The sequence below is a fragment of the Salvia hispanica genome, chromosome 5, assembly GCF_023119035.1.
Source record: "Salvia hispanica cultivar TCC Black 2014 chromosome 5, UniMelb_Shisp_WGS_1.0, whole genome shotgun sequence".
NCBI classification, from domain to species: domain Eukaryota; kingdom Viridiplantae; phylum Streptophyta; class Magnoliopsida; order Lamiales; family Lamiaceae; genus Salvia; species Salvia hispanica.
Genome location: NC_062969.1, coordinates 25,174,484 through 25,316,360, shown reverse-complemented (window position 1 = coordinate 25,316,360; position 141,877 = coordinate 25,174,484). Strand labels below are relative to the sequence as shown.

The window sequence follows — 141,877 nt, the reverse complement described above, 5'->3', positions numbered from 1 at the left end:
GGCTTGAGATCGCGGTGGTAGATCCCGCGGGAGTGGCAGTGGCTGACGACGCCAACAAGTTGCTGGAAGTATTTCCTGCAGAGAGCCTCGGTGAGGCGGCCTTTAGCGACCTTGGCGAAGAGCTCGCCGCCCTTGACGTACTCGAGGACGATGTAGATGATGTTGCGGGTGGCGAGGACCTCGTAGAGGCGGACGGTGTGGGGGTGGCGGAGCTTGCTCATGATGGAGATCTCGCGCTTGATGTTGGCGATGAGATTGGCGTCGTTTCTGAGCCTGCTCTTGTGGATCACCTTGATGGCCACTTCTTGCCCGGTCGCCACGTCTCTCGCCAGGTACACTTTGGCGAAGGCGCCGCAGCCGAGGAGGCGGCCCAGCTCATATTTTTGGAACAGTGCGGTTTCCGACGACACAGCAGCCATGGGAAAGCTGGGAGGCCTCTTGGATTAGTATCTGATCCTAGAGACCTCGAAATCGATTCAAATAATATTTGAAATGTTCGTTTGAGAAATTTTATGGGAAAGAATAGAATATAAACTAGATATAGGTTGAAAAGGAGGATGGTTGAAGCTATGTTCATGTTATATAGAGATGGAATGGGATGAGATTGGAGGTTTTGACTTGTTCGCGGGCTTTCTTGTGGTTGGGAGGCCTTCTTGTACAATCGTTTTTTTTTTTTTTTTTTTTTTTTTTTTTTTTTTTTTTTTCTGGATTTAATAAAATTAACAATTTTATCACACGCAGCTGGACCTTGGAATTTTTCCTTAATACAAGGAGAGCAATTTAATTATGTGTGGTAAATACCATTTATGTGATCAATTAGCATATAACAGCCTTATTATTAGTTATGGAGGGCGTTTCTTACGTACTACTATGAAGTACTACTACTAATATTATTAGTACTCCTATGTATTATACCGTTGTATTGTACACACAAAATTTTAAATTTAAGCAAAATCATAATATCCCATACTATAACATTATACGGAGTATCAAATAAATCATGTCATCATGATATCCCATACACGCACTTTATAATCTTAGTTACAACACTTGACGCTTAGTTTGCGTATAACACAACTTTAAATCCTAAGTTGCATATTTTATTTATATACCATTTGTAAGTACTATCATTTTCATTCAATCCTCATTTAACATTATTTAGTACTCCTATTTTGTTTTGTACTGTATGAAACTTTTGGTCCACATTTTGAAAACTCATTCCCAAAAAAAAGATATTCCAACATTGGCCTTAATAGGCTAATACTATCATATGTCACAGTTGCTCTGACTCGTTATATATGGAGTAGTTTACAAATCATACAGCATATAGGTAGCAACGTAAAAAAATTAATTACATAATGTGTGGCGACGACAAATTTGAACTGTGATTTGAATAATTAATAGTAATACTATATCCTCCTCTTGCTTCTAAGCAAATAAAATTAATATTAGTAGGAACTAATCAAAGTAGATCGGCGTTCAATTAATGGCAAATTAACCGAAGGGCAGTAGCTAGTCAGGGCATGTACAATTTATTGCCACATTTACACCTCCAAGCCTCCGGGTAGTACTCCGTCGTCACCCGGGCCCCCGGTGGCACCGGCACATGCACCGGCTTACACGGCATGCATCCACCGCATTTCCATGCGCAACGCGGCGGTGATGACCCCGGACCTCCCAGTAGTAGCCTTCTCGGCCCTATGCTGCTTCCTCTCACTCGGCCTCCGCCTATCTCCAAAATATTGTTTTTCTCTATATTCTGCACCAAATTATTACTATTTCATCATCAATTTTTTAAAATTCTTTTTCCAAATAAGTTTACTGTTCATGTAATCAGTTTATTTATATAAAATGAATTGTATGCATACTTAATTTGGTAGATAAAGATTTTAAATCGTTTGGTGCGCAGGTGCAAGACCATTAATTTTGATTAATGTTTCACCCAACAGAGCGAACCAAATAGTAGTAGTTCAATTAAAATAGGAAAAATTGAATAAAAGTTCAAAACAAGAAAAAAAAAACCTAAAAACTGTACGAGAGTAGGTCCGAAAAAGAAGGGGGAAATTGAAAAGCTGAAGCTGTAACAAACAGATATTTTAGAAATTGGCAGGAGCTAACGTGCGCAGCGGGGCCGGGGTTTCACGGGGATGGAGCAAAATCATGCGCTGCGGTATCTAAAAATTTACAATGACGACAAACGTGCACCCCCCCTGCTCCCGGTAGCAAAAGAAAGTCATGTTGGGCTAGGTGGCGCATGGGCATGGGTCCCAAATCAGAAGATTGTTGCGTTGGCGCAAAAATCAAAGTAATCACAAAAACTCTCACTTCCGTCTCTTTTTAATTTATTATAAATCGCTTAAATTAAGGTTGAAATCTTTGGATGTTACTTTTCTTGGAAAAAGTTTAATTTCAAACGTATTCTTCCAGGTGAAATGGTTATGTGTATGAGAAATTGACAAGACGATACATGTATCTATCAAATCAAAATATGTAATTCGGCCGTTTAAAACTGGACCTCCACCATATGCTTTCCTCATTTTAATGCTTGATTAAACTTGGAGGCGAAAGTTCTAATAATTGAGGAGCCTTCTAGGACTCTCTAGATTTCTTATTACACATAACACAATGTATATTTGAGCAAATAATTAGCAAGTGGAAAATTATAATAAAGGACAATTCAAGATAGGGATTGAAATTAAAATGGTTTAATTAAGCATCAAAATCATACTACTACTACTGAAGTGGAGAAGATGAGTGAAGAAGGGATTAGCTTACCTTGAAGAAGTGATTGCCATCAGCTTTAAGATTGAACACAAACTTCATGTCTACCAAAAGGCAGGGGAAAGGATTAGGTTACCGGCGACGGCGATCTCACTTTGAAACACACACATATATATAGCAGTTGAATCTGACCTGAAAGCGAAGAAGTGTGGTGATTTGAAGAGTAGAGTCCATGGAAGCATAAGCAGCAGCAGAAGAAGGAGAATAGAGCGTAGAGAGGGAGATTTCTGGTCATAGTGATGAGAGTCATTTGTGGCGCCCCATGCGACAAAGCTGGTGCTTGAGAGAGAAATATAAGGGATGGGGGCAGATGGGAATGGGAAAAGTATGGTCAATTCCTAAGCTTTGCCATGTTTGGGGTGAGATTTGATGTGGCAGGCTTTTATGTTTCTACATTTCCCAAACTCAGCCATCACCCCACCACCAACTCCCTCTCTCTCCCTCTACAACTCCAACTTATATACACCTGCTTCCTACCTCCTTTTTCTTTTTTATTTCTTCAATCACCATTTTTAGTTTTTGAAATGACAATCCTTCCTTCACCACATCCCTTCTCAACAATAATTCAATTCTATATATACTCATATGTCTGCTATTAATTGTCACACTTGAAACCAACACCACTTTTAAGAAATGATATAGAAAATGAACTAAAAAAATTAGTGGAACATACAGCTTATTTTATTAATTTTATAATGATAAAATATGAAAAAAAATGAGTTAATAGATAGTAGGGTTCACTATAAAAAAATAATAAACTGTAAATGTGATAAGTATTGATGAATGGAAAAAAAGAAAAGAAAAAGAAACTAGTACTAGTAGTGATGAAATCCGTGTCTGATTGGGGATTTATTCTATAGTGGTTGTACATTATTGATAAAAATATCGGAAGCACCTGGATTCTCTGCAAGTGAATAGTACTAAGCCGTAATTCATTTAATTTTGTTGAAGCTCAGTCCAGTTAAAATAACATCCTCAAAGTTTGTAACATCACAATATATAGCTGGTATTGTATATCATAAATAAAGCATGTTTTTTGAATAATATATAGGCCTAATAATCGAATAATACATCAAAACGCATACTTTTAGCATGTGTGCCAATTTTCCACAAAATTGAATATCTCCAAATCTAATTCAAAGCGTGGCATGCCAGAATAACCAAAATAATGTTATCTTAGTTTGAACTTTGAGGTAACATGTGGAAATGTCTAACTAAAACAAAACAACGTCCTCTCATCACAAAATAAATAAAAAATTCAAATTAAATAATCCTTTTTGTCCACTATTAAATACAGTATCTTATTTTTCTTTTTTATTCTGTCCGGCATTAAATGTCTAAGTTTTCTTTTTTATCCCGTCCGCCAATAAATGACTGAATTCATTTTTGCTATTTTTTGTGTAAATAAACCTCATAATTCTCCTAACTCGATCTACTCACATTTTTATTATAAAATCAATATTCCATAAAAGGACACATATTCCATTAATTTTTTCTATCACTTTTTTTTCACAAAGTCAAATAATTTCTTAAAGTCAAAGTTGATAAAAAATGAGATATTTTATTGATGGATAAACAGAATATAAAAAATCAACCTACTTAATCATCAAAACGACAATGTTTCAATTCCCACACTATGTTTTTCATGTCATCTTCGCGCCATTTAAAATTGTAACTGGACACTATATAAAATTAGTTTTGTTTGTATACTTTGTCCTGAGAAATTGGCTACAGGATTATAGTTCATGCATTGATTCACTACATCAGAATTGATACTATAGACTTGAATTGGCCTATTGTTAGTGTATTATTTTACAACTATCAGTCCATAATATAACAAAATTAGAAAAAATGTGATCAAGGGGACGGAGGAGTTGAAACATTGATATCATGAATGCTTCTTTGTTATTCAAGCAATGGTGAAGATTTATAGATAACCAGACCAATTTGAAGATTAGGGATAACGAAAATTGGAGATGAAGATTTCGCGATGAATCTTTTTTGCATGGGAGAAGGATTTATTTGGGACCTATGTCTACCCGTGAATCACATCATGTTGAAAGGAAGTAAGTACGTGGATGTTGCCTTTCGACACATCTGTGTTTTCTCTGTTTCTAATTTTGTTTTTCGGTAGAATTCTCAAATAGCCGTTGCTATGTACTCTTGGATTTGAGGGTCTACTTGAATTTTCCCTTCATGGTTGCTCATCGTAAGAATATTTGTTTGTTCATTTGTCAACGCTTCCATCAAATTCTTAAAGATAAACTTGCTCTTGGATTTGAGGGTCTACTTGAATTTTCCCTTCATGGTTGCTCATCGTGAGAATATTTGTTTGTTTCATTTGTCAACGCCTCCATCAAATTCTTAAAGATAAACTTTGGAGGAGTTGGATTTTTTATCGGGTTAGGCATGCCATCCATCAAATGGATCCATATCTAAACTACCGATATAATATTAATGAGTGAGTCATTTTTTTCTTTTTTGTTTCAATCCAATATATTATTGGGTCGATTTAAGTTTATGTCTGTAGTCGGCGACAATGTCTGATTGTGGAGTTTCATTGTAAAATTAATTGATGATAATTAACAGGAGTAACTTATTAGTCAATTTCAATATCATTTGTATAGTCCGATCATTTTCTATAACAACAAAAAATGTAAGGGCATACACTTATTTTCCGGCAAACAATATCTCATTTAGATTCCATATTTAACAAGTGCAAACGAAACAGAAAACAAACATTTATTGAAAGATAATGCAATTTGTGGGGTTCTAAGGTACTACTTTAATGTCTACGGTACTGTACTTGCAAGAAAAATCTATACACATAATAACATAAATATGCATGTTTTATTTCTTTTATTTTTTAGTCATATTTGCTTTATTACTAAATTAATAGAACGATGTATACCCAAGAAACTCTATTTAAACACATTACGTAATGTAAATTCCATAGACTTTGTCACACCTTAATTAATCCTCTCCGGAGTGGATCTCCTAATCCTCTCACATGTACATTTATTCTAATAAACTACTACTATAAGTAAAAGTGTAATAACCAAGTATCAACTAGGAAAACATTATTTATCATATATTCATATATACGGATATGAGAAACAGGGAGTGACCAATTGTTAACTATAACTAATTTAAAATCATAAGATTTGTAGAGATCTGATTTAAAATTGTCATGTGTGATTTCGTTTTATTATTAATTAAATTTAAAAAGATTAGAAAACTACCAAAATTAGGTTTTTGGATAAAAATGTCAATATAGTGTATTAAACATATCAATACTATTAATTGAAAATGTTAACACAATTCATCATTGACATTTTATATGTATTATATTGACATATTCTAATATGTATATTGACATAAAACTATTACTTGAAAAATACAAAAATTCAAAAAAAAAATTCAAATTTTGACATCGAAACATATGCAAGTGAGATATCGTTAGAATCCTTATAAAATTATCTTTAATTTGATATATTTTGTGTAAAAAAAATATATATTGAGAAAGTTATTATCATTTAAAGTTTAGAGATATTTTTAAAAAGTTAATTATAACTAACTTTTTGTTAATTGACCCTAATACCCCTAATTGACATTTTTTATACTCCCTCCGTCCCAGAAAAGATGTCACACTTGGGAAATGACACGGGATTTTAGGAGATGTTATTTTGTGTGTTAAGTGGTGAGAGAAAATATAATTTTATAATTGATGTGAGAAGGAACTTTTTCCAAAAGAGGAAATGTGACATCTTTTGTGGGACAAACTAAAAAGGAAAGTGTGACATCTTTTGTGGGACGGAGGGAGTACTTCTTATTAATATTGGTAGATGAATGATCTTGTGCATTGATTTAATGATCCAATACATATCATTTAGCTGTAGTTAGCAATTTAAGAATTAATTAACAATATAACACACTCCAATAAAAATACTATAATTAAAATCTATATGAACTAGATCATTAGATTAAAAAATATAATTAAAATCTATATGAACTAGATCATTAGATTAAAAAATATAATTAAAATCTATATAAACTAGATCATTAGATTAAAAAATATATAGTGTAGATCTATTGCTTCAAATACCAGTTGTTAATTGTTAATTACAAATACACTAGTTTGAGGGTAAATGGGAAAATATAGTATCATACCTCATTCTTTCTTCTAAGAAAATATCTTAAAATTTTGAATTTTATAGTACTATAATTCTTTCTATTTAAATTATTAGTCTACAAAAAATATCAAATTATTAGTTGACAAGAAATCTCAACTACATGTATTCTGTCGATATAGAATCAAATTATTAACCAACATTTTATTGTTAGGCCTGAGGTCATGAACAATAGCATTACGTAAAAAAACAAAAAAGAATTCAAAACACAAAAAGGAAATTGGAACAGGATTGCAAAAGCCAAGTGTGAGAAAATGATATATAAATGACAAAAGGGGGCCACTCTAGACACAGTGTTATTTACTTATCCAACATTGTTGACTGAGCTTAATTTTCACTTACATAATGTATGCCCACGAGTGCTAAATATTTCACTGCCCCATATCATTAATTCATATTAATATAATATACCTTCCTACTTATTTAATTGTACTTTAGAGAAAAATATTGAATGCCCTATTCAATGAATTAAAAGAATTAAACAAAGAATAGGAGTTTCGAATATTGATATAAGACTAAAAGAATTAAACAAAGAATAGGAGTTTGGAATATTGATATAAGACGGATGATCCATAATAATATACACTTTTAACTAAACAACGGTTTTAATACATAATTGATAAAGTAAAGAGAAAAAAAATAAAATATAATTAAAATATTATTAGTGGAGAATGAATCTCATTTTAAAAGAGAATTTTTTTTAGAAGGAGCATATCCTTATGAAATGGAAGAGTATAATTTAAAGGCCTATTTGATCTGAAAAATATCAGATATTCAAACATAAAACCGAATACTCAAACTTGAAATCACGTTCGGATACTGGGTATTCAATACCCAAAATCTTTACCCAGAAAACTCGATTGGCTTGTCCTTGGACGAAGAATAATGATGATGCAGTGCTATTTTTAGTTCCTATTTTTATTTGAATTCGTAGCATAAATAGATTTTGACTCCACTATGACTTCATTTCTTATTCTATTTCCTATTGTGACGTAGATTTTAGGATTCTCATTTTTTTAGTATGAATTCTAAAAAAAAATGTAAAGAAAAGTGGATAAAAAATAGATAATGAAATTATATAATACTCACTCCGTTCAAATTAAAATGTCACATTTTCCTTTTTAGTTTGTTCTGACTAAGATGACACATTTTTATTTTTGGCAACTTTCTCTCTACAATTAATACACTCAACCACTTTTTTTTTTCTCTAATTAAATATTTAACACTCTTTTTCTTTTCATTTAATATATACACATACTTTTTCTCCAATTAACCACATTAATCAACAACTGTAAAATCCCGCGACGATTAAGAAAATGTGTCATCTTAGCCGGGACGCATGGAGTATTAATTTTAAATTAAATGTGAGTGAAATGAGTTAGTAGATTGCATGTGAGACCTATCAACATTTATAGTAAAAATGAACCAGAACTCCTATTCGAGGACGGACCAAAATGAAAAATGGAACTTCTAATCGCAGACAGATGGAGTATCAGTTTTGTATGTCAATTATTAAAAGTCATAGTTTATTTTTACATAAATAGATCCACAGTTCATCAACTTATTCTACGAAGTACTAATATTTTATTACAAAATTAATAAAAATAATTATATTCATATTTTTATTTCACTTACTTTTTTTCACATATTTTTCTTTACATATCTTAAAATATATGTCGAAGTCAAAATAATACGCTTTAGCCCATCTCCAACCATTTACATCAAACTCAAACCCATTTTTGAGTTTGGGTCACACCAAAAAGTAGTTTTACTCCAATCATTTACTCCAAACTCAAACCCAAAAGAATATTCCATATTTATATTCTTTTTATACCTTTTCAATTATACCTACATATTTACTTAAATTACATATTAATCCCATAATATTTTATCAATAATTTATGTAACTTAAATAATTATACAATTTTTTTTATTAATATATTTATGTATTAAATATATTTTATATTAAAAAATTACACTACTTTTAAAAAAATTAAATAAACTGAAACATTTAAATATATCGCAATTACATAAAACATATCACGATAAACATAAAAAATAGCTAAAATTCAAGACTCAAAATTTGTGTATTGTTCCCACAAATGATCAACTAGCGCATTTTGAAGTTCCAGATGAGCACTTTTATTTCTTATTGTGTCATATCGGGTCATATACTCTTGAAATAATAACAAGATTTTTTCTGCAATATTCATTCCTATTTAGTTATTATTTGTAAAAAAAACATAATTTATTATAATATAGTCAGCCTGCTAATTTCTATTTAATTATTTTTATTAGAAAAATATATGTAAATTCCATGAACAAATTGTGTCTAAATTATGTGGCTGATAGTTTGAATCAATTATCAAGTACTACTGTACTAGTACACAAATTGACAATATACAAATTGGCCGCCGGCTGATTCAACTATCAAAATAATAATAAGGACTATTATGCAATATTTAAAACTTTTTTGCAGTAGATACTCAATTTTGGTGTTCACTTCAAATTTGGTGTTGTTTGATTAAAAAACCCAAAAATGGGTATGAGTATGGAGTATGGTTGGAGCACATTTTTACACCAAAAATGGGATTTGGTGTATGGTTGGAGATGGTCTTAATCCCTAGCGGAGATAGGTATATAATTGAGATTTATATTGAGGTAATTCAATCGAAATTTTTTTTGTTCTTGCAAAATATAGTGTTCATAACTAGTAGAAATAAATAAATACACATTTATATTTTATAATGGCATTTAGAAGCATGCAAAATCAAAATCAAAATTAAAATTAAATGATGGGGTAAAATGGGAGATTGAGAGAATATATGAAAAAACATAATGTTAGGCAGGTAGAACTGACGCATCAAGAATTGAATAGACATATGGGATCCATGTTGGGAACATATAGTTTGGACTTGGAAACAGTGTCGAATGAAGTATCTCATTCATCTATTTTTAATCATTATTATATTCATATACTGTTAAATATGGACACGCATGCTTTTTCATTTTTGATCTCATTTTACTAACCATATTTTAAGTAGTATTTTTTTCTATATTTTTTCTTACTTAATAGTAAATTTTATATTTATTTTGTATTTCATTTTCTATAAACAATATTTTAACTATAGTTTCTCTATTTTTTTCTTACTTTATAAATTTTATATTAAAACACATATCATCTACTGCCAATATTATTTTTCATAAATAAATATAATATTATCTATATATATTCGTTAATATATGTAGTAGTATATAGTAAAGTATCCCATTCATAAATATGTTTAAACATGTCTTCATTTTAATTATACAAAGGGTCTGTTAACTATGTCTGAGATGGGTTGTGTAGAAATGAAATCTGGTAAGAATTGTGGCTGAGTGGCCATATAATAAAACCTTCCATCGACCAAGAATTAGGCCCTTTTCGCGAGTGAGAATTTTTGTTTTCGTACACTCCCTACATCTAGGGGTGGCAAATCGTGCGTGTCGGGTCGCTATCGTGTCGACACGATAACGACACGAACACGATAACAACAAACACGAACACGACCGGTTAAGAAAACCTCAAACACGAACACGAACACGACCTGCTACCCTCCGACACGAACACGACACGAACCCATTAACGACACGAACCGTTTCGGGTCAACACGACACGTATACAACACGAACCCATTAATGACACGAAAATAAGTATTGAAAAATGAAAATAATAAGAATAATAATATTAAAATATTATGTGTTAATAAGAATAATAATATTAAAATATTATGTGTTAACGGATAACACGAAACACGACACGAACACGACACGAACACGCATTGTTAACGGATAACACGAACCCGACACGAACACGACACGAACACGACACGAAATTTTCGTGTCCTTAATGGGTCGACCCGATAAGGACACGAACACGATAAGGTCTGACCCAAACCCATTAATTTCGTGCCGGTTCGTGTCGTGTCAAAAATTTCGTCCCGGTTCGTGTAGGCTACATCCAATAAAGTTTGTCATATTTTTTAATTTTTGTCCGTCTCATAAAATTTTTCACACGCCACTTTTTACTATTTTCAGTGGTAAATCTCATATTCCACTAATTTACTTTCATTCACATTATTTTTATAAAACAATGTAAGACCACATTCCGCTAATTTTTCGACCCACTTTCCATTACATTTTTTAAAACTCGTGTCCGGTCAAAGTGTGATAAAATTTAAGGAACGAAGGAGTACTCCCTCTGTCCCATTAAAAAATGAAACGTTTTCCTTTTTTGGATTGTCCCATTAAAAATGAAACATTTCCTAAAAATAGAAATAACTTTATCTCTACTTTTCCATCTCTCTTATTTTACTTTCTTTCTTTAACTCACAAAACAACACTATATAAAATCTCGTGTCGAAAATAACCCCTTGAATTGGGCGTAAAACTTCCCAATCGCGCGGAAGTCTGAAAAAATAGATGGTAGGGTTGATCGTGAACGTGAAGTTGAAGAAATTGCAAGACATGGTATGTTTGACTATTGAAATGTCTCACAATCCACCTAAGGCGTTTAGATTCACAAGAACACGATGGAATCTTCGTGTAGCAATCTAGCATTAAGTAGAAGTCATGGCGCCCAAATGGATCACGTATTTAGGGAAACCGATACGGGTATCAACGATGAACTTAGTGGCAACGGCGCAGGAGTAGGGCTTCTGAGGAAATCATTTGCATTGAATTCAATTGGAGAACAAGACGTCAATTTGGAGGAAGTCGAAATTAGAGGGTTAAGAGCATCCATATCCATGCTCTTGCCAAGGGTACGGATGTGGGCCCGGACTCACCTCTATTCATTTTTAATTTCTTGCTCTTCCGCAAAAGCACTACACCCACATTCATACTCTTCTGCAAGAGCATGCTCAAGGGTCCCACCATTCTATTATTCAATTTAAATATTTCAGTTATTAAAAACATTTCCACAATATTAAAATGCATTAAAAATACTCGAAATACTATTATAAAATGCTAAAAATTAAAAATTATATAATTAAAATCCTAAAAATTAAAATCTTAAAAATTGTGGTTGAGAGAGTTGTTTGGTGTAGTGTGATTTATTGTGTTGAAATGGAGGTATTTATAAATGAAAGTGTGAATTTTAGGATAAAAATAATGAAAAAATAAATTAAAAGTGAAAAAATGGATATATTTTATTGGGAAGAGAGATTTTTTTTTTATTAAATCTGATTTTTTTTAAAAAATATGATAAAGCAACGACCAATTAGAGCATGTTACGTCGGCTGCTCGTGCTCTTGCCGTCGGCATGGCCGTGCTCGATAGCAAGAGCACCGCCGTGTCAACGGCAAGAGTGCAGCGGTGAGCACGGCTCTTGCTGTGCCGTCGGCAGACTCGGCACGGCAACTGCTCTTGCAGAAGAGCACCGCTGCAGATACTCTAAAGATGGTATTTTGCCCTCGATTCTTGTCCCGAGTTTCGATGTAGTTACAATTATCAGCCCCCTAGGAAGAATTCATCATTTCTTCATTCAAAAGAAATGTTTCATTGTTTCATTTGTGGATCTATTAATGAATAAGCAAGATTTAATAAGCTGAACTAAATAAAGTAACTAAGTAAGTGATATTTTGTCATGAACCAAATATGAACTCCTAAACAAATTTTTATTCGGCTAGACTAAAATACCACTACGATGGCCTAAAAATACTACTACCTCCGTTCATTATTAAATATTCTATTTTCTTTTATCATTTGTATTTTAATAAATATTGCATTTCATTTTTACTACATTTTGCAAGTAAACCTCACATTCTACTAACTCATTTCATTCATATTTGATTATAATATTAATACTACTAAGTACTACCACATCCCATGCTATTTCCACTTTTCTTTTTCGGCACGTTCCAAACTACTTGCACTACTTCTACTTTAGGTAAGAATTAGAGTATTTAATTAAAATATCAGAGTTAATTAAGTGTTCTCTTATTACACTTAAAATACTAATTTAATTACACTAATTACTCAATCTTTAATTAACTATCCAAAAAGAAAAGTGTGTGTAGCATGAGATGGAAGGAGTATGACTCACATTCTACTAACTTTTTCTATCATTTTATAAAGTCAAACAATTTTTTAAAACTCAGCCGGTAAAAAATGGGACATCTATAGGCGAACGGAGGGAGTATAAAATGACATTCGTCAGATCTGATCATGACTGTTGATTTATGATTCAATGGATCAGATTCGATATGTGTTATGCATTATAGCAGGAATTACCTACATCACAATTAGGGTCTGATAAGGCTAATTTCATGCATTGGTTATAAGGTAAATTCTGTAATTTCTCGGGTCTAACAAGGTTTTGTAAGCCAGGTGTGTAGAGAAAAATGCCAGATCCAGGAAGGAAGGAGTAGAATGCCTGGGGAAAGGAGTCTGGCAGAGAAAATGAGCAGAAAGAAGAAAATTTACCAGACGGAGGAGCATCCTAGACGAAGGGCAGAATGGGGAATTTAAGGAAGGATCAAGAAGCTCAACTCCTTATAAATAAGAGCACGCGAGAAGCATTTCATCATCATCTATCATCTTTTTAGCTCTTAGCTCATTTTCTCACACTCTACACAATCAAAATTTGGGGGTTCGGTTCATAGTTTGGGGATCAGCTTGTACTGTCACACCTCAACCCTTATGGCGTATGCACTTATTATAAATAAATTCAAAATCTAAAATAAATAATCCACACTCCAAGTAAATGAAGCGCACATTTTATAATTTCAAAAACCAACATTTATCAAGTACATATTCCAAAACATTCTAAACCATAGTGGGACCGTCTCACCACTCTATATACTACACATTTATCTACATGCAAAATGATGAGGAAGAGACGTTGCCAAAATGCGTCAGCCGCCGACCCTGATAACATGTGGAGTTCCTACGACCCATGTTAACGAATAATTTCACTGATATCTTATTCCTGAAAATTATGGTGGTTTATATGAGCCACAACTCAGTGTATATAAACCTTACCTTTAATTTCACGTACAAATATCAAACACATTCATTCTCCAACATATATCACCGAAAGTAATAAATATCATAAACAATTTAATATTCATATGCATATGCCTCTCCGTGCTTTTTATTATTCTGTGGCAAATCAAGCCTAGTATCTGCCCGGGATTTCCATTGTATTCGACCTGCAGGTCCCTTTTTATTATTTGACCTTTCCACGAACGCTCCTCTTTGATTTGACCTTTCCACGAAGGCCCCTCTTTGCATATTTTCTTTGACCCGTAGGTCCATTATCATTGAATATGACCTGTAGGTCTATTTTCATTACCATTGTATATCAGATCCAGAGCAAGACTGTCACATATCCTCTTTAATCCCATGATTCAAATGATTCTAAATGATACATCAAACATATCCATTGCACCAATTACATCTCCATATATTCCACCAATTAATTCCAATACTATAGATAAACATATCCATTGCACAAATCACACATCCATATCATATTTCACCATCAATATCAAATAACATATAACCATTTCAAGCTCACATCATATAATTCAAATATTCATTCCAATTTAACACATAGCAATCGATTATATAAAATATGTAAAATTAAAAGTGTGATTTATACACACAATGATAATAATTGATCGTGCTTCACGATCCACAACTCTAGATTCTTCTCTTCTATTTATAATTCACGCTCTCAATATTTCTTTCCAATAAATAATGAACTGAGTATATGTTATTCTCCTCTTTTTTCCACTAAATGTGGACCAGCTCTACCTATATGCCCTTTTTTTCGTTAATCTCGTCCCCCCTAATATCAACATGAAGACTAGCATATGAAGCATAAATAATTTAGATAAATAGTAATATGCATACAAGTAGTACTTTATTTTATTGACATCTGTCTTATGAAATTGGTGGCACTTTTAAATGGTGACCACGTCCATGCACCACAATTATCCTAAAGCTACACTTACTATTGTGTATATAATAATTGTTTATAATCACTTTCATTATATAAATATTGTCCATACACAAAATAATTATATGCATATACACGCATTATTTCGTATGCACCCGCTTGCTTATATGTACACCCAAAATATCACCTAATTATTTAAATTGTCATTGTAATACTAATTTATTATTTAAATAACATTATATAAAAAAATGCAATGATATATAAAAATATTTTAATATGCAAGATGATGCATGTTTTGGGTCACGGATGTCACATGTACAACACCGTCTCTACGCGAGGCGAAGATACAATTTACAGTTTCTGTTTTAACTTTCCGTTTCTGAATTTTCCGAGTCTTCGTTGTTCGAAGCTCGGCCTTATCTTGCTGAATTTCTGTTGAATCTGCATTTGCTTTTGCTATGGAAATCTCTGTTATGTTTTCGTTTCATGTTTATGTTGCTTACTGTTTTACCTTGGATGCTTTTCGCACTTGATCTGGGTTGTTTGAAGTGTATGGTGTTGAATTGTGGTTGATCGGTTGAACTTTGGTTGGATCGTTGAAGTAGGAGATGGGAATTGTCGTGGTTTGCTATGGATGGCTTGGATCCGAAGCGGATAAAGTGTCTGATACCTAGATCTGTTATAATTCTGCATGGTTTTTGATGTTTGGTTCCGTTTCTCAATTACCTCGTCTAGTGATAGTAGATCTGTTTAATTTTCGTAGTTAATCGTAGTTAAATGGTCTAATTCAGCTTGCTCTATTTGGTTTTATAGTTTACTCTGTTTTTCTCTGCATTTTGTGATCAAGGATCGTTAGAGAAGATGAAGCTAGTTGTTAGTTGAACCTTTAGTTAGTTATTTTGCAGCTTTTCATTCGTACCTTGCTATTTTGGGAAATGGTCCCCATGATCTGTCTTTCCTCTGTCTAAGCTAACTTTAGGCAAAATTGTTCACTAGGTCTGGTAAAATGTTATCCCTAGAGAGTTATCTTGCTTACGTCTTGTTATTCGTCATGCATGTTTCCGTTATATTTGCCTAGGTCTAGCTGTTAGAATAGATTATTTACATTTCCCAAGTCTAGTAGTCAAATCTCAACCCCAAAAATGCGTGGCAGCAGCCAAAAACAGTGTTCAAATTCTCTTGCATGTTTCCTTATGCTTACATCTATGTGGGATTCGATCCCTACTTCCTTATACTAGTTTTTAGTACTGTGGGTTGAGGGTTTTGAAGAGCAGGGTAAGATTGTGTGCCCAACGACTGAGGATTTCAAAGATTCTCTGAGTTCCTAGACCCCGTGATCTAGCGGATTCTCTGGATCTGAGAAGTCTGACTATTATTACACACACACGAACTGACTCATTGCTGAGCTTCAGGGTCCTTACAGTATCTGATAAGGACCCCAAGACGGTAAAGCGTGCAAACCAATGAACCGGGAACGAGACAGGCAGCGAATGACATGGGAGACGAAGGACTTAAGAGCAGAGAACGAACGCGTGAGATGACGAGAAGCTAGAAACCGAAGAGGGTGAGTTCCAGACCCGCGAAGTTTAGAGATTTCATTACTCCGTGAAGATTGGAGCATATCTTTATTTTTGTTATTTAGTTATGTTATTTCCATATTAAAACATCCTTTTTTTAGACTTATTTTAATTAATCTTTTCGGGTTTTCTTCTTGATTCTTTCCCGAATCGTAGAGTCGAATCAAGATATAGGATCTATTAGAGAGTCAAAAATTATCGAGAATAAGAAATAAAAAAGTCTTTTCTCGTGAAACCCTTTTCTTCTTCGCCGCCTCTGTTTTGTTCTCTGTTGATTATCTGCCAAAACAGGTGCTCAATCTATTGTGATAGGATCACTTATCTACATCTGGTGCTTCAATGAATTCTCTTCCTCCACCGAACTCGCTTGTTGCCATCATGCCAGAGATCCTTGCAAAACAAGAGGTATATCCTGCAATGATTCAACAAGAGGTATATTAATGTGCACTTTGCAAAACATGTTTAGAGAGTGCTTAAATTGCTCTTCAAGATTAAACTTCCTCTTTGGCTTAAAAGGGGAGTACAATCCCATTGTGACGCACGAGAGCATCCTTGGGCGCAGGTGCTTCTGCCGGCTCCGTAGCGGCCCGCTGCGAAGCTTGCAGCAGTCCGTTGGGCGTCGGACAGATTCTGGTTTGCGCCCCAGAGCTGCTTTCTGCCCATGTTTTCTGTTTCGCGATCCACTTTTTGTTGACGTCCACTACTCGCACTGCTGCCTTCTTGTCCTCCTCTAACTTTTGTTAGACTTGATCCATCTGAGTTTTGATTGAGGTGGCGGCAGTTGTGAGCGTGGTTATTCCAGCCTCGAGGTTGTTCAACCTTGCCTCCACGACTCCGATCTTGGTTTCGTTGGTCTTTCTGTCTTGCACTAGCACTTCAAGGATTTTCATGATCCTTGCCTCATACTTTTCCTCCTTCTTTGCGGGCTCAACGACTCCATCTTTACTCACATTAAATCCTGCAGGGGGCTGCAAGAAATTGTTGTTAGAGTACGAAAGGTTGGGGTGAGGACGGCTCCCATTATAATTATTGTAATTACCGCCCCCTGGTTAGGGCGATAATTATTGTTATTAAATGAACGGTTGGGACCGCCTCCTTGTGGCACGTAGTTGACATCCTCAACGGGAGCCGCTTCAGCGTCGAGTTTAGTGATTGCGATAATGGAAGTCGCTGGAACCGGATCTTCTCTCCTCGATGTGTCCATCTGATTCACCCTAACCCTGATCTCTACCAACTCTTTTGCAAGGGAGCTTTCCTCGTCTATCTCTACTGCTGCAATTCTCCTTGTCTGATGCCTCTCATTTGACCACCCGCGGCTGTTGGTGGCAAACTCCTCTATCACCACCATAACATCTGCCCTGCTTTTCCTTAGGAATCCTCCGTTGGCCCCTGAATCCAACATGGCACAAATTTGCTCGTTAAAGCCATTATATAATATGCCTACCTGATGGTCCACGGTAAAACCATGGTTGGGGCATTTGCGAAGGAGTCCCTTGAAACGAGCTACGGCCTCAAAGAGAGGCTCGTCTGGGCGCTGGATGAACTGGAAGATCTCACTCGTCAGCTTCAATATGGTGCCCGACGGGTAGTACTTGTCGAGAAAAGATGCCACCATGTCCTTCCACGTGGATACTTGCTCTGTAGGTAGACACTCAAACCATTCCTTAGCAAAATCTATAAGGGAAAAAGGAAAGAGGCATCCCTAATGGCATCGTCGTCGACACCATTTAACTTGAACGTGTTAGCAATCTCCACGAATCTCGAAAGGATGTTGCTCAACCCTTTGAATGAGGGGTATGCGCAGCTCAAAGTTGTTAGCGTCGACACGAGGACCCTCGGGAAACGTAAGAATGTTCCCGTGGTTGAACATATGCATAACAGGGAGTATCTCCTTGTTTTTCTTCTCCTGCTCCTCTCGAGCGAGCTTTTCTTCCATCAAAAGTTTCACTTGGACCCGCAACCTCTCGAACTCAGTCATGTTGTCTTCCTCCACCATTGCTAGTCGTCCTCTTCTTATTATTCTACGTGTCCTTTCAAGTTCGAGATCGAGCGGCTCTAAGCTGTCCTTCCCAGAGCGCGTTCGCATAAACTACCTGAAACTCTAGGATATTTTTTAGTTGCGTGCACAATATGGAATATCAAGCTTCCTGGGTCCAGAGAATCCACTAGATCACAAGGTCTAGGAACTCGCGTAACGCTGAAAGATCTCGGTCGTTGGACACACAGTATATCATTTCAAAATCCTCAACCCGCGTATACTTGAATTAGTATAGGGAAGTAGGGATCGATCCCACGAGGACAGATGCGAAGTCATGCATTTAAAGAGCTTTTGGGTGGTATGGCTGCTGCCACCCAAATTGGGGTTGAGATACTTATACTAGACAGAGGAAAAGAAATATAACTATCTCTAGATCTAAGAACAGGAAAACAACCACGTAACAAAGATTGGCATTATATCATCATGTAATACCCCGACTTTTTTTTACCTTGTTATTAGTTTCGAAAGGACGTTGTTTGTGAACCTGAACATTTTTCGCCTTGATTTCCCTTGTGGAGAGAATTATTTTATAAATTTGGGCTTAAATAATTACTCTTTTTCTACTCCAATTTATTTATTTATTTTTTTTTTCGGAGAAGCCATATTTAACGCTTAAGATATTCCTCCCCTCAAATTTGTTACCAAGAAATCTGGTCATGATCTGCCACGAGTCACAAAACCTGAAAAATAAGAATGAATCGGCAACCACCTACATACATATACGCGATCTACCTCCCCTATCAGTTTTCATCATCACACGTCTCCCACTTTTCAAAACTGAATCTTGCGAAGTGAAGTGGAGGAAAAACCGAGAAGGAGAAGATAGTTTTGGCAGTCCGACGAAGTGATTCACGGAGATGCAGCGATGCTAAGTTAAGGTTGTTTAGCGAGTCGTGGAGAGAGCGGATAGCAGCAACAACGGCGGTACCGACGCTAACCACAATGATGGCGGCAACGGCGAGTCCTTTGAGTTGTGTCACGGCTAGGATGTGATGGCGGAGAGCGACTCCAGCAGCGGTTGATTAGGCCGCTTGGGGTAGAGCGGCGCTGGCTGGACTCGGAGTAGCAGCAGCGGTGGCGGTGACTCGGCAATATCAGCAGCGACGTGCAGCCAGGACACGGCGGAACAGCGGTGAGACTGGAGACCGGCGACAGCGCTGAAGCCACTGTGATTTTGGCAGAGGCGGTAGAACAGTGAGGGATAGAAGGCGACGGCAGCCAGAGTTTCGCTGAGAGAGAGAAGAGGGAATCGATGTTTGGAGTTCCTTGTTTTGAGAAGAAACCGAGAGATGAGGGGAGAAAAAGAGTGAAGCAGCGACGGTGGAGATGTGAACTGAAGAAGGAAGAGACGATGACGACGACGATGGGTCTGTTTGTTGAGAGGGTAACGGAGAGCAGAGTGAGATGGAGTCGTTGATTCTTAAACTCCGGCTGACGGCGACGGAGGCTGAGTGAGTGCAGCAGCGGTGGCGCTGGGCGAACGGAGTGTGGCGATGAACTTACTTGCGACGGAACGAGAATAGGACAGCAGCGGTGCCACGGAGGAGGTGTACGAAGGTGACGGCGGCGTTGCAGATTGCGCGCCGGTGGAACTTCAGAAGCGGCTGTGAGCGTGAACTTGGATGAGAGAGAGAGAGAGAGATCACCGAGGGAGTTGAGAGATGAGTGTCGAGATTGAGTTTATCTGATTTGAGAATAGAAGTGAGTGAGAGCTTGAGAAAGAGATAAAGTCAATGACTTGATTTTCGAATTTGTGAAGAAGGGTTAGAGATAGAGTGATGCGAATTGGGATAGGAATGAATATGATCGAGAGTTTGGATGGAAAAGTGGGGCTGCACTTTGTTTCTTCTTTTGGGCCTCACTGGGTAGTCTAAATAGGGAGGTGTGGTGATGATATTGGTATTGGGTAGAAGATATATTTGGGCGTGAAAGATTAAAATGTGTTGGGTATAAGGAAATAAGAAGCTCGGGCAGCCTTGAAAATAAACGAAAGAGAAGAGAAGCATGGAGTCAAGGATGGGATTTCTCCGCGGATAAAACTGAAGTCGAAGTAAGGAATTCAAATTCACAAAATTAAACGAACGAGGTGGGCTTTCGAACTAAACTTTTACTATAGGCTTTCGAACTAAATACTTTCAAGAGCTTTAGTTTTAATATATCGATTTGAGCATCGTTTTATGTGACGAAAATCCTTTTAACTGTGACTGCAATTATTTAAATATCAAGCATGATGAGGTGATATATGATTAAAGTGAAAGTGATGTTATGTGATATATGTGTTGAATTATTGAGTGATATTGTGAATTGCTCGACTTGTTGATGTGATGTGAGATGATGCTCGAACTTGATAGAAAATGATTTATGATTCAAATGCGTTTTATGAGAAAAATGGAGTTTGCAAAGGGGTATGTCATGCCATGTTTTTGTTTTGAGAAATGTCTATCTGTTTGTTTAGCTAGGGAGTTGTCCCTACTAGACCTATTGAAATCGAATTCGGGTCTGACTAGGGAGTGAGTCCCTACTCAGGCTAGTGTACACCATTGGGGATCGTGAGCCGTCTTTTGGGTCGGCCGGTCCGGTGATCGAGTTGTGGCCATACTCTCGTTTCACATATTGCTGAGGTTGTTGATATTGAGGTTGTTGAGATTGATGAGTTGATGAGTTGATGATTGCTTAGTGGGGAGTGAGCCCCTACTATGAGGTTACTCGAATTCGGGTCCTAGAAAGGGTGCGTCCCTACTCGGACTAGTGTACACGATGAGGACTGTGAGTCATCGAATGGGTTGGCCGGTTTTCGTGCTCATGGAAAGTGGCCACCTTACACGGCACCCTAAAGAACAGATATGGCAGTTTCTTAAATAACTCAAGGAAAAATGGTTGTGTTTTGAAATGATGAGGAAAAGGATTTGAGGATGAGATGAAAGTTTGTGCTTGAAATGATTTTAGTGTCTCGGGCCTTTTTAAAGTTAAACCCCGAGGTCACTCAATGGCGGCATGACATAGTTGTTTTATAAAATTGTTTTGGCATTTGTGCACTGAGTACATCAAGTACTCAGCCCTGCATTTGTTTTCCCTATGTGCAGGTTGAGCGGTGACGAGTGCGGCGGGTGTTGAGTATAAAAGTGAAGAATGTTTATCAAATGTCCAGAATATGTTGTGTCTTCATACATAGCAGTATCCTACTCTCGAAATGCTTCCGCTGAGTTATTGTCTTTCTTTTGAGATTGTTGAGATAATATTCTTTTGAGTTGTTGATTGTTGAGATACTCTGATTTTATTCGAGCTATAACTATTATTTCGAGCTTTGGTCGAGTTGTGTCTTTTTCCCCTTTCTTCCCCGCTTCTTTAACCCTCCCCTAGTTGCGATTCACCGTGTTTTCTATCCTTAGAAAATGCGGGCGTGACACATCACTATCTTCAAACCAACTTCCTAGACCTAGTAATTTCACTACCTAATCTAGCTAGACAGACTCGATGCATGCAGTGGGGACCATTTTTCCAAAAATAGAAGTGTACGACCAAAAAGCTGCAAAATAACCAATCCTAAGCCTAACTACCTACAAACGCAAGGCACAATCGGAATTTAACTGAAACATGATGAAAACAGAACAATGATAGTAACTCAACGGCGACCAACAGATCGGACGTCAGAAAATGCCGAGAAACCCAACAAAAACTCAGATCTCTATCTCCTAGATGAAGTAAAACAGAAACGAAAGAAGAAGTTCAAAATCCATGCACAATTCAATTCCCCTGTTCAGATCCACACTTTGGATGCTAAATCCACTCCAGATCCAAGCATCCGAGACAAACTCCGGTCGAAATCATCTCCATAACTCCAGATTCACCAAATTCTCCACAGATCAACAACAACAACCACAGATTAACTCATATTCCCCAGATCAAGTACGCAAAACATCCAACACAGAGAATAACAATCAACCTCCGAAATAAAACTCCTCAAAACACAGAATCAACATAAATCAACACAGAATCAACACCTTCATAACATGAAATAAAATTCATAGATAAACAGCAAGTAGCAAAACGGACAAATCGACTTCGAAATGGTGAAGTTCGACAGAAATCAAAACATAAACGCTGAAAAGTAAATGATTGTATCTTCGCCCTCCTTGAGGACGGTGTTGCACAAATTTTCCTGAAGATTCGACCACTATTCTACCCCAAAATTCCCATTTCCCAAGTGTGTGTGTGTGAGCTGAGAGCTATCATCTATATCATGTGTGTTGCATGCTCCTCCTTATATAGGTGTGAAAATGGGTCCAGCAGAGGCTTCTTTTGTGTGAATTGTCTTCTTTGCCCTCAGCTTCGGACTCCCCTCGTTTAGACCCAGTAAATGGTGACTTTTCATCATATAACCGATGCATGAAATTAGCCTTATCACTACCTGAAAGAGACAAAATAAAAATTAAAATTAAAACTAAAAATCAAAATTTGAAAGCAAGAAAATCCAAAGTAGTAAAATCGTCCTTCGGAAGATATCAATCACAAAGAGATGTTATTCCCCGGCAACAGCGCCAAAAACTTGATGCACTTTTTATTAGCACTAAATTACCTGCAAGTATAACAGGGTAGATCTAGTATAGCTAAAGGCCAGTACCGGATTGTCGAACACGGGGAATAAGATCACCGACTGGCTACCTTCTACTAAGCTTCTTTTACTATTTGGAGAAACAATGGATTTTTGGAAAACTTTTGAAAACAATTAAACTGAAAACAGAAAGCGGATGATTGCAACACAAACTAGAGATCAAATAGATGAGATAAGAGAATTCCAGGGATGTGCGTTCACAATTATGGTTATACAAATTCCTCCTACAATACCCTAGCACAGTTTATACTTCGATAGAACGAGTCACACTAATTATGCCCATGCGGTACAAGCGTAGATTACTAACACTAGGGTTGTGAATCCTAGATTCGTAACTCCTAAAAGCTCCTAAGACCCTTGAAAAGTCCTCACTCTCAATTAAAAGTGTCGTTTTAAGGGAAGCTAATTGTAGGGTCTATTAAGTGGATCTAACTCGCCAACATCCTCTCACGATTATGTAGCAAGTTATATTAAATCAGCATCGAATGTATCACTCAAGCATGCAGTATTACCGAACAACTTAAGGAAGAAACGAAGTACAAACAAAATGGATATTAAATAGAAAACGGAATTTGTATAAACCAAAAAGAGTTACTAACACATCCCCAGAATCCTATGAATTTAGTCACACATGATAGAATAATCTAAAAACATAGTTTGAAGGAAAAACAATGTAAAAATAAGAACTAAAGCGATAAAACCCAAAGGTAGAATCTTGTAGCCTTGATCTTCACTTGACTTTGTCTTCAACCTCTTTGATAAGGCTAATTTCATGCATCGGTTATATGGTGAAAAGCGTTACATTTTGCTGGGTCTAACACGGTTTATAAGCCAGGTGTGTGACAGAAATGCTAGATCAAGGAGGTGCTGAAGGAAACAATCTAGCGAAGGAATGAAGTAAAAAAATGAGCAGAATCTAAAGGAAAAGAAGGCGTGAAGGAGGGAGTCAGTAGATGAGGGCAACAAAATCTATCTATACCTCGCTGGGCCCCACTCCAACGCCTATAAATAGAAGAGCATGCAACACACAAATCATCACTTTTTTCGCTCACTCTTAGCTCCCACACATAACACACACTTGGGAATGGGAGATCTGGGGTAGTTTCGGTTCCGAAGGGGTTTATTTCTTCAGAAAGTTTCAGTCGCAACACCGTCCGCTTGAGGGCGAAGATACAACCTCTTTAAATTTTAGTTGTTTTGCACTTTCACGGTCGAACTTCACTTTTGGGAGTCGATTCGGTTGTTGATGCTACTGATTATCTATTCACTTTTGTTTGTTTGCGTTTATCTGTGATTTTTCAAGTTGATTTACATAGATCCTGCTGTTGAGAGTTTATTTTGACAAGTTATATGTTGATCTCTGTTTTTGCTGCGGTGGTACTCGATCTGGGAATTTGGTGATAGATCTGTGGTTTGTTGATTGATTGGAGGTTGTTGTTTAAATCTGAAGCTATGAAATGTTTCTTTTGGTTGGAGTTTGAGTCGGACGCTTGGATCCGGAGTGGATTTAGCGTCTGAGGTTGGATCCGAAGTGAGGAGGTTGAGTTGTGCATGGATTTTGAGTTTTCCGCTTGCTTTCTGTTTTACTTCGTCTAGCTTCTTTAGATCTGTTTAGTTCTTCATTGTTACTCTTTAAAATGGTTTAGATTCGGTCTGCTCTGTTCCGATTTGGTTCATGTTGTTTTATTCTGAGTTTTTACGCAATTTGGTTGAAGAAGATGATGTCGCTGTTCGTCAGTACCAGAGTTAGTTGTTTTGCCAGCTTTACGTCCGTACTCTGCTTTTTCAGTCATGGTCCTCACGGTCAGTTTGTTTCCCAGGTCTATGTAATTAGAGTAGTTTCTTAGATCTAGTGTTTGCTCGGGTAATTTTCGTGCATGTTTTTGTTGTTTCGCCTAGGTCTAGCTGTTAGCGTAGCAGTTTTAAATTCCCAAGTTAAGTTTATTTTCCTCAACCCAAGAAAAAATGCGTGGCATCAGCCAACCCCAAAAACAAGTCCAAATCCTTAAACATGATTATTACGCATCCATCTCCGTGGGATCGATCCCTACTTCCCTATACTAGGTTTAGTAAAGTGGTTGAGGGTTTTTTAAAGAGTGCTTTGTGTGTCCGACGACCAGGATTTTCCGTCAACCAACGAGTTCCTAGACCGCGTGATCTAGTGGATTTGCTGGACCAAGGAAACCTGTTAAATTCCTTTTGTGCGCACAGTGTATTTACCGAAGAGCGTCACGCTCTCCGTCTTTTCACTCTTGCACAACGAAGAACTCTCAAATATTTTGCTTTAGAATTGTGAGGCAAAGGGTGTAAAAAGTGTCTCTTTGTATGAAGAGGTTTAGGGGGTATATATAGGTAGTAGGTCGAATCCTATGGATGGAAGGAAAAGGTTGGCTAATTTAGGTAAAATCTGGAGAGAATCTAAGTAAATTCGTGCACCGCCTTTTCGCAGTGGATTGTTGCACCTTGGCCAGCGGTCGTTGTGCATTGTCCGAAGCATGTCCTGCAGCGGTCGTTGTGGATTAGTCCAATGGCTACGGGATCTCTCGAGCGGTCGCTGCACACGTCCCAGCGGTCGTTGGGCGCCTTCAGAATTTTCCGTATATCTTTTCCGGAGCGGACCGCTTCAGGCGTAGCGGTCGCTGCGACACACGCAGCGGGCCGCTGGGCGTCTTGAACGCTCAAGGATTCCATCTTCGACTTTTTCCTATCTTTTGACTCAAATATGCACAATTCTCACAAAACATGTCAAAATACAAAAATAGATAAAAATATGTGAAATATGGACATGAATTGCGATTAAGACACTAAAAACAGACCAAATAAGGGCCCTAAAATAGTGCAAAATCTGAGTGTATCAACTCCCCCAAACTTGAATATTTGTTTGTCTTCAAACAAAACAATAAAGACACAAGTATAGACACACGGATTGCATAAGGACTAGACGTCATAATTGCCTCAAAAGATGAAAGAGCAGATTAAGCATGAATTAATGCAATCAAATCAAGCAAGGCTTATTAGTGCACTTTCATTACTAACTCGTGGAACACCTTGAAATCAAGCACTCACATGTGGCAAACTTCCAAAGATGGGAAGTGTTCTTTCTCTCACTCTCAAATTGTATAACGGCTAAGTGTATAGGCACTCAAATCATGCATCATGCAAAGTTTACCATAGGCTTGCTCAAAGTCTAATCCTTCCTCTACTAGATGTGATTAAGCATCAAAAGTCCGAAAGATCTTTCTTTTTGGTTGTAATGTAGACTCTTTGGTAGGTGAGGAATATTTGGCTAAAAAGTGACTAAACATGAAAATATCCCAAGTAGAGTAAAATTGACTCCACTTTTCTAAATCCCGAGACACTTTTAACACATTATTTTTCTCCTTCAACTCACTTTTCAATCCCTTGATTTTTCTTTTTTTCTTTTTCTTTTCTTTTCACGACCTTTCACAACTTTTTTTTTTCTTTTTCATACACATCTTTTATCAAGCACATATTTTGAAGTTTTCACTATTTTACAACTTGTACATTTCAACAATTAAGCACACTACTTTTCCCAACTTTTTCTCCTTATCTCTCCAATTCCTTTACAAAAGATATAGAACTCTATGCTAACCCAAGGAATTGTCCCCATTTATTTGGCTTCCAAAAAAAAGGTTTAAAGGCTCAAAATTGGCTCTAAAGGGATAAAATTTAAAATTTTGAGAAGGTAAAAAATTTTGGATATAAAAGTAGGCTAGAAAAGATGGTCTAACATCTTCCCTTATCAACTTAAACACTATGTAGACTTAGGCAAGACTAGGAGCAAGTTCTAGAAACATATACACAAATGCAGATAAATCACACAAGAAAGAAATTAAGCTCAAATCTCACAAGGTATAAAGCATGATTCAAGGCGAACAAGCAATTCACTAATAGTGCAAAATCCAAGTGTATCAGTAACAGTCGGAGTTTGAGGAGGTGATGCAGAAAATGGCGAACGTAGGCGAAGAGAACCTTATCTCCTTGTTTATCGCTGGGCTACTTGAACCTATAAAGTATAAGCTTTTGACTCGTCGCCCTGCCACACTCGCAGAGACATCCACCCTGGCTCAGAGATCAGCAGCTTGCCACAGGCTCGCCACGGCAGAAAAACTGGCCTCACGTCCACCATGGACGGGTCGTGACAACCGGCCTCGCCAACCAGCCCCCCTATTTCGTCAGCAGCAGCGGTCCTACCTGGACCAGGTTCGCAGCAGGGGAAACCTCCAATTGGGCAGCCTCGGGAGGGTGTGCCTCTTCCCCGTATATCGAAAGTTGAACATGATGAACGAACTCGCCGGAAATTATGTTGGCATTGCCCGAAAAAGTATACGAAGGAGCATGTGTGTACTACAATATATTACGCTCTATTTGCAGATGAGGAGGTGGATGACATACTCGACTAGGAGAACTGTTGTAATTTTTAGGGTGTGATTTAAGTTCACAAAACAAGTTCTAAGTCCCTAAAAACACTACTTCTGCAAGTATACAGACGTGCAATGTAGTACAAACGGTATCGAATCCACAGGGAGGAGATTAATTGCTAAAACTATTAAATCTAACTAAAAAGCGATGAATTTGTAGTTTTATAGGTTTGGACAAACGACTCAAGCAAATAGATCGAGAAAGTAAAGTTGAGATTAACACAACAAAGGGGAAGAACTACTCCTAATTTGGTTCGGGTTGTTTTTCCACATGACTTCTATTTCCTAATTATTTTTCCAATGCTTTTAGGGATCGTATTGATTTTACAGTCGCTCGCAGCTGATCACTGATCGAGGAATTGTACACATAGGATAGGCTAATCACGTCTCCTAGGCTCTACTCTCCAACCCCTCACTCCTACAGTCGCATAGTAAGCTCGGGATTAGCTTCTAACACGATTCAACACAAAGGATCCACCCCCGGTTTATCACCTAATCGGTTCTAACTCGAAGGTTCCTTATCTTTGTTTGCTCCTTATTATAAGTTAAAGAGACATTAGAATTAAGGCAATTTCCAAATTAAGTTTACATGCTCAACTCAACAAGGATAAGAATAATCACCAAAGATAAGAACTAAAAAGCAAAGGAAATCATAAAAATTCAATTAAAGAAGTTCATGTTCAACAACCCTACTACAAATTAGGAGTAATCTCAAGCTCTAGCCACCCATGGTGGTCACAATAACAAGGAAACAAGCTAAAGATACCATGGGGGACAAGGCTTGGGTGGATGAAGCTTCAATCTTGCTCTCCTTCGTCAAGTGTGGCTTCCAAGCTCCAAATCTCTCTCTAAAAGCGTTCCAGCCGCCAAAAATCCCTTAGGAAATCGTGTCGTAGCTATTTATATAGTTTGGGCTGAAAAAAACAGGCCTAGTCAATTTGCCCGGTCGGGCGTTTTCTTGCTCAAAAATCTCCCGCTCGGGAGTTTTTTCTGTCCCGCGACATACGCGCAAAATGTCCGGTCGAGAAATTTTAGCCCGCCCGTGCGTTTTTCACTGCATTGCGTAGTCTTCGTATAACATCCATATATCTTCTTCATCCGGACTCCGATTGAGGCGTGTGAGGTATCCACGCGAAGCTCTTTCGAAGGTGAATGCAATAGTGGACTTTTAGAAGCATTTGAAATTAATCTTTAAGGGCTGATTACTTTTCAGATTCGGACCATGTTTTCTTTCTCCGCTCTCTCTTATAGTTTGGTCTTTTGTCCTACAATATATCAAAATGAGTCCATTTTTCATCTTAAAAATTGCGTTAACATAATGCAATAAAGGACTACAATTTGATTCACATCAAGAACCTTAATGAATCGGGCGATGCCAAAACCTTGGTGATTTCGGGCGACGTCTCTAGCATACATGTTATTGGGCCACGCCTCAAACCTCGCTCACTCCGCTTGACCGGATTAATCGATGGATCAGAAGTGGCAGTACTGATTGATGGTGGCAGTACACATAACTTCATCAAGCCCACCATCGCTGAACAGCTAAGTCTTCCTGTTCACTCTGTTAGTCCTTTTCGTGTTTTTGTGGGCAATGGCGCTTCGTTACGTTGCGATTACGTTTGTCTGCAAACACCTATTTCTCTGCAAGCCACTGTTTTCTACATTGATCTTTTATATTACAGGTCGAAGGGCCAAATGTCATCCTTGATGTTCAATGGCTACAGGATCTTGGTGATGTCACTCAGAATTTCCATAATCGGACAATGAAGTTTGACTGGGCCGACCAGACTGTGTTCCTCAAAGGGGGGAACGTTAGCCGCGCCGGATTTCCTATAACAATTTATTCTCTCTCGTGGATCAGGAGCCTGATTGTGAGATTTTTGAGCTCATCGCTACTCGTGCTGAGTCCGCGACCCCCCACCCAGCCGTCGCTGATCAGCCGCAGCCTGACCCCGCTATTGCCGCAGTCATCGAAGCCTTTGATTCGGTCTTCTCTGTGCTGACAAAGCTGCCCCCTCCGTGCAAATGGGATCACCGCATTCATCTGTCGGACGGTACTCGTCCTATTAATGTTAAACCTTACAGATATCCGTATTTTCAGAAGGCATAGATAGAGCGCCAGGTCAAGGAGATGCTCGCTCAGGGTGTAATTCAAACTAGCACCAGTCCCTTTTCATCGCCGGTGTTGCTTGTCGGAAAGAAGGACGGGACTTTTCGATTTTGTGTTGATTACAGGGCGCTGAATGCCGCCACTACTCTGGATCACTTCCCGATCCCTACTGCAGATGACCTGTTTGACGAACTGAACAAAGCCCGGGTTTTCTCTAAGTTGAACTTGAGATCAGGCTATCACCAAATCCGAATGCAAATTGCAGACATCCACAAAACTGCGTTCCGAACACATGAAGGGCACTACGAATTTTTGGTGATGCCTTTTGGGTTGACGAATGCTCCATCGACGTTCCAAGAAGCAATAAACAGTAGTTTTCAACCTTTCCTTCGTCGATTCATGATTGTATTTTATTATGATATTCTGGTATACAGTGCTTCGTTGACTGATCACGTTTCACATCTCCAACAAGTCCTACATATTCTGCATACTAATTGTTTTTATGTAAAGCCTTCTAAGTGCTTGTTTGGGGTGGACACTATTGATTATTTGGGTCATATTATTTCAGCATGTGAACTCTGCGTGGACCCCTCTAAGATAGAGGCAATGACGGCATGGCCGACACCGGCTACAGTTAAACAGTGGCGTGGGTTTCTTGGCTTGACTAGGTATTATAGGAGGTTTGTGAAGAATTACTCTATAATCGCAGCACCACTCACCGATCTCTTGAAGGAGTCTTTCATTTGGTCGATAGCAGCTGACGCTGGTTTTGTGGAATTGAAACGGGCAATGACTGTGGCACCAGTACTGCGCCTACCGGATTTCGACATCCCTTTCACCATTGAGACAGACGCGTCGGACTTTGGGATTGGCTTTGTGTTGCTCCAGAATGGTCATCCTTTAGCTTTCTTTAGCAAGAAACCAGGCCCGAAATGGAAGATGGCATCCACATATCATAAGGAGCTTTACGCCATCGTCCAGACAGTGCAAAAGTGGCGCCAGTATTTGTTGGGAAGAGAGTTTATCATTCACAGTAATCAGCGCAGCTTGAAGGATCTACTGTCGCAAATAATTCAGACTCCGGACCAAAAATTTTACATTCGGAAGCTGATGGGATTCAAATTCAAGATTGAGTATAAATCGGGGGCCTCTAACCGAGTTGCTGATGCTTGCTGCTGGCCCTTTTCGCTCGTCCGGTGCCGGCTATGTTGGAGATAATCCGCACTGAAAATCATGAGCTGCCTGACTTGATCTTGCTGCATAGGGCATTCGCGGATGGTACTGCCCCAGCTCATGTCATCGTCGTCGACGGTCTGTTGTACTTTAAACACAGACTATATCTCAGCCGTCACTCCTCCACGATATCAGATATCCTAGCAGATGTTCATTGTTGCATGGTAGCAGGCCATCCCGGCAATAGGAGGACATTTGTCCGTGTGGCCGCCTCTTTTTTCTGGCTGGGAATGAAGGCAGATGTACGCCGATTCGTCGCGGCGTGTTCGGTGTGTCAAGCAACAAAATATGTAACAGATAGACCATCTGGGCTTCTTCAGCCACTGGCTATTCCGGATTCAGTATGGTCCGCGGTGTCCATGGATTTCATTGTGGGCCTTCCGCCGTCGCACGGGTACACGACGATTATGGTGGTCGTGGATCGTCTCTCCAAATATGCTCACTTTGGAGCACTGAAACCTAGCTTTGATGCAAAAAAGGTTGTTGCTATATTTGTTAACACTGTCGTTAAACTCCATGGCTTTCCGGATAAGCTACATTCTGATCGGACGCCATTTTTATGGGTGACTTTTGGAGTGAATTATTGGCCTTGAGTGGAACGAAGCTGCAATTTACGACGGCTTATCATCCGCAAACAGATGGACAATCTGAGGTGACAAATAAGGGACTCGAACAGTATTTGAGAGCTTTTACTTATGAGCAGCTGAATCGGTGGTTTGAGTTTCTTCCATGGGCTGAGTTGGCAATGAATTACAACGTCAATGTGAGTATCGGGATGTCGCCCTTTCATGCTCTCTACGGCAGAGACCCACCTAATATATTTCACACTCCAGCCGCCCCGGTGAACAATGTTGTTGTGGCTACTAATTGGAGGACCGAACTGCCTTGCTTCGGGTGTTGAAGACCAATCTCGAGGCTGCTCAGCGTCGTATGGCGGATGCAGCTAATAAACATCGACGTCATGTCCAGTTAGCTGTCGGAGATCGAGTATTGCTCCGTCTCCAGCCTTATCACCAGGTTTCAGTCGACAGACCAATTTCAACGAAGTTGGGCAAACGGCATTATGGTCCTTATGAAATTATTGAAAGGATCGGGAAGGTCGCTTATAGGTTGCAGCTACCGGTTGGGAGTCGCATTCACAATGTATTTCACGTCTCATTGTTGAAACCATTTGTTCAACCACTATCTGAGTCCATGTCCCAGCAGCTGTCGACGGATTTCGTGAAGAGTCGACCTCTCGACGTTCCAGTCAGTGCATTGGAGGAGCGTACAGTGATGGTGGAGAGTCTTCCTCAGTGCCAATGGCTCGTCAGTTGGGCATCTGATCCGACCAACCGGACTTGGGAGTTGAAGGAGAAGCTGCTGCGGCATTTTCCTACCTTGGACCTTGGGGGCAAGGTCGTTCTTAACGAGGAGGGAGTTGATAAGGACCCCAAGACGGTAAGCGTGCAGACCAATGAACCGGGAACGAGCCAGGCAGCGAATGACATGGGAGACGAAGGACGCAAGATCAGAGAATGAACGCGTGAGATGACGAGAAGAGAGAAACCTAAGAGGGTGAGGTCCAGACCCGTGAAGTTTAGAGATTTCATTACTCCGTGAAGATTGGAGCATATCTTTATTTTTGTTATTTAGTTATGTTATTTCCATATTAAAACATCCTATTGTTTAGACTTATTTTAATTAATCTTTTCGGGTTTTCTTCTTGATTCTTTCCCGAATCGTAGAGTTGAATCAAGCAGGGTTGCGATCCTATATATTATAGGATCCATTAGAGAGTCAAAAAATATTGATAATAAGAAATAAAAAATCTTTTCTCGTGAAACCCTTTTCTTCTTCGCCGCCTCTGTTTTGTTCTCTGTTCATTATCTACCAAAACAGGTGCTCAAGCTATTGTGATAGGATCAGAAGCCTATCAGTATCTTAGGGTAAAACACAACACAAATCACAGCCCTTGGATCCTTAGATTGGATGGGTTGTGATAAGCTACATTATTATACTAAAAATCTACATTATTAGCCGAGGTACATTATTACACTTGAAATATACATTATTACACTAAAAATTTACATATGAGACTAAAATACTACATTATTATCCGAGCTACATTATTAGGCTATAAATCTACATTATTAGAATATACGTGGCATTAATCTGACCGTTAGAACATAAGATTCAATGGACTGCAAGTGTTTTGAGTTTTACTTCTACTTAGCATTTTGATATGTGATATGAATGCATATGTATATATAAACAATTAAAAAAGATAAATCGGGGCAATTTTTCCTATGAAGACAAAATTTAGCATATTACGGCAAGCAAGAGTTGTGGTAAATGCACATGGGAAAGTTGATTGGATCATTTGAAAGAGAGAGATGAACAAGCTCTTTACCTAAACTAATACTGTTAGATCAACATCTATTTCTTATTATAGGTTTTTCCCAAACCGCACTCTTGATTTATGTTGCGCCTTTAAAAATAAAAATAGCATATATATGTAGTTGACACTTGATTGAGACACGCGGTCACTTGCAAAAATTGAAAGAGATAGATTAGCAATACTATGATTTGATATGGGTTGAGTTATATTAAATTGTCTTTGATCGTCTCTCCCCTATAAAGAATTAATGATCATGAATTGAGCCAATTGACGGCCTGTAAATCATCTGTACATCACAAATGTCTAAGTTAATTATCCAAATTACTTTATACTAGCGATATTGTAGTGATAATATTATTGGATTTTCGATATTTTATAAGAATTACTATGCAAAATAAAAAATGACTATTAAAATAATTTTGAAATTCAAACTAATTGAGAATTTAGAATTAATAGTCGCTATCAAAACAATTTCATGCACCTGCCCCTGAATTTAGTTAGGATCATGTATTGATCTATTATAAATCATACATGAAAAGTGCAAGTGCAATACAACTATAAGCATCACCAAAAATGATATACATACAATTTAAAATTAAAACCGAGAAAATGAAACGAATTCTAGGTTTGATCGGAAAACAGATCTGTACAAAGCTCCCTATAAAAGCGGCACACCAAATCAATGAAAACCGGCGACCTTAGCTCCTTCCAGCAGTAGAGCAGCTCCTCCACGTCACCCAAATCCCTCACTTTCCCCTCTTCCACGATCATCTCCACCAGATACTTCTCGAAGCTTCTGCACGCCTCTTCCACGCGATCGTCTTCCTCGCCGCTCAATTTTACGTACGCCGGAGTGAGCGGCGACGGAAACGGCGCTCTCTGGTGCGGCGCGGCGTCGGAGAAGCTCGTGAGCTCCGTCACCCGGTCCATCTCCCTCTCGTCGCGCGGCGATCGGAAAACCGTCATCATGCGGCGGCGGCGGAGGGATTTGATGGAGAGCGGCTTCCTAGGGCGGAGCTTCACCAGGAATTTCACTACTTTTTTGCATGGTTTGAGAAGCTTGCGTTTGATCAGTGAGGCTAGATTTAGATATTTTGATTTCATTTTTTGGCGATGAAAAGAGGAATTGTGCGGTGAAAATTAGAGTTGATTGAATGTTTATGCATTTTGATATGGTGTGTGTGTGTATATATTTAAAGGGAAAGGGATCAAATGTGGATTTCACGTCTTCATCTCTAAACAGAAGTGCTATGCCATAAACTCGGACCTTTTCAACTAGTAATGTTTATTGCTCTATTTCGGATTTCAGATCGAATTTTTGTCTAATGCCATTCGATAGGAAAATTCTGAATTTTATGTAAAATGAATACAATCCAATCCGAATTATCCAAAAATCCATAAAGGAAATTCGATCCGAAAACTCCAAAATCAATACCAAAATAAAAAAATCCAACACTAAAAATCTGAAAATCTAATATTACCAAATAGTACCATTAAAATTGTTCAACACACAAGTTTTATACTAGCATTTGTTAGATTTACTACTATATAGAAAATATTTTAGATTTCAGATTACTTTGGATTTTAAAACATCCTAGCAGTTAAGAACATTAAAACATTTCAAAAAATTCGACCCAAACCAGTTTTATCTTGTTTAATTCAGATCGAATTTTTGAATTTCGAATATTTGGCCAACCCTAGTATTTCATATCTCTCGCCCTAGACTTGTCAAGTGGACCGGGCTGGCCCAGGCCCATGTCTGAGGCGGGCTGGGCATGGCTTTTCCTAATTTTGCTTAGTCTGGCCAGGCCCAGGTCCACTTTTCATGTGGGCCCAGACAGGCTAGGCTGGGTTTTGTTTATTTTTTTGTTTATAAATTTTAAAGATATACTAAATTTATTATATGCAAAAAAAACATATAACTCGTTGTATTTATATCTAATTAACTAAATCTAAATTAAAATAATGTATTTAAGTTAATTTATTGACTTTGTATTACTATTGTTTTTCATGTTCTTTATTCTATTTAAAAGTAAGTGTATAACTAAAAGAATAACCAATATTGATAGTTTAGTTAGTAGATGATGATGATATATGAGTTGATGTTGTATTTTTAAAACTACAAATATATGAACTAGCTAACAAATTTAAAGAATTCTATAATTATTCATCAAATAGGTTTGAATACGTAATATTCTTAAAATTAAACTTTAGAACCATCTTTTTTTCATCTTAGATAGAACAATATAAGAAAAAAATTAGATATAGTTAAGATTGAATGTTGCATTCATGATTTGGTTGATAACTTATGTTGATATTAAACTATTATTGTTTATATCCATTCGGAGATATCCAAAAAATGATATACTAATATAGAAAAAATTACATGTTTCGTGCACAAGATGATATGCATAAATAGATAAATATACTATTATTAGTAATTAATCATCTAATTACTTAAAAAAATAGAATTTGGACCTTTGATGGGCCCGGTCCTGGTCCGGACCTGGGTTTACAAAATGGCCCACTTGGAGCCCATCTCAACTAATGAGCCAAGCCCAGACCCGCTTTGTTTCACCGGTGGGAAGGGCCTGGGTCGGCCCGGCCCATAACGGGCCTGGGCCGAGCTGGGTTGGGCCAGCCCGTGCCAGTTGACAACTCTATCTCACCCCACGCAATACAATTTTCGTCCTAATAAATAATGTTGTTATGTATCTATCATCTATGGACGTATTAATTTTATGCCGGCTTCAGTTCGCTACTTTAATTTAATGGTATTGTGGCATAAAAAAATGTGTTCCATTATTTTTTGATGCAACTTGTATAATATAAATAGATCATTGAAAATGAATTTAGATCCAGTTCACATCATGCCTCACGATCACAAGACCAGTCCCACGCAAAACTCTGCTTTAATATATTCAATTTTAATTTATCAGGGCAAATATTATTTACATGGACTAACAATAAGTCAATAACACATCTATTCGTCTAAGTACATTCAATTCAACAAAGGCTAATTTAAGGCTCTATTCGGTAGTATAGATTTGGGCATGTAAAATTGAAATTAGAGCATTCAATTCCAAATCCAATATTTAATACCACAAAATATTTAGAGTTGAAATTGAATTATAGTTCCAAATCCTCCCAATTCCACAAATTTGAATTTCAAAAATAGAAAATTAAAATTCCAAATAATTAAGAAATTGGGCATCTTCACAAACACTGCACAAACATTGCACACACAATGCACACTACACACACTTTGCACACACAATGCACACTACACACACATTGCACACACAATGCACACTACACACACATTGCACACACTTCATATCAATTTCTTCAAAGCTCAATTAAAAAGACTGATTTACACAAATAAATCCAAAAGTTGAAATAGATTGCAATGTTTATAACTTTTATACGGATGAATATTTAAGCACAACTATGTAAATGAGTTTAAAAAACTGTGAATTCATCAACAGCTAGGGAATTGTTACAGACAGCAGCTGAAGCCAATATGTAAGAATAACTCTAATTCTGGAGCTATATGCATCTATAATCACAAACAACCCAAAAGGGGTTATGTAGGTTGTGAAAACTACAGCTTACGCCTCAAGTCTGTTAGCATCAGTATCACCTCTACTGTGTACAAAACAACTTTGTGCTCTAGCACAAAGGGGGGAACTCAGCTTCACTTTTGAGCTCGAACGACTGCTCTTCAAGCCTGTAAAACCAAAATCATATCGAGCTTAAAAAATCAATATAACAAGAAGCAATGAGATTGAAAGAAGCATCTTTGCTACCTTTGCTCTGTTTCTTGGTCTGCAGAGCCAGAAATGACCCGATCAGCCAGATCTCCGACAGATCCAAATTCAAACCTCAATGACCCACTCGAATCACCTTCCGTTTGATCTGTCGGGCCATTTTGATCTTCAGACTCATCCTTTTCAGGCAGGGCTTCTCGGGTGATATTTTCATCATTTTGCACAGCAGCAGCACTATGCACGTCATCAATTTGCCCGCTCCGACTATTTTCAGTTTTGTTCACAGCGGAAGCATTAGACATGCCGACACTTTGTCCATGTCTGTGAAACTGATCAGGAAAGTCTGAAACTCTACTTCTGCTCTCCCCCTGTGGCTGTGGATATCTCATCCCATGAAAACCATTCTGCACGACATAAAGGGTAAGACTACGACCAAAACATTCAGCTGAAACTAAGAAATCAAGAGCATGAGACAAGGTCATAAATGAGGAATACCATAACGGGAAAGTAAGGGCCACTTCCATAAGCAGGAGGTGCAGAATAAGCAGCCCAGCAGTTACTCTGTTCAGTCGGGACAGGCTGTAACGTCATTTGGGAGACTTGACTCCACCACAACGGCATTGATTGATAAACAATCTCCCATGGCTTCCTGTTGTTAGCCCAAGAAGGTATTGCCGAATGATGATACGCTAGTGGGAACAAAGAAAACCCAAGGCATAACTGACCATATAAAAGACTCCTTATATGGCTGTCATAGTCTCCGGTAAGATCAGCCAATGCATTGACTGCTTCCGACTCTCCCACGCTAGTTATGTCCACATCCTTGTAATCAAGGGACGTATCATCCACATTGTAAGCGTTGGAGGCATGTGAGCTTAAATTGGCCCATGAGCTATCCATGGACCATTTATACCTATAATTCACCTCTCCATGTTCCCTTTGGTCTTCCAACCATGACTTGGTTCCATACTCCTGAGAAGTGGAATTTCCAGATTTGGAACGAGAGGATATAGGTTCGCGAAAATTGAATTCTGGTCGGTACCAGCCTTCAGATGCCATCTTCAAAGGAGATTCAGTCTCAACAGGATCATTATCATTTATAGATAATCTTAGAAGCATATTTTCCTCAGACATCAGATTAGCAGGTGATGATAGTGAGGCAGTTGAGGACTCTTCATGACCAAATTCTAAGGCCAAGTCTTGAATAAAATTTTTGCTGTCATTCCCGTGCCAAGCAATAGCATTTGAGAAGAATTTATGTATCCCATCAGCAACCTTATCAACTGGCAGCGAAAGAACTTGACTAAGCCTGCGAGCCCCATAATTGAAAGCACTACGTATACGGTAGAAATTTCCTAGAGGGCAATAAAAGAAAATCAAAATCGAAAGAAAAAAATAGTATGAGAATATTACAACAAGAGTAACGTGCGGGTAAATACAAGAATGCGGCTGTCTCACAGATTGCAGATAAGTGAGATAACCCATTTGGCCTACTTTTTTAATTATTATTATGACAACTATTACTATCCAGTATCCACTACTATTACTATAGAGTAATAATTATAAACAACATCTTTTAAGTATCCAACATTAAAGTAGAAGTTAAAGCAGGAAATAGAAATATATTGGGATCATAATACTTTTTTACGAATTTAAATTTAATTTGATTCGCTATGATAAAGTACCCAGTTTTAGTTAATGACAGGTAGCATTAGACAAAATTGAACAGTTAATAAATACATTTGACATAGTTGGTAACATATAAAGTATATAGACATAGGCAGTGTTGTTAGGAGCGCGGGACGCACCAGAGGTGATTAGGTAAAAATTGGGATGCGGGGCAGTGGGGTGCACGCGACAATTATTATTTTTGGAGGAATGCGAGAGTTATTATTTTGGAGATATTTTGGCGACTTAAGGGAATTATGATCAGAGTTAAAAGGAGATCTGATAAGATTTGAACATTAATTATTTTTGAGTTATGTTAGAAGAAAAAAAAGGATTTGATTAAGGTTTAGGATTTGAAAATTTATATCACTGCAGCCGCCCCCAAGGCTCACCCCATGAATATTAAGGCCCACCGCATGAATATTGCTCAGCCCAGCCATCCCGGGGTGATTTCAATGGATCCACAGGCGCCCAGGGCTCGTCACAGGCATGAACAAGCAATTAAATAAATCGTTACATGGTTATAACATGTTCATAAACAAATGCAGAACATTTTCGAAGTGTTTAACTTTTAGATATTTTTTATATCATAATAAGATTCTATATCGTGCACTCATTAATACTCCCTCCGTCTCAATCGAAGTTGATAAAATTCCATAGGGTTTCATCCTAAAACCAATTAGTGATAGGAGGAGTAGCCCATGATACTTATAAATTGGTTTCAATTATCTCTTTACACCAATGTGGGATATTGTAATTTTCGTTTCATTTTCCAACGCCCTCCCACAAACCCTTCAAGGTGAACCTTGGAGGGGTTGGACTTTTTCAGATCGGATTGGACCAGCCCTCCCCTCTATCGAATTCCTAACCTCTATCGAACTGGACTGGATTAGTTATACTTGGTTAAATTTAGCTAACAGTCACCACTCTGATACCATAATAGAAATCTACTAGGTTCCATCCTAAAACGAATTAGTGATAGAAATAGTGGCTCAATAGACTTTAGTGGTTTTAGTACTCTCTTTACACCGATGTGGGATCCCGTTATATTTATTTATTTATATCGATGCATGCAGTGTAGTTAGGAGAGCGGGGGCGGACCAGGGTGATTAGGTAAAAATGGGATTAGGTAGAAATGGGTTGCAGGGCGACGAGGCACATCACGAATCGGAGCGCACTATAATAGAAATATATAGGGTTTCATCCTAAAACCAATTGGTGATGGAAAGAGTGGCTATTAGACTTATAGTGGTTTCGGAACGGTCTTTACACCGATGTGGGATACAATTATATTTATTTATTTATATAGATGCATGCAGTGTAGTTAGGAGTGAGCGATTAGATAAAAATAGGTTGCAGGGTGACGAGGCGCATGCCGAATCGGAGCGCACTAACATGTGTGGGTTATTATTCCCGTGATATTCACGAGGAATTTGAATTGAAGAAGGAATATTAAATACTCCCTCCGTCCATGAAATATTATCCAAGTTTGACTCGACACGAATTTTAAGAAATATGAAGAAAGGTGGGTTGAAAAAGTTAGTGGAATGAGGATCCCACATTTATATATAAGTTTTATAATAGAATGTGAGTGTAAAGAGTTAGTGGAAAGTAGGGTCCTTTTACCAAAAATAGAAAAAAGCAAAGTGAACAACTTTTCACGTACGAACCAAAATGGCAAAATTGGAAAACATTTCACATACGGAGGGAGTAGATTATAGTAGAAGAATTGAAGAATGAACAATTAGTTTACTTGAGAAGAGAAGAGTTGGAACATTCATTATTTGGAGGAATGCGAGAGTCATTAATTTTGGAGATGTTTTTGGCGACTTAACGGGATTATGATAAGGGTTAAAAGAAAAATATCTTTGAACATTAATTATATTTGAGATCTAGTTAGAAAAAAGATTTGATCCGATTTCAAGGATTAAGGTTTAGGATTTGAAAATTATATAACCCTAGTCGCCCCAAAGGCTCGCCCCATGATTATCATCACTTAGTGCAGCCACCCCGGGGTGATTCCAATGGAGCCCCGGGCACCTGGGGTTCGCCACATAATGAACAAGCAATAAAACAAATTGTTACATGGCTATAACATGTTCATCAACAAATATAGAACACTTTAGAAATGTTTAAATTTTAGATACATTTATATCATAATATGATAATATATCGTGCATTCATTAATACTTCATCCGTCTTAATCGAAGTGGAACATTTAGTTTCAGCATGAGATTTTATGCAATGTTGTTTAGTGTGTTAAGTGAAGAAGAATAAAGTATGAGAGATAATAAGGTGGAAAGTGTGATGATTTCATTTTTAATAATGTGTCCCTTTGAGCGGGATTGAGGGAGAGTTTGATGTTTTTATAAATTACATTACCAATATGTATATATTAGTATATAACAATTTTTAATATTGATTAAATAAAAGTTACACGATAACTAATCTAGCATATATGAAATATTTGATACAACATTACCCATTAGTAGATACTAGAGACAAATGAATGATATATTGAATAGTTAATGGAGATGAAAAGATTGCATTAAGTATTGCATGAGGAATATACTATTACGCTAAATTAGCACATGTACTCGAGCATATATGCAATTGCATGGAAACAACATATCAAAGTATATGGCTATGGTTGTCAAACACATCCCTAAGAAGAGGAATTGGTGCTTCCCGTTGCAGAGATTGAAACATGTAAGAGATGGATGAAGTTTCTAGTATATTAACTAAGGCAATGGCAGCACATTCCATTTCCTAAAAGACATTGGTATATATTAGGTCCAACTTATAGTAAGAACCTATTAAACAGTCAATCAGGGTTGCAAAAGTTGTATCCCAACAGAGAGCAATTAATATAATTATCCTTACCTATGTGCACACTGCGCCCGAGATTATTGTTTTCCTTCAGTGTGTCTATGATATTAAGATGTTTCGGCTGAAATGCTTTAGGTCTTCCTTCAAGTTCCCTTAATGAGACTGAAAACATATCCAGGCAGTTCTCCAAAAATTCATCACCAAACATCAGATCAGTACTTCCATTTTCTGGCACTTTCACTGCAAATAAAATCAAATAGATTATTCACAAAAATGGAACTAAAACAATACCAAACATGTAGGAGCCAGAATATACACAAAGAGATACAAAGGTTCCAATACTGTGAACCTTAGAACATTGTAATATTATTGAAGCACATTGCTTACCCACTATATCAGGGAGTGAAGACTTGCAAACTGGTCCTTTCAAGCTGATGCAATAGTTCTCCCAATCAAATTTACTATAATACTCCAAAAATCTGTACAGAACCTACACGAAAACAATCATAAGAAACAGATAAATGCAAGCATTTGATTGCAATTGAAGATTACAATGCACAACCACAGCAGTTACCACTAATGGTCCCCATAAGGATGAATGGTACAAATGGAATATGTACAGGACAAGTGTTTCCAGAGCATATGTAGAAATTAACCCATGGTGAGCGCCAAGGATACGACTCTCATAATAGCACCACGCCTTGATCAAGATAATACTGCGCTTGAAGAGATGATTTCTCCCAATAAGGCGATCAACCTGTATTAAGAAATAAATTGAAGAAAATTTGTGATTAGAATGTAATGTAACTTTAGGTATTCGCAATGCAAGAGAGTATGCTCAAGTGGTGATATAAACCTCCTAAATAGGAGGATTAGTTCACCACTTGATGGCATAATGTGTGCATTAAAAATACAGTGTTACCAAATTCTGGGAGTAAAATGTAAAAAAAAAATGGGTGCTCTGTTTGCTACCTGCTCCAGGAAACAAAGAGTAGAAAGCCCACCCAATTGATTGAAGGATACATCTAAAACTGTGTCCCCCACAAGGAATTTCAGAATTTTAACCTGCCATCAGAAGCAAAAACATAAGTACTTCAAAATGTCATGGGACAATCATAGATAAATAGTGTCCACCACTGCAAATTTGGGTAAGTGACTTCCTTCAGAAGAAAAACCTTCGTTCCTTACCACCATATCACCATGTCCACATTCTTTTAATCACCAAACCATAATCGAAGTAAGTAAATCTTATAAAGAGAAAGAGGGAGAAGAATAAGGACCGCCCTATAAAATCCCAGAAACAGAAAACTTGCTTCACCCAGAGCATCACAAGATGCCCATAGTTTTATATATTCTGTCTTAGTTGGGTACAGAGTTCTGAACAGAAGCTAACAAAAATGTACATTGAGAACGTCATGTGACTCACATGTATAATATGGAAGAATAGAAACACCCGCTATAAAAAGAACAATAAAAAAAATATTGATGAAGTTTTAAAAGCCGTAACTAACAGCTGATCATAAAGAAGGTTTTACAAAAAATAAATTAGAATGAGAATTACCTCAGCATCAATAAACTGTATATTCTTAACTTTGAACTCAGCATTAACATTTTTCTCTTCCCTTTGTAGAAGAGCAAGAACATCACGGGCCATGGATTCATCAGTTCTAGTACCGTTAGTAACAGTTAAATCAATATCCCCATCAGGCAAATATGTTTTGAGTGGCACGGACCCATAGGGAAACACCTGTGAGATGTAAAGACCAGAAAATAACACTTTTTAAATTGCAAATAATCAGTAAAATAAAAGGTTAGATATTAAAAGTAAAAACTATGATATCACTGAATTGAGATCCAATATTTAGTACCTGTATCATACTTACAATCACACACTCATGGAATGAAAATGAACTAAGAAATACATATATATCCTTTGAGAGCTATAGAAACTCACATACAATGCATAATGGGAATACAATTGAGTGGTCATTATCAGGAAACTCATTCATCCATGAGATACCAAAAAGAAGAGTGCTCAGAAAACATGCCATAACAATTTTCATAGAATTTGGTGAAAGAACACAAGTAACCCAAAACACATCATTCTTGATTTTAACTAGCAAATAAATAGTTCCACACTCGTTAGATTATCAACATGCAATGCCTGACAACAAAATCTAAAGTTCACTTATTCAAAAGTAGATTTACCACCATTTCTCACACACAACAAATAATCAAACAATAATCCCTCAAAAAGTAAATGATTATCACAATCACACCTCCCCCAGTCGATCAGCCATGCACACAAAAGCTGTCAAGAATGCAAAAATGAAATCAGATTTAAAAAAAATAAAAAAAATAAAAAATTGACCACCTCAGAATTAACATGGCTTTTGATGAGTCTCTGCATATAATCAATGATGTCTCTTCTTTCCTCCTCCGAGTCGAGCGTAGGATGAATGCAATTGAGCACATTCCGGGCGGCATCCTCCGCCGCCGACAAGCACTCCTCCTTGAAAGACGCCGGATCAGGCGCCGCATAAGAGTTGAAAAACCCAAAACCGGAATCTTGGCTGCCTAGCTCGCCCATTGAGAGTGAGAGTTAGTCTTTCAAACAACAAAGTGAAACGGCAACGATGGGTTCGAATCAGCAGCAGCGGCGCTATAGATGTAAAATGGAAGTGAGAGAGGAATGTAGAAGGGAAAGGGGGTTTAATTAGGGGTTTTGAGAAAGATTTATTGCGATTGGAACGATCCGCGCTGTATTGATTCATATACATATACAAATAAAGGTCTCTTTCAAGGAAGGGGAGAAGAAGACAAAAATGGGAAGGTGTTTATCCTCGTTTTCTTCTGCTTCCAACTCTGATTCTGCTATTATGCAAAACCACCTGTGTGTCTCTATTGTGTATCTATATGTTACTCCTACTATTTTAATGCCCAACAAATCTATTTTGTGGCGCGGCAGAGCGATTGGATTCAGACTAAATAATTGATTACACCGTTTTCATTAGTTTAATACTCGTTTGATTATAGCTTATGGGGATGGGTCCACACTAAACGCACCAACTAACACTCAAAACGCAGCACTTATGGAAGTTTAAATATTAAAAATTATCATAGAGTCCAGCTATAAAAATATTAATTGTAATTATCATTCTTGAAAATAAAATACCCAGCTCAAACACATAGTTTTCAGACTTTTCCTTTTTATACTACAAAATCTTTCTTATTTTTCTAAATTGGAAATTCCAATTTCACCATGTATTAATTGAATTTCACCATGTATAAATCATAGGATATTTATCCATTTTTCAAGAATGATAATCGTAATTACTATTTTCATAATTAAATTCTATTTTAAAATTTTAATATATAAAGTAAAATAAAGATACATGGACTAGTATTTACGACCACAGCAGGGATCCATCCAAGAGATTATACATATGAGTAAAATTATAGTCTTGAGATGCTTTTACACTTTTTTTATAAATTTGCAATTTAAATGTCTCATTTTACACTTTTTAAATAAATTTGCAAACTAAAATTGTCTCCGAATCCCTAAGATCATGTTGTACATTATTTTACTCATTTGACAAATATCATTACAATTCACCTTTTCAATAAATATTTTAACGGTGTATTTCTCTTTTTTTTCTTATCTTCAATAGATGTATTTTTCTTTCTTCTTATCTTTATTTTAACTTTTCTTTTTCTTTTAAACTTTATATAATTTTATGATCGTTATTTGACATTTGATATTTTGGTATTCCAATTGATACTCTGTTATAGGTCAATGCAAACTTCCAACATCGATTTAATGCCTTTTAATTATGGGCATTTATTCCAGCAACCAATTCATTTTTCAACTTGTAATTGACTAAAATTTTACACCACAACAAAAATTCATAACCTCTTCATAGGATTCAACAATACATAACAAACTGCTTCACAAGCTAGTCAACTACATTGCAGAAAATACAACTTAATAAAACAAGCTAATTAATAATGTCAAAATGCCAAAAAAAAAATTAAAAATTAAAAAGCAACTAAAACGACCAAACAATCTTTGCATCAATTTTGATGACAACTTTCATTTTCAACTTCTATTTCCATCGCTTGGCTTGGGCACTATCTATCTCAGAGTCCACCGCAAAAAATTACACCCACCACCAACTTTTTTTTTTTTTCTCAAGCATAGTCATACCATAGGATTTGTCACTTTAAATCTACTATTATTTCTAGACAAACCATTTCGTAACACCGACGATTGTAGTATTAAAATTTTTGCCACCTGCAACCATTATCTCAATTTGAATAATTCGTTGAGATTATAGATATGTACTATTACAGAACAGAAGAGAAAAAGAAAAAAATAAGACTAAAGATATAAGATAGGAAGTAAAAAAGAATAAGAAGATGAGAACTAAATAAACAATCGAAAAAAGGAAAGATAACAAAAAATAGGAAAGAAACGTTTTCCAGCCATTTATCTGTCACTGGTTGTTGAGCTATCGTTCGCCTTCACTAATTCCGTCACTATTCAGTGCTTTTTTGTTGTAATTTATCTAAACGGATGAATGAAAATGATATTTGTCATAAGATAGAATAAGATAAATGTCAAACATAATGTACAAAAATGTCCCTCGTGGATTTCAGGGGCATTTTAGTCTATAAAATTGTTGAAAATGAGCAAAAACATCTCAAACGTGCAAAGTGCAAAACTTAGGCTATAAAGATCAACAGTTACAAGTTCATGTCCATTTTATATAATTCAGTCTTTTAATTAAAAATAATAAAGAAAGTCAACAAAAAATTGTTAGAATTAAGTGAAATGTGTATCATATTTTTATATAGTTATTTATTAAAACAAAACATTTAATACTAAATATTTTGATTATTTATATATGCAATATTAATTTATTATTAAAATATAATAATTAATATTGAATATTTTGATAAAATACAATATTTATTGACGAGAAAGTTATACTCCTATAGTCAAATGTTAATAGTCGATATGGAATGGCTGCGATATAAAATCCTAATTCAATTCTATTGTAAAAAATGACATGTTGTCTGTAAAGTCATGAACTTTCAAAATGATTTAGTTTTTTCGTGAATTTTAATGTTGAATAAAAAGTCATGAACTTTATTAGACTGTGTAAATTTTTCATCAGATCTGACCTGATAGATTTCCAACACAAACTTATCATACGTGGAGCGCTAGGACGTGACTTGGCAAATGACAAATTTTGGGTTAATTCGAATTGTGGAATTAATGCTACTTTTAAGTTGAATTCGATTTGTATGATCAATTCGATTTGTATGTTTTCATTTATGCTACTTGCATGTTTGTGATAAGTATGAGGTTAGAGATTGCAAAGATAGAAGATATAAAAATCAGAATTAGTGGAGTTGCCAAGTCACGCCTCCGGCGCCACGTAGGACAAGTTTGTATCGGAAATATATCGGGTCGAATCGGATGAGAAATTTACACAGTCTTATAAAGTTCATGACTTTTCATGCAACATTTAAAGTTCACGAAAAAAAAAAAAACTATTTTGAAAGTTCATGACTTTACAGACTATTTGTCATTGTTAAAAAGCATATAATACTACTTTCCTCGCTCAACTAATATGACATATTTTCTTTTCAGTTTATTCCAATCAAAATCTACTAGTATGTCTCTATTTTTGGTAACTTTCTCTATCTATTTTCTACTTACACTCACTCTTTCTCTCTCCAATTAACCACATTTACCAGTGTTTTAAAAACTAGACCGGACCGTGTCAGTTTAACCATGAATCGGTAGGTAGTCCGGTCTGGTTCACCCCTAGAATCACTATCATGTTAAACTGTCGTGGACCGACGAAACGGGCCTGTCGGGCCTGTTTAACCATGAACTCGTGACCTCATCTCTAAATACCAACACCTTTACCACTCCACCACATGGTCATTTTGAAATATTATAAACATTAATTATACTTATACATTAAATATGAAATTTTTTATCCACCAAAACTAATAATTTTTTAATTTTATATATTTTAAGAAATTATTAATTATAATATATATTTCCTATATTTTAAGTATATTTTAACAATCACCAATATTTTACAATATAGGAGTGTATAGTTATATAGTTTAATAGTTTTAATATTATTAATTACTACTCCCTTCGTCCCATAAAAATATGTGCACTTTCCATTTTCATTCGTTCCACAAAAATATGTGCATTTCATTTTTGAAAAGTTATATCAATTTAATAATGTGGGTCCCACTATCCACTAACACTACTTTAACTACAATTCTCTTCCTCTCTGTTACTTTACCATATCATTCTCCTCATATCTCTTACTTTACCAATTTTATCTTAATTCGCGTGCCATCCCCATTTGCCATATTTTCATGGGACGGAGGGAGTATAATTTATTGATACCAGATATTAATATTTTTATTGTATATATTTAATTTATATACACTTATTATTGATATTAATATATATATATATATATACTTAAAATAACTAATAATTCATGTTTTATTTCATATTATAATTTTATTTCATCCAATACGTTTTTTTAGTTAAAATGAACTTTATATTCATATATATAATTTTATTTACCGACTAATTTTTTTGGAAAATTTATGATTTATTAATTTTTAATATTTTTATTTACAACTAATTATATAGTATAAGGTTAATATTTTTTGATATATTATTAATTATATGTAAATTTTATATATTTTGTAATTGTAGCATATTTAATTATAGTATGTATTTGCAACAGTATAAGAGTTCAATCAGCGATTCAACCGATTAGATCGGCTGAACTATGAACTAGTAGCTTCGATCAGTGAAACAGTTTCATCGGTTCGTTCACTGGTCCGGTGTTTAAAACATTGCTTATACCTCGTATCTCGATTTGATCTCTTTATATTATTATCAATACAAATTCTTCTTCTGACAAAAATATAGTACTATTAAGTATTAACCATGATTTTATTACCAATGGAGTACCTAAATATCCATGAATGTACTTCTTTTGTAGGACATTTTATCACTTCAAGTTTATGATTGTATCGAGTGTTATGTTTTGATGCCCTTAGATATATCATGGATGGAACTAAAAATTTAAGGAAGCCGGTGTCGAATTTTAAAAAAAATTAGAATATTTAATTTTATTTTATATATAATGTTTGATACTAGTTTTTAGGAAACGCTAAATGACTAGTAATTTTCTTAGATGGATCGCCATGACTTTAAACTATCAAGGAATAGTCTCGTTTATCAATTTAAAAAAATATATTCCATTGATATATAGAGCACTTGACGTTGACAATTTTCTATATGCTATGCATAAAAAAGGAAGTAATTGTCTCAAAACTTACAAAATAAAGTACTACTATATAAAAAGGAGTACTATTAATATTTATAATATTGAAAATATATGAATATAAAAAAAGAGACTAAAGAAATATCCTAAATAAAGTATACACGATAATATTAAGATGTTCACAAAAATATTAAACTAAAAATGGTGTGCGGAAACTTAGAATGTGATAGAATATTTATTGCATCCTTTTAATAATATAAATTAGATTTAATATACTTAGAAATCTGGGCTTTCATTATAATTACTAAACCCTAATGACCCAAGCCCAACATGGTAGCTCAATATGGCTATCTTCTATCCTAAATCAGACTCAGACTCAAACTCAGACTCAGACTCAGACTCACACGCGCAATTTGGCCAACAATGCTAGATCGATCGCCATATATGTTTTTGCTTAAAAAGAGGTCTACAGAATATTTCTAAATTTAACGTGTTATTCATAAATTCTCTTTCTTAAAGTAACTCAAGAAAAAGTTATAAGTACGAAAAGAACACTAGAGAAAAATGTCAAAATACTTCGTTGGCCTCTTGGAAAAAAACTTCAAATGCCCTAGCTATAGCTATTCCAAAATTAATGACTAAAAAGATGGGGAAAATAACTTTTGAATAGGATTAGTAAGCTAGTTTCGAAACTGATTTATTCCCATGAAGTAGAAATAAGTATCCACAGGCAACAAATGGAATCCATGAGTAACCTATGGAGATGTTCGAGATTAAATATATAAATATATAATGTATTTGATTCATGAGATTGAATCTTACAACTCAATCCATTAAATAATCACTTCATTTGAAATTATATCTTGATACTATTTCATCTAGAAAACTAAACATAACTTAAGAAATTTTGGGGGTGTACAATTTTGCAAAATTTTATACGAAATTAAATATATGATCCAGAAGTAACAGAGCATTGAGAATGGCTCATGTAAACTTCATACATACAGTGATTAGTCACAGCTAACCCTATGACTAAAATAATTTCACAACTCAGTCTTAGATTATATCTTAGTATTATTTAACTTGAAAAACGAACACCACCTTTAGGGGGCGTTTGATTGCCCTGATATGCCTAGATAAGGCGTCAGATATAGGTTTTATCTAGTTTTTGGTTGCCCTGATATACTTATACGATAACCCGGTATACAAGCTCTAACCCGGTTTCAATTAAGATACATCCCTCCCAAATGCTTATACCTCTACCCAAGCTGAAGCCTCCGATATGCGCTACCTCGGAGAACCAGATTGCTGCCTGCTACCGCACTCCTTTGTCTAAAACACCCCTCGCCATTGTCGTCAATCTGGGACACGCATAGTTTTTTACGAGCCTAGCTTGTCGTTTTGCTTAGCAACAATTTTCTGTCGGCGCGAAATTTTTCTGTTTAACCACCGACCACCGTCGGCTGAAGGTCGGCTGAAGGTTTGTCGATATGTGAATTCCCTTTTTTCATTGTTGGGTTTCTGTGGGTTGATGAATTCAGACCCAATTTCAGCAGTGTCACCAATCCCGAGTAGCTCCATTCTTGTTGGGGATTATCGAATCCATGGCCTAATTACAGTTAAAATTAAGTACATCCTATAAAATTTTGTCAATTTTCTCCCAAATTATTGTCTGTTGTGTTTTGGTGAATGTATTGTTTCATTGATTCAATTTTCTCCAAGCATTTTTTCAGCACCGTTTACATATTTTTTCCGGAGCTTTGTGAACCAGGTATCTGCGTCGCTTTTATTTGCGTTATTGAGGAAATTAAGTTCGAATCCAGTATGCAATCCTTGTGTTTCCCGGCCTTCATGACTGATATTCGATCATTGTATGTTAGCCTTAAAAGCAAATGTTTGATGTCTTTCTGAGCCTCAAATTTATGTTTGGATTTATCAGGGATCTGGTCGACAGAATGAAATGACAACCATTTTGATTTTGTTAGAAGAGATTATACGAAACTATCAAATAAACTTGTTGCTCATCTCCTTTATGATCACACTTCTTTGCCCGCAAACACGGAAACGTAAACGTTGGGACCGACTAAGATAGTCCGAAGTTTTAGATTCAATACCTGCCCATGTACGTCAATTGGATCAACCTGTGTGTGTTACAGATAGGTTTTTGAAATAGATTTTACAGCTTGGTTGCTTTTATGCTTTGTTTAGCTAGATTGAAGCTTTGGGGCTTTTGCGTCTTATCTCTCTTTTCTAAAATTAATGACCCAAAAATATGCTATACAATGAATTTGAACTCATATTGTAGTTTTTTTTTATTCATATTTTTTTTTAATACACATTCTACACCATTGCTCTAATAGTTGCTGGTGCTAGTAATCCATTGATGATATGGGCTTGATTATGTAGCTTGTTGATTCAAATGCTGAAGTTTGTATAGATTTTAAGTCTTGCGACTCAGAGAAAGAGAGCTAGAATCGCTGACAAGAAGAAGAGGATCGTCAAGGCCAAGTCATAAGCTGCTGAGTACCAGAAGCTTCTTGCGACTCGCATGAAGGAACAGAGGGATAGGAGCAGTGAGAGTTTGGCCAAGAAGAGTTCTAAACTTTCTACTGCAACAAAACCATCAGCTGCTGCATAATCGACATCTTCTGCGTTTATGCTTCTGAATCTGCTCATGTCTTCTCAGAACTGATTGAGTTTTAGATAATTTTGAATCTTTTGCCGAATGTTACAAAACCATGAGTTTTGCCTATTTTGTTTTGGATAAATTTTGAGATGATACTATTTTCTTTGAATTCCATGAGCAGCTTTTTTATATTTGAGTGTATCTATATTTTTGAATTCAAATTATTAGTGTCCAACAATGTTCATATTTCCATAGCACTTGTTAAACAAGATTTTTTTTATTTATAATTCAAGGCCAAAAACAATGTTTACAGCTTGGGAATGGCTGATATCCGCGTTACTTGCTCTCCAAATGCAGCATCAACGAATATAGACGATTATAGGCGCGAGAATTTTGGTTGGACGCCATTTTGATTTTGGGCGTGTATAAGGTAGATTTCCAGGGATACATTGGTCAGTAGCAAAAATATTGAGGGATACAAGTGTCATTCCGCGTTCTTATCATTAGTTTCTGTAAGTCCAATCAAAAACCATATAAACTATAAAGCGAAGCTTATCAGGGCAACCAAACACCAAGATGAGATAACCCTATATCCACATTATCTCACAAAATCGTGTACAACACCCATATCACACATTGACCTATCAGGGCAATCAAACGAGCCCTTATATACTACTAGTATCTTAAAACTAGAAAGACCTTATGGAACAATGTATCGATCAAGCATAACTTGAATAGCAATCACATCAAAAATCTCAGATACCAGAACCATATGAAGATTACTTTACAATTAACCTTATAGCAGTTTTTATCAATCAGATTCTTTGAAATAACTAGAGATAAAAAGATTTGCGTAATCAAACCATGCTAACACACAGTATATTAAGTAGTATGTCATAAAACAGTGCGGATTGCTCATATAAAAAGTCTCATTGTAACAAAACTTAAAATAATTCAAAACTTAAGTTGCAGATCAATCATTGATCAGATGTCTCCACAAGACTACATAAAAAACACAAATGCATTGAAGTCTATCAGCAAATAAGCAAGCAAAATAATTAGGTGCGGGCAGCAGCTGGTGGACCACCAACACGAGGAGGCTGTCCTGGTTTAGGAAGGTCATCCTGTCAACATAGAAAACAGCCAGGATATAAGTAATCAAAAGATGTTCAAACTATGGGAAAAAAAAAGATCAAAACCATATTGTATAAGTTAGAAGCATAATTAGACAAAGAAATTACACTACCCCCAACAAGGATGAGATTAATATATGATACAGAAGTAACAGAGCATTGAGAATGGCTCATGTAAACTTCATACATACAGTGATTGACTGAATGGTTCTAATCTAATTCTCAATTTTCTTTGTATTACAAAAAAGACATAAATATTGTTATTTGTAACATGAACCACGCCACATAAAAGCTAAAAGGAGCAAATAGAAAGTACGCAGGACAAAAAATAAGGATAATCACATAAGACACAAAATACAAATGAGACATGGAGTTGAGCTAGGTAAATAAAATGTGAGCAAGCCTGAATACAATTAGTAGGCTGAAGATATGTAATGGAAACTAACCCTTGGGCGCCTGAAACGCTGTGGTGGCTCACGGTTTCTCCTGTCAGTAACAGAGCGGACCCTCACCACCTTCGAGTGAATGGCGCATGAAACACAGTAGTTCACCTTCACGTACAGCTTAGGAAGGGTGTATCCTGTATCGAACAAAAATGCATAACAGCAACTGCTTTAATTTTTGGGCACTCTCACAGAAACATATGGGAGTGTGATTAGATTACTCCAATAACAAACTTAAACAAGGACATAGAAAAGCTTACCATCAAAAGCACAAGCTTCCTGGATATCCCTGACAGCTGCTTGCTCAACAATGTTTCTGACTTGGAATCTCTTGATTGCCTTGTCCTAATGTAAAACTCGGCATAAATACAGTTTCTCTGATACTAATACGTGCTGCTAATCAAGCTTTAAAATTTTAAGCAACCAAAAGCAATTCATACTTACATCTTCATATGCATAGAACATCCTATATAAGGCAAATACTTTTTGTAACCAAATGTAAAATGAGACCTTCATGATTAATATCAGGAGGATTCGAATACAGACCGTGACTAAAAGTCACCATAAATAAAATCTACATAACATAATAATAGTATATGGCTTTTGCATAAAAATTCAGATCTGAACAGTAAATATTTTGTGGCATGCCCTATATAATAGTGGATGTTTATTGAACTACGGATATTACCACTTCAACCATCATATGAATACACACGCAAAAAATTCCAAACAAATTAGAAAAGACCAATAGCACAACAAAGAAATACGCATCACACTCAATAAAACCAACCTTCCAATTCAAATTATTAGCATACAAAAATAAACGAAACCCAGAGCAAATAAGAAGATCTCGAAATCTGAGAACGAAAATCTATACAAAAAAAAAAAACCTTGGGGCAGCACTTTCCACAGTTGGAGCAGCGGATGAATTTGACGTGGCCGCGGCCATGCTTGTTGCGCCCACCGTTCCTTCTCTTGAATGTCTACAACAATGGAAAACATAAATTTAACACCTTGAAGGGCGGAAGACAATTGCAGAAAAGTTAGTGAGAATGATAAACAGGAATTAGCGAATCTCTACCATCTTCGGCTGATTGGTTTTTCTCTCTGGAAGCGGAGGCGCTCACTCAGGATTTAGGGTTAATACTCTATGGGAGGTAGAACGTGAGGGTTTATATGGTTGATATCATGGACCTCCAGATTGGGCCCTTAGAAAGAAGCCCAACGATGCTTCTTCTATTTTAATTTTGAAATTTACGCTCTTTTTTTATTTTTATTTTTTATGATCGACTAAAAATGTCAATATATATAAAAGGGGTACCGGTAAAATAGGAGATAGAAAGATAAAAACTGGATTTTAATGAGATATTTATCCATTCCTTGTTAATTGGCACCAATTTTCTTTTTTTTTTTTCTTTTTTTTTTACTAAATTCGAGAATACACTACACATTCCATTAACCCATTTCACTTATAACTCATATTCTACTAACTATTTCCACCTAGTTTATACTGTATTTCTTAAAATTCGAGCAAGTCAAATTGTGCCAATTAATGGGGACGGAGGAGTAATAAAATGAAAGGAAATTTTTATTTTTAGAAGACTAATCTTGCAAATAGACCGAAATAGAAACAAATACTTTTTTTTGGATGGTGTAGTGTAGGTATATAATTTGTTATTTAATGTTGGAGAAACCAGATTTACAAAATTAAACCAATTTAAAAGATATTTGGGACAAATTTAAGCCATCACATATCAAGGTACAACAACAATTGCATCTTCCCACAATAGCCATTTTGTGAATAAACATGAAATATTAGACTCGAGGGACTTCCTTTTTACCAATCAAAAAATGAAACGAAGCTACTACAAAATACTCATTTAACATTATACAATGAAAGTGAGAATTAGGGCAACAGTAGCTTGGAAGCTGATGAATGAAAGAGAATCTATTCTGTATTGGCACACCTAGAAGAGTATACAAAACTGTTTAACCGGAAAGAGTATACAAAACTCATTCAGCTCTCTACTACAGGTAGATATAAAGTTCCAATCTATTAAAATACAACGTATGGTGGTGCCTTGCAGCAACATCTTCATCGCTGCCACAGTAGCTTACATGAAGACCATTTAATCGAGTCGATGCTGCCTAAGTTTCACGCACGCAGGTCCTTGTTTGAGTTCCATCCCGGAGCCCTTGCACCACCAACCCCCTCAGTGAGAATTCCACTACCGTTTTCAGCACTTATTAGGGGATCGGATTCGGCTTCCTTGGCCTTCTCACACACAAACAGGATAGTCAGCAAAATCAGCTTTCAGCACATTTCACACACACACACACAGACAAGAGAGAAAAAATGAGTACCTGGGAAATTTGTGCTGCTTCAGCACTGGCCTTTTGCTGGCTCTCGATAGAGCAACAATACGAGTACAGTACCATCCCCACTATAGCAATCAAGATTCCTAAAATGTTCCGCCAGCTAAAGGGGTCTCGTAGAAGAACATAACCAAAGCCTAAAACAAGGCACGTTTTCAAATGCCCTAGGACCTGATAAGTAACTGGTGATGTCTTTCCAATTACAAGAAAGGTGCTGAAGTTCACAGAAACTGATATTAAACAGGATAGGACGATAAATGCCTGTCATAAGGGAACATAAAACAGAGTTACGTGCTGAATATTATCAAACAAATAAAACAGATTGCCTGTCATAAGGGAAGAGTTTCAGTTCTTACCAGAACTTGAGGAGTATAGTTGAAAGCAAATACATTCTGCTTAGTCAGAAGCCCATCCACAAACGGTCCAGTTATGAAAAGAGTGATTGCCTGATAGGGACAAGATTGATACAGAAGTTGGGTTGAAGAAACCTTGAACTTCTTCTGGATGGTATTTGTCATCTAATGGTGTATCATGTTAGGGTCCCAAAAACTCAAAATTAAAACTGCTGACAAATCAATAAGCCAAAAAAGGAAATAAATGATTCGGATTGCTACTAGAGCCGGAGAAGACTCAAGAATAACCAAATTATAGTTGCCTTTTTATATCAAATATCCATGAGGAGACCTCATGAGAATAAAACTGCAATAAAATAGCTGAGGATACAATTTGTGCAACACAAGTTGTTACAATTGCAAGCAGGGACAAGACGGAACCCAGGACATTAAGCTGCAAATCAGTCACAGTTGCAATCCCAACACCCAAGAGAAGAACAACTAGTGAAATTTGGATATTCCTACTGCAAACAGAGGTAAAAAAATATATTAGCAGCAAATTCCCATAGGAAGTTAGGAACTAAACCAGAATTATCGAAAGAAGTATATCTTGTGCATAGTCAACAAGGAAATAGAGACTATATGGTCAATCCATACTAAATATATTGGAGGGAATCAAAACAGGTTCAAAATAGACAAATGCCAGCCAGCAATTATAATCTTCTGAAAAATACTTATTTGTGTTGATGACCAGGAAATAGTATTTTTGTTTTACCTGTAAACTACCAATATATCTATGATCCAACAAGGAATTCTATAATTTATGATAATTCTTTCTATTCTTTGATATGAAGTGTACAGTACACTGTAAAGAAAGGTAAAAAGTGACTTGATAGTAAAAGAAAGGGTTTGAAATGGTTGTATAGTTCATATCACACATAAAGTACAAACTAAGCAACTGGAAGAGAGATTTAAAGATCTAACCTGAACAATTTTCTGAAGAAAAGAGTCTCTAAAAGGACAGTACATGGGATAATTGCCAATTTTGTCATCTGAAAAGCATAAGCCACAGATTATAAGAACTTAACCTATTTTGAAATAGGTTAGAGAAAATAGAGGGAAGGTACAAATATAAAAAAGTTATGTTTGTTAGATTAGCTTCCAAAAGTAACTATCAACCACTAGCAGAATGGAAACTGAAGGGACTATGTTCTTTAACTGCAAAGATATCAAATACAGTTCATTGTAATCTACTTATACTCATAAGCACCTATAATAAGATCTGTTTGCCCCAACCCAAGTTATATTCTATTTCATGCAACTGAATGAACTAGACTGTGGTACAATCTCTTATGTGGACAACCTAATGTGATCCACAGAAACTGAAGGTTGTCCTTAAGGGCATAGCTATTATCTGTACTGAAGAAAGAGTTCAAACTTTTTCTTTTGCACTTCGCTTAACATGGGATAGTGACTACTTATTCTGCACATGAAAAACTATTTTTATAACAGGATTATCTTATCTTGAGGGATTTCCGCATACAAACAAAACTCATTAGTATCCTAAATTGCATAACAGAACTTGAATTTTTTAAACATAAACTAACCTGATAGAAACCAACGGAGTTGAAACCCAGGCTAAGATTTAGAAGTCCAATGGATGTTCCATTAAGAATTCCAAATCCCATGACTGCTCTTGAATCAAAAGGCTTGTGTTCAAACCATTTCATCCATAGAGCAATGTGAAGAGAGCAAAAAGTAACAAGAAGATGCCAGCTAGTAAGAGTTGTAGCTGCAAAAGTAAAATAACAGGAGAAAACAAAAGTTAGAGAATTCAAGAGCCTAAAAGTGAAACTAGACTTCGATGGCTAGAGCAAGCAGGTTGCAGGAAAAAACAACTAGAAGGATAAAAAAAATTCAAATACCAATGTGTATTCTCTGTAACTAAAAGTACAAATCATCAGAAAAATTTCAATCAATCACACAATATAAGTGACTTCAAAAATGAAATGCCCACATGCAATAATAGATAGTCAAGATCGTGGTATTAGTATAATGGTTCAAAAACATTTCATCAAAAGAGAGTTTCAGTCGGTCCAAATCTCAATGTCAACGAATTTCATGCAATAACCAATAAATTAGAATGAGCTCCATTCTCAAGTGTGGCAAGATGTTTTAAGAAAGACAGCTAAAGAGCACACCTTTAATTGCAAATGCTATCCTTATATGTTTAATATCCTCCAATAACTTGAAGAAGCAACAAGTGTGAAATTTGCTCTTTCGCTATTAATAACAGATTTGCTACACTTAAAATTAGGAACTGCCACATTAGGTGTCACATGTCATAAATGATGGAAAGCAAAATTGGGTACATCCTTTTGTAGTTACCCAAGCATTAGGTGGGCATTCTTTGCTAAGTTTGAAATAAGTTAAAAGAGAAAGTACCATCACAATGTCTACATAATTTAGTGTTCTTAAATCAGACTAAATTACGGCAGGGAGTTCAAATCATATTTTCTTATCCAAACATGTGATTGTTTTAAGAAATTTACAGGATACCTCGTCCGAACCACGAAAAGAGAAATGTGGAATACGAAACCAAAGTTATCTGGACAAGTTGAATAAGTAAAAAGACTACCTATCTTCTTTTCACAAACTGAAATATTTGAGTTTGACTACACTCTCATAATAAACTGCAATTTAACTACATAGATAGTGTACCGCATATCAATTGCCTAGAAAATCGAAGCAACTTCTGAATATAAGCTAGAACAGAACATAAAGAAGAGAGTATATTGGATAGGCATAGCAGCGCAGCAAAGCTCACTTCAACAATAAGTTGATAAATCAGGTCCATCGAAATCTCACCAAAAGTGAAGCCAAGAGTGCTAATGAGTGCCTTGTTGCATATCACAATCGAAACAGATGAAACCACTGAAAGACTCAACGCTCCAATCGTCCCCAGCTGATACTTCTTGCCTTCACTCATCTTCACACTCCACTATCTTATCGTAGTATCTCAATATCTACTATCAAACACACATCATACTTCCTTCAAACTAATCACTTAAAGCAAAAAAAAAAAGCAACATTCACATACCTCATTAGAATCGTCCAACTTAACTCAGCAGAAACAGAACACTGACGCCAAATCGCCAAATCCAGCTCCGCTGCAGAAGCAACAGCATTTCAAATAAAAACGTGCACAATTTCAACAAAAACATCAACATCAAAATCAGTAGAAAGAAAATCAGCTACTCCAAACCCTAGATCTGCTCCATTTCACCACCAATTGGTCATATCAAACCGCACAATGCTTATACAACATACACTACACCTATACATACAAAAAAATATTCTTTAGGCATACTAAAAAGGTATACCTGAGAAGCCGAGTTTCAGATCACTGAAATAGATGAAGTAGAGCAGGTAAAAAAGTAGTAGTATCTGAAATCCGATCAGTCTATTCCCCAACCGGAATGTGATGCTCTAAATAAAACGTGTGAGGATCAGAACTGGAAAATATTATAATAATTGAATTTCCCAGTAAAAATGTTATTTTAGTGTTGCTGTAATTTGACAGTACTTCAAAATTAAGCGAGTGATTACAACTTAAAAGTGAGATTAGTGGTTGAGGTCGAGGAGAATTGACTTTGCCGACCCGGCCAGGGAAATGGGGCTCCGACACCGAATAAACCGACCCTATTTGTTTGAATTTGATTACAATTTGATAATGTTCTATAAATGTAATCCAAATCTTATAGAAGCAAACACTCTTACTTACCGTCCAAGTTAAATTCACAAGCTGGCACCTTCAAATATTTAAATTTTTTTTCTAGTTAATATAAGAACATCATTAGGGGTGCTGGACTGCTTAGAGTGTTGCAACCTTCAAGCATAGAGGTGTGTGCATTAGCACTGAAAATTGATTACAAGTGAACAATGCTATAATAAAGTTAATGGTCTTGTAAACTGGTCTAAGAATATTGTTTAGAAAGATTTTATAAACCGGCGAAGTGGAGAATGGGGGGATGAGATATGAGTCACCTCCCTTTTTGTTTCTAAAAACCGAATTTTGTGTTTGTAGTTAGAATTATAGGGCTCCACTTCACCTAAATGACTTAGGTAATTAGGTTCCTTTTGGATCACCAACGCATTCTTGTATGGTGACTTGAGTATAGAAGTCTACATGGATAGTTGAGTAAAGAAGTCTACATGGAAATTTCATCGGATCACTCTAGTGAGTTTATAGATGGAGATGCTTTATTTTAAGATAATATGTGAGTTAAACAGTCTTTTAAGGGCATTATTTGGAAGATTCGTCGAAGACATGAAAAACATATGACTATCGCCAAAACAACTCAAACCACACTTTTCTTGAAAAAGTGAGGTAAGTTTACTAGTATGATAATTAATCTATGTCGGTTATATAATCATTAAAGGGAATGATCGAAATGAAATAAAATGATTGAAGAAAAATAAATCCTTGGAATTCATGAAGTATTTCCCTAGAGTTGAAGTGATTAGGTCTAAAAGAGGTCTTTATTACTCACAATAAAACAATTTAGGTCTACTAGCATTGGAAGAATTGACTGCAAGCCAATAGAGACTCCTATGATGTTGAACCATGATCTAAAGATTGTAGATGAAGCTGAATTGGCAGACTCAGAAAGATATCACCGATTGGTATGAAAGTTAATTTTTTTATCTCATACTAGACCTAATATTGCCTATGTAGTCGGAGTTGTTAGTCAATTCATGTAGACATGCCATCTTGAAGCTGCTTTTAGAATTATGAGACATTTGAAACGGACGTTAAGTTATGGAATTATGTTTAAGAAAAATGGCCATTTAGACATTCACAGCTACACAAACGTTATAAACAGAAGATCCACGTCAGGATATTTCACCTTCGTTGGTGAAAACTTTGTTACTTGGAGAAAAAAAAAAGAAGGTTGTCGCTCTTTCAAGTGCAAAAGGAAAATTTAGAGAAATCAAGAGTGAGTTGAATGGAGTGTTATGGTTGAGGAAGTTAATGGAAGAATTGGATTCATTTGGTGCGAGCCAGTCAATTTTTTCTGTGACAATAAGACTGCAATTAGTATCTCAAAAAATCCGATTCAACATAATAGAGCCAGACAAGTGGAAGTTGACAAACAAAAGAAAATTTAAGCCATAATTGTCGGATTTCATTTCCTACCTTCACATGATCAACTAGCAAACATGTGGATCCTAAGAATTTTGGAAATGTGCTAGACAAGTTAAATATCGTAACCTCATTATTTAACTTGAAGGGGTTATTGCAATGCAAAAGGGAATAAGATCAATCGAGATCAATTAAAAAAACACAAGTTAAGGATTACTTTCTTTGAGTAACATATGATGGAATAGATAGATAAATAAATAATAGTAGTACATGATAAGAATACACATTTTATATTAATTTTGTCATATTGTCCCTAAACATGAGTGATCAAAATATAACTATTATCCAATTCAATACAAGTGCAATTATTCTCTCTACTCAGTACACAAATCTCTTGATTCAATAGAAATTGCACAATTGGTGATAATCCACATTGACATCAGCACGAATAGTGTCACTCATCTGATCCCTTTACAATTTAGTTTCCCAGCTATCTAGTAATCCACATTGACATCAGCATGAACACTAATCAGATAAAATAATAGTCGGATTTACTATAATTTTTTGCATATACAATATTACATCACTGGATATAAATTTATTATCTCCTAGTAAAATTAATTGTACTTATTTATTTAAAATGTTCGCTTCTAATGGGATTGAAACCCATACAATCCATTCGTACGTAAAAAGACATTAATTAGTATAGTAGATTTTTGTCACTTAATTGAAAACTCAACATATATCGATATAGAACCAACATTTGTTACAAATTAAGTGTTGTATTTAGTTGCATCAATTAAAACCAATGATACAAAGGTAAGCAAAATTAAAATTGGCGCAATTTAATGCTTGAAGTTTTAGAACTGGCCGCCTTCATAAGTTTTACCAAACTCCCAATTAGAAGGCGCGACGTCGTAGCTAGTGACGGTCCTACCATCACTGGCGGTGACCTGAAAGGAGAGGCTCTGACCGTTGAGCACCGAGTTACTCTGCCAATTCTGCCCCCAATTCCTTGACATTGACTGCCACCCTGTTCTCGACCCTTTGATCGAGACTGCACGGATGTCTCCTGCTCCCGCAACATTGGTGATCAAAACCAAGTTGAAGTAAGAGTGTCCGTTCAAAGTGAATCTAATCCCGCCTTTCTTTACACAAGGCACCCTACAATTACAATCATCATTAATACTTATTCGAGTACAAACCAAATCTCACATCGTGTTCTAGTATGAAATTAAGTAAAGTTGCAAGTAATACATAAGTGTGATATCCTAACTCTATTAGTAGGTGGATTTTTGAAAAATATCCTAAAAATAAAACCATAAGGATTTAACTCAAAGCAGACAATATGATACTAATATTGAGTAATGGTGAAAAGGGAGACCTTCTAAAGGTGACGGGGACAATGCCAGCTCTGTACTGGGCGATCTGGAGGTAGGCGGGCTCTGCCATGTCGAAGTGCTGAAGAGGGGGATTGCACCACCCGCCGTTGTCGTTGGGCAATGCAAAGTTTGGAGGGCAGAAGTTGGTGGCGGTCACGGTGACGGTGCCGGGCAAACAATACCTAGGATCGTCCTTGTTGCACTGCATTTCAAAGCACGCGCCACATGACAACCCGTCATTGAAAAGCGCCGTGCTCAGTGCCGCCGTGTTGGTACCATAACCCTGGCTGTACAGATTCCCGTACCCACACGCCCCTTCTGCATGCATTCATATTAATACTGCATAAGATAAGATATGTAGTATAACATTTCTCTTTATGTATTATATCGTGTTAGGTGTAAATTCGAACCCATGGTGCCGGATGCGTCGCCACCGCCGTAAAAAGTGGCATGAGCATTTTGCCAGCCTCCGTAATCAGCCTCAACAGGAAGAAGTATGTGAAGAATTAGGAAAGAAATGATTGGTGCAATAACAAACATGTTTGTCACGATTTTTAAAAGTTGGAGTGAGCAAAGAAAAGGGTGGACATATATAGATAGTACTACTAGGAGACGAACACGATGATGCAGGCCAATTTGTTATACGAACTCATTTAATGATGCATTTATTATCATTGTATTATTCGATTTTATTATGCATATGATGTGTTCTGAATAATAAAGGGCAAAATATTAATTTGGCAGAGAAATTGTGAATGAGAAAATAGGGCATAAATGGTAATAGTATGATATGCACATGGATTGGCTTTGGTTGAGGTGCCACGCACCTACTGCTCTGTGCAGTAGGTCCTCATCACATGCATCTTTTTTATTTACATTTTAGAACCATATGTTATATATTTTAAACATAATACTATAATTTAATTAGTCGTCTCAAAGTATTTTAGTGAATTAATTAAGTCCACTTCAAAATCTATGTTATACGCGATCCGTTTTAAACTAATACTAGGTCATTGTACTTTTATCTGCTAAAATGGGTTACTTTCATTAGTGTTTAATCAGATGAGGATATTTGTTTAAATTTTTATTATGATAATACATTTATTTGTTTTAAAGTAGGCCATTTGTGATTTTTAATAGATGTTATTCTTAATTTCTACATATATGAAGTTTCAAGATTCTAATTCTTCAATGTTTAGAAATATATTCCTAAATTTATTACAACTACTATACTAATTAGTACGCACGTAAATTGCATATACTATATTCCATATATTATTATTATTATTATTATTATTATTATTATTATTATTATTATTATTATTATTATTATTATTATTATTATTATTATTATTATTATTATTATTATTATCGGTTTATTATGAAAATGGAATGCCTCTATTTTCACGAATATGTCGGTGTTGATTAGTAGTGGTCATACATATCATGTATTCATGTTAGTTAAACAAACACTTATTTCACTCACAAAATATATATTGTCACGCGACTTACGCAGTGCAACTTTTGGATTTTATGCTAAAATCACGGACTAAATTCATATCCAAATTATATGAAACTATAAAAATCACTCCTGTCGGCATAAAACATAAAGTAGGAACATACTTTTACTAGTATTATGAAAGCGCCATACCAATCTTATGCTGTTTTCACAGAACATGGAGATTTTATTTTTATTACAACGAAGAAAAATAAAAAATATTTGCATCATTTTTTTCTTATATCAACTTATTCAAAAATAATACTCCTATAACGAAAGGAATATAGGAGTCTGTCACTATGTATGTTTATATAACCTCCTTGGACATCCGTATATTGTCAAGCCCTTCCCTCACGAACTTTTTTACACACGCTTTTAATCAAATCTCATATGATCAATAAAAGATAGAAATTTAATTCAGTCAGAATAGTGATTGCATATATTTATGTTTTTTTTTTAATACGTTAATAAGTAATGGGTGTTCGAGTCCCTACAAAACTATCTATTTTCTGAGTGGAAATTTTGTCTATATGACCTGCCGTGGATGCGCTGCGTTATGGCAAAGACCCATTGAAGAACATAGGAAGACCGGTCACGAGAGCTATGACACGGAGGATGCAACAAATTTTAGCCACACTTGTTCGTGACAGATTCAAGAATGAAGAGGCTAGAGTCGAAGATGACTATAGCTCGAAGATAGTGCTCAAAATCAAGTCCAAACTTTCGCACTCAAAGAGAGCCATGATGCAATTGCAAACCAATGGTCAATAATTCAAGATTCAATAAAGTGCATGTTGGACTGACTACAAGAGATATAGCGAAAAAAATTTAAAGATGTGTAACGTGATTTATTCATGAAGTAGAGCTCTAGAATTACGCAAGATGATATTTAGAAATGAAAATTCGAGTAGCCCAAAGTTGCAATAATTTAATTATATGCAAGTGAGCCAGAATTTGAAGAATATATGAAATATTTGGCAAAGAATAAGTAAATGTAAATGTATTAATTGACTATGATATTCTTTTCTTCTACCAATTATAGTTTCGTTGTAGTTTTTTTTGTTTTCCTTATGTTTTAGATTTTCTTTGTCTACGTAAAAGCCTTATTTTTGGATAAAAAAAAGATAGAGCCTTTATCAATAATATTTTTGGTGAGTTTATCTCTTATGCGTTCTCTCTTAAAACGACTTTTACTTGACTTATCAAACGAACTTTCACACTTGTTTATGGCGTCAATCATTCCATCCACGACTTATAAGATGGTTCCTCCATCCCATTTGTGGCATCATTCATCACACATATCAAGACTTCTGCCGCATTTCAGGTTGATCCATCGTTGAATCGCAAATCAAGAATGAGGATCATATCAAGCCACTCAACTGGATGGATCGGGAGAGGACAACCAACCCAACTCCTTAAGCCACTCAAATGGGTACCTCAAGGAGAGACCCCTACCCAGTCGGGTACGGGGTGCTAGAGATAGTACTGGTAAGGAGACTCACCATTCATTTAACTCATTACACTCATATTCAATTATAAAACCAATATATAAAAATGGGACACATTTTCTATCAACTCATTTTTCTATTTTACTTCACAAAGTCAAACAATTTCTTAAAAACCGTACCGGAGTCAAAATGAGACTATAAATGGCGGACGGAAAGAGCATACTTTTATGCAAACGCAATATTGATTTGTGAATGTAAGAGGGTAAAAGAAGCATTCATTCTAAGACAACGATTTTTATGTTCACCTCCAATTAGGGATGGGGAAAAATACCGAAAAAATGATATACGTATCGTATTGAAAAATATCGAAAAATTATCGAATTTTTAGTATATCGTAATTTTCGATACGATACAGTATCGTAAGTTTCCGATACGATAACGATATGAATTTCCTTATATCGCGATATATCATTTTATGTCGAATATATCGAAACATATTGAAATTCAATGCATATTGAAGTTTAAAATTATAAATATATATAAATCCATTTAATTCATTCATATATTTAGAAAATATATATATGAAACCCTAATAAGAATAGAGTAAAGGCCAAATGTGGTCCCTAACATATGGTCATTTCTATCAATTTGGTCCTTAACATTATCTTTTTGATTATTTGGTCTCTCACAAATAAACTCGGATCCGAATCGGTCCTCACTTAATAGAACCGTCAAAAAATAGACGATGACCGCAATTTGACTATATTAAATTACTAATGGTAATTAGTTATACCTAATTATAATTCTTTTCCTATTAGCAAAATTGAAAAAAAGATAGTATCAGTTGCAAAATGAAATGAATAATTTGTAATTTAATAGTAATTAAAAATTATTAGGTATAATTAATTACCATTAGTAATTTAATATAGTCAAATTGCAATCACCGTCTATTTTTTGACGGTTCTGTTAAGTGAGGACCGATTCGGGTCCGAGTTTATTTGTGAGGGACCAAAAAATCAAAATGATAATGTTAAAGACCAAATTGATAAAACGGTCATATGTTAGGGACCACATTTGACCTTTACTCATAAGAATACTATACATTTTATTGTGTAGAAGTTTTATTAATTTTTGTGTTATTTTTCAGTTTTGAAATTATATTTTTCGATATATAGGTATTCGATACGATAACGATATTGATATTATCCATATTGAAAGTTCGATATATCGAAACTTTCGATACGATAACGATATAAAATTCTTTCATATCGACATTTTCGATACGAAACACGATACAACATTTTCGATACGATATATCGTATCGACCCACCCCTACCTCCAATATTTGTCAAATTTCAATGGGCGTAGGTACGCTGCCGCTTTATATCTAAGAAACGTTTTTCCATTTGGTTTACATCGTAGACAAATATAGTTTTGTTTGGAAGAATCAAAGGTGAAGGGTGATAAATAATATTTATAGTTTTGACCTACCATGTTATCACTTCACATGCCACACGTTTTTCAGTCACCTAACGACAACACCACATTTCGTGCCATGTAATTTTATGCATGAACTTCCGGTGCAAGACATATGGCAGATGCATTAAAAATATAGGACCTACTCATTTTAACTAAAAATAAAAAGCATAGTACATATAGGACCTACTCTTACACGCATTTTAACATCTATTTTATGAATTACTTACGAAGCTATAATCAACATGTAAGATCATAATGGTTCACATAAATAGCTCCTCATATAGAACAGAAATAGTCTTTTCTTTTGGTAACATATTTTAAACAATCAAGTGTAATCATAACCTAACAATTTTCGGCAAAAGTTTTTAAATATTGCAGTATAATCATAACCTAACAATGACAAACCCAATCATCACAGCACCAACTTTCAATCTTATACTCAGTTTGGTAAACTACATGTAACTCACCTTTGTTTGATGATCAACAATCATCTCATATGCTGATCGTTTTTATTGGCAAAATTTGAAAATGTTCAACACTGATTTTTTTTCAGCAGAGGCTCGGATAATATTGAGACAACTTCTTAAATTCTTCGAGGTCTTTAATTACTTGAGCTCCAGTTTGTGTATCTGCATCCTTCTGATCAGTGTTGCAGCCCCACACATGGATCGCAAGCCTCCGACACTTGGGCGAGGGTTGTCTTAAATAAGTGCGATACCACTCGATGATATCTTCCTTTTTGATGTCCTTCAGTTCCTCAGCTTCCTTTTCAGATAAGTCGAACATATACCTGAGAGCCAATGTCAGAGGTCGTTAATGCAGTTGATTTTCCCTCATGCTTTCAGTTACTATGATGTCCTACCTAGTAATGAAGCTTGTTCTAGATCGATATGACATGCAGATAACGATATTCAGCATATAAACTAAACTATAAAGTATGAAAAGAATATGTGCGGAAACACCATAAAAAATTGAAATGAGTCTAAATTGACTATTCAATCAAACCTACATCTCAAACTGACATTAACATCAGTCTACATGCTACAGCATGCATCTAGGATCCCTACTATCACATTCAGGATGCAGCAGAACATCAATAGGCTAAAAGGGCCTCATGGTTGGACAACCAGAGCTTTCAAAGCCCCATGTCATACACAATGTCAAAAATCCTAACTTCAAATCATGCAAGGGCAAACACCTGCAGAAGCCCAGACCACCAATTTTTCATCCAACAATCAATAGTTAAAGCGAAGGTATTGTTGGAAGGTCCCCACATTGAGGGTTTTCTAATTGTACATATTTCTTGATATCCGCACTGGTGGGAAATGTCACGCACTGATGCACACATTTGTATGTGACTTTTCCGAACCCACATCCGATGAGAATACCAAAAATATAGTGGTGATATTAGAAAGTTCTTGACATGGGCTTTTTGGATAGTACAATCAAAATTGGCAATTGGGTGTTGCACAAAAAAAAAATGATGTACTAATATTCAAGATTCAGTTGGCCACCCACTCAAGCATTTCACTTCACTACCTAGAGATGCACAGTAATTTCTGCAGGATGTAATGGGTTACCTTTTATCGACTATTTGACCCCAATAACGGTTTGTTTCATATGAAAGAGATGGATCCTTTTCAAGAAGTTTCCCCATTAAACCATTTCTATAATTCTCGAAGGAATCATGGTCAAGTCCATTCTGCAACATAAGCAACATTAGAAACATATTCTCGATAAGTAAGCCTTGAGAGTAAAATATATCAGATGCAGATTTTAAATTGTTAACAAGGCATGGAAATGATAGTCAGATAGGAAAGATGCACCATAAAATCCAAATAATAAGTTCGTGTCTTCTCAAGGAAACTTAATTGTAGTCCATGTATTGTTGTCTAAATCAGCTTAGACTAAGAATTTATGGCTGGTTACTTACCAACAACTCTTCTAAGCTGTTTATGAAGTTCTCGATCCTCCCTTGCAAGTGGACAGGATCATACTCTGAAGACTGAACACGAAAACAAAACCCTAGTATGCGGTACGTTACTCGAGGGCTACAGTCAACAACATAACCAAGTTGTTCCTTCGTCCTGTATAAACAATAAATTAAGTTATTGCCCGAGACAGCTGAGACTGCTAGTGAATCCTTTTGCAAGTGTATTTTTGCGTGATTGAAGTACAAGTACTGTTGTTGTTCGCGGTATGTTCGCACGTTATTCAAATTTTTTTGCCAATAATGAGTGGAGGTATACAATATTACAACTATCATATTCATACTACTTGTTATATGTTCAGTCCATTACATACCTGAGTTGATTAAAAAGTGGTTCTTCAACTATTTCGTCAAAAAGGTCTGTGAGTGCTTTTAATTTAATCAATGTTGTTCCTTCTTCGGGTTCAATCTGGAAATAAAGCTGCAAAATACAAAAGAAAGGAAGGAAATAAAAAGAGAAAATGTAAGTTTTAAGCAGCCATTAACAGTATATAACAAAGCTTACTCAAGTTGCTTTTTTGATACCTCAACCACAGAGTTTGTTTCTAGCTTATTTTTCACTTTGACATATCTAACAAGGTCGGCACTTGAAGGAAGGCACATCACAATCTCCTTATGCCTAAAATCATATGGAAGTGGCTGCACAAAGAAATTGCTTTTAAATATCTCTGACAATCGATGAGCTTCCTCTTCCAGCAAATTTCCATGGCAAAGACCCTCGATATATAGCTGCAAAAAAAGCAAATAGAATTGAGTATAGACAACTTTAGTGGATCACCACTTCGAGAATAAACAATTGCATGCACAAATTACAAAAATTGTTGCAAGTGTTCCCAATCCAAATTCTCAATCCTTAGGAGTGTCAATCACGGTCTTAATATTTAATCATATATATCTTGGACGAAGAAGGGAAAGAAGATTATAGTTTTCAAATCAGTGCATTTGTTCCATGTAACTGGGAGGCAAGAACTGAATTCAAGCTATTTTGTTAACGATAAAGAGATATCTAATTGCCACACCCACCAAGTTTTAATTTTCCAGTGATGGTAGTTTAGGTTCCATGTGATGCTGGTATTCATGACGTGAGTCAACAGAGCAACATGTTTTTCAACTGTCCTGGCCTTATTTCCTTTCTGCTACATTTATAATTCAAATTTTATCTCCAAAATACTCATTACAGATGCACTCTTTTGACTTAACCAACACTGTCAGCTTACTAACATGTTTGCAGATATAGAGGATAGGTCAAATCTTATTGGCTTTAAAATACATGCAGAATGCATGTGTACTTTGAGTATATTCTCTTTCTCATACACAGTTATCATAATGCAAAAATATTGTTGAGTAAAACTGGAGAAAGGTACGGTGAGGCAATAAATAGTAATGAGGCTTGATTTGCATAAAAACACCTTCAAGCAAAAAATACCAAGCACAGGAGTAAATTGTTTTTCACAATTACCAGTGTACTATATATACAACTGAAACACACCCACACCAACACACACTCCTGGTTCGCCCTCTGATGTAAACATTTCAGGTGTTGGATTTGAATCAAGTGAACCCATTTATGTTAGCACAGATGGTTTCCAGAGAAGCATACAAAGGCATCAAGTTTCCAAGAGCATTTAAACTTGTGATGCTCTTAACACTGCTTAGATTAATGTTGTGATAATCATTTCCAATCTAGTAATGAAACGATGATTCCCAATTAAATGTCTGAAATTATAGATTTTAGTCTTCCTATAGTGTGGAAAATAGAACTCTTTTCAAAAAACTTCTGAACCTCAGTAGGGTTGCACAAGGTCCCAATTCCCAAATATTTCCCCAATTTATCATTCAAGATAATAAAGGCCGCATATAAAATCCATGGTACCAAATCCAAGTCATTTACTCAGATAGAGTTATGCAACTATCATAACTTGTTACCAACCTGGGAAAGAAGTTCAGGAACAAAAGCCCTCAAATCTGCTATAGACAAGTCATTTAACAAGCACAACTTTTCATCTGCATCCCAGAAACTTTGACATAAAACTTGCAATCTTAAATAGGAAGCATGACTTAGAGGCTTCATGTTGGTGTTTCTCAAAGATCTCTCCATATCTTCTTTAACAACCTGTTACAAAGCTGATGTAAGCTTCCACAAAAAATACGAAGATGATATAGAAAATTAACAGTAGCTAAAATTTCAGAATATCACTTATGTATAGACTATAGAGGATGAAATGGTGTCCCTTTTGGAGATCAACATACTGGACCTTCCTTTGTAAGAGGGAGAGATCTCAAATAATCTCCACCGCAATCCACTCCGCAAGACTTTAATTTTAAATTAAAGTAAAAAGAGGATGAAGTGTTGTTTATATATATGGGACATATAACGCGAAACATGAGAGAGTACATTTTCATCAAAATTATCCATCCTTAGCATAGCATATACTAGTAACTTCTTTTTAATTAAAAAAATAAGAAGTCTTAAGATCTGTCTCAGCATTTCAAATACAGGAGTAGGATGTTATTTTCTCTCTTACTGGTTTATCATTCTTCAAAAAAGTAAATATAGTACGTACCCTGAAGCGGTCATCCTTTGGCAAGAATGACTTAACTGTTGCCAGAACTTTTGACAAGAGAACTGAAAGCTTGTCATTAAAACCATAAAGCTTCAGCTCTAGCTTATCGCCATAGAGAGAAACTGAGCTCTCCAATTTTGCAACACTAGCCTGAAATAAAGTAATTAAGCTTTCAGCCTTCTAATTATTTATTAGACCAACAATTTACAACAGAGAAACCAAAACAACTACTGTATAACATATCATTAAAAAGAGTAAAAGAAAGGACCTGGTATATAATCTCATTAAGCTCATCTTTAAGGAGCAATATGAATAACTCGGTCAATAAAGCGTTCCTCATATTACTGTATCCTCCTTTTAAGGTGATGCGGAAATATGTATTAGCACGAGGAAGTTTAAAAGTCTGGTCAGCCTTATACCACAACTTCATATAAGGTTCGTCAAGTATACATCTTGGAGATGCGGAATCTGTTGATTGGCAAGATTCCTTCTCAACACGCAGGGAAAAATCACATGGAATGAAGTCATTCTTTGAGGGTAGATGCAAGGAGGAATCTATTTTTGGAGGATCCTTCCATAGCTCCATCAAATGAAGTGGAATATCTTCCTCGAGATATCGGGATCCAAACCATGGCTCTTGTTGGATATCTGAAATCCAGTAGAAAGTTAAGGAGGGCAACTTTTCCAGTAAAAAGTTGGCATCGACAAAGTGATCCTTGATCCATATGCGCCGTTAAGAAAACATATACTACCTCCATCCAAGAAAAATAGTCTTCTTTTTCCATTTTGTACCGTCCACCAAAATTAAGATCTATCTAATAGTAAGTTTTCTCTGTAATGGGGAGGTCCCAATTTTCACTATCAACATTTCAACCACTTTTTCTCTCTATCTCTCTTAATTAACCAAATTTGCATTATAACTCGTGTCGTCCACAACCAAGATTATTTTTTTATAGACAGGTTGTACGATTTATCAGAGGCATACCCTTTTAGCAATTTCTGACATGGCATGGATGTGAAACAATTATATGTAGTGTGAACTGAAAATAGCAGCATAATGTAAAAATAGGTAATTCAATCTAATGTCACATGCCAAAGTCTATGCCCTAGGTCAATTGACTGATGAGCATCATTAACAAAGATATGAAGAAGTACGTCACATTCACAAAGCTTATGACCAGATATTTAATGTTTACTAGACAAGTTATTGCTTGATTTACAGAAGTAACTTATTTTCTCCTATACACTGGCTTAGTCCACCAGTGTTAGCATTTCTTTCAAATGACAATTTAAAACCAAATCAATATAAAATTAGTATGACAGAAGCAGCAATCCATATTCATCTACTTTGTCGATAAATCTACTTAAATCAACAATTAAGGGAGATTTTTGAGTGATAGATGCAATTTCCTAGAATCACTATGATTTTTTATTGTCAAACCACTGGAGACTTAGAGTGATAGATGCAATTTCACACAGGTCAAACAACCACCTTGATCCACCCCATGTCTTATCCATCAACTTCCTAGAATCACCATGATTTTTTGTTTTCTACTCTGTGTGTGTGTTTATATACACAACTATTTGGGGAATCACAAAGCACATAATCAAATATCAAAATTAATACAGCAACAATAATGTGAACGAGATTACTACCATGCGACTTCTTCAAAGACTTGGTCAGAATATCAGCTCTCATGTTTCCAGGATTGAAGAATTCCAGAATATATTTTATCATCTCAGCATCCCAGACTTCATATGCATAGTCACCATAGATAACATGCTTGGGAGGAAAGACAAGCAAATTCGCTGCAATAATATATGGTATCAGTTTATCTTCCCACAGTTAAACAATCAAAAAAGCCAAAAATAATCTACTTTGGTAAACCTGAACAGAACAAATAAATAATTTCATTGAGAACTGATACCATCCATGTTTTCATGGCATGGAATTGGAATCTTTTCCAAAATAGAACTCCTCCGCGTGGAAAATTACATGCATTTCAACTCAAATGAACATAACAAATAAAGTACAGTTTAAGTATTTAGCAACTTCAGGACAGAATATACAGGATACTTTATCCTAATAAAAATAAAGCATTCAGCATTCAGCATTATATGTTAAAGCATCATTAATAGTACCTAACAGCTCTTGTGTGTGTATGCAGAGGAAGGCGCAGAAGGCTGCAGCCAATGTTTCGGCATATGTTAATTCTATTATTCCGGTTTATCATTGGCAAGGTGTTGGTTATGTCTTGGATCATGGGTCAACTTTATGAATAAAGCATAGCATTCCTAGTTGATAGATGGTGGCCTTCGGTATTAATTTTTTATTAGCAGCCAACTGCTGAGCAGAAATTTCGTAGTATACCAATCAAACGCTAGAGGGACATTGTAAACATAAAACTCTAGAAACTACATAGATTATAAACATTAAATACCAGCAAGTTCGGCAGCATAATCATCTTGAGGTTGCTCCTCTGCAAATCTGAACTCCATATGTCCAATATCCTGGAGTTCTTTAAATATCCATTCTTGAGGAGAATCTTGATGCAACAGTTTGATATATTGATAGATGAACCCAATGATTTCAAAGATCTACATCATAGACATCAAAAGAAAATACTAAAGGACAAGCAGTTTCCAGGACTAGAACAGATGATGAAAAACAAAAGGCATTGTAAAGACAATAATAGAGAGCATAAGAGAACATCATGAGATGCAACAGGTTTATACTAAAAAATAAATAAGCTCTTTGGATATTTTAAATATACATAGGAGATGATCAAATAAAAACTTTTCTCCTTGTACTTAAAACCAATTTAGACCATTGATCTTTGTGTGACCAACAGTAGTAATATTCATAAAAAGAAGCATTATCGTAATACATAAAAAGCATTAACACAAAAGAAGCATTGGCATAAAGGAACCATTATTGTATGAGCAAAGAAGCATGGTTCATAGTCTCTATAGGAGGTTCCCCAATTGAAATATTTAAAACAAATCCAATTAACAGTTACAATTACAACTATATATTCAAAGAATACCTATTGCTCCATTTAACATTAGAATGTTAATTTGAATTGAGTAAAAGTTTAAAACGAAGATGCAAGAGTGGTGTTACTTTTAAATAGAAATGGAGAGTGAGGAAGTGGTGCAGTTAAACAAGGGTACTTAAGAAAAAAAAATGACTATATTCTGAAGGAGGTTATTTTTCACTTTTTGTCCTTTCTTATTGCAGTTTTCGAAAGACGAAACACATAAAACTATGGATTTTAGGATATAATCATATAATTCAAAACTGTACCATTTCAAGAAAACATATTCGTTAACTTGTATTTTTCTGAATCATTGTTCATTGTAAAAAGTAGGGAAAGATAAATTTACATTCTCCAGGCCGTCGTCTGTGAGGTGTATAGACATGCCAAAGATGTATGCTATGGAGGAGCGATGCATCCCTTCGTCACTAACACCAGCAGATATAGAAGTTACCCAGCCTCTAGCTTTCAAGAGAAAATGTATACTTCCTCTGCCCTCTGCAATCATGTTATTAGTACCCTAACATGTCAGAACACAATTCCCAACCATAAGAATATTAATGCATTAATAAGCAATAGGCGCACTCAAAAACTAGGGAATGAACAATCTATGTACACAAAATAACAAGCCTATGCGATTCACAGTCTCTTGGTCTTTGCATATCGAGATAGATATGCAATAATAAAACGCTAACAACTTGTCTACCACCTGATTTACTAAATTCCATCGTAAGGTAAGACCATCCCATTGGCTGAGAAGCAATATGTAAAGTCAATGAAAGAGGAGAGATGACAAACATGACAAGGCAGTAAAAAGGGTCTAGATAAGGCGATCCATGTAGTAAGAAAGATCAGGGAAAGACATCTTCAACAGAAAGCCATGCGAGATTCTTTGAAACTACATGTGCTGTGCACAAAATTTTATTCAGTTCTCACATGACTACATGAGTCACATCTTCAGGTTATTCTGTTTCAATAAGTCAAACCCTGGCCAACAATCTACATCTCTACTGTCTTTCAAAGACAAGGTAGCAACCTCAGTTGTCAATTAAGTAAATTACTACTCCTGCAGTGCCCTATTTGAAGCTATTAACATGCGGATCTCATCAATATTATAAATTAAGAAATTTCAAGGTCAAGAAATAAAAGTGTTTGAGATTGGTTGGTTAATGGAAACTTTACAGGCATGCTGCAACCAAAAAAAAGAAAAGAATTCATGGCAAAAAGTAACTTTTGACGAAAAGAACAACTTGCACCATCAAAATAGTATCAAGCTGCTTCATTTTTAGAGTCTACGAGTACAAACATTTTATTCATATCAAGAATTCAAGGGACTCAAACTGGAATATACAAAAGAAAGGTCATGCAAAGTCATCATTTCTTACTCTTAAAGAGCAAAAATCAACCATAATAAGGTAGACAGCAAAAGACCATCTTACCATGTCCAAGCAGATGGGCAAGGTAATCTTCAGCTTTCTTCATGTAATCTTTCCTCAATGAAGGCAATATCCAAGATAAATCAAGGACATGGACGTCTTTAACTGCCTCCAACCAGTAAAGTTTGCCAGTTCTCCAAATAGAAATATCTAAACCCATCTCAGGCTTAGCCTGAAGGCCTTTCTTAACACTGCTAAATAACTCAACGACCCAACTTTCAAGTTCTTCAAGGGGCTCTGCAGGAAATGGATATAATAGTTAAAAGAAGATAACAGACACTTACTAACTCTCACACAAGATTCTGCTTCCATAATAGCAAATGAAAATGCTTTATTATAACCCCATTTAGAAAATACTTTGTCAATCATTGTATTTGTAGTCCATAGTCAAGGACTCAAACCCACTTAAATTCCATCATGGTACTAAGAATCCGAAATAAACCCTTAATGATCAACAAATCTCAAAAAAATTCACAATCGCATCATTCTCTTCCGAATAAAGCAAAGATCATATGCTGATCCCATTTGGTTCAAACAGGAGACTCATCCCCCCCTCCCCCATACTGTTTATTAGCATTTCTCAGTTTGTTCTTAGATACACGAGTTTTAACCATTTCAAAAATTGTTATATGAGATTATTCTCACAGAAAAATACAAAACCATTCAAGTAACACGAAAGTGCAAAACAGCAAATCAACATTGCAACAGTATATCATCAACACCTTGACAGACAGCATATCACCCACATAAATTGCAGTTAATGTGAAACAAAATGAGAAAACTTACCTCCACCAATGACTACTAGTTTCATTGATCCACCATGGTAACTATCATGGTATAGTTTCAGAATACGTTCTCTTAAATCAACACCTTTCTCCACGGCATCAGCCAAGCTCTTCTTACTCCCTAAAAAGATTGAACTGGGAATTCTGTCAACCAATATATAACCACAAAAAAAGCTTAGTGTAGAGTAAAATGACAACTAATAGCATGTGAATGTACCCCAAAAGAACCGATTGAAAGGATGACCAGGGGCTGATGTATGGCATTGCAGTTGTTGCAGGCGGCATGAATCATTTTGTAAAACTTGATTAAATTCTGCAACAAATTAACTGATTAAAACAAAACAAAACGAATTGAGCTTCAAAGGAAGATAAAGATGTCAATGGAATTGTGAGTAAGAATCATTTTCAGGATACAAGATATGCATCAACCTGAATCTACAGCTAATACTTCTCTTTCCATGGCTTCAGCTTTAACCAAAGGAGAAGAAAAGAATTGAGAAAACCTGAAAATCAAACAAAACAAGAACAATCATACTGTCAATCTTTCGTTAACCAACATACCAAAGGAGAAACTTAAATATGCCTCATAGATGTGATGATCAGTGACCCTCTTATAAGCTATTAAAACTGCAATGTAGAATTTTTAAGCAAATAAACGGCAATATTTTAGAAGTATCTTGTACTTCAATGAATGTAAATGTGGAACGGGAACCAATTAATTGATGATCCATCCTATCCACTACATAAAAGAAGACTAGTCTGTGTTGTTCAAGGAAAACCAAGAAACATGTAATAGTGCAAGAGCTCTTGAAGTTTACCTTGTCAACGCACCCTTAAGAAACTCCCTCTTAACCTCAAAATGATAGCAGGTATGCTCAGTTTCTGTATACGCATTTGATGAGCCTCCATGCTTAGACAAGTAACTGTCATACTAGACAAGAGAAGAGTCAATCGAGAAGCTAATTTTTTGTCTTGAGTACATAAGAAGAGACCTAAGATCCCTTAATAAAAAGGTATTGATTGATACAGAACAGAAAAAATCCCAAAACAAAATGTTCCACGCTACAATGGCTTAGAATGGCTTAGAATAGTGAGTTAATCTGTACGTTCATGATGATTTAAAATGGCTTAGAATAGTGAGGTAGTGATAGAACCCAAAGTTGGTACCATGTCATATTTTGGGAATTCATATGAAATATTTGTCACTATAACTTTTGCTAAAAACGGTTACGTCGTATTACTTGGTGAACAAAACTAAAGACAAACCAATAATGTATGCATGTGTTCCATACCATTATCTCAACAAGTTTACCCTGTGGCGGAGCCAGACCTTTTACAATGGGGTCCCGATGCCTAAGATAACATTTCATAGCCTACTTACAACATGTCTTTTGAAATCAATACAAATATTAAAATCAACTTATAGAAATTTAACAAATCTCTAAAAATCATATTTTTATTATACATTCTTGATATTAACCTTAGAACAAAGATATATAAATGAATCAGTCATAGGTTTAAAGCTCCGACATGGAAAAATTTGTAACTGTCAAATTTAACTAATTGAATAATAATACAGTATATTTTTACAAATTACTATAATCTTAACTTAAAATTACTAAACTGGCACTAAAAAATTTAACTTATTAAATAATACTCCCTCCGTCCCCGATTAAGAGTCACACTTTTCCATTTCGGTCCGTCCCCAATTAAGAGTCACACTTCATTTTTACCATAAATAGTAAGTAGGTCCCACATTCCACTCACTCAATTCACTCACATTTTATTATAAAACCAATATAAAAAAATGGGTCCCACATTCCACTAACTTTTTCAACCAACTTTTCTTTACTTTTCTTAAAACTCGTGCCCGGTCAAAGTGTGACTCTTAATCGGGGACGGAGGGAGTACCTTTTTACAAGTATAGTTTTAATTTAATCTTAACCCTCACCACACTACATTGCTTTGCCCCTGAGTTTACCTATGTTTCTATTTAGCAAACAACCTACACATTCCTCTGCTCGATCTGTTCCACCTGCTGGCATATGTGGAGCTGAATGAAGAGAGCTGTAGATCAGGTGGAAAGGAAGGTCTGAACCATATAAAGCATTTTAAGAGGACATTTTCACAAAGAAAACGGTGGTAATTTAAGCGGAAGAGAGAAGGCCATGCGGAACAGATTTTGTTTTCGGATACAGTATCTGAGGTGGCTAGGGTCAGGAACAGCAACAGTTGGCAAATGATCAGTTCTCATACAACTAGTTATCTGGACAATTCGAAATCCTCTTTTATGATAGTGAAAATAGCAACCAAGTGTATTAGCAATTGAGGAAGAGCTGGATCCCAAATTCACAATGGTATGCAAAAAAGCATAGCAAATTACTGGATAGTGGTCCTCGCAATGCATGCCTAAGGTTTCAGGATTTACTTTCCTTTGCCTAATTGAGAGGTATGTGGGAGGTTCAACAACTACAAATTGCAAAACTTTTTATCCAACATGTAAAGTCACTTATAAGGTAAAATTCAATTCACAAACCTCATTTTCATCTGGAAAATCGGTACTCCCCATAAAAAGCATGTGCTCTGCAATAAAATATGAGAAATAAGTTTCTCCTATTTGCCGCTCTAAATATGCCCAGTTAAGAAATTGTTCTAATCTATGCTATAAAAAAAGAACCCTTTGCACAACCATCGTCAGTCCATGCACTAGATTACGAAGTACATTAAGAAGTACAGATTGTGACCTTACTTTACTCATACCATTTTTGCTTTTCCCTTAATCCATCTTAGAACTCTCCAAATATACAATATTTGAAAATCAATGGGGAAACCTGTACAATTGTACTTTTATTTCCATCCAGTATAAAACAAGAGCATAACTCACATCATATGATATTATGAGCATAAGTTTAAGGACATCGGTTTACTGACTTCTAGAGTAGAGGTTGAAATATAAAGTAGAGTGAAGGGTAAAAAGGAAAGTGTTATATTTTTGGGGATACCAAAAACTGAACTATACGTTTTTTGGGTGGAGGTAGTAGTTATTGCTACTATAAGCATTTTACTAGCTTTGAATTTGCCATCTTTTCAGTTACTACCACTTTCCCAACAGTATCCTATCTGAATAAGTTGAAGGTTCAAAAGAGTAAGCTGTCAATCTTATAATTAGTTATCATATCAAAACCAATGTATTCTTTGCTTAACTCCTTCCTAATAATCAATTCAAATGCAAAGAATTGCGAAAAGTAACCTAGAAAGTGCGCCAGCCCCTGTGCTTCATAAGGATCCGAAAAACTCCCAATGCCTACACACATTGCCGCCGCTGCCTGCAAACAAACAATCAAAAGACAATTAAACCTTCATTAGACCAGCAACGGCACAAGCCGATAAGTAAAACTGCAACACTTCAGATTCAAATTCGAAACCATCCATTACAAACACTGACCTTCTTCTGCGTTGGTCCTTTCTTCACTTCCTCAGTTTCATCATCCTCGTCGCTGTCTTCTCCTTCTTCTTCAGAGTACTCATCATCTTCTTCATCTTCCTCGTCGTCCTCATCCTCATCATCCTCTTCATCTTCGTCTTCCGTTTTTCCGTCTCCAGAAGGTTCGCCTGAGTAAATCTCGGGGTCGTGGACGAGCAGAGCGCAGAGACCGTTAGGGAGCTGTATGAATCTGTAGAGGCGTCGGTCAGTTGGGGACTTGACGATGACATCGTCGGAGGAGATAGCGCAGGTTCCGACCGCCATTGCACGGAGAGGCGATGAGAGAGGGGAGAAATTGAATCTAGGGGAATTGGCAGTGATGAATTTTTTGAATAAGTAACTGCGGCAGCGATGTTGGGAGTTTATATAAAGGCGTGTGGTGATGGGAGCAGCGGAGCAGAAGAGCATCGCCTCATACAATTCTTTTGTGCGTTCTACAAATCCATCTTATTTCTATTTTTTATTCTTTTTCCTTTTCTCTTTGTATATATTTTAATTTTATACCAATAAAATTTTATAATTCCAGCTACTAAGAGGAACTCCAATTATACTAGTATTTGCTTTTGTCATTTTGCACAATAACTATTTTATTCAAAGGCGTCCACAACGCAGCTCATCGTTGTCTCGAGCTCGTCTCGCGACGAAACAACGACGAGATGGTGTTGCGGATGAAAAATCTCGTGGAGTGTCTACTTCCAGAGAGAAATATGGCGAGCCATCTCATCCATATGGCGCATTCCACTTGCCCCCTTGCAAGTTCATGGATAGTGAAAAAAAAGAGATGGATAAGAGACAGAGTTGTGGATGACCTAATAGTCTACAGCTCCGTTTGGTACCACGAAATTGAAGATATGATAAAATTAAAATCTTTAATTTTGAACTCCATTCAATTTCAAATCTCTAAATTTCATAATTGAATTGTTAGTCCAATTTCCGAATAAACACGTAACATCGGACGCGGACCTATTTACAAAACGGCCGCTCATGAGTCCGTAAAAGTCCATTTTTTCTTTTATAAAATCAAGCTGACAAGAAATTACTCCCCCCGTCCCCCATAATTTCACTATTTGACTCGGCACGAGTTTTAAGAAATGGAATATAAAAGGGTTGAAAAAGTTAGTGGTTTGTGAGTCATACTTTTATAGGGGCGCATTTAGGTCCTAATGACCTATAAGTGTTTAAACATAGCACTAATTCAATCCGTCTGATGTAGTAATCTAATGACCATGATTTAATGACATTCGGTACATTATATTAGGTTTTCGGTACATTAAGGGCAAATTCGGTAGGCGTGACATTTGTTGAAACCGCTAATGCTAAAAATCCAGAATTTAATATCATGAACGATTCATTTTCTCTGTCACTCTCTTTCTCTCTCTCTCTCTCTCTCACCATTACGCCTCTTTTCTCTTCTCCCTCATCAGACGATTTTTGTCCCAAAAACCCTAACCTCCGTCGCCCCATCTACAATCCGATCGTTTCTAACAGTGAAGCCGACGAAGAAGAAGTCGTTTTGTTACCACCATCAAGTTGCTCTCACTTGACGACGAGGTATTGGCCAAAACAAAACCATTTCGATCATCTTCGAATCGATTCTGGACCTGACAAATAGTTTTCAATTATTTTTGTACATTATTTCTTACCAATCGACTTGTTTGGTTTTATCTATTTTTATGTAGGGTTTTTGGGTGAATCGTAGTCTGATTCGTTAAATTTGTGGATTGCTTTTAATCATTGTCGCTCTAAAATTCCATTTTGTATTTCGTACAGTAGTTGTGTTTTGTTTACCTTTTATCATTATGGGTTCGATTATAAGATGATGGATTTTGGTTTTATGTTTTGCTAGATTGTTGTTGTTGTTGTAGATTTTTGGGGAAGTTTCTAATGCTCTTTTTTTCCCCTCTCTTTTCTGTAAACTACAATGATACGGTAACAGAGAAGACGAATTTGAAGTAGAAACTGGTGAACAACAAACGACCGATAATATTTTATTTGGGGTGTACATTACAGTAGTCATCACCTCTTATACATCATTATAGAGTAAATCGTACATTACATAATGAATAGGTGTCCATGATTTTAGAATAGGTTTCTATGTAGTATGACGTTCTGGGCATTATACATCACATTATTAACATTATACATTATGTACATTGCCCATTACATTATGTACATTACCCAGTAAAATAAGTACATTACCTAGAACATTATGTTCATTCGTATACCAAAACTGATACATTATACATCAAATGTTCTCGAGGGTTTGTTGCTGACTCGAATGGGGATTCAGAGAATAATTGTAGTTGATTTGTTTTACAGATGTAGCATCGTTTTAATTCTGTAAAGGGCGGAAGTTAACACCTTTTCCCTAGGGTTTAGTAGTCTATAGGGCTAGGGTGTAGTATCCACACATTCACATATTGTAAGTACATGAGATATTCTGATTTTATGCAATACTTGTTGGTACATCATGTTGGTTGAGTTTTACATCATGTTTGAATACATTATTCATGCATTTATGTACATAAATTCAAACTAATTTGGTACACCAAATGATGTTGCTATGGCACACTGTTTTCTGTTTAATATTTTGATGAGCAATGTTATTTTATGTTTTTTTCACTATTATAGAGGTGTTCAACAAGTTTGTAAGTTGTGGTATATTCTATATTCTCTGATGTACATTGACCAATTTGATTTTTACATTACCTATAGTTGGCTGTCTACATTATTAGTCGATGTACTTTCTTATGATGTTTCTTATAGTCTAATCCCCTCAATCCCAATGTTTTTGAATAGGTTCCCCTCAATCCCAATGTTTTTGAATAGGTTCGAAGCGGCAAATAAATCTTGTGGATGAGGACTTTGAGGAGGAGATGTCCATTGCATCAGGATAAAACTTGCGTACCCTGCTCACTTTTAATCACAACACCAAGGCTTCAGTGAACCAGACCTATGTGAAGTGGCATTAGACAGGAAGGCCGTAAAAATTCAACTTCGAGAGGTGGTTTGAAGAATATGGTTTATGAAACATTTAGCAGTATGTATTGTAGTCATGGATTTCATTAGTTTTTTGCTGGATTATGTTTTGCGACACAATGTGGTTGTCAATACATTGGTTTTTATGTTTGTGTTGGATGAAAGATTGATATTTTGGCAATAAGTTGTGTTGTTTGGTTATTAACCTGCTGTCAATGTACGTGAATCTGTACTTAATGTTCAATTGTTGTCGATGTACGTGACCTTGTAGTTAATGTACACACATTAATGATGTACGTGACCATGTACTTAATGTACACATATTAATGATGTAAGTGAACCTGTACTTAATGTACAATATTGATACTTCTATTATCGATGTTATGAACATGTACTTAATATACATTATAACACATACCGTACATTACTTACAGTATGTGAATGTGTGGATACTACACCCTAGCCACATGGACTACTAAATCATAGGGAAAGGGTGTTAACTTCCGGTCTTTACAAAAATAAAACGACACTACATTCTGGATAACAAATGCTACATTATGGTGTCATATAAATTATAACATATATATCGTACATTACTTACAGTGTGTGAATGTGTGGATACTACACCCTAGCCCCAGGGAAAAGATGTTAACTTCCGGCCTTTACAGAAATAAAACGACACTACATTCTGGATAACAAATGCTACATTATGGTGTCATATACATTATAACACATATATCGTACATTACTTACAGTGTGTGAATGTGTGGATACTACACCCTAGCCCCATGGACTACAAAACCCTAGGGAAAATGTGTTAACTTTCGGCCTTTACAGAACTAAAACGACGTTACATTCTGGATAACAAATGCTACAATATGGTGTCATATACATTATAACACATATATCGTACATTACTTACTGTGTGTGAATGTGTGGATACTACACCCTAGCCCCATGGACTACTAAACCCTAGGGAAAAGATGTTAACTTCCGGTCTTTACAGAAATAAAACGACGCTACATTCTGGATAACAAATGTCACATTATGGTGTCATATACATTATAACACATATATCGTACATTTCTTACAGTGTCTGAATGTGTGGATACTACACCCTAGCCCCATGGACTACTAAACCCTAGGAAAAAGGTGTTAACTTCCGGCCTTTACAGAACTAAAACGCCGCTACATTTTGGATAACAAATGTTACATTATGGTATCATATACATTATAACACATGTATCGTACATTACTTACAGTATGTGAATGTGTGCATACTACAATCTAGCTAACTGGATTGCTAAACCCAAAAGGTATGGTTTTAACTTTCTTGGATCGACTGATAACCGTGAATTTATGAGTTGATTAATAATTCAAAACAATAAAACTTATATTACTATATCTGTACATTATTCACGGTTAAGCATCTACATTAAACGCAATTACTGGTACATTATTTCGTAAAACACGTACATTATTCACCATTCGAGATGTACATTATTAAACATTATGCGTACATTATTTACCATTTGGACTGTGCATTATTACACATTACGCGTACACACCCTAGCCCACATGGACTACTAAACCCTTGGGAAATGGTGTTCACTTCCGGCATACAGGAATAAAAAACGATACTACATTATGGATTCAGAATGCTACATTTTTTGTTCATATACATTATCAGTGGAAATACGTACATCACTTACAATACGGGATTGCATAAATACTACACCCTAGCCCCGCAAACTAATACACCCTAGGGAAATCGTGTTATCAGCCGATATTAAAGGAACTAAAACGATGCAACATTAAGAGATAAAAATGATGACAAACGAGGTGGTTGTGCAATGTACGTTAAGTTAAACATTTCGTACATCAATGCCTGCAGATTCGACATCTCACACTATAAACAAAACTCAACTGACGGGAGTTACGAACGATTACAAACTGATGTAAAAAAACGATGACAATGGTGGCGAGTTCATGACGATTACAAACTGATAATACTACAACGCAATTACATTCTTCCATCGTCGACACCAAAAAAACTCCTCAAAGAAGCGTTGATTGTAGGAAAAATCAAAATTTGTGTGAAGATCGTCGTCTTGCGTGAAGTTTGTTATTAACGATTGTGTTATCAAGGATTGTGATTATTGATGGGAACAAAATCAGCAAAATTATTTCCAGAAATACACGTACAAAGTGGGAGAGAATCATGGGTATAAAATAACCTTTTGATTATTTTTTAATGAATTAAAATGAATGATATATCCTACAATCTCGGCCGTTAAATAACAAAAATGAGTGGTTCAGATTTGTGTTATGTTTAAGTAAGATTTAGAGTAATAATATGAATACATCCATACTTTTATATATTAGTTTTATAATAAAATGTGAGTAGGAATGAGTTAGTGGAATGTGGAGGTCCACTACCAAAAATGATAAAAATGAAAGGTGACAAATTTTTAAGAACAGACGAAAATGGAAATCAATGATAAATTTTCAGAGAGGAGCATTAAGTTTTAAAGTTTAACAATTGTAGCGCAAAATGCAACTGAATAAAACTTAAAAGGTTGCGATGCAGCTGTGACTGCTGAAATGAGATAGCTTTGACCGGTCGCACAGTTGGAGTAAAATTCTCGATATAATCAGTTTATCAAATTCTGATGAATATTACAATAAAAAAATAATATATATGAATATAATTGGTTGATCTTAAATACACAACAAATAAAGCATAATAAGAAACACCAAACAAAGTCCAAAATGAAGAAAAATGAAACAAGAGCTAAAAGGGCATAGGGTGGTGATTAATGGGGGAGTTCATGACGAAGGAAGGAGGGTTAGTAGTATGGTGCCTGGACGGCGTTCCGGGTGGCCTGTTGCTGTATCTCATGTTGTCGCCGCTCCTCCTGGCTCCTCTCTCCGCCCACTTGAGCTCTTGCTGCTTCACCACCGATGGATACACCATGCACCACCCTATGTTACCTGCCCTATGTATGTACCTGCAACATTTTCACTGTCAAGACTATTTTTTATGGACGGCGGTAATATACACATGAAATATAGGAAACCTTTGGCTGAATCTCCTCCCCAAACAGTCAGTGCACTTTCTACCTTCTGTCATGTCCCCCATCCCAGTGTTCACACACTGCCTGCAATAAACTCTTCCACAAACCTGCCAAATTAAATCTAATTAAAATTTAGCTAATTCAAAAATGGAGTGTAGTGAGTGTATATGTAGATAACATAACATAGCATAACTTACGAGGCAACGATGGCGGCAGATGTATATGTAGTTGCAGCAAAGGGCGCAGATATTGGAGTGGGGGATCCCGGGGCGGCGCCTTCCTCCTCTCTCCACTCCATAATTAGCGACGCTCATGTCATCATACATGATGCTTCTTTGATCAATATCCAGATGATTGTGGTGGTGGTGAGGGCTGGGAAAGCCCTTGCTGAAGTCGAGGCTAGGAAGCTTGGACAAGGGCGATGAGAGAGGAGATTTCGATTTCTCGGCGATGGGTGACATGGTTGAAGAGGGAGATAGTTTCTTGATTTCAGCATTGTTTTGGTTTTGGTTTTGGTGGTGCCTCACTTGAGCAAAGTCTTGAAAAGTGAGGTTCACGGACTCATCTGGAACGCCTAGGTATAAGTCTTCTAGCTCCTTCTTCGCCTTTGCTAGTGTTATTCCCTTATCTCCCATCTCCAACTACCTAGATTTTATTACAGGTATAAACTATGGTTGATTCAAATGGGATTTTATGGTTTAAGTATTATGCTAAGCCGGTAAACTTTATTTTAATTGATAGTAACGTAGGATTTTTTGGAAGGTAATTAAAATCGAAACTAGATACAGAAATGGGGGCAGGCCCAATGCTTGCATTGGTTGTGTGTTTTTGTCTGCTTTGTGCTTGTCAAGTGGATCCACTGCTCTATTGCTTGGAGTGATATACTATTTCTTATATGTTCCCATCATTGTACGTTTAATTTAATGTACCCTCTTACATCCAAAATTCCCCCTAATGATCCTACATTTTTTTTCTCATAACAGTCCTACAGAGACGATAGTATGAGTCAAACATTAAAAACTCCGATTTCTAGGACATGTTAGTATGTTACTCATTTTGTTATAAGCCTCGTGTTAGGGAATTGTCATACTCGCAACGATTGATAGATTTTGGACAATGAAGCACAATTTAATTGGTAAGACACTTTTTCTCCATCTAATGAGTATTATTTATCATCTTTTAAAGTATAAAAATAACCCTTATACAAACTGAACATATATGGATATGGTAGATTATTTGTTCGGAGACGAATTAATTAGACTTGGTCGTAACATTTGCTGGAAATGAATAGATTGGCAGACAAAAAAGTGATAAGACAGAAAGAAGATCGCTATCATGGCAACACGCAAAATGTAAACTAAACTAAATCTCAAAAAACAAAGTCCGGCCGGCCTCAACGATTTTATTGTCTTGATTATAGTTGCCGTATTTTAGAATGGATTTGCTCTACTACAATTCAACCATACCTAAATATCTTCATTTCTGCGCGTAAAACTTGTTTTAATCGCTTCCAATCTTTGGACCCTACATTTCACTTAATAGCACAAGAATAAAATACCACTCCACTTAGTAAAAAAATTCATCATGGTTACATATGTACGTATAGATAAAATGACAAATTTGTCTTCACAAAATTATCACTCAACTTTGGAAGGTTAATCACCCAAAAATCTCTCAAATTTGCAATATCACTATAGATTAAAATGAACAAATATGACCTAGAAAACTCAACTCTGTGGTTTTCAAACATGCATGCAATCCAAAAACACAAAATTTTGTGGGTTTCAAGTTTTTCATAACCACAAATAGTAGTAATAATATAACGTGACTCTTTACTGTTGTTGTCTCCCCTCCGTATCTGCAGAGAGGAAGGTGATATTTTCTTGCTTCTGAACGCTGGTAGGCTCGAGATATGTATCCAACGGTACGGCGACCGCATTCATCAGTGTTGTCAGGCTCATTTTGGCCGTTTGTGCAAGCATCTCGTCTTCACGGTGAGGATCGCAGTTGAGGTCCAACTGCCCTGTGCTTGCTTCTTCCATGTCGGCTTCCATCCCCACTGTGTTTGCCTTCGTGTCTACGGATATGTCTTCCCTCGCTGGCTCAATCTTAACGGAAGCCCTATCCTTGGCTTGGGAAACTTCAGCTTCACGTTCCAATTGCCTTTTTTTCTTGCGCATCGTCAGTGTCTCGAAGCGGCGTCTTACAGTCAGACAGACGTTGCACTTGCACGTAGGATCGTGCTTCCCCTTTCCGCTAGGAGGTTGGATGCAGACAATGCAAGTGCAGCCCGGACGATGGCGAGGATGCCTAGTGGTAGCCCCCACCGAACACTCAGCTGCGTCGCTTATGTTGTCTCCTAGAACTGCAGCAGTTGCCAATGCATCTAAGCCAGAAGGCTCCCCTACTTTTGGCATCTTCTTTTCTGAAATTTTTCTTCTCTTGGAATCTGAAAAGTAACAGCAGTTTTGTAAGCATGATCTCTTTATAACATCAAAATATGCCAAAGATAAAAAATGAAGTGAGGAGAGGACTCCATGACAAGAGATAGAAACGGTCTGACCGACGCATATTGAGATTTTCTATCCGGTGGATAAACTCAGTACAGACACCGATACTATAACTTTTCGCTATTTATGAAGAAGCGGAAGAGCTAAATTGCTTAAAATTTAAGAAGCTGTATAATCATTAGACCAATCTGGCAAATAACGATGACTGGTTTTCTTCAAATCCTCATTCCTCAACATGTCAAAAGATAAAAATTCTCAAAAAAACTGGTGGAATCGGATAAAACATTTCAATTCTTTCAGAAGTGGCAAACTGCCAACATAATCATCAGGTTTTCATTGATGTGAACATGTCTTTAACAGAACTAAATGCTAAGCCACTTCAGTCAAAATCAAAACAAGAAGAAACATGATACTCTTGGGAAATTATTCAGATATGAAAGGAAAAGCTACAAATTGCCCGTGCAACACATGCAGACACTAAAGAAAGTACACACACATCGTGAAAGGCACCAAGCAGCAAGCAAGCACATTAGAACTTGGTAGCATCACTTAGGTCTTAGTAGGTAACTATGTAAAAGCGCACAGATGAGCGAGCTTTTTTGCAAGGTTATTAAGCGATGTTCATACCTTTGCAACTAGGAACAAAAGGTTCCAGATCTCCGGGTCGTATCTCCTCTGGAGCAGGACATGAAGACCTGGAACAGATCACCATAAAAGAAAACCATAAGCAAACAATTCCATTTCTTTGGCAACTCTTAAAGGGCAGAATTCGCTGAACACAGGACAGATAACGCCGAAAATATATACTATTATATTTTCCATGTAAACCATGCCACTGCGGTCTCCATGAACTTAAAAGAACCTACAGAGAAGTTCACAAATCCATGACAGAAAAGGAAAACACATCCTCTGTCTACAATAGCTACTACAAGTCTACAACATAGTGCTTGTGCAAATTTTCTGGCGGTGTTCTACCCTGCATGTCCAGGTAGTTGCCCTGATTCTGCAATAGATTATTCCATAGCTCAAGAAGGAAATTTGGACTACCTATCTTTCTGGAGATTGTACTTTATGCCGAAATATTCCATAAAGAACACCACAAGCTTGGAATCTATGTTACACCGTTTGAAAGAAATTGGAGCCAAGGTCAGAATATATACGAATATAAAAGTTCATGGGCCATGGCTATTTACGGAGTACTTAGAAAACACACCTTTCCCTTTGAAGGTGTGACTCTAGATAATTGGGATATAGTTCACCGAACTGATCAAGGTTTTCTTTGTTAGTGTTAGTATTGACTCAGGTCCTTGTGATGTGATACTCAGACTAGAGTGTATTCATTGTTTTGGTGAGCCGGTTTATATTTTATGTGATCTATAATGTAACATGACTTTGGAAGAGAACATTTGTGGAAGAGGGGAGTCCAGACATTAGGAGATCCCACAATCCACATTACAATGAATGGAGTAAAGAAAAGAAAAAAATGATAATATAAGCAGGGATGGATCTATATGGCCTTCACAAGGGGCAAATGCCCCACCTAAAAAAAATTAATGTATGCTATTCTAAATAGTTAATTTTAATTTTTTTTCAAATATTCTTATTTTTGCCCCTTCTTAATGTATGAAAAATATTTATGTATACTTTTGCCCCACCCATGTAGAATTCCTGGCTCTGACCCTGAATATAAGGAGCCCAATGTGTAAGCAAGAGGGAGTTCAGCATAAGAAATCTCATGTTACAATACACAAGATTGATGTTAGAAGAGAGTCCAGCATCCACCAGAATACTCTGTTGAAGAAATTCTAGATTGTTTTCCATTTGGGCGTGACACCCAATACAGGTGCGTTAGACCAAGTTGGATTACATTTTTCTTTATAATATTTTGTTATTATATTTATGGTGTCTAAATTAATAGTGGAACAAATTATTGAACACAAGGCAGCAATCCTTTAGGCGAACACCGTACCAGATCACCTATTAATGCACACTAAAACTATCATAGAATCTGGAAACAGGAGAGTTGTTCCTTACTTAAGTAGCAGGCTACCAGTACATGGATAACTCAATAACTCAGATTTAATACTTTTTGAGTGTGAATTACCATATATACAATATTTACCATGTTTCAATTTCTACTGTGACCATAAATTTTCTGCAATTCCATAACTAACAAGGTTGTAAAGTTATTTGTTACTTTTACCCACCATACTTATTCTTTTCTATTTAAGTAAAACAGAGCAGAAAGTAAGTAAAATTATGCCACTAATACTTCACTTAGTATAGAATTCCAGTATCAGAAAACCAAGAGAGAGTTAGTTCATATTTTTGGAGAACTGATTTCTTGAGAGATTGTGTAGCAGTGAAAATCCTCATTTGGTTTAAAGGAGAGAAAACTTTAACCTTAATGTCAAATCATGTCCAGTAAACATGCCAGGAGAGAAACATATGTTTTAGTTAAAAACTGAGAGAATTTTTTCCTTAGATGTCAAATGAAATGTAAAAGTGAGGATTTTTTTACTTTTATAAACAAAATGATGAAGGAAATGGGAGTTCTAAGATGTGTTATATAGTTTCCAGATACACAAGCTCTAACTTATTTTGATGTGGTTACCTTTTTAAATCCCATATATTCTCCGAGCATGTCCACTTTGCAGAAAGAAGAGCATGCACAGGCAATCTTCGCCATTTCAAGCAACTGTCACACTGAGCCAGTTGGCCCCGCTCCCTAAGAAGATTACTTGAAATTAAGCATGATGTGGTCCACAATCAAACTAACATGCAGTTAGTCATACAAGCAAAGCCCTATATAACATCCGAACCACTTAAAGCAGTCATTGATGATCTTCTTGAAATGTGTATAGGGAAATATCTGCGTTTAATTTGATTCAGGAGTGTCTTTCCAGCTGATATTTGTAACATTGGACGAGAAAATTGCTTTGAGTGGAGAGATTGAAAATGTGTAAGTAGTGTTTGATTCTATATTTGGAGGATGTCCGGAGAACACAAAAAAAAGAGTATTTCACAACCCATAAGCATCATCAATTTTGAACCGATTGAGGCCTAAATTATCATGTATCTTAACTATGTAAAACTGACATGTCAACTATTCAATTAACTTATTTGTAGTAAGCAGCATATTATGTAACAAGTTATCCACCTACTTTGATTTCACTAATAAAAAAGATAAAGAATAGAACTCGTTAAATATTAACTACCCACATTTCCTAAAAAATAGAAACTCTTTCCTTTTTGGTCTGTTTCCTAAAAATAGAAACTTTCCATTTTAGGAAATGGACCCCACAATCCACTTACACTACTTCCACTACACTTTATCTTCCTCTCTCTTACTTTACCCATTTTTTCCCCTTCCTCTCTCTTACTTTACTAATTTTGCATTAATACTCGTGTCGTTTCCAAAGTTTCTATTTTTAGGAAACGGAGGGAGTACTACCTTAGATAAAATATCAATTATATTTCTACATAATATCAAAATATATTATCATCTTCACTAAAAAAAACCAAGGGAAAAATGCAACAAACTTGAAAAGACATTAAGTAGGAAAAAATTAACAAGAACATTGAGGGTGAGCCAACATTGTAGAAAGATTCTTCTACATTTCACAATTCAGTTTCTAGCCTGTAACTAGAATAGATACTCACAATTCTTTGCGACATTCTAGAGGCCGGATAATGAAAACAAAAGGCAGATAGAATCCCCAAGAAACTCAAGCAGAATCTATCCAAGTTCAGTTATTTCAGGTTTGTTGACAAGTTATGCGAGATCAAAATTCTGTGATACTTACTCAGAGGGTCCGGAAGTGTAAATTGTCCTCTTTCCAAAAATTGGAGGTTCCTAACCAAACAAATAACAATTGCACAACAGTATCAATAATCAGAAAAGAATACTAACAGTGGCATTTACTGTATGTGTGTGTGTGATGAATGTGAACAACATTTCAAAGAAGAGAAGGATGGTAATTGAAACTTACTTCAAATTCTTCAAATTCATGGTCCTCGACTACGACAACAGTTGGTTCAGCAGTTGGAAATGGGCGAAGCAACTCTTGTGCTTCTTCCCAAGTTATTCTCAGCTCCGTGGCATCATCAGTATGCATGAGAAGCCTCTTATTTTTAATGTTCTTCGCCGTCTTCTCCGATATGGACTGCTGGAATGAATCACCAGAAGTTTTACCTCCATTCTTGACATTGTTTGGCAAGGCAAGGTATCTCGATTAGAATATGCACCAAAATGTATCAAGTGAAGCATTTTGTTAAATTTGCAAATAGCACATACCGAAAGCAGATTGCCATTAGTGCCAGAAAATGATGTTCCCCCGGGTGAATCACCACTGGTTGAGGCGATAGTTTGGGAGTCCTACTTATTTGCCAAAAGTAACATCTATGAGCTGCTTATTATGATTGAGAAATGTAGAGGAAAAGAAGGTAATGCGTAAACTTATGACCTGAGTATCACCATTGTTTATGGCTTTTCGGCAGCCTATGACAAATTTACCACCAGGTTCTATGTGACTAAATGTCACTAGTCAAAAGAAGCATGCAAGAGAAGGGAAGTCAGTTTTTACGGAGTACATAATGCTGGACAAGTGGGTTTTCAACACTCAGCTAAGATGCAAATTTCAAATAACTAAGGAAGGTGATATTCTAAATAACTAAGGAAGGTGATGCCATTGGGACAAGAAAAGGCAAAAGTATTTAATAAAGGATGTATGAAAGAAGAAAAAATGCTAAGAAATTTGAAATAGTAACATTTGAAGTTTGAAGAAATATTTATTGATACGCCACATCTTATAGAGGATTTGAATGTAAGAGTTCAAGATAGTAAGAAAAAAATACAGTAAAAGATCAACTGTTACAATCATAAACAAAGCATATACCTGTGTCACCAGCTTGTACTTGCATATTTTGAATGCAAGGGGTTACACCTTCCAATACATACATTCTGCTGTTATTATTAGGCCAAAATCTGAATTGGAAAGTCCACTCTTTCCCCGTCATGTCTTGAATCAATATTGGTATACCTTCTGACTGATTAATCAAAGGGAAAAATGCCTGCAAAATCATATAACTTCGATGTTATTGAGGTCCCCAATTTTAGGTCAACCTGTTCTACGAAACATTTTTGCGAAAGCAAATTAAGGGCGTACTTCAGCACAAGCTTTAGGAAGGACCAGGCGACCAATTTTCCCAGCATCACTGGCACTCAGAACTTTCTCAAACAAAGGTACTATATTGGATTTTAAACTAGAGACTGGTCAAGGAAAAACTGCAGATATATATCAAGAAGACATCTAAAACTGGGTGCACAATCATAAAATTTAAATGGCATAAGAACACATGTGGATACTCTCCAGATAATTGCTGCAGTTCTTGGTCGGTGATCCTTGGCCAATACCGAGGAAGCAACTGATTACGACCTCTCCCTTCAGCAGGTGGCCTAGCAACACGTACTTGTGAAACAGTTCCTTTATTCATCTCGGACCCAACAGTGGGGCTAGGTTTGGGAGATTTTAGTAGAATATTGAGTGCTTCACGTAAAGAACCTTTGCACTGTTCGCTTCCTTCAGCAATCCCAGCAGGAAAAGGCAAAATAGTGGCCGAACTACTTGAAGGTGTCGTCAATGAGAAATTAAGAGACGGCTGAGCTAGAGGTTCATAGATATTCTGAACCCCTTCTCTTGGCTTGCTAGTATCTGTCTTGAAGAATGTAGAGGGCAAATTTTGTTGAGTGAGATTTGGAATGAACTTGCTGCTTTGCCTGTTTTTAAGCAAGGGATCGTCATGTGTAAGTTGCCCAAGACCTGAACAACCATCAATTGCACCTATAACCTTTGTCAACTGCAGTAGTCTCCGACTGCTAAACTTGTCGTCATCAATTCGATTATCAACAATTACAGGATGAACATCCTTAATCCCATTTGTAGAAACTGTGCCATTCGAAACATTACTAGGAATCTGCAAAAATATATAAGTATGAGAATCTGAAAACCAAATAAACAAGATGTAACAAGCAACTAATAAATGATAAATCACCAGTACTCATATACAAAATATAAAATACAAGTGGTCTACCTCAAGATGAAAATATAAATCATCAAGATGCAAATCCTTGGATTTTAAGGAAATAGCAAACCAAAAAAAACAAGAAAACATAAAGAAACGTCAAATATTTGACAGGCAGAAATGCATCATACACAATAAAACAAGCTTCGAGTGGTCTATCTCACCAGACGAGGAAAGTGAGAGATAAAATGGATAGATAATCATTCACAAACAGAATGTGAAACTCATTACTATAGTTCCTAGAAGATTGCGTCAAAGTCAATCAAGTTTCTAGCAGTTAGCATCCAATTCCATTACAAGACTGATGCATTCATGATGCAGTTCTTGTAAATAGCAAGCCATAGCGGCCAATAACCTGAAGTGATTGTTTTTCCAAACGCTTTATACAGGTTATGCACCCAACACCTCCAAAATCCATGTATTCATGTACATATCTTGAAGCAATGCACCCACAGTGGATTTTCTGAGAATAACATATAATAATGGTCAGACAAACTCAAAAAAATATGACGAATAAAAGATGACAATGCAAAATTGTTTTACCTTCCCACATATCCGACATTCCCTCCAACCAGATTCCTCCAAGTGGAATGTTTCACAGAAAACCGAATTCTCATAGGCAGATCTGAAATCCACATTCACACCATGCAAACCGTGAAGTGAGAAAAGATCAGTTGGAAAGAAGATGCATGCGCATATCAGGAAAAAAAACAGTGGAAGAAACTTCCAATTAAGTTCAATTTCCAAATAAATTAGTATATTAAGAAACATATATTTACCAGTATCCTCTGATGCAAAATATATGTTATCTTTGAACCAAGAACAGAAGTAATATACGGGCCAATTAAGAAATTTCAACTAAAATAATCAATGCATCAGCTAAACAGAGCTGATGCTATTCGAGATAAATGAAGTATGGTGCTTAATGTGCTCCCTACTATTTGCAAGAAAAAGCAATAGGCTTTTCGGTGCCTGAGAAATGCTGTATGTATAATGTATTAGTAGAAGAATTATATCATAAATGTTGCACGTCTTTAACAGAAGAAATCACCATAAGAAATTGGTTATATCAAGGCTTGAAAACTTATTTAGCAAAAATAAAGTGTCAGACGAACATATGAAATATGCATTGTAACACCTTTTGACTTGAGTCATCATAATTTCAGAGGTTTTCAACGGTGATCATGGATGAATTTTCCTACATTCAAGCACTAACTGTTGTGTGGCACCACTTGATCATCACAGAAAATTTACAACCAAAAATCTTAAATATAGTAAATCCCCACCACCAAATTGCAATCCCCAAATCAATCGGAAAACAGGCAAATAAGAAGCAATCCCAAATTTAAAAAAAAAATCAAGAAAATTACCCGCATCTGTAACACAGAGTAGCAAATCCACCCGATTTCAAGGTCCAACCTTTCCTCCACTCAGACGACGCCAGCTCAGGGCACACATCATTCATGCAATTCCTTGACCCCATTCCTCGGAAATTCAAATCTTAAACCCCAATGGCAATCAGAGCAACTAAAAATCAAAACCCTAAATCAGCAAGGAAAGGGAATTCAGTCAACCCACAACTCAAACACAAGATTTCATGTATCAGAAACAGAAGAATAATTGTGTTCGTTCATCTTTCAGGTTTGAACTCACCCTATTCAAATCTATCAAGTTCAACGTCCGCATGCGAACATCTCCAATCAAACTGACCAATTTCCCACAGAAATAACTCCAATTCCAAATCTCTGATTTTAAAAGTGAGATTTTGGGAGGGGATTAAACAAAAAAACAGAGTAAAAGCAAGAGGCGGCGGCGGTCCCCGGCCAGAGAGGGTAATCTGGCAGAGAAAAGAATTGAATTAAAATCTAGTAATAAAATAGGCGGCGATGGCGATATGTGTTGTTTGTATAGATGCATCATACATATATTTAGAGAGAGAAAAGGGCGTGTGCATGCAATGCAAAAGGGGAAGACCTGAAGAGAATGAGATGCAGAAAAGAAAATACATGCACTAGCACTACTCACCCTCTTTATTCCTTCGGATTTCGCTAAAGATCTACTCTTTCTCTCTCTACTATTTCTCTACCATTTGCTCTATTCAATTGGGTAAATATTAAGTCAATCAAGGTCAAATTCAGTAATTATTGTTTGACCCCATAAAACAATTGTGTACCAAACTGGTGGAGTCATTTTTAGTGTTTATTGATTAAACTCTAGAGATTTACATTTACATTGCTAACTTTATCATCCGAATGTTTTGTTTTGATATTGCTATATTTTTGAGTTTTCACATGAGGCCAAAAATTATGGGATCAAAAAAGTGAGGAAGTTGTTCTAAAATTGATTCAAGTCAAAAAATGGAGAAAGTTTTCCCACACTGTCGTTGTGGGGCTCACTGCCCTTTCACCATTCGCGCACGTTTGCACATTTTGTCACACTGTTCGTGGACATGCATTGCACTCTAGGCGACTAGACGATGCTTTGAATTACTCCCCATTTCACCCGACGGATTTTAAGAAATGTAATAAAAAATGAGTTCAAAAAGTTATTATATATTAGTTTTATAACAAAATGTGAGCATGAATGAATTAGTGGAATGTGAGATCCACTACTAAAAATGATAAAAGTGAAAAGTGACAATTTTTAAGGACGGACGAAAATGAAAATAAGTGACAAATTTTCAGGGATGGTAAGGTGGCAATTTTTTTAGGACGGACGAAAATGGAAATAAGTGACAAATTTTCAGCGACAGTGGGAGTATGATATAACTGTGGGAAGTAGTGCGAAGTGAGCGTACTGCGCTGATGCGAACCCCACGGAGTTCAACGAGAATAGCACGATTTTGTGATATTTTCATCTTTTGAAACTCAATGTCTGCTCTGACTCAAAAATAATTTTTCAAGGATTTATCTATCTATAGCTCATGCTTCTACTAGTCTGCCATTAGTAGTCGAAGTACTTGAAAGTCTATTTGATGATGAAGTTGATCTCAAACAAAATGGTATATGTACACGTTTGCTTCAAAAGATGAAAATTATGATTTTATATTTATCATAAATGTCGATGAAATATTTATCAAGGATGATTGAATATGTATTATCTCATGCTCTTCTAAGTTAAATAATTTTACTTGACGGGTTAATTGCAAATCAATGCACGGCTATAATGCAACTCAATTACAAGAAATATCATAGGAAAAGTATAGTCGCGTATATTTGCAAGATGATTAATACTGAGCTGATTAAATTGGTTAGAATTCTCACTAAGAGGGTGTGGTATTCCATAACATCTCTTACTCGATTAATTAAAACTGAAAATTTGACCATCTTATATTTTGATTTGCTCAAATAACAAAACATTAAAAATCTGCCTATTTATAGTAACTTTTTTTTCCTTAAGCAAAACAATCAACTTATTAATTCCAAGAAAATGATAATTTTTTTAAAAAAAATAGTAGTAGTAGTATACAATTTAAAATATTAAAAAACTACTAGAACAAATTTTTTAAAAAAACTACTTCCTACGTCTCACAATAAGAGTCACACTTTATCATTTTGGTACGTTCCACAATAAGAATAAGAGTCACACTTTATTTTTACCATAAATGGTAAGTAGGTCTCATATTCCGCTAACTCATTTCACTCACATTTTATTATAAAATTAATATAAAAAAGTGAGTCTCGTATTCTAGTAACTTTTTTAATCCACTATTCTTTACATTTCTTAAAACTCGTGTCCACAGTAAGAATGACTACTATTATGGGACGGACGGAGTAAAACATAAATTTGGATAGAGAACCGAGAAGAGTGTTTTATATACTACTAGTAGTTTGTAGTAGAAGGTAAGGAAGATGTCTATCACATATTTAAATTTCCAAATAGAATTTAAACATTTACATCTGACTCTGAGAATATGGAACTGAAACTAAATTTCAAATCTAAACACTTCTTAGCATCAAACAATAGATTAAGTAAAAGAATTCAAACCTTATACCAACCAAACATATCACGACAGTTTTCTAATTAAATTAGCGGACATAGTTTACTTTCCCCCTACAACAGAATATATATAGGTTCGTTGATAGATCAACTTATGTGGTTTGTACTAATAACCTGTAAGACTAGTATTTAAGTGTAATACTAAAAAGATATCGATTAATTATTATCTGTCACCAGCATTGCAAATAGAACTACTACATGCCACCTACCACTTAGAATAATCAATAGGAATAGGCACAATATTTTTTATGTGCTGGTCGTGTTTGGTGTAGTAATTTATTGCATCACTAGAACAGTTTATATAAGCAGTATATTTGATTTCCAGACCTCAATTGTAAAATCAAAAGTATCACGCTTCAAAGCATTTAATTCCATTCCACATTAGCTCAAAAAAGGCATATTTAATTAAAAAAACGCCCGAAACAAAAATTATACGGTACGTAATTAATAACTCTAAGTATCGTCTTACCCATATATATTTGCTTATTTAATTAGTAGGAGTAGTACTTAGGTACATTCGTCTGAGCCCGAACTGATACTCAAGTTTACGATTAATTAAATCATGCGCTATCATCACGTGTGGTTATGAAATTCCCGAATTTACAGTCACACTAAATGTACAACTGCACAAAAATTAATTTCCCTTCACAGTTTCCATAAAAATATCAATGTATAAATACTTATCCATATTTGATTAATTTTTTAATGAAATATTGCATCAGACTATGAAAAAATACAGCTAGCATATCCAATAACGTGGACGTGATTGATTTGGTAAAATGGCCTTAACAAGAATGTTTCGTACGTATACACGTTTGACTCAACTATTTTGGTTTGGCAGAGAATAAATAAAATGTGCAATTAATCATTATATACTACGAAATTCCACTGTTTAATTTAATGTTGTTTAAAGTCAGCTGTTTCAAATAGAGTTATGAAGAAAAAGAATTACTAGTATTTGCATGTATGTAACTGGGAAAACTAAAAAAAGCATTGGTCTGTCTACCTACAATTTCAGTTTAAAGTTTAAAGTGTAAGCAAGCGAGCTTGCAATAAGAAAGTCTGTAACGTGTTAGGCGAGGTCAACCGTCAACCTATCCATCCAAAACAGTGTATGGCTATATGCATTAGAGTATGTTTTTAATAGCATTAAGCGCATTAATTAACATGTCAATGCACACTTTAATTAATATTAATGTATTCTAATTAAAACATACTTGTCCTTAATAAATGTAAGTTGTGAAAACTAATCTTATTCATTCATAATAATGGATAGTTGAGACTATCAACTTTGTTTTGTGTATTTTGGTGGTCCTTGTGGTATTCGGCCACACCATGCTGTTGGGCCCTGGGCCCCATCATTTTAAATTTACATAAGTATTTATTTTGATTCCATTAATTGATTTTAATTAAATTTTTAATCGATAAATTTTTTAAATAGTTTTCTGTCAAGAAATTAGTTTGAAATGGACGGGTCTCTAATGGGAAAACTAGCTGAAAGTATCATAAATCCTAGTACTCTCATGATTTTATACAGATGAAATCATGAAACAATTTAGCCAAGTGCGATCCAAATGATTATACATACAGATGAAATCATGAAACAATTTAGCCAAGTGCGATCCAAATGATTATACTCCCACAATAAGAGTCACATTTTGTCATTTCAATCCATCACACAACAAGAGTCATATTTCACTTTTACCATAAATGATAAGTAGGTATCGCTAACTCATTTCACTCACATTCTATTATAAAACCAATATAAAATAGGGGACGTCACATTCCACTAACTTTTTCAACTCATTATTTTTTACATTTTTTTAAAACTCATGCCCGCACCAAATAAACACTTATTGTATGATGGAGGAAGCAGGTAAATGTTGAACGGTAGAATATAAGTGGGCATGAGTTTATTTATTGAGACTGATTGGGAAATGGCCCATTCGTAAATCTTAAATAAACTTTATACTTGTCTTTTAATCTTCTCCATCCAAAACTCAATATCCTCAATAAGGTAAGCATTTTTAACTATTATCTTTACTAGTATCTAACCCCGTGCGTTGCACGGCCTATTGAATTTTCTCATACAAAATTGAAAACATAAATTAAATAAACTATGATAAAAAAAATAGAATTATATAGTTTTTTTAAATCACTAATCTAATTCAAACCAATGGCATTAAAAAATCAAAATAGCTAATAATTTTAATTATGTTATTAATAATTTTTTGGCAATGTTGAAAAATCAAAATAGCTTTTCATGATTGTCTTGTAGATTTTTTTTAATAACGTTCAAATTTTTAATTTAATAATATTGAAATTAATTATATTGTTCATCAATCCATTTAATTACTAATGATCCTACAATATTCAATAATTTCACTAATTGAAAATTGATTTAACAATAGAAATTAGTCAAGTCCATTAATAAAAAAATAATCAAAATGCAACCAAGAAATGAAAAAATTCAATGAAAAATAGAATACAAAATCATTTATGCTCATGCAGCTCTACACCATCGCCCATCGGCCACCATCTATCTCCAATAATAGCCTTCATCTTCTCCGCTCATCGTCTCCAACACTTTCATCGTCCTGCACCGACACCATCTTCTTAGTCATGCCAATTTTCTCATATGTAGATAAGAACTTCAAACAAAAGTCAACTACAAACACCATATTGCAATTTCGAGAAATATTTCCATTCATGAATAATGCGAACACAACTTAGCGGTTGTACTATAAAATTTCGTAAAATACTTACCAATTTCAAACCAAATTTGGCAGAGTTAATGCATTCAACCCTTGATTGATAAAGTTATGGTAGATTGTAGATCACTAAGAGAAATTAATTCCATGTCTATAGTTTCAACTATCCTCTGGTAAGAACATAACAACAAATATTAGTAACATAATAATCACACTAAAAGAATGTGTAAAATGAAGAAATATAAAAAGATACTATTGATAAAGAGCAAGAACCATACCGAAATCAAATTCGTTTTGCAGAAAATTTAGTGATGGAATTAATTATAGATAAAGGTAATGAGAAAGTGAGTAATAAGCTAGTGAATACTAAGATTAAATTATAATTATTAAAAATCTGTAACTGCCAAAAATTTATTAATCTTTATGAAGAAAACTTCCACAACACATTTATCACTCTAATTAGTGTCATGGTCTATAGTATGAAATATAATTAGATGAATTAATTCAAATATTTTTTTTGATTGGTGATTAATTTGTAACAGTCATATTGATAAATTGAATTAATTTTTTGGTAGACCAACCAAAATATCTACATTTTACAAAACAATCCAAAACTTATAAATATTTGCAATTAAGGTCAAAACTCGGCTTTTATATTAGAATAGATAGATTCTACACATTTAGTTTTTATATTTTAAACTATTGTACTATTAATCTCTGACTATAATTTAGTTCGGTAAGTTTTTACAAAAATTTGTATTACAATTTTGGTTCGATGAATTTCACATTGGTTGGATTACAGCGTATATAAGGATGTTGTATTATGTGTATGTGTACCAAATATTTTAATTCCGTTTCTCCTCCAATTGATAATCGTCCATGGGACAAATGAGACATTTTTAAGAACAAAAATTAAAAAAGAGAGAGATTCATGTGTTACCAATTACATCTAAAATGTAGGAGTATGTGTATTTTGTGAAGTGTTGGATATGCAACTTCAAAGGCTCAATTATTCATAGAAGCAAACACTACTTTGCTACTTTCCATGGAACTGTCTTTCTCCATACGCCATTATTTTACAGCCTTAGATAAAGTGAAACTATTGCATTTTGCTAAATCTTATCCATATAATTTTCTTATGTTGAGATAATGGCTTCAGATAACCAACTAAATAACTAGTGGAGTATTTCAGTCTTCAGAAAGGTGCATTCTAGGAAGTCTTGCTAGATAGTAGTAATTGGTATTGGTAAAGATATACAAAGATATTGTATAAGGATGGATGCTTCCCCTTCTGTAACACACCGGGTTTGGAGATGGCTGACATCCAGTTTAGTATGGAAGTCGAATTAAATGTGCTTGAACAGTTGAACCTGAAAAGAATACCAGGCATCAATGCAGACAAACAACACCACCACTCAACCGATCTAAAAGGGATGAGCAAGAGAAGGAAAGCAAAATCTAGTACTTTGGTTTTTTGTCAAGCTTCAGTTATAATGATTTATTGATCGAAGCACCTCTTCCTGCAGAAAGAAAATCTATTACATTAACAACGATGTTTAACTATTTGCTATAGCTTCAATATGATAAAATAAAACAAGGGCAACCTGCAGTGCAAGAGCAAGATTCTTCGCTGTCATGATTTCAGAATAAGTTAAGAGAATTCAAATCAGTTCAGAGTAAAATGAAAGATGGTAGTACTACAAGCCAAAGGGAAAATCTTGAACCTTGCCAAACTCCTCGATCTCGAGTCTTCTGTCACAGAGTTGTTATCTTTAACATCATTACCGATTTCAATATCAGAATGGCTGTCAGAACAGGGCCAAGCAATGAGTAAATACAAGATAGTACAAGATATTTATGGAGAAGCTCTCTGCAAATTTACTTACCACCTCTTATCTGAGATTCTGATACCATGAAGATCCTTCATAGTAAGATGTTCCGGATAGGGACCAGGTGACTCTGATCATTTTAGAACAGACTATATTTTCATATTCTTCCTCAAGGAAAGAGTAATGTGAAATTATTACAAAAGGCAAGTATTTGCAGAATTATACATGATGTGAATCATTAGAGATAACAGACCCACAACCTTAACCTAGACACTTAAGGCCAAAACGGTGAACTGAAACTTGAGGCTAAAGCGGTGAACTCAATGAACATACTGAACTGCAGCAAATTAGCCCTCCTTTAGGATATCTTATGGCGTTACTAACTGAAGCTGGCACAAGTTCCATTGTTTTTTTATACATGAAGAAAAAAAAATGCAGGCCAGTCATAAAAGCTGTTGCTCGTGAATTTAGAAGGTGGAGAACGATATAAAAGGTACTAAATGTTATCAAAAGGAGTAGCACCTTTCGCATTGTATGTTTCAGGCCTTTTTATGCTGGACCTGTATATGAATCCAATTTGTTAATTGCAGTATTAATCAAATAGTGCAATTTGATAGCAACTAATTCTAGCAGCAGACCTTTTCTTATTTATGTCCCAGGCTTCAAAATCTATGTCCTGCTTCCAGAGGCTTTGAGGACATGTTATGTTGTTACTAACAGAAGCTGGCATAGAAGTTTATTGTTTCTTTAAACTCGAAGGAGAAAAGAATGCAGGCCAGTCATAAAAGCTGTTGCTCATGAATTTAGAAGGTGGAGAACGATATAAAAGGTAAATGATCTGCAAAAGGAGTAGCACCTTTCACACTGTATGTTTGAGGACTTCTTATGCTGGACCTGTATATGAGTCCTATTTGTTAACTAAAGTCTTAATTTAGTAGTGCAATATGATAGCAACTAATTCTAGAAGCAGACCTTTTCTTATTTACATCCCAGCCATTAAAATCCAAGTCCTGCTTCCAGGGGCTTTTGGGAAGATAATAATCATCAAAACCAACATCTCTTCCATCAAAGTTTGTGTAGAATGACTCTTGCTCTTCCAGATCATCAAAGCCATCATCCAAGAAGCTAGGGCCTAGCCGATAGAAAAATAAAAGTGTCAGTCAGATATCACAATCTTTTTAACGCTAAACCATATAATAAAGTTCTCCAAAGTCAAGAATAACTATGATAAAATACATAGACTGATAAAAATATACTAGGAGTAATACATTAGTCTAAGAAACAAAGTGTCATATATGACTTTCCAGAAGTGTAGCGGCTGAATGCCCAACCCAGGTGTAACCCTCTAGTATTTTCATTCAAGATTGCTGTTTTTAGTAAAAATCATACGATGCTGTAATGGGTTATAACAGAATATAGGCAGTACATTCAAAGGCCTATATGATAATTTGGCATGCTGATTTCCATTTAAGTTTTAAATTTCTGATAAATCACACAGTAGCCTAATAATTAAGAAGATTCTATAATATTGCTCAGAGGGACCTCAACCTTCCCAGATTCTTCTGCTGCTGTCTCGTTTGTTATAGAAGAGTTCGTCATTTTCTAAAATCCCATGTATATTGGAGCAGTTCCAATTGTATGAAGAGGGTGCTCTGAAATTTAAGAAGTTCTGCTTTGGATCGGCAGCTGCATTTATCATGTCCCTGGTGCCGAAAGACTGATCTATTGTACCGCTACATGGCGAAAAATCAATATCGTGCATCAAAACATCCTGCACATATCCCAGTTGGTGTATAATTTCAAGTATAACTCCGATAGGTCCATAGGAGAAAGTTAGCACAGGATGCACTACAGAAAAAGATGGGAGTAGAAACAAATGTAATGACATAACAGTAGTAATTTTGGTGATTTATAAGTGGTAATCAGAATCATTTATAAACAATTCTTATGTGTCCATATTTTCCACTCATATTTTTGTTTGCTCCATATGACATGTCTAATGACTAGGCATAAATCACAGGACCCAAACTACTCAACATTGTCATCAAAAAAGGTGCTGGCATGGCCATGTCAGGCACCTTGCATAAACAAGACAGAAAGTTTTAGCCATAGTTGGCTCAAGTCTCAACCATATTTTTGTTTTATGAATACATATCAAACAGCCACAACGGAAACAGGATGGTGAAGACATGATCTGAAGATTAGTTTTAGGTTTAGAGTACCACAAGGCCTAGAGAACGAAAGAAAGCGGCAGATTCATGAGAGATGGAGTGTTATTTGTTTATTCCTTCCTTTTGGTCTTATTTTCTTTCATACTATGATGTGTGATTTTTCTATGAGTTTTTATTCTTTGTAGTATGAACTAATTTGATTTAGATTCTACATTTGACATAGAATATTTCAAGAGCAATGATTTTTCTATTTGTTGCAGTTCATGCAAACTATTTGCATTATTCTTTGTTAATAACCATCAGCCTAAAAAATATCCATCACAAATGAGATGCAGTAAAAATGTTCTTACCAATCTAGACCCTAGGTCATGAAATCCATAATCCAAGTGTTTGGATGTGATAGGTAATCTCACTGCCTTTTTTGGTGGAGAGTAACAGTCCAGAAAGGATCTGTCATCATTAAAAAACAGATGGAGCTGATCAGATTACCATTATGCATACGATGTAGTACTAGGTTTGAGGCCTTGAGGGTACCAAGGAAATGGGCACAAATACAGAGTACTAGATGGACAATATTGTAGTCTTTAGTATTTATAATATGAACTAATGTATATTGCAAGCATGAAGTATATAAGATAATACTTCAACATCATAGTCCTACATCGATTGAATATCATATTAGTTGTCAATTTGGAAGCTGTATATCTGAAAAGGAAGGTGTGGATGCGTGGTGATCCCTCTTAAGAAAATTGTTGAGGCAATATTCATAATTGACTACTCTGGGTACTTAATAGTTGGCAGTTGCAATGTATAAATCATTAGGCACAAGGAAAAAATAATTCAGGAAGGATAATCATCAGTAAATTTATTTTTGGTGGAGACAAAATGTTTAAAGCATGAAACTGTAAGTTTTTCAATATTGTAAAACACCACGTCTCCTGTTATTCCAGACTCCAAATATTATTACAATTGCAAGCAAAGGAGTCAGATATAAAATTTGTGTTTAGATGTTGACGAAACTGAAATATCTGACTCTTGAAAAGCACAAACCAAAAGAAACATTTACATGAGGCAGTCATGTATGAGCCTTACAGTACGAATAAATAAATATAGAAATACAACCTTATTACAACAAAGAAACTCAATTTGATTTAAGGTCTGTGTTCCTATTGACAACTTAATTTATTTATTTCTTTGCTTAAAGTAAATCCTTAAATATAAATCTCAAGAAAATGCACTCAAAGTGGCTAATGTCTTTGCATGTCAAATTTATAAACCATGCATTGTGCATCGTCACCAAACCTGTAAATATGCCAATTCAACTAACCTTCCAGGTATCTTTGGGGAGTGAACTGGAGTTTCTGTGTCCACTTGTCCAAGACCTGAAGTGCAAAAGCAGTCTTTCAATGTGAAACGTGTGCTCATATTCAAGGCTTCAATTAATTTTTCTAAAGCCAATTTACTTTAAATATGAAAGGTAATGAAGGCCCTAACAAATGTACAAGTCCCATAATTCTTACACACTTCAGAAATGCTCAACAACAGAACTAAGTTGCAACCCTAAACCTTTTATTACTGGATTAATTACATAACGAACTATCCTCAAACATATTCCCTGCAATCGGATAAGATTTATTGTACATCTATAATTCAGGCAACATCATCACATGGTCTTTTGGAAATTTATAAGAATAGTTAGAAATCAACACTCAGCGATAAAAACCTTCGACTGAGAATGCGACATGGCCTTCCTGTCGTAATGAATTTTCCTCAGCATTACTGGTTGAGTCATCACCAAGTAAATCGATGACACGTATCTCTGCCGAAATCGAAAAACAAATAAGAATTTTTTAACTTATAACTCAACATACAATCATAAACTCTGCTCCAATCCAGTGATTTATAAGGAAAGGGAGAAATGCAATTCTTAAGAATGATTCACTGGGAAAGGTAGTAGATGTCCTTAAAGTTGGAATGACACACGAGATAGATAAACATAGAAGGAAAGACAATCCCAGATTGGTGCTCACGGTGTGACATGGACAACTTGAAAGAATCCAGGTCACTGAAGTTTCCAGCTAAATTTCCATTACCGTTCTGTAAATGAACTGAGTCCCTGTAAAGTTATGACTATTAAAACTTTCCTCCCAAATTGGAATACTTGATTTTAAATGACAATAGCAGCTTGTGAAAAGACAACAAATGCAGTGCAGAGATACAGCTAATATGTGAAATTTTAATCAATTTTGAGGCCCCACTTCCATGTGTTAAACTTAACCCAGCTTAAAGTTATTGTTTTCTATCTTTAGCATATTAAGAGATTTATAATGAATGGTATCACATTAGAGACTTTAAAGGACAAATCTCACAATAAAATGAGCATTACAGACTTTAAAGGGCAAATTTCACACTGAAATGAGCTTACTTCTTTGGATATTCAGCCTCTGTGCCATTTGATGGAGCCCCTGAAACGAAGAGAGTATTATATACTGACTCTTATGAAACATATGCTATCCACCATTTTAAGCGGCAAATGTGTAGTTTGTCAGATCAAAAGGATGAATTAGTGAAGAACGGAAACATACATTCATTATTCTCAGCTTGATCCACAGAAACGCCATCCCTGGTGAAAATAACTTGAGAAGGGAGTGCATCTTGATCGTTCAGAGAGAAATCAGCATTCTCCAAGTTATCACTTGCTTTTAGGAAGGAGTGGAAATTGATTGTCATATGGAGTAGATAAAATTATATTGGATACTAAATTTTCAAGCTCAGCAGTACCTTATACGACTATGTTGCCACAAAAAAAAAAGATAGAGCAAATCTACATATTTTGTGTATGTTATAAACTATAAGAAACAAAACAATTAGCTCTTAATCTATTGCCTGTGCACTCTACATTGACTAAGATAGCCTCCAAATTTAGCTGATATGAATGAACTGAAAGAAATTGAAAATGTAAAATGTAAACTGGTATTGAAACTCGAAAGATAAAACTGTCCTAAGCCTAACTTTTGGCCCAATATCCCTGGGAGGTTCGATAAGCTTATGCTCTTTTCTACTTTCTTTGATTACAACTCTATATTCAAGAATATATTAAACATATCAGATGACACGCCAGGCTTATAACAGAAGCATGGATCTATGAAATGTTGATATTTTAATCAGAACCGAAAATTTGCAACAACACAGTGCATGAGCGTTTATTATTTTGATCCAAGAAAATTCTGGTTTGCTAGACCTCAAAAGTTACAGAAAAATTACCAGTTGTTGTACTCGTATTGTGTTCCTGAGCTACAGTTGCTAAATTTTGAAGACTAAGAATGTCAAGCGATCTACTATAGTCATAATGCAGAGTGCATGCGCGTTTTCCATCAATGCAGCTCTCTAAACCAGCACACTGCTGCTGCCGTCTCCTTTGCTCAAAATATTGCTTCTGTCTACAAAGTTAGTTAGACATCTATCTCGTGTGGGAAATTTGACAAAATATTGACAACAAGATCATAGGGAAGAATGTAGAAAGAAAGTAAAAATCAAGATAAGTGTACTACTCTACCTTTTATGAGTTGACTTTCTTGACTGCAATTTTCCACCCCATCAATTTAATTAACGTAATGCACAGCACATAAAAAACAAATGTTACATATGTTAAACCAAAGATAAACTATTTATGTGGAACAATTTAAGCAACATTATCCAATCTCCTTGAAGAACCATAACACATGCAAATACACAGAATTTATAGAAAAAGGTAACCGCGGTTTGCCTCAAAAGTAGAATTCAAAACTAAGCAACAAGATTATATAGTAGCCAGAAAATTATGAAGTGAATGAAGCATAATCTCAATCAGAAACCGGACAAGAAAATGTAGCTAAAAACAAATGGTCTCTACCCATAAACTCATTGGTGTTCCCAATTCATGATGTCAAATATTATTAACATAAAATGAAGATTCAATTGCAACTTGCACTTAAAAACTTACTGTTGTCACTTTCCGCCTTGATCCACCCATCCATTGTAACATTTTTTATTGCCAGGTGTAGCAGTCAGTCTTGCCACTATAAAAGGTCAAGAGAAATAGTGACTGGAAGTACCAGCTAGAGATAATGACACAAAATTAATTATGTAAAAACAGTGAATGGAAAATCTGAATATCCAATTGACCTGATTCGTCTTGTTTACTGGAAATTTATTCAATATATGTACATGTGTGTGTAAGTTATATTCGCAAGGAAAATCCTGAACATAAAATTGCAGAAATGTAACATAAGAAAATCCCTAAAATGGATTAGGATCGTCTTATACCACTGCAGACAATTACATATGCGAATATAAAAAATTGAATCAACCATCTCAAACTGCAATTTCCTGCGAAAAACTACAGTAAACATATAAAAACGATGAGAGCGCGTATTGGTACTGTATCAGACTGTATGTAGTGTCAGAGACAATTTTAATACGTTTTTAAGCAGCAAAAGTCCTGCAGCAACCCTTAGAAAAAATCAAATAACAGAAATTCAGTTTTTCTTCACACTCTAACTCGCGAATCGTCGCGAATCGATTACCTTTAATAGTAATCGGCGGCAAAACGGCAACGGAGATGGAGAGGTATGATGAAATCAGCAGTCGTGAAATCGGAAATAGAGAACGATTAACGAGGCTCGAAGCAGCGGGAAAGGAAATTACAAGATTAATGCTCAACGTGGCCATTTTATACTTTACTTTTTTTTGTTAGTTATTTTAAATGAGATATGATTCGTTAAACTTTGTTTTCTTCACAATAATTATGTGTGCAACTGATCAAATGAATTTTAAGAAATACAAATATTCATATGTTTTCAATTTTTATGGAGTATATGTCTTCATTGATAAATCTTTGCGACAGTCATGGAAATATAAACCAAACCAATGATGAGAGTAACAAGAATGCAAGTAATTCAAACTATTCAATCAAATAAATACAGAGCGCCACTATACAATCTATGCACGTAGTTAAATATTTATTCCAACATTGGTAAATTTAATTATCACGTGGTCGAAAATATTAGTGAAAGACTTTGATAATAGACTTGTTTATTGCTAATATTAAATTTGATTTGCTTGCTTTTAATTAATTTGGTATATATTGTTGAATCTTTATACACTTTTGAATAATGTGTATGAGTTTGTTTTTATGTGATGTACTGTGTGCTATGTTTACTAACTCCATTTAGCCTTATTTGATATAATTCAATTTGGGTCAACTTACGTTAAACCTCGTATTATTGTGTACAAAAAATAAGTGTATTTTTGTCGAATTAATTTTGCCAAAATAAAAGGTACTAGTATATTTAAAAATGGTGATACTTGTTCGTAACTATGTCCAAAAAAATAAAGATGGTTTAGAAGCCGAAAAAAGGGCCTATATTTGCGATTAAGAAAAAATGGCCCATGCAGGTTTCGAACCTGCGACCTTCGCGTTATTAGCACGACGCTCTAACCAACTGAGCTAATAGGCCAATTACATTTGTGATTTTTAATGTATTTAACTACTATTTTAACATAACTTAATTCGGTTGATGGTTACCTAAGAATTAAGATGGTAATCAATAGTATTTTATTGCAAAACTTATAAATCAAGCGTGAAATTTCCAATACTTTTTTTTCCCCCAATAGTTATACATGGATGACAGATCAAATTATATATTTTAACAATCTTACACGCTAGTCCATGTTCTTAGGTTTAGTTTTATGGTGATTTTATTGACAATTTCAGTATTAAATTTAAATACTTCGTGATAAATGCTCAATCTTATTATTAAAATACATTCAGACAATTAAACATATCTAGATGCAATATTTTTTTCACTACTCAATAAATTTAACTACCATGTCCATGTGGTCGTGTCATTAAAGAGTAGCAAGTTAGTAGCTTGCACCTCGATAATAGTTATTAATTATGCTCGACTTAATTAGTAAACATTTATACTCTTGATATACAGCTCGACTTCAACCGATGATTATCCCTTTCATTATCCACGTAAATCATCTACTTGCTTCCAATCTAACACATGCAAATTCAGAGATAACTTAGTAGTTAAAAATGACTTAACCAACATAGTTCACTTGTTTGTCCCGCAAACACAAAATAATCTCCGTTCCAATTTGATATCTTATCATGTTCCCTTTCATATCGAAGATACATTCCATATGAATATGATTATACTCTGTTTTTTATTGTTAAACCAACAAATATTTAAAGACTGCGTCACGATAATCTCGAATCCAAGATCATTGATCTTGAGCATTAACCACTCCATGCTAGGCCAAAACACTCACACAATTATACTTCTTTTTTAATACTACTACTATACTAGTTAGATGTAGTTTCAATTAAAACAAAATTAAACTTGAAATTATAATCATATATTAAATATTAATAAGAGAAATGACGTATAAAACCTAGCCCAATGGTAAGCAGCCCATAAAAATCTAAAGCCCAACTCCAAAAACCCCACCCATTTTGAGCTGAGCTCTCTCTCTCATTGCTCTCAGTGCACGTACTCATCCATCCTATCCTGCAGCGATGTCGTATGTTCCTCCTCACCTGAGAAACTCTTCCGCCAACCCCGTCTCAGCCGCCAAAACCCTAGTAAACGGCAACTCCGATCATTTTCACTCCAAGCAGCTCAACGGCTCTTACTCTCAATTTGCTTCCGCTAAAAGCAACAATAACAATGGCAACTCAATTAATTTGTGGAATGCCGGTTCTCGGAGCTCCGGAAATTACGCCGCATCGGTGCCAGAGCCGGTCGCTCCGCAATGGCAGCCGTCCGACCGTGTTATGCAGCTGAATGCGGAACAGGTTTGATAACCGACTCTACTTTTCTGTTGTTAATTTTATAGAATCATTTTTTCTTGTTGTTGTACTATGTGAATTTGAGCTAAGAAGTTTGACTAGTTTATGTATGAATCACACTCGATGTTTTCCCCTTTTCAATCTTATTATGTTTTGATCATTTGATGACTCATACTGGTAAACTAGGACTCACAGCGAATGCTTTATAAGTGTTGTTGACATTATATGCACATACACCTTAAATCATGTGATTCATCGACAATACAGCTCATAAGTATGAAAATTGATACTCGAAAAGTACTTAACCAGGTGCCTGTAAAAAACTGTAGGATCTTAATTGAAAATAAAACGTACATGATGGTGGCAGTTTTGCTCCAAAAATATATTTCCAACATGCCTTACATCAAATCAGAAAACAAAATTATCAATCAGGAGTTTGCTTCTGCTCACTCGGTATTCAAAGAAGTGCTGTCACACTTGATGTTTATTGTGAGCTCTGTCATTGCATTCATCGATTTAGCATTTCTATTCTTTTATAGAGTTCTCTTGCTTCCAACTTATTTATTTATTTTTAAATTGGAAAAAGGTAAATTATATTGCATTGAAGGGGAGGACAGTATTGTTTAGGCTCAGTGGCTTTGGATTTCCTTGTTGCTTTCATATGCTAAACCTTGGTCCAAATGGAACAATATGGAGCTCATTAATAAATGGTTTTTCTCTTTTGTAAGCAATAGTGTCACGTGAGGGTTAGCTAATTATTCTGTGAGATTTATGTCAAGGATCTTTTAGTTGGTGCCATGTATTTGTATGTTCAGGTCGAGGAGGTTTGCATGAGGCTTAACGTTGATGCTACAGTTCCACCAGATTCGCAACCTGCATCAGCTCCTATTGAGTCCTTTACTGACATGGTAATGATTTGTGGGTTTAGTGAATGATTTACTTTGCTGTCCCACACTTCCACAGTTGTACAAATTGCGGAAGGTACTCACTTCCACTCTCTGCAGAATTTGCATGCTAGCATCATGAAAGACATAGCATTTCATGGATATACCACCCCAACTTCAATTCAAGCTCAGGCTATGCCAGTTGCTCTAAGTGGAAGGGATCTTTTGGGTTGTGCAGAAACTGGTAGTGGGAAAACAGCTGCATTCACCATACCTATGATACAGGTTTAAATATTTCACAATGTTCATCTCTTAATTAAATTCTGTTTGCAGCTTATAATTTTTTTCTTGCAATACCATGTCCTAATCTAGATTAATTACTATTCTTTCAGCATTGCCTGGCCCAGCCTCCTATTCGGCGTGGAGATGGACCTTTGGCATTAGTATTAGCCCCAACCAGAGAGCTGGCTCAACAAATAGAGAAAGAAGTGAGGATTAATATTTTGTTGTTAAGTAGCAGTATCAGATATATGCATTTAATTTTTCTGGTTTCTTACAAGATCTGTCATCTGTAAAGTAATCTTGTATTTGTAATGCTATTTATGATTTATTTCGCTTGAAATTTCCTCTTTGTCACGGTTCATGATATTATCCTTATTGCAGATTATGGGAGATGACTAAAATGTGAAAAGTAAGGCTTATTTTATTAAATTGATGTACAATGACACTGGAATTTACTTACGAATTTTGGTTTCCCCTTTTGTTCTCGAAGTTAGGTGGATTGAAAAATAAAGTTGTTAGAAATGAAGCAAAATCCTTTGCCTTTCATGTGATGCGTGTCAAATGTTTTTTTCCTGTTTCTCCTTGTAATTTGTTTCTTATCTATTTTTCAATATTAACCGTATTAATTTTTGCGTAGATCTAGATGGGAACTTTTCTTGCTCTAGCACAGAGCTGATCTTAAGTTTTGTGAAGTTGGACATCATTTATGAATTGTTCAGTGCAAGTTTTATGTCGCTTTGCACTAGATACTATGTTGATCACTGCATATTGTCTTACAAGGTGAAAGCCTTCAGCCGATCTTTGGACTCATTCAAAACTGCAATTGTTGTGGGTGGAACAAACATTTCTGAGCAGGTATTGAATTTTGAAATGTGTTAGTTATGTTGGATAACTTATTGCTTGTTTTGTTATTGACGAATCTAATCTGGTTTGTTAGTAATTTTGATTTCCTTCTGCTAATGAATGCAACCACAGAGGTCTGAGCTGCGGGCTGGGGTTAGTATAGTAGTTGCTACTCCTGGAAGATTTATTGACCATCTTCAACAGGGAAATACTTCTTTATTGAGGATATCGTTTGTCATTCTTGACGAAGCTGATAGAATGCTTGACATGGGATTTGAGCCTCAGATAAGAGAGGTATGGTGTCAAAATATAAATACTATCGCCCTCACACCTCCCCGTGTTTCTTGAGTTTTTTAGTTTGCTTTGGCTCTTTCATAGTCCATGTTATTATGTTCATAGCTAATAGCTCTTACAATTTCAAATTGATATTAAATGATTGTTTTGGACTTCCATATTTTGGTATTGTAAATTTGTAATGTCATCAGTAGTTGTTATTACTGGATTTTAACTGATGTATAATTGGTTTCATGGTGTATATTGAAGCTTCAATAAAGCCTATAATCAGTATCAAACATCTTTAAAGCTGACAGCTGAAACATAGTTTTTTGCTCATATTCTTGCACATAATCATCATGATTCATGAGCTCTACCAATTACCATGAGCAGTTGGAAAAAAGATAAGACTTGATCATTCAGTTTCCAAAAGCTTGGATCAAACATTTTGCTCCGATTTTTCTTTTGCTGGACCCTCACCTAATAAAGGCACTATAATTTTGGTGTCCACTGTGTCAACCAGTAGCATTATCTCTCTCTCACTCTCTATGTGGAAGCTATAATTGGGTTTATCGAATACTCCATTAGCATTTTATTACAAGATTTAGAAAGTGAAGAAGAGGATATTAATTGAAAATATTTCCATTGGTTTTTTGTTATTTGAATTTATCACCTTGTCCATAGGTTTCGTTGAACTGAACCATGTTGGTCAATCTGTTGATAGTTGTTAATTTCCCTCTGCTCCCTTTGGTACTTTTTACTCTGGCTACTGCACTTTTTTTTTAATCATGCAATAGAAACATGTTTATTCTTTGTTGCAATTCTATAGTCCTGTAAAAACGTGCATATTGTGTTCTAAACTTAAACATTTCCTGCTTTTTGATTATGTTGTTTAAGGTGATGCAAAATATTCCCAAGAAGCATCAAACTTTGCTCTTCAGTGCTACAATGCCAGTTGAGATTGAAGAGTTAGCACAGGTTAGATTTTACTTGATGATAATAAGTATAATATTTGAGACTTTGCTTGTGTATATTCTCTAACTTCGTAAATCCTGCAGCACTGAATCAGGGGGGAAATTTTTTTTTAAGAAAAATGTTGTATAGTTTTGGTCAAAACATGTAAACTCATGGCCTTTTTCTTGTGTGCAAATTTTAGGAATACTTAACAGATCCAGTACGGATAAAAGTTGGAAAAGTCAGCAGCCCAACAGCAAATGTATCCCAAGTTTTGGAGAAGGTACCAGAAAATGAGAAGGTATTTTGTTTGCACTCAATTGATGAAGAACTTATTATGCTGCTAAGCAGAATTTTACATTTTTAGTGTTGTACGCAGTCATATATCTTAGCAGAACCTTCTATCCCTACTTTCTAAATGATATCTTATTATTTGCTTCAGCCTAGTTCTTATGAATTTGTTCATTTGGTGAGCAATCAGTGGAGTAAAAATGTGAAAATCAAGCACAAATATGTCTAAACCGGTGGAACAACATTTACTTATCAAAAAATAAAATAACAATAAAAGACTGCATAAGTTAAATCTTGACAGAAGACTACCATTGATCACCTTAAGAATGACCATATGTTGGACATGGATAGGTTCCCTCAAATTAATTTTTTTCAATATATTGTTCCAGTGATGATTCACTGGTAATGTTGTTCCCATGTAAGATATACGAACACCTGCGCCCACTGCTCTTTTAGGTCTCCAAATAAAAACATGACCTCCCTTATACTCTGAAATGTGCTCTCTTGATAAGATATAGAACATTAAGCATTTTGTTTGGGCAGGGAGAGGTATCCACAAAAGTCTGGGTCGGGCTCATGTTTTTTATGCTGATAAAATATACTCCCCCTGTCCCATAAAAACATGCCTAGTATCCTTTTTCACCCGTTCCATAAAAATATGCCTTTTTCTCTACTTCCCTTTTTTGCACATTAACCCACCACAAATTGTTTCAATATTACCCTTACTATCACAATTTATATACAATCACTTTGTATAACAATACCCTTAAAGTGAGATTCTTTCCCCACTCACAATACTAACAGCACTAAAGTAGGACCCTTTCTCTTTTAACAAAACAAACAACACTAAATTTCTTTGGGCACGTTATTTATGGGACAGAGGGAGTACTATATATATGTATCATACTTACAATGAAATCAAGTATTTTAATAAGTATGGCATATGGCTGGACTTCTGTGTTAGTTCTTTTTTTTGGATGTGAAATATCAGGTTTAATAGTGGGTAAATGAAACTTGGTATTTATTGCCTAATATTTGTGTGATTCAACACATTAATAGCTGTTTATGGTATGAAGATTGACAGGCTGCTAGATATGCTTGTTGAGGCAGCTGCCCAATCTCAAAAGTGTAGCCACTCATTCCCCTTGACCATCGTTTTTGTGGAACGGAAGGTACGACAATCAATGCTCACATGCGATTGACATTACACTTCCTGACCCACCATTCCTTGTGCGGTGACTTTTATAATCTCCATTTAGTGTTATTGTAACTCTAGTTTAAATTCTGATGTGATCCCAAGTCACATCTATGCTCATTGCTATATTACTTACATTTCTTTTGAAGTGTGGCCGCCGGCCATTGGTTATATTAATGATCTATGAATCTTTTTATGCTTCTAATATTTGGTACTTCTGGACTTCTATGCTGACAACTTAGACGTTGATGGATTGAAGAACTTAACCAAAACTTTGTTTCCAAAGATATTAATTCTCTACTTGCAAATGATTAACATATATTGGGACCATGACTATGAATTTGCTTCTAGTTGTATATGAAAAAGGGAAATGCTATAAATTGTGCATTTATCTTTTTTCTGCTTGTGACAGAGGAATTCGCATCAATTTTTTGTCTGGTCTGTGTGTACATCTGAACTTTTAGTTACAAAAAACACATTTTAAACAAATTTCATATGGGCAATAAGAAAGTTTTTAGTAAGTCATCTTGACCTTAACTAGCCACTAGATCTACTTGTTAATCAGCGTGTGATTAACTATTACATGATTACATCTGAACGCATTGAACAACATCACGGCTTGTCACACAGATATCTTGGCCAACTCCCTTTTTACATTCAAAATCGAACTCTGGCGCATGCTCTTCTAGAAGTTGACATTGAAGTTAAAATTATCCGACTGAGCAACTGCTGCCCTTCTTCAATTTCTGCAAAAGGTCAACCTGTTAGAATGCCATGATCCTTTTTGGTGATGGCTCTGATGCTTGTTAAACTAAACTAGAGAATATTTTTATTTTGTGGTATCCACTCTGTAATTGTCACAAAATACTGTAATTAGTAAGCATTGAGTCTCATACAACTGTGAGGTTAGATTGTCCCCAAACATTTTAATGACTTTAATGATTTCAAATTTCAGATCTTGCTGGCTAGTTGTCTGAACAGTTGCAATAATGGGATATTTCTCCTTACTGCTATTCATTTGTATAATGCAGTCATCTTAGCATAGCATTGCAGATAAACTTTCATTTCAATTAACTCCTCCCCCCCCCCTCCTGTATTTTTCTCTCCGCTGTATGCTCAAAATGTTGCATATGGATATGTTCTTTCAGAGCAGATGTGATGAAGTCGCTGACGCATTGATTCAACAAGGCCTGCAAGCAGCTTCTCTTCATGGTGGTCGTAGTCAAAGTGAGAGGGAGGCTGCTCTCCACGATTTTAGACATGGTCCTACTAGGATACTGGTAATTTCTAGGAACTGCCCTCTATTTGTTGACTATTTAAATTAATTTGGTCTTGTCTTGGTTAGTTTTGCATCTTGCTATGTTCCCTGAATTGCTTCACAAACCTTTGGTTGGTTACATGGAAACAACTTGATCAAAACCATTGTCTCTGTTGTTATTTTTCTTTCACTTATTCATGTTAACTTGTTTAAAAAGGTGAACTGGATCATCTCAATGAAGTATTGTCATATATTATGAAATTTAGATGCAGCTTTCATCCATCAAAGAATTAGCATATTTTGCATCTAGCAGTGTCTGAGGCTTGATCCTAATTGGTATATAGATCAAATGTTCTGGAGCAATAGTTGTTTCTTTACTTCAGATGTGATAATCAATGTTGTCAAATAGTGAATATGGCGGCGCCATGGCGCTAAACGCCATAACATTACTTGATTTGGCATCATCTTTCCATTGTCTTGGACTTTTGAAAACCTTCTGTTACCTTTTTTGTTATCATTTGCAGGTTGCTACAGATGTTGCATCACGGGGATTGGACGTTACTGGGGTTGCTCATGTCATCAATTTGGATCTTCCAAAGGTAAATCTAGATGCTGCATGGAAGTCTCTTTCTCATCTCATATCAATTTATCTGGGGATTGCTATCATAAGCATTATATGCAGATTACCAGTTAGCTGTATATTAACACTATAGAGTAATTCATACTATCATATTATAGTTTACATAGCTTTTCAAATGACATCTAACTACAATTGTCTACGTTGAAATTTGGACCTATAAACCAGCTTGTTTCTGTCTAGCTTGATTGATCAAACTTAAAAATCTGGAATCCTAATTTTGACTAATTTATTTTTGGGGATACGAAACTTAGACCATGGAAGATTATGTACACCGGATTGGAAGAACCGGTCGTGCAGGATCAACGGGCCAAGCTACATCGTTTTATACTGATCGTGACATGGTAAGGCGATTGTCTTCTGTCTTTTGCATCTCAAATGCTGAATTATAATTATTTCTTTTAGTGTTTCTTACGTGAGCATTTGTTACAGTTTCTTGTAGCTCAAATAAAGAAAGCAATCCAAGATGTCGAGTCTGGTAATTCCTTAACTTTCGCGACTGGAAAGGTAAGTGCTTTCATTTTACTTGTAATCTCCTTTAAAGAGGCAGCTCCCAAAATAATTAGAATGAGAATGAAAACCTTATACTAATACTAGTATATGTGCATGAATTTATCAGACTGCAAGAAGAAAGGAGAGAGAAGCTATAGCTGCTTCAAAAGATTCAAAGCTTACACTATCAAAGCTGTCATTGGTGGGTTCAACGGCAATAAATGTGGAGGACAAATACAGGCATATGATGGTCCCTGCAGTAGGCAGGAAAGAGGGCTCTGCGGACGACGCCTGGGATGACTGAGAAGATTGACGGGACTCAAAGGTCACTAGAGCTTTAGGTCTAATTTTGATGCTTTCCTCGTCCTTGTTTCTGTTTTCTAGTCATAATCTTATTTCATCGATTGACAGAAAGGATAACTTCCCTTTGCTTCAAGACATCTTCGTGCTGTGATGTGGAACGTTGCATACAAAAATGTGCTGAAATGAAGATAGTCTCGTACACTTGAGGTGGTTTTTTGCCTCACCAGTGTTTATGTAACTCACCTGTTTTGGATTGACTAACCTGCCACCATCTTCGATTTTGTAAATAAAGCCAGGAATTTTCTCGTTTTTTATAGAACTGCATATCAATAAATGGGGTCCAGTTTTAAGTGAGGAAGATAATAAAACCGGGCTTATGTATATACCATATGCCAATCAATCACACACTGATATCTGTGTTGATTTCCTACACTACAGGCATGGCAGGTATGCCATTTCTTACATAGGCTACACAATCTGAAAACTACACAGTTGGGTTTTATTTTTTCCAATAGTCTGGAATTGCAAAAACACACCATGAAAAAGAGGACGATACATGAATTTTCGACACAAACAACGCCAAAAAGACTCACCTAGACCAGAGACCTACTTATGAACAAGAAGACGACTGCAACAGACCAGACAAAATATCACAAAAGTAAGCTTAAGATGTAGTCGAGTTCTGCCCCATGACGACGTCGCGGAGGCAATGGTAGCCGTTGCGATAATGCTCAAGAGAGAAGCAGAGCTGCCTTATGGCTTCGCGCTTCTCCTCTGCACCTGCTGCTATGATCTGCTGCTTCTTCTCCACCTCTCTCTCCAGCTCCTTAATCTTCAACCGGAGCTCCTCCGCCACCTTACGTGCAGCTTCAGCTCCGGCCATCAGATCGACTTGCTCCACCTGCATCTGGTGCAGATGGCTGCTCATCTGGTCAATCCGATCATCTTTCTCGTTCATCTCCGTCTCCTCCTTCTCCTGCAGCTCCTCTATCTCCGCCTTCAACTGCTCGATTTCCAAGCCATACTTTTCCTCCATCTCCACCTTCCCGGCCTCAAGCTCTGCAACGTTGGCCTTGTACTTGGCGATGGTCTCATGCAGCTTCGCAGTCTCATCCTTCTCTTCGTCGAGCTTCTCTCTCAGGTCAGAGATCTCCTTCTGCATGACTTTGAGCTGATGCTGCAAATTCTGCAATGGAAATCCCTTGCTCGTGAGATCTTGCCTCAGCCGCGCCACCTCCTGCTCCGACGCCAGCAGTTTCTCGCGTGTGAGGCGGTGCTCCTCCCACAGCGTCAGAATCTTGCACTCCGACTCCAAAACTTCGCCATTGCCGGCGGCGCTCCTCTCCTTCGCCACCTCGTCGTCGTTGCTATGCATGCTCGAGTAGTAATTCACAGGGGAATCGTCAGGTTCCGATCCAAACTCCAAAATGGAGGACTGATCATCCCCCTCCTTTCCGTGATGGCCTAAAAAGAAGTCGAATCCAGCGGCGCGGCTGGCCCCAGGGGAGGGCATGGTGGAGGGGGGGTCGGATCCGAGATCCGTGATCCCGGAGCACTGGGATTGGAGATCGGAAGGCATGGTCTTCCTGAGGTCGCCGGTGACGTGGTCGTAGCGCTCGGCAAGGGAGCGGTACATCCGGTAGAGATCCTCGAGGAGGGCGATGAGCTCGGGGCGTCTCTGGTAGTAGAGTTCGACCTTTTTGGTGAAGGTGTCGGCGTCCTCATCGATGAGCTTGAGCATGCGCTTGACGTGGTGATCCATGTCCGGGACCAGCGATCTGCACGGCGTTCTCGACGACATTATGATTATTTCATCACCAGCTTGTGTAGATCGAGATTAGTGTTATGGAAATCAAATATTTTTTGCAACGGAGCTCCTTTCACATAACACTTTCCGGAGAATATGTCAGATTCATATTAGTGTTATTACCAAACTCTATTTTCCTTTTTAAGAAGAGAGGCTCTACGTGATTTCTGCTATTTAAGAAGCCACTATTTCAGGGGTCCCACTCCCACATTTCTATTTTCGTAATAAACATAATTATAAGCCAACTTTGAATATATAATAATGGATTAATAATCTTGTTTACGCTATTATGATTAACACGCCCAATCGTTTGATGCATGGCGTTACTACAAAGTTGACACAAATGCCTATATAATTAGGCTTTCGTCGTTTCTCCCAACTGATGGTCATTAGTACTATAACATGCTGCTTCCGTTCTACTAATGACACACTTGGGTAATTCCATGAGATTTTAGAAAATGTTGGTTTGTGTGTTAAGTGAAGTCAAAATAATATGTTAATGTGAAAGAACATTTTCTAAAAAAAAATGTGACATCTTATACAGGATAAATTAGTAAAAAGTAAAGTGTGACATTTATTATTGGATATAATACGTTGTTAAACTAATGCATACGTCATTCTAAGCATTCTAAGCAATATTCCTAAGGTCATTACTAAAGGTGGTTTTTATATATAACAAAATTATTGACGTCGATGTACCTATTGAGTATTGGGTGTCAAATGAAAAATATCACCATAAATATGATAATTCTTCTACTACGTAATTGGATCACATCAAAATAGATGTACGAGTCTGTCCTTTGAGTTTACTTTGAATTCAAATGTGAAAGCACCACAAATTTCCGTATTTCATTCGGTAGCAGTTAGAGCATCAACTCCTTCATCGACTGATTTGAGATCCCTCTTGTATTTGCACACTTATTAAATAGTTAGTGCACCTAAGAGAGTCCCACGATAGTGAAACAACCACACTTCAACAAAAAAAAAACACTTAGTCCGTTTAGTTATCATAGTCATGCCTCAGCCACATAAAATTTATCCAACCAATCACAGCCACGCCTCACATTTTTTTAATTATTGGTATATTTTAATTGGATTAGAACAAAATTAATAAGCCAAAAATAAATAGAATGAAACGGAATGGAATGGAATGGGAATATATATTTTATAGATAATTTTTTTTTAAAAAAATATTTAACACGACGGCCGCCGCGGCATAGCCGCGTGAACGCCGCCCTTCCACCCGGCTCCGTCGTATACTCGGCTGTTCCACCTCCGCCGCGACGCCTAGACGGCTTATAATGAACAGCCGCAGCTGCGCCGCGCAACACGCCGGTTGCATTGACAACAATTTAATTGATTGTCTTCTTTATGTAGAATCGGTTGTGTTGTTATATCCGTATTTTTAAAAGGGACAAATTGCCTGTAAAGTCATGAACCTTTAAAATAGTTTGTTTTTGCCCATAAACTTTAAATGTTACATGAAAAGTTATGATTTTTACCGGACTGTATAAATTTCTCATCCGACCCGACCCGATAAATTTCCGACACAAACTTATCCTACGTGGCGCGCCAAAGACATGACTTGACAGAATTCCACTAATTCTAAGGTGCAACCATGAACTGATAGTATATAGCCCCAAACTACAAAAAGGAAAATTGATTTATAAATACTCCATCTGTCTCTGATTAAGTGTCAAATTTTGAATCGTCACAGATATTAAGAAATGTAAAAGAAAATAGGTTGAAAAAAATAGTAGAATATGAATCTCACTGTTAAATATTTGTTTTATAATAAATATAAGTTGAATGAGTATTGGAACGTGAGTCTATGACCATTTATAGTAAAAGTGAAAATAGACACTTAATGATAAATGGACAAAATGGTAAAAGTTAACACTTAGATGAGGGAAAGATGGAGTACAACTCCAACTACAAAATTATTTTAAAAAATAGTGATCCAAGTTGTTCTTTAAAGTCGCATTTTTATTTATTTTCAAGTTATTGCCTTTGCCATAACTTTTTGTTTTTTTTTATGATGTCTATTTGTTTGGTTATAAAAAATGAATGAATCGAATTTGAGTCTAGGCAGGACCATCAATCCTACTCGGTGTATAGTGTACACAGAATTCATGGCACCATGGGTCTACAAAAGGGTTGCGACGGTCAATGAGTTTGTGGAAGGTATCTATATTTCAAGCACATTGAATATTTAGATATCACAGATTATGAAAATAAGTTAGAATGATCAAACGAACTAGTATCAAGTAAAAGAAATCCTTGTAGATAATAGTATAAATGATCACTGAATACTTTTGTACCTAGTCATGATTTCTAAATATGCAAATTGAGGCGGTGGTGCGCAAAAATTTTGGCAGTAGCTCTTATTTAAATGCATCTCCAAACATGCTACCTAATTTCAACTTTTATTCCATTGTACTGTTTTAACATTGTATTGCTGATCTTTACAGTCGTGACAAAATATTAATTACACGACTGATTAGACATGATATCTCTCGATCTCTCCACAAACTACCCCAATACTATTTATAAAATCATTACTTTTTTGTGCCAGAACTTTTACAGAACAAACTTAAGGAAATACTGTAACTAATAAAGATGGGCAGAGAGAGAATGGATTCTATATGTTCAATAGGATTCTCAAAAAGGAGTATTTAATAGTACTTCATGTTACAACTTCATGTGTATTTGTCAAGCAATCAAACATCCTGAGGCATAACATCACTAGATTTTCAACCAAAACTTGCCCTCAACCAATTTCATAGACCAAAATGCTTGTCTTATTAGCAAAGGACGCAGAATCTCAAAATTACTACCACAAAAATAATCTACATCAACCACTTCCACAGGTATAGAACAAACTGTTCCAGAAGAAGAGAAATACTTCATCATGTTCCAGCTTTCCGGCGACCAACACGAGCCACAAATCCAGCCTTGATCTGGGCCACTGACCTCCCAGAACCACACTGCAAGAATGACAGGCATAAATAAAACACTTATCAATGATCCAAATGCTAATATGGGAAATTTAACATTTCATTGTAATGAATCCATATGGGGAATTAATCATATTGAAGAAAAAAAATAAGGAGAACCACAAATTTCCAAGAGATGATCAATGTTTTTTTTGGTAGTTATCAGCTTTCCCAAAGGCCTCAGACTCGAAGGAAAAGACTCTTCAACTAGAGCAATCAGACAATGTAGGCAAATATGTTCTTCATCACAGGCCTTTGGAGTATGAATTTGTGAACGAGTTATAAAATAAATCAGTTTGGTCATAAACATTTCCATGTGGCTCCAACTATTAGTAAGCCTTGGGATTAGAACTAGGGTAAAAAACAAAAGGCCGAGAGTCAGTTCCCTAGTTATAAAACTTGAAAGGTGTTTCAAAACTGATACAAATTTCCCCAAGTCTCAGACTTAGTACAAAAAGACTCTTCAACTACAGCAATCAGACAATGTAGGCAAATATTTAAATCATCACAGACCTTGGGAGAAAACAATAAAAAATCAATTTATCAGTCTCGGGAGAAAACCCTAAAACAAAATGAATCGCATATGGCTCCTACATTATACTAACAAAATGCCACCTGGGCACTGAATTACGGAACATATTAACTCAACAAAGACTTGAATGACTTTGTCAAGTACTGTAATAGATAATTGACACTGTTTTGAAAACTATATAACTCCAAAGGCCTCAGACTTAATTTATGAAGACTCTTCAAATAGAACAATCAGACGATGTAGGCAAATATTTAGATCGTCACAGGCCTCGACAATACAACAAAAATAATAACCTTATTGCCATTTGCCAACAAATTTCCACAACAAACCGCACATTGTCACAATAAACCATGGAAAAGTATTCCTTTGATAATATATTCAGAAAATCATCTAACTTCCCCAGAGACCTCAGACTTAGTACAAAAACACTCTTCAGCTAGGGATATCAGACAATGTAGGCAAATATATAGATCATCACAGGCCTCGACAGTACAATAAAAAAAACAACCTTATTGGCATTTGGAAACAAATTCAACAACAAACGGCATGCATTGTCACAAGAAGCCATGGAACAATGTCAAGGGTAAATAAATAATGTGAAGCGTAAGACTTTCCCTGTTTTAAAAATTCATGTAGTACTTAATAAGTGTTCTAAAAAGGTTGATAATGTTTTCGGAAAATCATCTAACTTCCCCAGAGGCCTCAGACTTAGTATAAAAAGACTCTTCAACTAGAGCTATCAGACAATGTAGGCAAATATTTAAATCATCACAGGCCTCCAGAGAATATTACAAAGAACCAGTCACTGCCAGTCTGCCACTATATTTCCACATTACTAAAAAATTATCAGGCATAAAGACAAAATATATTTATTGCACATCCCCAGACAAGTGCAAAATCTCATTGACAAAAACCACAGAGAAACCACAGTGCCAGATGAAATAAAAATAACATAGCACATTATAATTTGGTTCAATATATTACAGAAGACAAAACTAGTTTTCACAAGACAAGACTTTCAGTTGCAAAAAAAACATTCAATGCATATGAGGAACTACCTTCTCGCATCTGAGGAAGAAAAGACGATTCTCCTTTGAAAGAATAGTATCAGGACTTTTGCAACCATTGCATATGACATACTCATCTGCAGGTACCATTCCATAGAGAAGTTACTTAGAGCCGTATTATTTGTCAGTTTAGTAATTATAGTCATACAAAGAGTACATAAAATACAACATGATCTAGCTTGGTATGAAACTTAATACTCATATTTCACGACTACGAGCAGTCCAGAAAATCTAGGGAATAGCAATGGAAAAACTTACTAATGTAGCGTCGCAAGATTCCCTCAAAATTCTTGGGGGCAAACCTTCCTTTAACAACCAATCTTTGTTGGCCATCAAGAGATCCACTTGTTCCCATTTCAGCCAGAAGGAAAGTCATCACATGCTCTGGTTGTCTATGCATCCTGTGGAGAATGAAACCACAAAAAGAAAAAATATAACATTTTCATATATCAATATGAAGAAGTTGTGAGCATTCACAAAGAGCAAAAATAGTGATGTGTAGATATAAGAAATTGGCCAGGTCATAATATTAAACAAAATTATGTGTGGTTTCATACGGTTCCCACTTATGTTTGTTTTCCCTGTCTGTTTCAGTGTGGTGGGTGTTCGCAGACTAAATGATCAAAGATGTAAATTCATTTTAAGCAATGGGAAATAGTAAGAAATGGCATACGTTTTGCAGAGATCCATGAAATTCACAAAAACAGTTTTCTTTGTGCCTTCACGAAGTACTTGAGGGGGTCTCATAACTGTTCTGCGCCTATCCCCTGCAAGCTCAGGGTTATTCTCTCGAAGAATGTTGAAAACTCTCCCAAGGAGCTGCACATGTTAAAGAAATAAAGATAGAATCAATATTTCATGTGGAGACAGGTGAGACATAATCCCGATCACTTCCTTCCCATGGGTATTGTTGCAAAACAATTCCTTCTCCTTCCTCATCCTCTCCAATTGTATCTATAATTTCACAAACAGCTCAGTCTAGCATAAACCCAGAGATGAAGGAGCAAATCCAATGCAGTCTAAAACAAGCAGAACTTACCATCCACATCTTCACCAACAGCTTCTTTCTCTTCATTCAGATCAGCATGTGCCTGCAACAGTTACACATCACAGTACATACCATAAGCAATTAGAGCAACCAATAATTCCCCAAATACAACAAAATTATCTACATTACCACCCACCGGTTTCTTCTTCTTCTTTTTTAGACCAGCAAATGAAGTTTCAAGACCATCTGAAACTGCAGAGAAATGTGAAACATTTATAAGTGACAAAGCCTAATATCAAGTTGCAAGATAATAAGATTGGAATCGCAAAAACATTGGCAAAGAAACATACCAGACAAGCTCTCAGTCTTCTCAGCTAGAGTATCAACAGGATCATCTTCAGCTAGTTCTTGAGCCACTGGCTTCTTCTTTTTCTTCTTCTTTGAAGGGTCAAATGGAGCTATCTGCATTGAAAATTATTGCTGCCTTCGCAACAATAGAACTATATACAGTCTTAAATTCTTTAACTCATTATATGGTCGAACAATACTAACTTGCCTTTTTTTGCTGAGGTTGCTAATTAATTGAACTATCTTTGGTCATATTGAATTTATCACAAAAAATTAAATATCTACAAAAACCTACTAGAAATCTACAATAGAACATTAGATTAACTCACTGGCATGTCATCTAAGTTCATAAATCATAATAGAGGAGCAGTTGAATAGCATTGCAACCTAAGTAAAAGATGCAGACTTACATCCCCAACATCATCCTTGACCTCCTCTTTCACCTCATTCTGATTATCGTCCTCCGTCATGATTGTAATAAGATCTGCAACAAAAATCCAACAAATTGTAAAAAACTTTTCTATCGAAATAGTAGCTTTTAAACACAGAGAATGAAATCATTCTGCAACTTAATCGAAGTTTATCAAAAAAATGATTCCCATATCGCAAAAGAGATGGCGAAAAGGGCTCGATTTCTGCCTCTTCGCTGCCAAACCCAAGCTGCCGTGCTGCCACAGCTTGATCTAGTTTCTCATTTTCCCCGTAGGCGATAGGAATCGAAACTCTTTAAACCCTAATTTCGGTAAGGATTCAAGAGAAGAAATTTTACCTTAGGTTGCTGCTACGAAGAAATGAAATTATTCTGAGTTGGGATAAGCAGCTTTGTATTGAAGCCCTAGTTTACTGATAGATGGATATGATAACTATATTGAGCTGGGCTATTTATTTATAGGAATAGATGAATATGTTACCTATTGAGCTGGGCTATTTATTTTGTTGTTTTGGCCCAATCATACATCTAAACCATTGTATTTTCCTTTTTATTTGTTGAAGGGCTAACCTAATGCTAACGTATTCTTAATCATATTTATCTACAATTCGTACTCTCTTCCATACTACTTGACACATTTTTTTTCGTAGTTGTTTAAATTTTTTTATTAAAGTTGAAAAAATAAAATAAAATAGATAATAATATAGAGAATACTATTTGTTTTTCAAAAATGACGGCAAAAAAAAAAAGTGTATCAAGTAGCGCGAGATGGAGGGAGCAGTTAACTGTACGTTCTCATCCTTTTTATTATACTAATACTTTGTCCCACCAATGAAAATAGTTTCAATTATCGACGATACGAGTTTTAATACGCAATTAGTAAAGTACGAGAGAAAGAGAAAATTTATTTATTGTGAGTTTTCCACTTTAATAAGGCAAGTCTCGTTTTTCACTAACAATATTTTAACTATTTTTCTTCATGCATCTCTTGTTTTACTAATTTTGCATTGAAACTCGTATCTTAATACTTCCTTCACCCCTAGGTAGTTGAGTCATATTTTTTTAGGGGTGTCTATAGTTGAGTCATTTCCTTTTTTGACAACAACTTTATCAGCTCTCTACACTCTCCACTTTAACCTTTACCACAATAATTTCTTAAAATTCATGTACCAAAGAAATGCCTAACTACATCAGAATGGATGAAATACTAGTATTTTTCACTGAATATAGTATATTTAGATATTTTAAGAGTTACAGTCTTATCCATACATATATAAAAAATGAATTTTGGCCTTAATTTGAATATTTATGAATTTTGGGTATGAATTTCAATATTTATAAGTTTTGAGCAAGATGTTGAATATTTATAAATTTTGAATGTAACTATTTATTTAATTTGCGTGTCAACTTTTAATGCAATAACTGAAAAAACCATTGTCCTTTTATAATCTATTGTATTGACTGTGCCAATGTAACCGTTGTTATTTGTTATTCTAATTAGGCCATGTATTGAAGAAAATGGAATAGATGGAATGTAACCGTTGTCCGTTTACTATTTCAGTTACAAAAATAAGAGTCCATATTACCTTAGAATTAAAACAATACATTACTCCATGTTGTGGCGTTTTTTAACCTAATAATATGATATGATTATACTATTAATTTCTCTAAGACTCACAATTTAGTGAATATGAATATGTTGTCCATGTCGTGCGATATATGTTTTAAAATTGTCAAATTAATTGCTCCATATAATAATGACTTGATATTTTTTATCTATAAATACGTACCATTTGCTAGCTTATGGAGTATTTCACTTCCACAAGACTCTCCTCCGCTGCATCACGAATTTTCTATAAAAGAAGACTTTATTTTTTGTATGGTTCTTACTATTTTCAGTATATTTATAGTCATCTATTTTAAGAACTCTTTTTGTGTGATTATATATGTTCCTAATATTGTGATCTTACTAGAGGAAGAAAATTAAAACAATGAAATTAACATTCTTCAATAATCTAAAGCCTAGCAATACTTCACCAGTCATCAAAGTCCAGTGTGTGCATGTTTTTGAAATGACTAAACGCAGAGGCAAATGATGTAATTTCCTTGGAATGTGTTTTCCATTGCTGTACGGTGTAAGTGACTTAAGTGTTGTTTCGTACCTTATTACATTATTTATTTATTTATATAAACTATTAATTATTATATTTTTTTCATAAAGGGCAATAGAATTCAAGGAACGTTCCCTGCATTTTACAAAATAAGTTTAGTGATCAAATTAGGAATGATCAATAGTTTCTATTTGCTTTTTTTTATAGAAGAAATAGAGTCCAGGCTCTTATTACAAACCATTGTTAATATGCTATTTTATTATTATTATTATTATTATTTACTATTTAACATTTTGATAATCATCTAAGAATGTATGAAAGTATGTATGTTGCAATCATTTCATTCTATTTTATCTACTAAAATTTTTGTGTAATATTTTTGCATTTTATTAAAAATTGTTAAAAGACTTCGAAAAGTAATTGAGTTTATAAATTTATATTTTTAATACATAATAATTTGATATTATATACTTTTAAAATGAAATATAATGTGTCGTGCATTGCACGGGGTAGATACTAGTTAGATTAATTTACATGCCACTTAAATGACTATAATAGTACTAGTATTCAATCAATAGTATATTGACCATAGTTTATTTTTCACTCCTACATAATACTAATATACTTATCATGTGACAATACCTTACAAAATAATCATATGAAACTTATCGTTGAATTGAATTGAATTTGAATTTGATATTGACGGATAAATCTTATATGTATGTTCTTGAGTAACATCAACCTAGATTTAGAGCCAAGCTGTAAAATTCACTTTGTTTTTATGAAATGCAATAAATGAATAGACATTAACGCTATAAATTGCAAGTATGGCCTAATTTTTTCTTAGGGTCGGCAAGAAACGATACAGTCATCATCCTAATGCGTAGATTTTTTTTAAAGAAAGACGTCAAACGACAACGGTTTGAGATATTTTAAAAACTTTAATTGTGTAATTGCAATGTTATTCCTTATCAATGTAAAAAGAAAAATATTATTCCACTTGTTCATTTACTCTCAAATTCGATTATTCTACTAAGTAAGAAACTAAGACTCAACACTTTCCAACCATGCATATCCTAATCGTTTGTATTGACAACCACAGATTTCACATGTTTGTAAGGACTAGATTTGACTTGTTTTAAATGTCAATCATGCAAATTATATTCTTAAATTGCATATTTTATACATTTGGTATTTTTGACGTGTTTGTTGATAAATGATAGAAAAAGAGGGAAAAAAAGCCAAAGTACAGCAGCTTCAGTTCAAGCCGATTTTCCGGCAAATGTGATGTCTAGTTAGTGATTAATTTATACCATTCTCTTCGTCTTCGAAAGAGCTTCGCGTGGATATCTCGCACGTCTAATCGGAGTTCTGTGGAGAAAGTTATGACTATTCTATAAACATTGCGCAGTGCAGTCAAAGCTGGCGGAAATTCACTTAGAAAATAAATTATTATATTGTGAAGCCAAATCTCTCCCATTTTCTTGAAGGCCACGAAACTTATCAAAAAAATAAACCTTTTTCCATCCTATAAATTCCTCTAACCTAATTCATAATCTTCATCTCAGAGCCTTCAATCCTTCCCCCTCTACACATTCCTCCATTCCACAATCCACACATAGTTCATTCATCTTCCATTGGAGCGGAGCTCTGCAGATCCAGGCAGAGCTCTAGGCAAGAGAAGGCTGGAGATTGAAGATTCAAACTTGGGTTTTATCAATTTCTTTCATGTCTCGTACTTTAATTGGTGTATTTACTTGTCCATGAGTAGAAATCTTTTGTAGAATTTGTGGCGAAATATTCAATTAATTTTCCTTGTTAGCTCTTGAGTGATTTGATTTATCCTTGTGATTTCTATGTTCAAGTGATTAGTTACCTCTTGAATACATGTTAGAGTTGATTAAAGTACTCGGGAGACGAAATAATTGACTTGGAAAAGAGATAATTACACTTTAATTCAATTGAATTCGGGAGAGTTGAGGTTTCATGTGAGGTCATTGGTCTTAACGATCTATTAGGAGTTAGATGTTAGTAATTTAAAGGGGACTTTGGTTTCAACATCTAATCTACATGTTTTTCACCTCAAGAGGGGGTTTAATCTAGTATTGTGACCGACTTAATAACTCTAGAGACCGTCATTTAAGGAAGTCGATTGGAGTTGGATCCTATGTTTTTTAGCTTTATTTTATATGTTTATTTATTTCTGTCTAGTTTATTAATCTAAACTAAAAATCTCGTGTCTCTAGATAGTATGTGATGCTTAGTATATGGTAGTCAGTTGCAATCTTATTCCATGTATTCGATATCCGGTACTGACCTTTAATTATACTAACCATGTATGCTAGCAGGTATTTTTTTAGTACTACTAATGCATTATGTGATAAGCATTGACTACTAGCTATAGAGAAAAGAGTAACTCCATAATTTTTTTTGCAATTCCGGGCTAATAGCACAATAGGGTAAGATAATCGAGTGCAAATCTCTATTAATCAGACATTGGGTTACTTTGTATTAAATTAAACGAAAGGCACCACCTTATAACTACTAAAGCTAAACATGCTTATTTTTCCTTTTAAAAAAAGGCAAACATGCTAGTCAGCAGTACCCCATTCCCCAGTTCACACGGCAATTAAATTAAAACTACAGTGCTAATAAAATTGACGACTCCTTCCATAGTCAAGCGCCCATTCTACGATGCATTTCACCCAAAATAATTAGTTTTGAAAATAAAAATAACATGATACACAGAAGAATACAAAGGGCAAATTTTATTGATTCTAGTCTCTAGACGACTAGAACTTATATAAATGAATGTATTCAAATTATGTAGGCAAATTGTTTGTACACATAAAATAAATTATAGTACATTGTTTGTACATATAAAATAAATTATAGTACGATATTGATATCGTAAAATGAAAATTAACTAAAGATTGAAATGATCGTAAAAGCCCAAAACAATAGAATATGCTTGAAAACCATGCATACGTCACAATTATAATGCGCATGTCATGCTCATATGGCCATTTTGATTCTGAAAACATTGCATCGTAATAATCTCGAGCTTGATGGCAGATTTACACAACTTACGCGTACTTTAACTCTTGCCAACAACCAATATTCACCCAATCCTTAACCATTAACAACACTAGCCAAGCTACATGGTAGGATCAAGATCCATACTTAAAACTTTGTATGAGTATTTCAGTAATTTTGTAGGAAAATTATAATTTTTCAAATATTACTATGATTTAATTAGTGAAATTTGAGAAGTGAGAATTTATTCCTTACTGAATCATGTCTAATACCTGCTATTCCTCTTTATTTTAGCATCAATATAAAAAAGTATTATAAAAATGATTTTGAGAGATTTGTTAAATTCCTATAAAATGAGTTTAATTTCTATTTTAAATTTAAAAGAAATCATGATGAGAAAATTGTGAAAAATATCTTCATACTTCCACAAATGATGTTCCATGTAAATCATCTACAGTATGATGAGATTCTGAACTAATAGAATATTTAAAACATGAAAAATAAATTGTATGCTAACAAGTGAATTTCCTCTGTCCATATATTGTAATGTACACGTGTACACATACAGACACCTAGACGTGCGCCTGAAGTATCAAATAAGTTTGTATATTGCGCACTAAAAGTAAAATATATCTACAACGACGACCTTAAGAAGTATTTGTGCATTGAAAAGGAAAAATATCTTGATTTAAGTTTTATTTAGTGTGTGGTGGCATGAGATTTTTAGTGGGAGGCGGCTCTGGCCTATGTGTGACTACAAGCATATCAATAAGATTAGCATATTTTTAAGGTGTGGTTCTTTTCATAGCTGGCTATTTGGTCACCAACCATTGGCCCCATTCAATCAATTTTATTTTATTAAATCGTGGATTTAAATATCTGATTGGCACCCATTCATTTTGGCCCGCATTCCGCAGCCGCCGGCCTTTCTCACTCACACTCGATTTCTGTAATTATAATCCCATGAATTTGACGTGTTTGTTTTGCACTTAGATCAATTAGATTTTATTTTTGTGCTTGATAGCATTAATATTCCACATCAAGATACAGCGATAAGATAGAGTTTTGTGCAAAGAAGAGAGATTTTTTTATAAAATAAAATGTTCAACCCAAAAGGAGATCGAATATGAAAGTCCAAGAAAATAACAATCTCACAAAGGTCAAAAATTCCTAACAAATAGTGACAAGGAATAAAACACAAAGCAAACACCAAAACAAACTTATAAGAACTCCTTGGATGAGTAACTACCAAAAGAATGAGAATTGAGTATTACGCATCTCATCAACACTAAAGTTGTCATCCTAGACCAAACAACAAAACACACTCGAAGAACTATTAGGAGAAGTGGAAGGCAAGCCGAATTCGAGAAATCCACATTCTTGTTTGATTATCTTAGCCTTGAGTTTTAGGTCACTTACATCTGTATAGCGAAATACACTTTTATCTTCAAATATTTCAGAATTAAAAATCAAAAGTCTATATAGTGTATCCAAGTGGATTTTTTTGACATTTTGGAGTAAAATGAAGTTTTTTTGGCTGAATAAATATTTATTCATTTATGCAAACTTTATTTAAAAACTTGCCTAGCCGAAGTGAGCATGCCAGTTTAATTGGAAGCCATAAGGACTTGGTAGACACATTGGGTTTCAGTTATTTTCTGCAATTAATAATATACTACTAAGTTTATTTCTTTCATTAGGAGTATTTCTTCCCCATATTTTGGTCCACGACTCCACATAATATATTGATAGTATGGAAAACTTTGGAAATATTCGGCCATAACTTTACGAAAAAATATAGTAGTAACAAATTTTCCAACAAAGCATTGACCACAAATACGTCCATTTGTATAATAAATTATTTATTAAAGTATTAAGTCCCCATTAGTCTTCTGCAATTCTACTAATCAATAGCTCCTAAAAGAAGAAAGAAGACACTGGCGCCACGCCAGCAAACAGCAATCATACAACAGATCCCATATTATAATACTATTTGGTTTGCAATAAATTATCCAAATGCATTTAATTAGGATCGAGTAAATACAACATTGACTTGCTACCATGATTTATTATTTGAATTTAGAAGTAAAACTAACGCTAGTGGTGAGTACTCGGCATATTTTCAAACACGTGTCAACTAATATTTTCAATTTAAAATTCAATAAGCCATAGACCAAAGTAGAGGGACCAAGATTCATTCAACCACGAAACTAAGTAGAAACCACGCAAATTCGCTTTTTTTCATTGTCTCCCATCACATGAACTATGACATTTTCCACATAATTTCAAATAAGTTATAGTACTCCATATTCTAAATATATACTGTTGTAGTTTCAACTTCCCATTGTCACAGGCCTAACATGTAATAGTACAAAATACTATCCTTAGATTTGGCTAAGTGTCTCATACTCTCACCTATAAATTAATGTCATTATAATACTCCTACGTAACGGGTTGATGCAGTATTTACATGGGTAATTACTGCTAGATTTTTACAATTTTTTACTTAATTAGTAATTTTGTACATTAAATAAAATTCCACTCTCAAATAACATGAACTCTTAAATTTTCACAGGATTGCCAATTTTCGACAAATTAATGTTATCGTGATTGTAAGTAGCAATTGTTTAAGCCATGTAGACATTTCAAGCATCCACCTTGACATTAATTTAGTGTTACATTACAATCACTTAATCCACGTGCAAAACTAAATTTAGGCCAAAAATTGTATTTTTAGGTATAATTACCTCTCTATGATATCATGTTATTAAGTCTTGATACATAGGAGTATATACCAATATTGATACATGCAGTATTAATCTATAGCGGAAACATAATTCCACAGCCTAGTTACTAGACTTAAATGAACAAATTAATAAGTAAGACCCTAGCATTGTTGTTGTTATTTCAACCATTAATTTAAATTAATTACCCGGTAAAGTACTACGTTGTGTAAAGAACACCGCATATTAATATATCAACCTATAATATATATCAAAACTAGTATTTAATTTGTATTAGTAATTTTTAGAAACTTGTTGAACACGTTATATTCATCGAAATTCAAAGAGAATGAGTCCAAATATAAATTCATTAAAAAAATCAAAAAAGAAAATTATTTCTCAAATCGAATAATCATCTATATTAAAACAACAGAAGGAGGAAAATATATGCGAAAAAATATGGGCACTGGGTTGAACATATGTGACAAGGAAAAAATAGAGTTTTAAACACACTAAGCTAAGAGTGTGTTTTATGCATAAATTGAAACTATTCAAATGGAACTCATTCTATTCAACAACTTGTATATTAAAATTCAAATTTAGTATCTTTCGAGACTTTTCAAGATTACAACATTACTTGAGACCAGCAATCATTCTTTGGCGTCTTGTTCACTATGCTACCCAATACTAACATGATTATTGGCTCCACTTAGTTATTAAAATGCGTGGCAAGATTTAACAATAAGAAATCAGAGACAATATATTAATTGTACTACTACTAGTTAGTAAATTGGATATTTCAATTCAATATCGGACTCATATTCGATCTTCTCCAAGTCAATAAATATGCATTGAGAGTTGTACAAACTTTTTTCACTCGACAAAACTTTAGGTACAAACTTTTTTTACTTGTTGAAATTTTGATATGCTACCATAATTTTACTTACAATAAACAATAGTATCACAAATTCCCCACCATAAATTGTAGCCCAAAAATGTCCTCGCACAAAATCGCCGTGTATAATAATACGTGTACGGCTACTATTAAATACAGTACACACACAGCATTGAAAAGTCCAGGAGCATTCCCGCCAACTAAGCCCCCGACACGCTGACGTCACCTTAGCTCATTAATGAAGTCATCAAAGTCAAACTCGCCGAATTCCTCCGCCGTAAATTTCACCGGCAAACTCAACGTCCAGTCCAGGTCAAACCCGAAGTCCGCGCCGAGCCCATCAAACGCCGTGAAATCCTCGCAGCGGAGCACCGACGTCGGGGACAGAGCGGCGTCCTTCCCCGAGGAAACGGCGTCACTCTCCGTCAGAGCATGCGGCGGCGGCTCAGGGAAATTGATCACGGCGGCGGCGCCCTTGAGCCTGAGCGCGGCCCTGTCGTAGACGGTGGCGGCTTCCTCCGGCGTGTCGTAGGTGCCCAGCCAGACCCGTTTTCCCTGGGCCGGGTCGCGGATCTCGGCGGCCCACCTCCCCCACGGCCGCTGCCTCACGCCGCGGAACTTCCCGCGGCGAGGCGCGTCCCGCCGCCGCTTCTTGGTCTGGCGGTGCGTCGGCGCCGGCGCGTTGAAGGTGATCTCCTCGACGTGGCGGCGGACTGTGTGGACGGGGGCGTCGGACTCGTCGCCGGAGGAGTCAGTGGCGTCGGCGTCGAGGAGGACGAATCTGACGACTTTGCGGTGGAGTTTTGCTCTCGGGGGATTGTTGATGAGCTTGTTGGTGGTGACGACGTGCTCTGCGAATTTCACCCAAGGTTGAAGTTGCTCTTCCATGAGATCAGCTAAAATCACAATCAATTGAAAGCAAAGGTCCACTCCTCCTCCTCTTCCTCCACTTGTGTTTGATTTGGAGAGAGAGATCGAAAGGTGAAAAAGAGGATCTCCAAGTGTGTGAGAGTGGAGGGGCGGGATTTATAGGGGAGAGAGAGAGAGGGGAAAGGAAAGTGGGAGAAACAGTGAGCATTAAAGGAAAAGGAGTTGAGTGTATAAGGATAGATAATATACACATACGACACCGTATGGCGTGGCGTGGACACTGGTTTCGAGAAAGGGAATAGAGAGCTGTCTCTTTTTGGCGGGAAATATAGGGTCGTTGCCCTTGCAGTGGGGCCGGGCCGAAAGGTCGGGTCATGAGCAGCCTACTTTTATGACCGCCCAAGATTTGTATTCGAGAACCGTACACAAAGTCATGGTTCGGCCCGATTTTATAAATTAATAGTGTCCATTTAAATTTTTTTGACAATTCAACATATTAGGACTAGGGGTGTCGAAACGGGTAGCGGGTAACGGGTATTCCCGAACCCGACCCGATACCCGTCGGGTAACGGGTACCCGATACCCGATGGAGTCGGGTAACGGGGCGGGATCGGGTATGACTATTTTGGATTTTGCGGGTATCGGGTATACCCGATACCCACTCGGGTAACCCGTTAGTCCCGACATACCCGATATGTATATTAATATTTTATATTTTATATTTTTAATTTTAATATTTGGTCTTTTGGTTATGATTATTTACTACTTTTGATGAAAGTGAGACATTGTTGGTTACTTTGTTAATTTTTCATATTTAGTTGTTTGAATGGTGATTTGAATTTAGGAGTTTGGATTTTTTGGCATTCTAATTGAATTTGAGTTTACATATTTACAGGTGGTAATTTGTAACATGAAAATTTGAAGCATATATTTCAATTTTTTTTAAAAAAATATAAATTTTTAATTCCTTATTAACAGTATGTAAACAATATAGAAGGGGAAATTAAGCATTTTAACTTAAAATTTTGGAAACACACGAAGGCGGAGAATCAAATATTACAATTACATTGCATGCTTCATCTCAATTCTCAGCAAAATTAATTAATAAAGTTAAGAGCACTCCCAATGGTTTGGGGATAAACTCCCTTATTTCTCCCTAACTCCTGCCACATCAGCACCAAAATTTATCCCCAATTTTTAGCCAACTTTTAGCCAACCTCTGCAATGGTTTCTCCCTTATTTCTCCCTTATTTCTCCCTAACTCAACATTTCATTTTTACATCATCACTAATTTAATTGTTTTATTTTTATATATAATAAAGCTAGCTTATTTAATTTATAAGATAAAACAAATAATAGTAATAAAGTTCGTTGTATTAAACACGGGTACACATTACAACGAAGAAAATTAAAAAAAAAAAAAAAAAAAGTACACGAATGGAAAAAAAAAATCAAAAAAAAAATTCAAAGAAAAAAAAATTCAAGGGCGGTGGGCGCAGTTTCTATTTGCCCACAATTCTTCGATGATATCGTGTTGTAGTGCTTGATGGGTCTCCTTCTGGTGTATGTCCATGAACGCCTGGAACCGTTCATGTTCGTTGTGCGGTACACCCTGGCGGGCGGACTCGGTTGAGACACCGTGACTCGATGATGCAACACTTGGGTCGTTGGTGACGTCGAGGACGCCTTCGTGTTCATCATCGATGATCATGTTATGCATGATGATGCACGCATACATGATATCGGCAATATCAATGTCAATTTATATGCATGGATTAATAAGTTGATAATCTTTCATTAAATTTAAAATCAATTAATCTTCTAACTATTATGTTTAAAAGAATATAAAATGAATAATCTTTGATTTAAATATTCTTATTTTAAAAATTTCTTGATTTGTGACATGCTACCAAGAAAAATAAATCAATTAATATGCTAATAAAATTTAAATTATGATCATGCATTTTATTTGTGTGGGTTTTCAGTTTAATTTACAGTTATATACATAATTAAATAAGAAAAGAAAACTATACCCATAAAATTTCAAATAAATATGACAAAGTGCATCGTATAGATATTTTTTTTACGCCAAAAATGAAGAGTTCACATAAAAATATATTTTTATATTATGCATATATATTATATGGGAGGTGAAAAGGTAATTTCCATATATAAATACTACTACTATTATGCAATTTTCAATAAAAAAAGTGCTTGTCTAATTGGATGTGGTTTTTCCATTTGTCAAAAAATGAATTTAGAGTGTCATTTGACATGGAAGAAGTAGTGAATATTTTGTTTTGATAGTATGATTCAAATTTAGGGCCCCTTCTTTGATTTGTTCACACATTCCCTTATTGTGCGCCGATTGCTCGTCGATTCACGCCGATCAGGTCATAAATCAAAATGTATTACTTAGAGTATTATGTTTTGAGGTAATTAAATCAAATTAGTGGGGGTTTATTTGAATAGGGCTATGACAGATCCCGATCATACTCTTAATCTTACTCCGGCCAAGAGAGTCGAATGTGAGGAGCCACCCATACCCCAGAGATTGCAGCAATCACCTTCAAAGGAGTCGGAGTCGGATTATGATTGGGATAGCGATCCGGCTCCGCCTTATGATCCGGATTGGGATGTACGTTATTAGATCTACTTTTATTTATGCTCATTTTCATTTTCATTTTGATTAAGTTTTTGTTTATACTACATTACAGGGACCTCTTGATACCCAAGTTATACAAGGAGAAGAAATAGATGAAGATCTTACGCCGCTGCCGGATGATGTTAGAAATAGCGAAGATTACAACAAATATTTACAACTCATAACCGACACTGAAGTAATTTCTAAATAATAGGAGTGCAACCATTCACCTACCTGCCTTTATTTATTAGATTTAATTTCATGTTTGTGTTGCAGGGCTATGATTGTGGCTCCTTCGATTTCTCTCCTTTTGACCTCAAGATCATTCAAGCACCTCAGCAGCTTATAGATACAAGAGGTGTTCATGTGCAACCTTCCCTCCAAGACTACAACAATCAACATGTTAGTTAAATACTACTTACTTATTTAGTCCTATTTAGAAATATGCTTATATTAATGTAATGTAATGTTCAGAATAGGAAGCTGGTGTTTGATAGAATTGAGAAGATGAACATCCAGTTTGGAGCATGCTGCTATGAGAAGTATTTTGTGACCTTCAAAGTTAAGGACATGGATGATGGTGCTGCCCTCAAGACCTTCCAATGCAGCTTCTTTATGTTCATTAATGGCCCTAGTTTTGAACAATTTCGTGAGAAACCAACCCAACCCTAACTTCTCGTCACTTTGTTGATATGGCATAGCCATTCTAGCTTGTGACATAACCATATGCTAATACGAGTAATTGCTTAGAATAGGGTGATCATTGATCTATCTTTGTGTGAGATTTCAGGTTCTTGAGACTGCTAAGATAAATTTACGAGTGAGATTTTTTTCGGTCTAAAGGCGAACGTATCCCGCTTGCAAAGAGCATCTGCAATAGTGTGGACATCCCAATAGCCTAGCACTAGGACATCCAAAAACACCTCTTGCCACGTAACTATGACATCCCACTGCACTGCCACATTAAGACATCCCACAACACAATAGTGGATTAGCACTAGGACTAGTCGACGCCCTAGCCAATAAAATAAATTAAAAAATACGAGTAATTCATTTTAATTGTTGGTGTTTATCAAATATACAAAAAATGAAGTGCAATGAGTTGTAAATATTGAGTATAAAAAAAATGAAAAAATGGGACGTCTTACCGGACGTTCGGTTTCGAGCGTGGATGAGCGCTCGTCCTACTTCGGGACGTCCTATCTTTCGTCCTACCTTTAATCCACTATTGCGACGGATTCCGTGGAGACCCCCACGGACTAACTGCTAGTCCTACCTTTTTGTCCGCTATTTTGGATGCTTAGCCATCTCTAATAATTTTGTTAATTATTTATAGGTTGAGAATTTTTTTTGAAAGAATGTAATAGTACTCCTATTATTCAATAGTTTTGAGGTATGAATAGATCCATTGCTTCTTTTTTGTTAAATTTAATTTTATATAATGTTGAGTAAAGTCCAAAATAATCCTAAACTTATAGAGATTTTATGATTTTGGTTTAGCACATTATTTTTTAAATTATTTAGTCAATCACAATTATTTGACGGTAATTTACTGAATTAGAAATTTTGACCGATTTATAGGCTCAAATCAAAATATTTAATTTTTTCTTTTCCCATTTTTAAGGACAAATTAAGTTTTTCTCTCTCTTAACACTCTCGTCTCTCCTTCTCTATCTCTAAATGGAAGCAAAGCGGTGCCTTAAATCCACCCTCCGCTGCTATGGCTGCCATCTCTATTTTTTAAC

At 35.6% G+C, this 141,877-nt stretch overlaps 15 protein-coding genes, 2 long non-coding RNA genes and 5 other non-coding genes across 34 annotated transcripts in view; 4 read left to right on the top strand and 18 right to left on the bottom strand.

The window, feature by feature from the left end:
• The window catches only part of LOC125187047 (CBL-interacting serine/threonine-protein kinase 11-like), a 1,752-nt gene extending 1,120 nt beyond the window's left edge, over positions 1–632 (bottom strand). Inside the window, exon 1 of the mRNA XM_048083558.1 lies at positions 1–632. This exon is cut by the window's left edge and continues 1,120 nt beyond it. Coding sequence (XP_047939515.1) covers positions 1–419 — 419 coding nt within the window. The 5' untranslated portion in view covers positions 420–632.
• A 667-nt stretch (positions 633–1,299) lies between these two features.
• On the bottom strand, positions 1,300–3,285 carry LOC125187048 (EPIDERMAL PATTERNING FACTOR-like protein 5). Its single transcript, XM_048083559.1, has 3 exons — positions 2,914–3,285; positions 2,776–2,825; positions 1,300–1,759 (listed from the first exon to the last, which is right to left on the bottom strand). The coding sequence occupies exons 1-3, from the start codon at positions 3,029–3,031 to the stop codon at positions 1,517–1,519; spliced, it is 411 nt and encodes a 136-aa protein (XP_047939516.1). The 5' UTR covers positions 3,032–3,285; the 3' UTR covers positions 1,300–1,516.
• Positions 3,286–33,796: 30,511 nt separating this feature from the next.
• LOC125186094 (transcription repressor OFP17) lies at positions 33,797–34,527 on the bottom strand. Its single transcript, XM_048082410.1, has one exon. The coding sequence runs from the start codon at positions 34,410–34,412 to the stop codon at positions 33,930–33,932; it is 483 nt and encodes a 160-aa protein (XP_047938367.1). The 5' UTR covers positions 34,413–34,527; the 3' UTR covers positions 33,797–33,929.
• A 2,165-nt stretch (positions 34,528–36,692) lies between these two features.
• Positions 36,693–44,452, bottom strand: LOC125186680. Its single transcript, XM_048083095.1, has 9 exons — positions 43,950–44,452; positions 43,137–43,322; positions 42,548–42,640; positions 42,150–42,332; positions 41,963–42,065; positions 41,630–41,815; positions 37,574–38,433; positions 37,118–37,482; positions 36,693–37,038 (listed from the first exon to the last, which is right to left on the bottom strand). Exons 1-9 carry the CDS (start codon positions 44,163–44,165, stop codon positions 36,981–36,983), a joined length of 2,250 nt encoding a protein of 749 aa, XP_047939052.1. The 5' UTR covers positions 44,166–44,452; the 3' UTR covers positions 36,693–36,980.
• Positions 44,453–50,098: 5,646 nt separating this feature from the next.
• LOC125188171 lies at positions 50,099–51,710 on the top strand. The gene is made up of 2 exons (XR_007170699.1): positions 50,099–50,395; positions 50,469–51,710. It is a non-coding gene; the product is annotated as an uncharacterized LOC125188171 (long non-coding RNA).
• A 725-nt stretch (positions 51,711–52,435) lies between these two features.
• On the bottom strand, positions 52,436–54,333 carry LOC125188170 (40S ribosomal protein S26-1-like). The gene is made up of 5 exons (XM_048084928.1): positions 54,199–54,333; positions 54,008–54,100; positions 53,378–53,462; positions 53,121–53,254; positions 52,436–52,665 (listed from the first exon to the last, which is right to left on the bottom strand). The coding sequence occupies exons 1-5, from the start codon at positions 54,199–54,201 to the stop codon at positions 52,600–52,602; spliced, it is 381 nt and encodes a 126-aa protein (XP_047940885.1). The 5' UTR covers positions 54,202–54,333; the 3' UTR covers positions 52,436–52,599.
• Positions 54,334–55,050: 717 nt separating this feature from the next.
• Positions 55,051–59,381, bottom strand: LOC125191023 (UDP-xylose transporter 3). 2 transcript variants are annotated; one of them, XM_048088480.1, is made up of 9 exons: positions 59,209–59,381; positions 58,926–58,995; positions 58,694–58,854; positions 57,433–57,617; positions 56,810–56,877; positions 56,217–56,349; positions 55,850–56,011; positions 55,482–55,754; positions 55,051–55,392 (listed from the first exon to the last, which is right to left on the bottom strand). In XM_048088480.1, exons 3-9 carry the CDS (start codon positions 58,812–58,814, stop codon positions 55,273–55,275), a joined length of 1,062 nt encoding a protein of 353 aa, XP_047944437.1. In that variant the 5' UTR covers positions 58,815–58,854; positions 58,926–58,995; positions 59,209–59,381; the 3' UTR covers positions 55,051–55,272. The 2 variants fall into 2 exon arrangements, with proteins under 2 accessions (XP_047944437.1, XP_047944436.1); XM_048088479.1 differs by having other exon boundaries at positions 58,694–58,851; positions 59,209–59,380.
• Positions 59,382–61,694: 2,313 nt separating this feature from the next.
• LOC125187482 (expansin-A4-like) lies at positions 61,695–62,921 on the bottom strand. Its single transcript, XM_048084080.1, has 3 exons — positions 62,764–62,921; positions 62,356–62,671; positions 61,695–62,135 (listed from the first exon to the last, which is right to left on the bottom strand). The coding sequence occupies exons 1-3, from the start codon at positions 62,891–62,893 to the stop codon at positions 61,832–61,834; spliced, it is 750 nt and encodes a 249-aa protein (XP_047940037.1). The 5' UTR covers positions 62,894–62,921; the 3' UTR covers positions 61,695–61,831.
• Positions 62,922–67,037: 4,116 nt separating this feature from the next.
• LOC125187481 (nardilysin-like) lies at positions 67,038–80,481 on the bottom strand. Its single transcript, XM_048084079.1, has 19 exons — positions 80,037–80,481; positions 79,842–79,917; positions 79,128–79,174; positions 77,410–77,522; positions 77,021–77,094; positions 76,809–76,904; positions 76,593–76,712; positions 75,810–76,043; positions 74,720–74,868; positions 73,774–73,930; positions 72,989–73,141; positions 71,601–71,980; positions 71,333–71,482; positions 70,699–70,881; positions 69,294–69,497; positions 69,083–69,189; positions 68,712–68,865; positions 68,359–68,480; positions 67,038–67,568 (listed from the first exon to the last, which is right to left on the bottom strand). Exons 1-19 carry the CDS (start codon positions 80,337–80,339, stop codon positions 67,328–67,330), a joined length of 3,063 nt encoding a protein of 1,020 aa, XP_047940036.1. The 5' UTR covers positions 80,340–80,481; the 3' UTR covers positions 67,038–67,327.
• Positions 80,482–81,470: 989 nt separating this feature from the next.
• Positions 81,471–83,298, top strand: LOC125186495. Its single transcript, XR_007170456.1, has 2 exons — positions 81,471–81,626; positions 82,875–83,298. It is a non-coding gene; the product is annotated as an uncharacterized LOC125186495 (long non-coding RNA).
• A 4,436-nt stretch (positions 83,299–87,734) lies between these two features.
• LOC125190936 (B3 domain-containing transcription repressor VAL1-like) lies at positions 87,735–96,708 on the bottom strand. 3 transcript variants are annotated; one of them, XM_048088359.1, is made up of 14 exons: positions 96,379–96,708; positions 96,096–96,267; positions 95,269–95,350; positions 95,081–95,188; positions 94,010–94,617; positions 93,810–93,906; positions 93,540–93,714; positions 93,108–93,184; positions 92,939–93,019; positions 92,634–92,843; positions 92,448–92,497; positions 91,256–91,369; positions 89,269–89,336; positions 87,735–88,580 (listed from the first exon to the last, which is right to left on the bottom strand). In XM_048088359.1, exons 2-14 carry the CDS (start codon positions 96,206–96,208, stop codon positions 87,964–87,966), a joined length of 2,400 nt encoding a protein of 799 aa, XP_047944316.1. In that variant the 5' UTR covers positions 96,209–96,267; positions 96,379–96,708; the 3' UTR covers positions 87,735–87,963. The 3 variants fall into 3 exon arrangements, with proteins under 3 accessions (XP_047944316.1, XP_047944317.1, XP_047944318.1); XM_048088360.1 differs by having other exon boundaries at positions 96,096–96,252; XM_048088361.1 differs by lacking the exon at positions 91,256–91,369.
• Positions 96,709–102,425: 5,717 nt separating this feature from the next.
• LOC125187100 lies at positions 102,426–110,120 on the bottom strand. Of its 7 annotated transcripts, none has more exons than XM_048083621.1 (20): positions 110,001–110,120; positions 109,418–109,493; positions 108,992–109,014; positions 108,700–108,875; positions 108,021–108,134; positions 107,861–107,900; positions 107,466–107,551; positions 107,159–107,254; positions 106,763–106,817; positions 105,786–105,885; positions 104,813–105,035; positions 104,237–104,396; positions 104,121–104,158; positions 103,903–103,987; positions 103,787–103,824; positions 103,322–103,394; positions 103,160–103,240; positions 103,040–103,065; positions 102,901–102,955; positions 102,426–102,805 (listed from the first exon to the last, which is right to left on the bottom strand). In XM_048083621.1, exons 2-19 carry the CDS (start codon positions 109,457–109,459, stop codon positions 102,924–102,926), a joined length of 1,488 nt encoding a protein of 495 aa, XP_047939578.1. In that variant the 5' UTR covers positions 109,460–109,493; positions 110,001–110,120; the 3' UTR covers positions 102,426–102,805; positions 102,901–102,923. The 7 variants fall into 7 exon arrangements, 6 of the variants coding, with proteins under 6 accessions (XP_047939578.1, XP_047939576.1, XP_047939581.1 ...); XM_048083619.1 differs by having other exon boundaries at positions 109,418–109,532; positions 110,001–110,100; XM_048083624.1 differs by having other exon boundaries at positions 107,529–107,551; positions 109,418–109,532; positions 110,001–110,100.
• Positions 110,121–110,859: 739 nt separating this feature from the next.
• On the bottom strand, positions 110,860–110,933 carry TRNAI-AAU. Its single transcript has one exon. It is a non-coding gene; the product is annotated as a tRNA-Ile (tRNA).
• A 1,018-nt stretch (positions 110,934–111,951) lies between these two features.
• On the top strand, positions 111,952–119,999 carry LOC125190258 (DEAD-box ATP-dependent RNA helicase 20-like). Of its 2 annotated transcripts, none has more exons than XM_048087514.1 (15): positions 111,952–112,279; positions 113,089–113,181; positions 113,278–113,442; positions 113,550–113,645; positions 114,220–114,294; positions 114,415–114,576; positions 115,453–115,533; positions 115,712–115,810; positions 116,877–116,972; positions 118,144–118,275; positions 118,778–118,852; positions 119,145–119,234; positions 119,323–119,397; positions 119,510–119,723; positions 119,794–119,999. In XM_048087514.1, the coding sequence occupies exons 1-14, from the start codon at positions 112,001–112,003 to the stop codon at positions 119,684–119,686; spliced, it is 1,695 nt and encodes a 564-aa protein (XP_047943471.1). In that variant the 5' UTR covers positions 111,952–112,000; the 3' UTR covers positions 119,687–119,723; positions 119,794–119,999. The 2 variants fall into 2 exon arrangements, with proteins under 2 accessions (XP_047943471.1, XP_047943469.1); XM_048087512.1 differs by having other exon boundaries at positions 111,953–112,279; positions 119,510–119,707.
• Positions 120,000–120,163: 164 nt separating this feature from the next.
• LOC125190259 (protein NETWORKED 4A-like) lies at positions 120,164–121,640 on the bottom strand. Its single transcript, XM_048087515.1, has one exon. It carries the CDS (start codon positions 121,484–121,486, stop codon positions 120,350–120,352), a length of 1,137 nt encoding a protein of 378 aa, XP_047943472.1. The 5' UTR covers positions 121,487–121,640; the 3' UTR covers positions 120,164–120,349.
• A 2,478-nt stretch (positions 121,641–124,118) lies between these two features.
• On the bottom strand, positions 124,119–128,310 carry LOC125190250 (eukaryotic translation initiation factor 2 subunit beta). The gene is made up of 10 exons (XM_048087497.1): positions 128,193–128,310; positions 127,834–127,907; positions 127,426–127,537; positions 127,272–127,327; positions 127,127–127,178; positions 126,964–127,041; positions 126,761–126,917; positions 126,346–126,488; positions 126,079–126,164; positions 124,119–124,479 (listed from the first exon to the last, which is right to left on the bottom strand). Exons 2-10 carry the CDS (start codon positions 127,891–127,893, stop codon positions 124,402–124,404), a joined length of 822 nt encoding a protein of 273 aa, XP_047943454.1. The 5' UTR covers positions 127,894–127,907; positions 128,193–128,310; the 3' UTR covers positions 124,119–124,401.
• Positions 124,662–124,745, bottom strand: LOC125191417. Its single transcript, XR_007171102.1, has one exon. It is a non-coding gene; the product is annotated as a small nucleolar RNA SNORD34 (small nucleolar RNA).
• On the bottom strand, positions 124,921–125,005 carry LOC125191514. The gene has a single exon (XR_007171188.1). It is a non-coding gene; the product is annotated as a small nucleolar RNA SNORD34 (small nucleolar RNA).
• Positions 125,422–125,506, bottom strand: LOC125191513. The gene has a single exon (XR_007171186.1). It is a non-coding gene; the product is annotated as a small nucleolar RNA SNORD34 (small nucleolar RNA).
• Positions 125,716–125,800, bottom strand: LOC125191512. The gene has a single exon (XR_007171185.1). It is a non-coding gene; the product is annotated as a small nucleolar RNA SNORD34 (small nucleolar RNA).
• An 8,241-nt stretch (positions 128,311–136,551) lies between the features above and the next one.
• Positions 136,552–137,669, bottom strand: LOC125187087 (pathogenesis-related genes transcriptional activator PTI6-like). Its single transcript, XM_048083600.1, has one exon. It carries the CDS (start codon positions 137,504–137,506, stop codon positions 136,841–136,843), a length of 666 nt encoding a protein of 221 aa, XP_047939557.1. The 5' UTR covers positions 137,507–137,669; the 3' UTR covers positions 136,552–136,840.
• Positions 137,670–139,798: 2,129 nt separating this feature from the next.
• On the top strand, positions 139,799–140,883 carry LOC125187148. Of its 3 annotated transcripts, none has more exons than XM_048083680.1 (5): positions 139,799–139,881; positions 139,961–140,126; positions 140,206–140,328; positions 140,409–140,534; positions 140,612–140,883. In XM_048083680.1, the coding sequence occupies exons 2-5, from the start codon at positions 139,965–139,967 to the stop codon at positions 140,624–140,626; spliced, it is 426 nt and encodes a 141-aa protein (XP_047939637.1). In that variant the 5' UTR covers positions 139,799–139,881; positions 139,961–139,964; the 3' UTR covers positions 140,627–140,883. The 3 variants fall into 3 exon arrangements, with proteins under 3 accessions (XP_047939637.1, XP_047939635.1, XP_047939636.1); XM_048083678.1 differs by having other exon boundaries at positions 140,607–140,883; XM_048083679.1 differs by lacking the exon at positions 139,799–139,881 and having other exon boundaries at positions 139,953–140,126; positions 140,607–140,883.
• The last annotated feature ends 994 nt before the right edge of the window (positions 140,884–141,877 follow it).

Bases quoted from the DNA above. Each gene is read 5' to 3' on its own strand.
- LOC125186094 (XM_048082410.1), bottom strand. From the start codon at position 34,412: ATGAAATCAAAATATCTAAATCTAGCCTCACTGATCAAACGCAAGCTT.
- LOC125190250 (XM_048087497.1), bottom strand. From the start codon at position 127,893: ATGACGGAGGACGATAATCAGAATGAGGTGAAAGAGGAGGTCAAGGAT. The intron at 127,538-127,833 runs GTAAGTCTGCAT...TTTTCAATGCAG, and splicing joins TCAAGGATGATGTTGGGGAT to ATAGCTCCATTTGACCCTTC. The intron at 127,328-127,425 runs GTATGTTTCTTT...ATTTCTCTGCAG, and splicing joins GAAGACTGAGAGCTTGTCTG to TTTCAGATGGTCTTGAAACT.
- LOC125187482 (XM_048084080.1), bottom strand. From the start codon at position 62,893: ATGTTTGTTATTGCACCAATCATTTCTTTCCTAATTCTTCACATACTT. The intron at 62,672-62,763 runs GTTCGAATTTAC...GAATGCATGCAG, and splicing joins CGACGCATCCGGCACCATGG to AAGGGGCGTGTGGGTACGGG. The intron at 62,136-62,355 runs GTCTCCCTTTTC...TTGTAATTGTAG, and splicing joins GTCCCCGTCACCTTTAGAAG to GGTGCCTTGTGTAAAGAAAG.
- LOC125190258 (XM_048087514.1), top strand. From the start codon at position 112,001: ATGTCGTATGTTCCTCCTCACCTGAGAAACTCTTCCGCCAACCCCGTC. The intron at 112,280-113,088 runs GTTTGATAACCG...TTGTATGTTCAG, and splicing joins TGCAGCTGAATGCGGAACAG to GTCGAGGAGGTTTGCATGAG. The intron at 114,295-114,414 runs GTATTGAATTTT...ATGCAACCACAG, and splicing joins GAACAAACATTTCTGAGCAG to AGGTCTGAGCTGCGGGCTGG.
- LOC125187100 (XM_048083621.1), bottom strand. From the start codon at position 109,459: ATGTTACAATGGATGGGTGGATCAAGGCGGAAAGTGACAACA. The intron at 107,901-108,020 runs GTATGTTTCCGT...TCTTCGTTTCAG, and splicing joins TCAAGCTGAGAATAATGAAT to GGGCTCCATCAAATGGCACA. The intron at 103,988-104,120 runs GTGCTACTCCTT...CTTCTATGCCAG, and splicing joins TCAAACATACAGTGTGAAAG to CTTCTGTTAGTAACAACATA.
- LOC125190259 (XM_048087515.1), bottom strand. From the start codon at position 121,486: ATGTCGTCGAGAACGCCGTGCAGATCGCTGGTCCCGGACATGGATCAC.
- LOC125186680 (XM_048083095.1), bottom strand. From the start codon at position 44,165: ATGGGCGAGCTAGGCAGCCAAGATTCCGGTTTTGGGTTTTTCAACTCT. The intron at 43,323-43,949 runs GTGGTCAATTTT...TACATCTCACAG, and splicing joins AAAGCCATGTTAATTCTGAG to GTGTTTCCCTATGGGTCCGT. The intron at 38,434-41,629 runs GTAAGGATAATT...ATTGCCCTCTAG, and splicing joins CGGGCGCAGTGTGCACATAG to GAAATTTCTACCGTATACGT.
- LOC125187087 (XM_048083600.1), bottom strand. From the start codon at position 137,506: ATGGAAGAGCAACTTCAACCTTGGGTGAAATTCGCAGAGCACGTCGTC.
- LOC125190936 (XM_048088359.1), bottom strand. From the start codon at position 96,208: ATGGGGTCAAGGAATTGCATGAATGATGTGTGCCCTGAGCTGGCGTCG. The intron at 95,351-96,095 runs GTAATTTTCTTG...TGTGGATTTCAG, and splicing joins ACTCTGTGTTACAGATGCGG to ATCTGCCTATGAGAATTCGG. The intron at 93,907-94,009 runs GTATCCACATGT...ACCAGTCTCTAG, and splicing joins CTGCAGCAATTATCTGGAGA to TTTAAAATCCAATATAGTAC.
- LOC125187481 (XM_048084079.1), bottom strand. From the start codon at position 80,339: ATGGCGGTCGGAACCTGCGCTATCTCCTCCGACGATGTCATCGTCAAG. The intron at 73,142-73,773 runs GTATTTAATGTT...ATATTATTGCAG, and splicing joins TTATGCTGCCGAACTTGCTG to CGAATTTGCTTGTCTTTCCT. The intron at 68,866-69,082 runs GTATGTAATGGA...TTGTTTATACAG, and splicing joins CCACTTTTTAATCAACTCAG to GACGAAGGAACAACTTGGTT.
- LOC125187048 (XM_048083559.1), bottom strand. From the start codon at position 3,031: ATGACTCTCATCACTATGACCAGAAATCTCCCTCTCTACGCTCTATTC. The intron at 2,826-2,913 runs GTCAGATTCAAC...GCCTTTTGGTAG, and splicing joins CCACACTTCTTCGCTTTCAG to ACATGAAGTTTGTGTTCAAT. The intron at 1,760-2,775 runs GTAAGCTAATCC...AATTTGGTGCAG, and splicing joins ATGGCAATCACTTCTTCAAG to AATATAGAGAAAAACAATAT.
- LOC125191023 (XM_048088480.1), bottom strand. From the start codon at position 58,814: ATGAGTGAAGGCAAGAAGTATCAGCTGGGGACGATTGGAGCGTTGAGT. The intron at 57,618-58,693 runs GTGAGATTTCGA...TTACTTTTGCAG, and splicing joins CACTCTTGGCTTCACTTTTG to CTACAACTCTTACTAGCTGG. The intron at 55,755-55,849 runs GTAAGAACTGAA...CCCTTATGACAG, and splicing joins ACTATACTCCTCAAGTTCTG to GCATTTATCGTCCTATCCTG.
- LOC125187148 (XM_048083678.1), top strand. From the start codon at position 139,965: ATGACAGATCCCGATCATACTCTTAATCTTACTCCGGCCAAGAGAGTC. The intron at 140,329-140,408 runs GTAATTTCTAAA...TTTGTGTTGCAG, and splicing joins AACTCATAACCGACACTGAA to GGCTATGATTGTGGCTCCTT. The intron at 140,535-140,606 runs GTTAGTTAAATA...TGTAATGTTCAG, and splicing joins AAGACTACAACAATCAACAT to AATAGGAAGCTGGTGTTTGA.
- LOC125188170 (XM_048084928.1), bottom strand. The intron at 53,463-54,007 runs GTTTTTTTTTTT...GTTTTACATTAG, and splicing joins GTGGAAAGTGCTGCCCCAAG to GACAAGGCAATCAAGAGATT. The intron at 53,255-53,377 runs GTAAGCTTTTCT...TGTTCGATACAG, and splicing joins GGAAGCTTGTGCTTTTGATG to GATACACCCTTCCTAAGCTG.